This window comes from Ziziphus jujuba, chromosome 9 (genome assembly GCF_031755915.1).
Source record: "Ziziphus jujuba cultivar Dongzao chromosome 9, ASM3175591v1".
In the NCBI taxonomy this organism is placed as follows: Eukaryota; Viridiplantae; Streptophyta; class Magnoliopsida; order Rosales; family Rhamnaceae; genus Ziziphus; species Ziziphus jujuba.
Window position 1 is genome coordinate 24032676 of NC_083387.1, and position 144179 is coordinate 24176854.

Consider the following 144179-nt stretch of genomic DNA (forward strand, 5'->3'; position numbering starts at 1 on the left):
GCTACCACAAATCCAATATTTAATTATGGTATAATGTGTAATCACATTGTTTCCGATGACAGACTGGAGGCTATGATATTCCTCTTATTCTGTGATGGCTGCCCTTACTTATTGAACTAGCAGATGCACAACCCTTGTATATTTTGTTTTTCCTAGCTAATTTTATGTTGTAATAAAGCACAAAAATAGTGAAATAGGAAATTTTATTGTTATGGTTTTGCTTTGCTGGCTATCAGGTTAGTCTTCATTTATTGACTATGTTATCATGTATATATTCAGTAATGTTATGGTTTTGCTTTGCTGCCTATCAGGTTAGAAATTGATCAATAAAAAGCTCGTTTGAGTGCATTTTGCTCTGAAATATTGAAAATATGAATGTAGAATAGTTAGCAGCTAATTATGACCCCATAGGAGTTGAAAAAATATCCTTGCTGGCATATTCGAAATCTGTTGATGATGTTTACATTTTCCAAGTGTCCGAAAAATGCAAACCAAATGTTGGACAAGAGTTTGAATCGATAGATGAGGCACATGAGGTTTACATTAAGTATGCAAAAGAGGTTGGATTTAGTGTTCGTAGCAATTCTAGTAAGAGATGTAAAGATACAAATAAAGTTGTAAGGAAAGAATTTATGTGTTATAAGGAAGGAGTATCTTCGATAAAAGAAGGAGAGAAAAAAGGGTGTTGGGGGATGACAAGAGAAAATTGTAAAGCAAAACTTGCCTTTGTTAGGTCAAAATTGGGAAAATTTGTCATAAGTTTTTTTGTTGAAGAACATAGTCATCCATTATCAACCCCTTGAAGAGTGCATTTATTGAGGTCACATCGTAGTTTTTCTGAAGCCAAGAAATCATTAGCCTTGCAGTTTTCAGCAGTAACTGTGCCAACTCACCAACAAATAAGTATTTTTGAATTTGAAGCTGGAGGTATAGAGAATATTGGATGTATGAAGAAGGATATCTACAATCATAAAGCTAAGTTGCGCAATGAAATGAGAGGACAAAATGCAGAACTATTGAAGGAATACTTCCTAACTGAGCAAGAAAAAGATCCATCATTCATTTTTAAAATAGATGTATATGATGATTGTCAATTGAAGCGTTGTTTTTGGGCTGATTCGGTTTCTAGAAGAGCTTATGGATGTTTTGGTGATGTAATTATTTTTTATACAACTTACAAGACAAATCAGTATGGCATGATTTTCGACCCCTTGGTTGGGGTTAACAATCATGGTCAAATAGTGCTATTTGCTTGTGCATTTTTAAGTGATGAAAAAACAGATTCATTTATTTCGTTGTTTGAGGTATTAAAGAAGAGCATGTCTACTAATAACCCAAAGATGATTATCACCGATCAAGATCCTGCAATGACCAAGGCCATAGCTCATAGCTTACTAAATACATTTCATAGGTATTGTAGTTGCCACATACTTGAGAAGTCTTCTACAAATTTGAATGCAATTACTTACAGAGATTTTAATAAGGACTTCCGATAATGCATTTGGGAATCAGAATACCCCGTGGAGTTTGAAAAAAAATGGGCAACTATCATTAAGAAGGCGAGCTTATATGACAATGATTGGTTAAGGTCAATATTTGAAATGCATAACAGATGGGTGCCTGCATATGTTAATCATATATTCTCGGCCGGGATGTCAAGTAGCCAACGTGCAGAAAGCTCATATGCATTCTTCAAGAAATATGTTTCCAAGAAGAATTTATTGATGGGTTTCATACTTCGATTTAATAGGACACTTGCACATTAACATCACGAAGAGTTAGCTGCTGATCATATTGATATTAATGAGAAGTCTCTTTTAAAATTGCCATTGGAAATGGAAAAGCAAATGGCTAAGATTTACACACGCAAGATTTTTCTTAAGTTTCAAGATGAGTTGTGGCAAAGCTTAGTAACAATGCCACAACTTGTGCATGAAAATGATACACATAAAGTGTATATGGTCGAGAGCGGTCCTCATGAAAATGGTCATAGAGCTCGGGAAATTGCTTATGACAAAGGTTCGAACTATGCATCTTGCAGTTGTAAGAAGTTTGAGAGTCAAGGAATACCATGTAAGCATATTTTGGCATTTTTGCGACTCTTTGGTAATATTCCCTTGCCAAATAAGTATATAATGAGAAGGTGGACTAAAGTTGCAAAACCTCAAATGATATCCGATAAGCAAGGTGTAGAGATAAGTGGAAACGGTAGTTCAATGTTGATGTGGCAAGCTAAACTATTCCAGCTTGCTGCAGAAGTCATTGATAAAGCCAACAGATGAGGAGTCAAGTGCAATTGTGAGTGATAGTCTGAAAGGTTTGCTTGAGAAGCTTAACTCTGCAGGTGGCAGCAAGAAGAGTGGAGGGATGTCTGCAAAACATAGTAATGTTTGTGACACAAGTTTGAAAGATCCATCTCAAGTGAGGGCAAAGGGATGTGGACGAAGATTAAAAAGGGGGAAAGAGATAGCAATTAAAACCGCAAAGTATAGAGGTCGACGTTGCAATGGATATGAAAAAATTGGAGAATCACATGACAAAAGAAATTATCCAATCCTCAACAGTCAGTAAGAAATTTTTACATTTATTAGTTATTATTTTATGCAATTGAAATGATCATACCATATACAAACAAATATTAATTCTATATAGGCCCTCACAAATTGGGGATATTCCTCCACAAGCATCGGAGATTGAATCACAATGTGACAGTTTTTGCTTCAACAGGTATGAATGAAGTGTGTTGCTTTGTTTTGGCAGGTCCACATTCGAAATCAGGGGTAATCCTCATCTAATAATTTACTTCGTTATTCGCAGGTCAACCTTAGAAAACTAAGGGATGACCCCCGGGTGTGATCAACAATCATGCAACATCTTCATGGAAATATAACATCTCTTAGTGTTTGATTGTTGTTGTCCTGGATTTCTTTTTATTTATTTATTTATTTTTGATCATATGGCAATAACTATCAGCTTAGTTACTAAAAGAGAGTTGAGTTATAATAATAGACTCTTTAAATTTCCATGTAATGGAAACATGAGGTCTTGTTTGATTATTGGAATGAATGTATGCTAGTTTGCCTTTAGTGTTGTTGATTCTTGGAATGCATGTACGCTAGTTCGCTGTATATTTTACCAATGTAGTTTACTTCAGTTAGCACAACTAGTTAAGTAACATAAATGAGTTTTTTTTTTTTTTTAAATTTGATAACAAGCAACACATAATCATATTTTTGTGTTGCCTGTTAGCAAATAAATCTTTTTTTATTTTTATTTTCAATCAGTATGATTTTCTTTTAACATCAAATATCCAGCGAAAATATTTAAGCAACTTATTAACTGAACTTAATATTTTTAGAAAACCAAAAAAATAAAATAAAATAAAAGGGGAACAGGCGACGCATAATATGCTTGTGCATTGCCTGATACAAATAATGCAAAAAAAAAACAAAAAAAACAAAAACCAGCATAATTATGCAGCTTAAATATTTTAACTGGTTATTTGAAGTTGAAAGTAAAACAGATTGATTAATATTTTTAGAAAACCAAAAATAAAATGAAACAAAATAAAAGGGTAACAGGCGATGCACAATATGCTTGTGCGTCGCCTGATACAAATATTTTTGAAAAAAAAAAAAAAACAAAAACAAGCTCTGTGATGCTGCTTAAATATTTTCATTTGTTATTTAAAGTTTAAAGAAAATCATATTGATCCATATTTACAAAAAATAAAAAAATAAATTAATATGTTAAAAGGCGACGTAAAATGTGATTATGAGTCGCCTGATATCAATAATTTAGGGTGGGGGAAAAGAAAATCAGCTCAGTTATTTTTCTTAAATATTTTCACTGGTTATTTAAAGTTTAAAAAAAATCTGCTTGATTAATATTTTATGAAAAAAGAAAACAAATAAATAAATGGGGAACAGGCGATGCAAAATATGCATATGCGTCGCCAGATACAAATATTTTTGAAAAACAAAAACAAGCTCTGTGGTGCTGCTTAAATATTTTTATTTGTTATTTAAAGTTGAAAGAAAATTAGATTGATTAATATTTATAAAAAACCAAAAAAAAGAAAATTAATAAGTTAACAGGCAATGCAACAGTTGTTTATGTGTCGCCTGATATCAATAATATGGGGGGAAAAAAAGTCCAGCTCATTCATTTTTCTTAAATATTTTTATAGGGTATTTAAAGTTGAAAGAAAATTAGCTTGTTATTCTAAATTTATGTTGAATTACGTTCTTATATATTGTGTCCACTTGATATAGCCAAAATTACAATATATATATATATATATATATACATATCGTACAATACTTGCATAGAAAACAAAGTTTGAAATGTGGATACATATATCATACATGTTGCTTTCAGAATTTACCAACCTAACAAACACATATGGAGACCGACTACATCACTAGGTAAAATTTTTAAAGAAAATAGATAATAAAAGTACAAACACTATAACATTCTTAAAGTCATATTGGTCACTGATCTTAGTATTTCTCTGAATTGCTTCAAGAATATTATTCGATTTCTCCACTCGCAATGATAAACACCGAATTTCACCGATAAAAATATCTACTTTGTCAAGTTTGGCTTCCCCTTCTTTTGCCCAAATGAATTTACCACATTCTTTTTCCTGTGTCAAGTAAACATGTTCAACGTAAATAATTTTATAAGCAAAAACAATTGAAAACTCAATGCACTAACAATTATATACGACCTGTTCTCCATCTAAGCATTTTCAGAATTGACGATTTGGGTTTTTATATGTTCTTGATGTTTTTAAATGCATATATTGCCCACATGAGCACATCCAGATCAGTTGACCATCACTAGTACTTGTTGACATGTTTACACAACTGATCTCCAGCTAGACATCCAAACAAGATAAGGCAAGATTTAATAAGTTATAACAAGCCAAAAGACATATCTGAAAATAAAAATAAAACCACCAGCAACCTTTCTACACAATCAATGGAATTCAAAATGCTGTAGATTGATGTTAAAGGGCCAAAACTTTCAAACAAGTATATAATATATGATTACAATATATATCTAATATTAAAGGGCCAAACTTACAATATATATAAACATATATGATAAAAAAGAAGAGCATGATATAGACAGCAGAAAATATGATGACTAGAAATTAGATAATTGATAAATTTATGTGTTAGACATCATAATATTACCACTTATGATCCCTTGACTTACCGTCCAAATCCACCTAATCACATATCAACCACAAAACTAAACTAACTTTATATTTAACAACAAATAGTTCCATTTTCACAGAAATCAAGAAATGGTAATTTCACATTAACAGCTATGTCTCCATCTTCAACACCTTATTTCTTTCTTTCTTTCTTCTTCTTCTACATGTTATTTTCCTCCTCATGTAACCGTTGAAAAATCTTGTCTAATGTAAAGCATTTCAACAAAGTTCTGAGGCTGAATCACAGTCAATTTCCAGTCAAGAAAACGAGTTCAGCAATCAAGATCAGATCCTCCTTCAGAGAAAAGGTCAACAGTTTATTTTCTCATTCAATATTTCTGTCAAATTTTTTTACTCTAATCTTCGTATCCCTTGCATTAAGCCTAAGAAAAATTGCACTCTTACTACTTCTTAAACAAAGAGGGGAAAAAAGATAGGATTCTCTAGCAGATTAACCAGAACCATGTTAATTTGTAGAAGAATAATGTATTAAAAAAACCAGACCATCAACCGTTAATATCATAGAACTTAGTTAAATAATCTACAGCAAAATAGAACCCACATAGAAAGCAAAAGAAGACAGCATAAAGTTAAAAAGCCTACCAGTGAAAAGTTTCTATTTAATGGACCTAATTCAGGACATTACTTGCTATGTAAACCTTTTACAGGGCAAATGATGAAGATTATTCAAACACATTTGGTGAATATCGAAGATTATGTCATAGTCTTATGTTGTGCAGCATGCCAGCTTATATTTTTACTTGGAAACTCACAATTTAACTCCTAATGCAAACCATATCAACCAATATATTCCATAATTACCACAAAATCTCAAAATGTATGACTTTGATCAAACTTCAAAAAACTGACCAAATTTTGAAATGTACACTAACCAAAACAAAAAATTAAAAAATTGTAAAGAAATAATCCTCAAGAGTTGAGGAGTTTGAGAACTGATGTGCATCTGCTGTTTAAGCTTGTGCATAAAGGAAGTAAGAAATGATGTCGTTTTGGATATAATACATTTACATAGTTTTGAGAAGAAGAACGACAGCGTTTTGCATCTGGTTTAATGATTTAAATAGGACGGTGTCGTATTGGCGCAACGGTGATTTTATTTGGATAACAGAATCACGTGCAGGCCATGTGAATTAGTTATGGTGGTTATATGAAGGGCTAAGTATCATTGGTCCACGTCATTTGGATTGCCACATCAGCAACAGCAATACTGGATATATATAACGGTCTTCGTCTTCTTCATTCTTACTTCTGGTTTTACAGATTGCAGAGCTAAGGGTTGAGTTTGTTTTTTCAGTGATTGTGAGAGGAAGTTGAGTTCTTCGTGTTTTGTACAAACTCATCAAGATAATCTGTAGGTGTAAGAACAATTTCTTTGTGAAATTGGTTAAGAGAGATTGAGAGAGGGTGTATGTGGGCTTACGGGTTGGGTTGGGTGTTGTTCTGAGTGATTCACCATTAAAGAACCTGTTAAGCTCTTGTTTGTCTCATTTTATCAATAATAGCAGAAGCTCAGAACCTGAGCACGAGGACGTAGGCAATAGTTTTGGCCAAACCTCGTTAAACTGTGTGTGCATCTCATTGATTTTATTTCTTGTTCTTGCTGCTTTCCACAACAAGTGGTATTAGAGCAAGGTTAGGAAAGTTGGTGGAGATTCTTTATCAAGAACCAGGTAATTTCATATGATCAAGAATGGCATCAAAGATTGAGGTGGAGATCTTCAATGGCAAAGGGGACTTCCTGCTTTGGAGGAAGAAAATGAAGGTTGTTCTTGTCCAGATGAAAGTAGTAAAAGCCATAGATGGAACATTCTCTGCATATCTCTCAGAAGACAAGAAATTGGAGATGGATGAGATTACTCTAAGTACGATCATTCTTCACTTGTCAGATAATGTGCTGAGAAAGGTAGATGATGTAACCACCACTTCTGAAATGTGGCATAAACTAGAACAACTGTATCTGGTAAGGTCTTTACCTGATCGGATTCTTTTGCTTGAGCAGTTCTTTGGCTTTAAGATGGACACCAATAAAGATTTAGACTCTAATCTTGACATGTTTAATCGTTTAATACTTGATCTTGCAAATTGTAAAGTCACTTTTAGTGATGAACACAATGCTGTGATTTTGTTAAATTCTTTACCTGAGTCTTATAGAGAGGTCAAGAATGCCATAAAGTATGGCCGTGATTTCTTGTCCTTAGATATGGTGATAAGTTCTTTAAAATCTAGGGACATTGAAATGAAATTTGAGTCTAAGGGTGAAGGACTTAATGTTCGAGGAAGAAGTCAAACAAGGACTTTTGGTAATTCTGAGTTTAGAGCCAAGAGTATAGAACACTCCAGATCCAAGTCTAGAACTAGAGGTCGAAAATGTTATTACTGTAAGAGGGAAGGTCATATAATGAAATTTTGCTACAAGAAAAAGAGAGATGACAAAAGTAAGACTCAGGTGAGTAGTGATCTTGCTGCTGTCACCTCAAGTGAAGAGTCTGGTGAGGTTCTTGTGGCTGACACTGAACAAAATAAAACTGAATGGGTTCTAGACTCAGAATGTTCATTTCATATGAGTCCTATACTTGATATTTTTCAGTCTTATAAGGAATATGAAGGAGGACAAGTTCTCCTTGGTGATGATCATTCCTGTAAAGTTGTTGGTATAGGTAATGTTCAATTTAAACTAGATGATGGTTCTGTTAAGACTCTAAAACTCAGTTAGATATGTGCCTGGCTTAAGGAGAAATTTAATATCTCTTGTAATGCTTGATGAGGTTGGTTATACCACTAAAACTGAGAATGGAAAAATGAGGATTTCAAAAGGCTCTTTTGTTGCTTTTAAAGGCATTAAGAAAAATGGTTTGTATGTTTTGCTTGGTGAGGCTGTGTCTAATTCTTGCAATGCTTCAATTCATACTTCTGCAGATAAAACTCTGCTATGGCATAATAGATTAGGCCATATAAGTGAAAAAGGCATGTATTATCTGAATAAGCAACAAGTTTTTGGTAAGGATCAGATAAGCAAATTAGATTTTTGTGAAAATTGCATTTTAGGTAAGCAACATAGGCTCAGTTTTAATTTGAATTCAAATAGAGTTAAAGTTGTGCTTGATTATGTTCATGCTGATCTTTGGGGTCCTGCTAAAGTCTCCACTCAAAGTGGAAACAGATACTTTATGTCTATCATAGATGACCATTCTAGGAAAGTGTGGGTCATCTTATTGAAGTCCAAAGATAAGGCCTTCAATAAGTTTAAAGAGTGGAAACTACTTGTTGAAAAACAAGCAAATAGGACAGTAAAGGCTTTAAGAACAGATAATGGTCTTGAGTTCTGTAATAGGGAGTTTGATAATTTCTGTAAGACTCAAGGAATGGTGAGACACAGAACTGTCAAGCATACCCCTCAGCAAAATGGTGTTGCTGAGAGGATGAATAGGACCTTGCTTGATAAGGTAAGGTGTATGTTAGTGTCATCAGGCTTGCCAAAGTTGTTTTGGGATGAAGCAGTTATGACTGCTATGTATCTTGTTAATTTGTCACCATCCACTGCTCTAAATTTTGAAACACCTGAGTATGTCTGGTCTGGAAAATTGTCAAATTATGATAATTTGAGAGTGTTTGGATGTGCAGCATATGCACATCAGTCAGAAGGTAAGCTTGAACCTAGAGGCATCACATGTGTCTTTCTAGGATATCCTCAAGGTGTCAAAGGCTATAGGCTGTGGGTTAAAGATAGAAATGGTTTTAAAGTCATTGTTAGTAGAGATGTCATTTTCAATGAAAATATTATGCCTTGCAAGAATACTAACAGTGCAGGTACTGAAAGTGAACAACCACAACACATGTCAAGGCAAATGGACTTAGTGATGCCTGAGATTGATTTTCAAGACAATGGGGGAAGTGTACCAAAGGAATCATCATAAGAAGCTGAAGTCCATGGAACTCCTGAGCACTCAGAATCAAAATCAGATGAAGAAAGGCAAGGACAACAGCTTTCTTCACCTTCAAGAACTGTTGCATCACCAGGATACCTGTTGACTAGAAATAGAGCCAGAAGGAGGATTATTCCAAATAAGAGATACAGCTATGCAGATTTTATAGTATATGCTTTAGTTGGATTTCAAGAATTTTCTGATAATGAACCTCAGAATTATAAAGAAGCTATGAAGTCTTCAGAAGCAGCAAAATGGAAGCAAGCAATGGATGAGGAAATGCAGTCACTTCATGATAACCATACATGGGATCTGGTGTTGGCGCCTGCAAAACAAAGAGTTGTTGACTGTAAATGGATTTATAAAGTTAAGGAAGGGTTGACCAAGTCAGATCCAGTGAGATTCAAGGCAAGGTTGGTAGCAAAGGGGTTTACCCAGGTTGAAGGTGTGGATTATAATGAAATTTTCTCAACTGTAGTCAAATATACCACTATTCGAATCATTCTCTCTTTAGTTACACATTTTGATTGGGAACTAGAACAATTGGATGTAAAGACTGCTTTTCTTCATGGGGATTTAGAAGAAACTATTTACATGAAACAACCAGAGGGATATGAAGTGACTAGAAAGGGTGGAGAGTTAGTATGCATGCTAAAGAAGTCTCTCTATGGTCTAAAACAGTCACCAAGGCAGTGGTATAAAAGGTTTGATACCTTTGTGGTGAAGGCTGGTTTTATGAGGAGCAACTTTGATAGTTGTTTGTACTTCAAGGAGACAGCAAGCTCAAATGCTGTATTTCTGCTTTTGTATGTGGATGATATGTTGTTGTCAGGACCAAATGCAAAAGTAATTGATTCAGTGAAGAAGTTACTAAGTTCAGAGTTTGATATGAAGGAGCTTGGTCAGGCAAAAAGGATTTTGGGCATGACAATTGAGAGGGACAGAAGAAATAGAAAGATGAAACTTCATCAGACTTCATATGTTCAAAAGATACTGTCCAAGTTCAATATGAGTGAAGCTAAGCCTGTATCTGTGCCTCTAGGTGGTCATTACAAGTTGTCAATGGAACAGTGTCCTAGTAATGAACAAGAAAGAGAAGATATGATCACTGTACCATATTCAAGTGCAATAGGTTCAGTTATGTATCTTATGATCAGTACAAGGTCAGATTTGGCTTATGCAGTAAGTGTGCTCAGCAGGTTTATGTCAAATCCTGGAAGGAGTCATTGGGATGCAGTAAAGTGGCTCTTAAGGTATTTAAAACTCACTGCAAATGAAGGATTGGTGTTTAAAAGCAGCAAAGATGGAATAGAATTGGTTGGCTACACAGATGCAGATTATGCTGGAGATCGAGATAAGAGAAAGTCAATCTCAGCATATGCATTCACTGTTTGTGGGAATTGTGTAAGTTGGAAGTCACATTTACAAGCCATAGTAGCTTTGTCTACTACAGAAGCAGAATATATGACAATCACAGATGCTGCAAAGGAAGCAATATGGATTAAAGGTTTACTGTCAGAACTTAATATGTTGCACAAGGCTGTCATACTCTATTCAGATAGTCAAAGTGCAATACATCTTTCTAAGAATCCTGTATTTCATGAGAGATCAAAACATATTCAGATTAAATATCATTTCATACGGAATATGGTGGAAAGGAAGGAAGTCAAGTTAGAAAAGGTACCTACAGAACTTAATCCTATTGATATGGGTACTAAAGTTTTACCCCTGAGCAGGTTTAATTCATGTAAGACCTTGCTCAATATTGGGTTAGGCTAATGTTGATTTAAAGGAAGATTGCAAGGAGGGTTCACAGAGTTTCTGCTATAATTACACTCTTGAGGATTAGGTGGAGAAATGTAAAGAAATAATCCTCAAGAGTTTAGGAGTTCGAGAACTAATGTGCATCTGCTGTTTAAGCTTGTGCATAAAGGAAGTAAGAAACGATGTCGTTTTGGATATAATACATTTACATAGTTTTGAGAAGAAGAACGACAGCGTTTTGCATCTGGTTTAATGATTTAAATAGGACGGTGTCGTATTGGCGCAACGGTGATTTTATTTGGATAACAGAATCACGTGCAGGACATGTGAATTAGTTATGGTGGTTATATGAAGGGCTAAGTATCATTGGTCCACGTCATTTGGATTGCCACATCAGCAACAGCAATACTGGATATATATAATGGTCTTCGTCTTCTTCATTCTTACTTCTGGTTTTACAGATTGCAGAGCTAAGGGTTGAGTTTGTTTTTTCAGTGATTGTGAGAGGAAGTTGAGTTCTTCGTGTTTTGTACAAACTCATCAAGATAATCTGTAGGTGTAAGAACAATTTCTTTGTGAAATTGGTTAAGACAGATTGAGAGAGGATGTATGTGGGCTTACGGGTTGGGTTGGTGTTGTTCTGAGTGATTCACCATTAAAGAACCTGTTAAGCTCTTGTTTGTCTCATTTTATCAATAATAGCAGAAGCTCAGAACCTGAGCACGAGGATGTAGGCAATAGTTTTGGCCGAACCTCGTTAAACTGTGTGTGCATCTCATTGATTTTATTTCTTGTTCTTGCTGCTTTCCACAACAAAAATAAAATAAAATAAGAGTAGGCATGTACATAAAATTAAACAAAAATAACATACTACCCAAATTTGACTGGTGCAAGTGGAGGATTTGCGACAGAGGAGGAACCAGAGAGCTGGAAGGGGAGATCGGACGCAAAAGGGGAGATTTGGACAAAGTTTTTACACCTGAGTGATGGGTACAATCTCAGCCATCCATTTGATGAAACAAAATCCAACGGCTGTGAATTAGAGCATGTTTTTGGTATAATGAAGCTTCATTCATGTATAATTACTCATTTAAATTTTGTTTTTGTTTTATTATGAAAATAAAAATATAAATAATTAAAGAAGGAAATTAACCCAAAAAATATCAAATTACATATATGAATAACAAAATTCATCATAAATAATTTTTATTAAAATAAAAAGTATCTAATAAAATAAAAATGGCTCTCTGGGTATCCAAGTAATTGGTATGCATAGAAAAGTTTATTGTTTTAATAAACTGACATCAGCCTTACGCCCCATTGCTTAAGCCTCCGTTTGAATTGATTTTGAAACTTCCAAACTAATTATCAAAGAATTTAAAGCTACTTTTAGGTGTCGGATAAAATTTGAAATTTTTTATTTTACAAAAATTTATATTCTCTAACAATTGCTTTTGAGAAGCAACAAAATATAGCTTTTGAGATTCTGATTTTAGCTTCCATTAAAATATCAATTTTAACCTTTATTGAAAAGATAATATCATATTTGTTCTCGATCTATTGATATTTTATTGAACAAACTTATGATCAATATTTTTTTTTTTATATTTTTTTCCGTTTACTCTGTATATACAGAACAAATTTACTTTATTTTTTATTGTTATTATATATATATATATATATATTAATTACTTTTTTGGATCAAACACATTTGCTATAGCTGTGATAAAAAAAAAATTGTGTAAAATATATAGTAATATATGTTCGAATAATAAAAATACAATATTACAAGTAAATAGATGATAATAAATAATGTAGTTTTTGTTTTTCTTTTTTTAAATCATGTTGTTAAAACTCAGCAATATTTTTTTGATATATTCTAATTGTGTTTTTCTCCCCCAAAAAAAAAAAAAAAAAGAAAGGTTCTTTTAAGAAAATATTCTGCTTTTCTATTCCATTAAAAAAATGTCAATAATTAAGGAGTCTGATAATGTAAGAGATTTTATAAATCTAGGAGAGCAAAGTATAATTTATCCAAAAAAAAAAAAATAAAAAAAAAAATAGCAAAGTGTAAAACGTGTGGGACAGTCTGGGGAGGGGTGGTCAAAGTGTTACTAACTGATAATTTTCAATGTTTGGCTAACATTCAGAATTGATAACTGACATCCAATGGCATCATTTTTGAAGAGTTAAAAACAGTTTTTAAGATTAAAAAAAAAAAACTATTTTTAAAAACGTTAAAAGAGTTTTTAAACAAAATCAATAAAAAATAAAGAATGATTTTTTTAAAACGTACTTCCAAAAAAAAAAAAAAAAAGTAGAAGCTAAAATAAAACTTATACTAAATAAGACATTAGTATTACACAGGACATTTAAGAAATTGGGTGGACATTAAACGGTCAAACTCATTTTCAAAACTAAAAATCTACCCTGCTTTCAAAAGTTGTATTTCTTTCTCTCACAAATAAGTGGGATTCACATGGGATCCCTATGTATTGATCTTATCTCTTTATATGAGAAGGAGCAACTCTCAAGAGCACACTAAAAATTTGCACCTTCAAAGCTTTGTTCATGGAGCCTGTCAATTATTCCATATCCAAATTGGTGCTTTTTGCAGGCTATATAAGTGTAAAAAAAAATCCTTAGATCAAAAAAGCAAATCGTCAACGAAGTTCTATCTCATAAAAATATGTTATTAAAACCTTATTTAGTAACAAGTTTATTTTTTTGTTTTTGTTTTTGTTTTTTTTTTTTTCTAAATTATATGTAATTTACTTATTTTAATGATTTGTTAATATTAATTGATAACAGTTAGATATCTCTATTAACTATAAATGTAAAAAAGTAGTATAACTTAAAATTGTATTAATTTTTAATTTTCTTTTCCTTCTTTAATATTTATAATTAATTAATATAGCTAATAAACTCTAACTACCATCAACTAATATTAACAAACCACTAAAACTAAAGTAAGCAAATTACACAAAGTTTAAAAGAAAAAAACAAAAACTTGTTATCAAATGGTACGATTAGGGCAGTAACTACCTGGTTGAAAGTTAATGATCAATATGTATTAGCGTGCAGTCATATTCCTCATTTTGTCAAATTTTGAATATTAATTATCAATTACACCAAAATGAATGAAAATAATAATTCAGTGTGAAAGTTTGTAAAGTTTGAAATTGAAAGTGAAACAATAGTATAGTTTTCATAAATGTGGTGTGGTGCATATGCCAGTTATGCTTGACCCTGTAAAAACGTGTTACTCACACATGACACACTGTCAATTTAGCATCGACCAATCAACTAAAGCCTCTTCGAAACTGCAACAATTTTATTTTTTTTAAATGTAAAAAGAGTGGATTTAACACTCTCCAAATGATACAAAATCATTATATATGCATTCCTCGAAGTTCACCTGGTAAAAACGCGTTGAATGCTTTGGAATCACCGAGTTTAAGACCGGCCAAATGCAGCAAATTTCTTGAACATTCCTTAAAAGATAATCATTCTCTCCATAATCACTCCTAAGTATATATTTCTTAGAACCAGCTCTCTTTGCACAATTTGGCAGGAAGAAAAAAAAAAAAAAAAAAAAAAAAAAAAAAAAAACCATGAACTTGTCCCCAACTTCAGTCATACAAACTTCAAAACCATTTCTTCCTTATCATCCAAACTACAACAAAAACCATCAATCCAATAAAGTTTTCTCTTCGGTTTCATGCAAATCGGCAACAAAGCCGAGTTGTGGATACAACAACAAAACCAATTTCTACAAGATGCTTTGTTTGAGCACCGAAATGGCAAGCATGGATGAGATAAAGAAAGCATATAGAAGCATGGCTCTTCGGCATCATCCCGACGTTTGTCTTGATCCGTCCATGAAGGAAGAATCGACGAAGATGTTCGTGAAACTGATAGAGGCTTATCAGACACTATCAGATCCTGTGTTGAGAAAGGAATATGATTATGAGATGTTGCTTACAAGTGCTAATTCTGGAAGAACATTCAAAGTGGATTTGAATGACCAACTTGGAAGAAGAAGAAAATGGCAAGAACAGATTGTTGAATTGAAGAGAAGGTCCAATTCTCGCATGGCTCAAAGGGAAGGATCATGGGGTTGTAGAATGAGAGCCAAAAGTTAGTTCTGTGGAATAGGATATAACATCATATATATAGATGGTCTCTAGGATCCGTGTAAATTTTCCAACAATTCTTTATGTAGAATTTTGAGACCCTTTTATTTGTTCCATTAATTCATTGTTTACAGATAAAGACTTAATATTGTGCTAGTTCCTTATTTATATATTATTATTTTTCTAAGTTCTTTCTAATAAGAATATGAAGTTCGGTTTCCATTCCACTTGGTTCATCATCATCCCACAGCAAATTACAATTCAGTCTGATGGGTAAGCAGTTTTTCAGAGTTTAAATACATGGAATACAAGCAGTTGAAATAAATCCACACAATCATTTTAAGAAAAGGTAAACTAGTACCATTAGTAAAAAGGATATTCCAACTCTCTCAGAAAGTGTCACACAAAATGGATGTAACCTACTATAGTCGCGCAACATGATGAACAACTGGTGTAAGACCACACCAAAATGTTAATAACAGTAAAAATGACATATGTTCTCTCACATCATCATATCCTCCTTTGCCACTCAAAATGACAACAATTCCTTTCAGAACCAAGATGATGATGTTGCAATTACAAGGCCAATAAGTAAAGATCCGACTGAGATGGGCAGTGTGGATGAACCAGAGCTCCCTGGAGCAGGGGCCGGTGCTTGCTCACTGGCACCTGCACCCAGCTCAGGTGCGGCAGCAGTGGATGGACTGGCTTCGGATCCAGCGGGGGATTGAGCTGAAACAATCAAGAATAAAGAAGACAAGCATGTTATTATAGTTTGCACAGAAATTACTGAAAAAATCTTCCAATGAAAAGTGGCACAGCATCATCATCAGGCTCAAAAGACATGAAAGAATCATGTCATTGGAACATATGGAAAAAGCTAATCAATTTTCAAATCTCTTCACTTTTTCTCTACCAGAATATCACTACTTGCACAACTTTCATGATGCCATAATATGTCTACAAAATTGTACAAGAAAAGGGAAACATGGTTTCCAGTGCGCCACAGAGCTCAGCTCATGAGTTCATTTGTGGGTCCAAACTCAATCGCTAGGCAGTATTATTACCACACCTGGCGTGCATCCTAGTGGATTCCTTTTATGGGGTCATGGCCACACTTGACATATACAAATGATCTTGTCTGAGTGGCATCATTTTGTCAAACCCAGTAAACAGAATCAAGTTCCTTGTACCTAGCTCCAAATTTCTCTCTCTAAGAATATGATGCCTATGAGATATGACCCATGTGTAGACCACATAAATTTGAAGAGAAGAATTTAAAATGCCAAAAAGAATAATAGAAATACAAATGACATATGAGGATTTATACCTCCAGCAATATGGCCAATAGTTTAACTCAACATTTACGCCCCTCATGCAAACCTCATTAATTAACATGCTACATTTGAACCATAGGGCACCAAAACTTAAGTTACTAGGACAAGACTTTTATATACCATACAAAGAATTGTAGCTTTGTCTATACGACTCAATGGTTCGCACGAGTTTTAGCACTCTGCAATATAAAAAACATAGATTAGAGAAAAAAAAATTTACACCCACACCGTTAGAATTAGACACAAGACAGTCCTATATCTGAACTCATAAATTACGTATACTCTGTATATGACTTTTACTTGTAATAGTATGACTTATAGGTTGGCACAAGAGTATTATCGTTCATATAACAGGCATAAACTGACTGCTGACACACTAGAACATGCAATTTAGATTTATAAGGAGGAAATTTCAACTAGGCAAAATTAATAAGATAAACCCAAAACAATGATTAGGCTGGAATTCAACATAAACAAGCACAGCTAAGAATTATGGTCATGTAGCACCAATGCATCCGTAAATTCTTACAGTTTATTATTTAAAATAATAATAATTTTGAAATTGTCTTTTGAATATAATATTCCACAGGGCTTAGATAAACATTACTGAAAAAGAGACGTTGATATTAACGCCACGTATGACACCAAACCCAGAAAAGAAATGGCATAAACAAACATAGATAAGGCTTTTAATTCAATTGTATACACGATCCACATCAGAAGAATAATTATACTAATGTAATTTAGTCTAACGGTATTAAAAAAGAACAGGGAAATCACTTTAAGAAAACAGAATCAACTCAATCATATTATATATATGGTCTAAATGAAAGCACGATTGCACAAATATTAAAGTCAATGCAGTTCCAATAATGACCAAGAATAATTGAGTCTAATAGGATGAAATATGATCTGGAAAACCCCTCTTGGATTTGAGACATTCAACATCTAGGCCTTCTATTTATGCACATGGGTTGTACAAGCCATATTAATTAGTTTATAGGTAACAATTATTATATTATTAATTATTATCGATATATTAATAATTGTGGTTGTTGAAGTCCAAAAGTGATAAACCTACACTGATTCTAATTAACAAACAGATCGGACCAAAAACCGGAAGGGTAAAGCTCTAACAAAATCAGAGTACCACTAGATTCCACACAGTAATTAAAAGGGAAAATTATAAAGAAAAAAACAGAAAAAAGCCGTCAAAAAGGTAAATTTTCCAGAACATACCAGGAGCACCAGACGGAGAAGTAGAGTCCACCGCAAAACAACAAAACCCAACCAAAAAAAAAAAAAAAAATTAAAATTACATCAAAAACCCATTTCAAAATCCTTAAAACACCATCTTAATTTTCCAGGGAAAAAAGATGAAGACAAAGATGGGTTTATCTGGGTTTTTTAGCAAAAATAATGAGACTTACATTCACAGTTAGAACGGAAGGAGCAGAGACTTTGCAAGCAGCGGGAAGAGTGGAAGCCTTGGTGACATTCAAAACGACGCCGAATCAAATTAAGAAGATGCTCTCTATCCATTGAGATGCTCCCTATCCATGTGCCGCACATTTTATAATTTTAAATTCCTTGAAAACAATGCGTTATCCAGGTGTGGTACTCACAACTCACAAGAATAAGTATGTGGTCAGTTTCACTCTATACCTATTCATTTTATGTATCTTTCATGTCCTATTTTATTCTCTACCTACCTATAATTTGACATTTCATTGGATTATGTCATTTTTTTTTTTTTTGGTTTTATTTATAATTGAGTTGTGAAATTGATTTATTTGGTCTATCTGCATGATTATGATGTCCTTGTTTTAAAATTATGAGTTTAATATGTTGTAAAAAGATTCAGAGATCATTTCATGTTTGGAATGGAAGAATTCATAATTTTATATTTAACACATATATCTATCTATTGCTAAATAAATAAACATAAAACATAGATATATTGCATTTTTCATATATATATATATACAACATCTTCAACTGAGCTTTTAAGCTTTTAGTTTAAATCGTTAATTAAAGATCATAACCTCAACACCTACTACGTAAAGTACGATTCCCAATTTAAAATAAAAATATTGATCTCAGCATATTAAAGTTCTCTCTCTCTCTCTCTCTCTCTCTCTCTCTCTCTCTCTTTCTCTCTATATATATATATATATACGTATGTATTTGAAAGAGTCATGATCTAATGGCTAAACGTTTCTAGTTAATGGAAACGTGCTAATGTAAATACTAGAAAATGACTGCATGCTCTCTTTTTCTTTTTTTTTTATTATTATTATTTTTTTTTGGGGTAATAAAAATTGACTGCACGTTTAAAAACTAAAAACCAGGAAGATAAATATGGAAACCCTTAAATATTCCTATCATGTCAATACAGTTTCTATTATAAAGTCTGTGAATGTTAATGTCAATTATTAGATCTAAAATAACATATAAAAAGCTAATCCACTTTATATATAACTCTGGCCTCATACATATATATTATATTTTTGTCTATTCTGCTCTTTGTATTTAAAAATTGATAGATGACAACATGTACAAACACTAACATTGCAGCAGCAGTACTCCTTCTAATTAACAATACTCAAATTAATCAACACACAATCTTGGATATATTTTACGCGCATATGCTAAAAATTAAAATGTATAAAATTCATGCAGAATAATAATTGTAATTTTATCTGTCACCAGTTATATATTTATATAACCTATGTATATTAAACATATGTTGATATACATAATAAATTTATATTTTAACAATTTAAATTTTTTGAATCAATAATAATTTAATAATGTAAAACTTTCAATATATCCAATCAGATCCAATCATGTTGATAGTCCAATCGTTTAAGAAATCTTATTTAAATAATTTCAAATTTATAGGATATATTTTAATATATAGTTGACGATATTCTGTGGATTAATACATGTATTTATGCAAGATAAAAGGTGAGATTTTCAAGCACGAAATTAATATAAAGTTCAATTATATATCTTCTTCCGCTGAATTCAAATCTACCTTTACAGGTTAGTATATGAAATAAAAACACTACCAAGTACCCTTTTACTAATAATGGCAGAAAAGTTCATTTGGAGCAAATAACTTGAACCTTTTTTTTTTCTTTTTTCTTTTTTTTCTGTGTAACATATATAGGTATATCTTGGCAACAATCTTTGGAGGTGTGGCCAAAATGAGCAAATAACTTGAACCTTTTTTTAAAAATTTTTTCTTTTTTCTTTTTTCTTTTTTTTTTTTTTTTTTTTTTTTGTGTAACATATATAGGTATATCTTGGCAACAATCTTTGGAGGTGTGGCCAAAATGAGCAAACGTTTTTCTGGTGAATTAGGGATGAAGGAGACTGAAATAGCAAGCGGACCTCCTTCACATCGACATGCTAATAGGGTTGTGCCGAATATTGCTAAGTATAAGGTTGGAGTGCCTCCTAAACAAAGCCTTTTTGAAGAATTTAAAAGTACAGTGAAGGAAACATTTTTCCCAGATGAACCTTTACGTTCATTCAGAGACCAATCCAAATCGAGAAAGTTTGTTATGGGTTTGGAAGCTGTTTTTCCCATCCTTAGTTGGGGAAGGGACTACAATCTCACTAAATTCAAAGGTGACCTAATTGCTGGACTTACCATTGCTAGTCTTTGTATTCCTCAGGTAATTTATATAAAACTGCAGGCTCTAGTTAATTTCTATTGTATTATTTTGGTCGCTAAAATATAGTAATTTCTCGAAATTTGGCTTTTAATATTTTTATATTAACAGGATATTGGATATGCAAAGCTTGCTAGGTTGCCAGCTGAAAATGGATTGTGTAAGTATTTTCTCATTTCTTTTGAGTAGTCAAAGTCTTTTTTTGGTATTACTTAACGTTTCTTCTAGCTTAAAAGCAGAGTTTTAGAGCGCTTACACAGTTTTATGGAAGATCCAGAAAAAAAGGTGTATTATCCTGATGAAACATTTTTTAAAGAAGATAGAAGCTGTGAAAAAAGTATAAACAAAAAGTTATACAAATTGAAGCTTATAAGCCATCTTGCCTTTAATCCGAGATTGATCAAAGGCCTGTAATCCGAGATTAACTACTATGATTGAGCATGATAATAATATATATTCCAATCCACCAATTAAATTATATTAGTATTAACTCACAACTAATTGTTGGCCATACACAAATATTATATACAGATTCTAGCTTCGTTCCACCTCTTGTGTATGCATTCATGGGAAGTTCAAGAGATATTGCAATAGGACCCGTGGCTGTGGTGTCTCTCTTGCTCGGTGGTATGCTGGAGAATGAGATCGATCCTGAAAAAAATAAAACTGAATTTCTCGGCCTCGCTTTCACTGCTACATTTTTTGCCGGTGTCACGCAGATTGTACTTGGTTTTTTCAGGTATATTTATTTGTGTCCAAAGATTATCGGATATATATATATATATATATTACATAAGGAATTAATGAAACATGTTCTTCATGATCGTGCATAAATATAAATAATATATGTGAGTTTTAGATAACTATATATATAGGACATTAGCATTTATGGTTTGTGTGGGTGCAGACTGGGTTTCGTGATTGAGTTTCTATCTCATGCTGCCATTGTTGGATTCATGGGTGGAGCTGCAGTCACCATTGCTCTTCAACAGCTTAAAGGTTTGCTTGGCATTAAGGATTTCACCAAGAAGTCGGATATTGTTTCAGTTATGCGCTCAGTCTGGAGTTCCGTACACCACGGGGTATTATAACACTAAATCCTTTTTTATTATTTATTTATTATTATTATTTTTTATATATATTATCCATATATATGTACTACATCGTATACATACATGGCTGAGTCAGCGTGGGGGCATTACGCTGGTTTTTGGGACTTTTAATTATATATGATTACAAATTTTATTTCTTTAATAGATTTATATAATATTGCCCCTATTAATTTCTCAATCTGATATTAAAAAAAAAATTATAATATATAATGTGATTTACATCTGCAGGTATGGATAAAAAGATGAATAATTTAATATTTTATTGGATGATATAGTTTATAAAAAAAAAATTTAAGAAAAGAAAACAAATTAAATAATCTTTAAGTATACAATTTTTAATCTATTTACAAATTAGTTATACCTAACAGTTAACATAATTCTTTTTAATTCTTTTTATATGAATCATGAAGGGTTTAAATGTAATATTTAATAAAATTAGCAAGCAATGAGTAGCTGAAACCCATGAATTTAGGATGTTTTACAATTTTACTTACTTTACTAATTACTCATACAAATTATATATATATATATATATATATCTACACATATATACATATATATATATATATATATATATTTGCCCCCACTAATTGAAAATTCTGGCTCTGCCCCGCATGTATATAATTAATGTATGGTAAAATTACAATAAACTTCCGCTGAACCATGGTTACTTACTTGCGTAAAGAAAAGAAAAAAGCTTTAAACAAAAAAGTCATACGGTTGATCAGATACTATATAAGCTACTTCACATTATCCCACAGTTTCGTAGAGACATTATTTCGGTATAATATATGATTGATTTTATACATCTATAGTATAAAACTATCAGGCCAACTATAATGATATAGACTATATATATATATTTATATTTCTATATAGTTTTTTTTTTTTTTTTTTGGTTTACATATGTATATATATATATATATATATTTCTATATAGTTTTTGTTTTTTTTTTTTTTTTGGTCGTTAAGAACTAAATGATTTTTAATTCGTCGTACGTACCAATTCACTACTATTTTATTTGACATGGCGTGCAGTGGAACTGGCAGACGATACTCATTGGAATATCGTTCTTGTGCTTCATGTTGCTTGCTAAGTTCATAGTAAGAGTACTCCAATTCCAGATCTATTTAATTTACCAATCTTAAACGGATATTTTCAACTTTATTTTTAAATGATTTTTTTTTTTTATGTGATATGATTATTTAGGCCAAGAAAAACAAGAAATTATTTTGGGTTTCTGCCATTTCTCCTTTGATCTCCGTTGTTCTTTCCACCTTTTTTGTGTATGTAACACATGCAAACAAGCATGGTGTGGCAATTGTAAGTACCATATATATATATATATATATATATATTGCTTTATGATGATTATATATATTGTCACAAAGAGACAAAGTAAATTAACAAAACGGATGGAATTTCAACTTTTCAGGTGAATCATATTAACAAAGGTGTGAGTCCACCGTCCATTAATGAAATCTACTTCACCGGAGACTATCTAGCCAAAGGTTTTAGGATCGGAGTGGTGTGCGGCATGGTTGCGCTAACGGTGAGCAAGATTCCTACTTAATATATACCCAGCACAATAATAATAATAATAATAATGATGATGATGATGAGGAGGAAATTTAAGATCAGCAACATCACAACTACAACGGAATTAAAGTATATTAAATTTAATCTTGTTCCAACCCTAGGAAGCTATAGCGATTGGAAGAACTTTTGCTAGCATTAGGGACTATCGGCTGGATGGAAACAAAGAAATGGTGGCACTAGGAACCATGAACATTGTTGGCTCCATGACATCTTGTTATGTTGCTACAGGTATGAAAGGGAGAAACCCTATCTAATTAGCTCGAGTTATGATCTAGTCACACACCAAAGTTTCAATTATTTTTTGAAAAATTTGACTTTAAAAAAAAAAATTAGAATAAATTTAATACAGCTTTGAAATACTTATTTTCGTTTTTGAATTTTAAAAACTGCTTTTTATAATGTACGAACATGCTTAAACCAAATTTCAAATCCAATAAAAATATAATTTGTTCTCATAAAACTGTTATAAAAAAATAAAATTAAAAATTATTTCAAACATGATTTATATACTATATTTAATTAGTATACCATTATTATTATTATTATTTTTATATAACCATAAGCTATTAGAAAGAGAACAAATAATTCTTTTTTTATTTTTATACATTCATCTGATGAAGCTTTGCTTTCAATGTGCGCAGGCTCCTTCTCAAGGTCGGCAGTAAACTTCATGGCAGGCTGCCATACGGCGGTGTCGAACATCGTGATGTCTTGTGTGGTACTTTTGACATTGGAACTCATCACACCGCTGTTTAAGTACACCCCAAATGCCATTCTTGCTTCTATCATTATATGCGCTGTGATAGGCTTGATTGACATAGAAGCAGTGATTCTGATATGGAGGGTCGACAAGTCTGATTTCATTGCATGCATGGGAGCCTTCTTTGGTGTGGTTTTTATTTCAGTTGAGATCGGTCTATTAATTGCGGTACTACTATCTGTATATCATATTTAGACAGTGGTTAATTGGATTTCAATATATATATATTTATATATGTTGTTAATTAATGAATTTTTTTACTTAGATTTAATTATGAAATGCAGGTGGCTATATCCTTTGCCAAAATCCTCTTACAAGTAACGAGGCCACGAACCGCAGTTCTTGGGAAGCTTCCATGGACTAATGTTTATAGGAACATCCAGCAATATCCAGAAGCAACTAGGGTTCCTGGCATTTTAATTGTGAGAGTTGATTCTGCAATATACTTTTCAAACTCTAACTATATTAAGGAGAGGTACAATTGTCAACCTTATTTGGATTCATTTTTTTAAGTTGTTTTCAATAATTAATCTTGGAAAATGGGATTCGTATTTCTACCAAATAAAACAATAAACTTTACCACTTAGAGATTGTTTCTAAAAAGATAATTATCTTCTAAAATCATGAATTCTATTTGCTAATTGAGCAAATATATATATATATATATATATTCAGCTAGATTTTAATATATTATTAAACATAATTATGAGGAAATTACATCTTAGAATTTTAGAAGAATTCCTTTTTACAATATGAAAATTTATATTTTTGATGAATCCTACCGTGATGACTATATACTAATATATGTATATATGCTTTGCAGGATTTTAAGATGGCTTATCGATGAAGAAGAATTTAACAAGGAAAAAAATCAGCCTAAAATTCAGCATTTGATTGTTGAAATGTCACGTACGTAAGCAATATCATCGTCGCCCCCTTTTTTTTATTTTTTATTTTTATATATATATATATATAGGAAAGGTTTGACATTAAATATAATATATACTACAAGTATTGAGATCAGCTTGTGTATTTATTTGCGTGTCTTGATTTATTTTTCAAAATTAGCAGAGTTTAATATATTCTTATTTGCAGCCGTCACTGACATTGACACCAGTGGCATCCATGCCTTAGAAGAGTTATACAGGGCCCTAGAGAAGAAAGAAATTCAGGTACATAATATAAAATTAAACATGAATAAATATAATCTGGTATAAATCAATAAAATGTTATCACATTATTAATTTGTTTATTATTAAATAAAGTTCTATTATTATTCTTCTTATTTATTTATTTATTTTGAAAGTTCTATAGCAATGTTATTGTTGACACATATAACAATCACACTAATTAATTGTTACAAATTTGATATACCTACTTACAAGACATGCTATTTTTTACTTGAAACAGCTTATTTTAGCAAATCCAGGACCAGTTGTGATTGGGAAACTTCATGATTCAAAATTTGCAGATGTAATCGGGGAGGACAACATTTTTCCTTCGGTGGCTGATGCAGTTCAAGCACCTGACCCCAAAACTGAAGAACTTTGATGCCTATATTCATACATGTATGTGTATGTTATATAATATATATAGATTAATATAGTGAGAAATTTATAAAAAAAAATTGTGAAGTACAATATATATCATGCACCTCTAATGATTGTAGATTGTTATTTCTTACACCACATAAAAACTATATATATATATATATCTCTGTGTGTGTGTGTGTATTATGGGTATTGCTAGTTATTCTACTATATGAGACGTGGAAATGCTTGGATCTGAGCAGGAGATTCTGGAAAAAAAAATCTTTTGTGTTCCCAGTACAGTACAGTTGAAATGAGCTCGAGATTCTAAGATCTTTTTGCAGAAAGTGGGTGGAAATTGAAAATAAATATGAAAATAGTGGAATAGATAACGTTTATAAAAGTGTCCTTTTACAACCATATATTAATAGCATTTATTAAATAGAATTTTCGAGCTATTGTCAGTGAGTACTAAGTTATTTTCCCCAAAAAAAGAAAAAAAGAAAAAATAAGTACTGATTATAAGTATGTTGTACAGTACCATTCTGATGTTTCTTCAGGCACAAGCCCAAAAAAAAAAAATTCACTGCTTTACATACCCTTATTTACATAGGATGTAGATCCACATTTTATGTGAAGGAGGGTGTATATAGGATCCACATATGAGTAGGGATACAGAGAAGGGCTACAATCCGGACAGTTATGATGGATAAAAAAGGGACTAAAAATGTGTTTTTTTTCTTTTGGCCATTGGATTTCAATAAACGATTCAGATTAGAGATAAGATTCTCCCTTTCATTTCTTTCCTTTCCCACCCATCTTCCACCCCATTTGACAAAGTCATTTATCGCGTTCTCTTCTATTTTCGACAGCCATCCTGTTCGACACCCATATCCATCAGTCCCAGTCTATATATTTAATTGTTACCAAAAAAAAAAAAAAAAAAAAAGGAAAAAAAGAGAGACAGTGGAGAAGGTAGAGAGCACAGTGGGTGGCTCTGTCGAATGGGGGGTGGAAGATGGGTGGGAAATGAAGAAAATGAGAGGGAAATTAGTACATTTTTTTTTGTAGATAATATCTTGATGTGTCACTGCAATCATTGCCAAAATAGTGTTTGTTTTTCTTGGTAAGATAGGCATCGAGAGGTCCCTCTGACTGATATGGAGGAAAATGGTTTTGTAGGTAAAATAATAAACGGTGGCAATTTTGTAAATTAATGTCCAGAAAATGGATATTTTAAAATATGTCTACTCGTTTTACCACCGTATTGTATACCAATTTCCTTCTCATCCTTCAAAGTTGTGCTTCTATTGGATTTTGGAAATGGTCTCCTCCGGCAATGGTAGTAGCTAGGCTAGCTCGTGGGGCAACAACTGGGTCTGGGTGTGAAGGGTCTTTCTATATATATATATATATATATATATATATATAGATATATATATATATATTTTTTTTTTTTGTATTTTTTTGGGTATAATGAAGCTTCTTTCATGTATAAATTACTCATTTAAAATTATTTTTTTTTGTTTTATTATGAAAATAAAAATATGAATAATTAAAGAAGGAAATCAACTAACCCAAAAAACATCAAATTACATATAAGAATAACAAAATTCATCATAAATAATTTTTATTAAAATAAAAAGTATCTAATAAAATAAAAATGGGTATCTGGGTATACAAGTAATTGGTATGCATAGAAAAGTTTATTGTTTTAACAAACTGACATCAACCTTACGTCCCATTGCTTAAGCCTCCGTTTGAATTGATTTTGAAACTTCCAAACTAATTATCAAAGAATTTAAAGCGACTTTTAAGTGTCGGACAAAATTTGAAATTTTTTTATTTTACAAAAATTTATATTCTCTAACAATTGTTTTTGAAAAGCAACAAAATATAGCTTTTGAGATTCTGATTTTTAGCTTCCATTAAAATACCAATTTTAACCTTTATTAAAAAGATAATATCATATTTGTTCCAGATCTATTGATATTTTATTGAACAAACTTATGATCAATATTTTTTATTTTTTTATATTTTTTTCCATTTACTCTGTATATTATATATATATATATATATTAATTACTTTTTTGGATTAAACACATTTGCTATAGCTGTGATAAAAAAAAAATTGTGTAAAATATATAGTAATATATGTTCTAATAATAAAAATACAATATTACAAGTAAATAGATGATAATAAATAATGTAGTTTTTTTTTTTTTAAATCATGTTGTTAAAACTCAGCAATATTTTTTTGATATATTCTAATTGTGTATTTCTCTTCCCCCCCCAAAAAAAAAAAGAAAAAAAAAAGGTTCTTTTAAGAAAGTATTCTGCTTTTCTATTCCATTAAAAAAATGTCAATAATTAAGGAGTCTGATAATGTAAGAGATTTTATAAATCTAGGAGAGCAAAGTGTAATTTATCAAAAAAATAAATTTAAAAAAATAGCAAAGTGTAAAACGTGTGGGATAGTTTGGGGAGGGGTGGTCAAAGTGTTACTAACTGATAATTTTCAATGTTCAGCCAAACATTGAAAACAACATTCACAATTGATAACTGACATCCAAACAATTTGGCATAATTTTTGAAAAGTTAAAAACAGTTTTTAAGATTAAAAAAATTATTTTTAAAAATGCTAAAAGAGTTTTTAAACAAAATCAATAAAAAATAAAGAATGAATTTTTTAAAACGTACTTCTAAAAGAAAAAGTAGAAGCTAAAATAAAACTTATACTAAATAAGACATTAGTAATACACAGTACATTTAAGAAATTGGGTGGACATTGAACGGTCAAACTCATTTTCAAAACTAAAAATCTACCCTACTTTCAGAAATTGTATTTCTTTCTCTCACAAACAAGTGGGATTCACATGGAATGCCTATGCATTGATCTTATCTCTTTATAAGAGGAGGAGCAACTCTCAAGAGCACTAAAAATTTGCACCTTCAAAGCATTCTTCATGGAGCCTGTCAATTATTCCATGTCCAAATTGGTGCTTTTTGCAGGCTATACAAGTGTTAAAAAAGTCCTTAGATCAAAAAACACATCATCAACCAAGTTCAATCTCATAAAAACATATTATTAAAACCTTATTTAGTAATAAGTTTATTTTTTATTTTTCGTTGTTGTTTTTTTTTCTCTAAATTATATGTAATTTATTTATTTTAATGATTTGTTAATATTAATTGATAATAGCTAGATATCTCTATTAACTATAAATGTAAAGAGAAAAAAAAAATAGTATAACTTAAAATTGTGGTAATTTTTAATTTTCTTTTCCTTCTTTAATATTTATAATTAATTGATATAGCTAATAAACTCTAACTACCATCAATTAATATTAACAAACCACTAAAACTAAAGTAAGCAAATTACACAAAGTTTAAAAGAAAAAAACAAAAACTTGTTATCAAATGGAACGACTTAATTAAATAGGATTAGGGTAGTAACTACTTGGTTAAAAGTTAATGATCAATATGTATTAGCATGCAGTCATATTCTTTATTTTGTCAAATTTTGAATATTAATTATCAATTACACCAAAATGAATGAAAATAATAATTTAGTGTGAAAGTTTGTAAAGTTTGAAATTGAAAGTGAAACAATAGTATGGTTTTCATAAATGTGGTGTGGTGCATATGCCAGTTATGGTTAACCGTGTAAAAACGTGTTACCCACACATGACACACTGTCAATTTAGCATCGACCAGTCAACTAAAACCTCTTCAAAACTGCAACAATTTTTTTTTCTTTTTTTAAATGTAAAAAGAGTGGATTTAACAATCTCCAAATGATGCAAAATCATTATATATGCATTCCTCGAAGTTTGCCTGGTAAAAACGAGTTGAATGCTTTGGAATCACCGAGTTTAAGACCGGCCAAATGCAGCAAATTTCTTGACCATTCCTTAAAATATAATCATTTTCTCCATAATCACTCCTAATTATATATTTCTTAGAACCAGCTCTCTTTGCACAATTTGGCAGGGAGAAAAAAAAAATGAAAAAAAGAAAAAAAAAGAAAGGGAAAAAACCCTCATTCTCCTCAAAAACCATGAACTTGTCCCGAACTTCAGTCATACAAACTTCAAAACCATTTCTTCCTAATCATCCAAACTACAACAAAAACCATCAATCCAATAAAGTTTTCTTTTCTGTTTCATGCAAATCAGCAACAAAGCCGAGTTGTGGATACAACGACAAAACCAATTTCTACAAGATGCTTTGTTTGAGCACCGAAAAGGCAAGCATGGATGAGATAAAGAAAGCATATAGAAGCATGGCTCTTCGGCATCATCCCGACGTTTGTCTTGATCCGTCCATGAAGGAAGAATCGACGAAGATGTTTGTGAAACTGAACGAGGCTTATCAGACACTATCAGATCCTGTGTTGAGAAAGGAATATGATTATGAGATGTTGCTTAGAAGTGCTAGTTCTGGAAGAACATTCAAAGTGGATTTGAATGACCAACTTGGAAGAAGAAGAAAATGGCAAGAACAGATTGTTGAATTGAAGAAAAGGTCCAATTCACGCATGGCTCAAAAGGAAGGATCATGGGGTTGTAGAATGAGAGCCAAAAGTTAGTTTTGTGGAATAGGATGGACCCGCATATATAGAGATGGTCTCTAGGATCCGTGTAAATTTTTTAACAATTCTTTATATAGAATTTTGAGACCCTTTTATTTGTTCCACTAATTCATTGTTTAGAGATAAAAGACTTAATATTGTGCCAGTTCCTTGTTTATATATTATTATTTTATGAAGTTGGGTTTCCATTCCAGTTGGTTCATCATCATCCAACAGCAAATTACAATTCAGTCTGATGGGTAAGCAGTTTTTCAAGAGTTTTAATACATGGAATACAAGCAGTTGAAATAAATCCACACAATCATTTTAAGAAAAGGTAAACTAATACCATTAGAAAAAAGGATATTCCAACTCTCTCAGAAAGTGTCACACAAAATGGATGTAACCTACTATAGGCGCGCAACATGATGAACAACTAGTGTAAGACCACACCAAAATGTTAAATAACAGTATAAATGACATATGTTCTCTCACATCATCATATCCTCCTTTGCCTCTCAAAATGACAACAAATCCTTTCAGAACCAAGATGATGATGTTGCAATTACAAGGCCAATAAGTAAAGATCCGACTGAGATGGGCAATGTGGATGAACCAGAGCTCCCTGGAGCAGGGGCCGGTGCTTGCTCACTGGCACCTGCACCCAGCTCAGGTGCGGCAGCAGTGGATGGACTGGCTTCGGATCCAGCAGGAGATTGAGCTGAAACAAATCAAGAATAAAGAAGACAAGCATGTTAGTATAGTTTTGCACAGAAATTACTGAAAAAGTCTTCCAATGAAAAGTGGCACAGCATCATCATCAGGCTCAAAAGACATGAAAGAATCATGTCATTGGAACATATGGAAAAAGCTAATCAGTTTTCAAATCTCTTCACTTTTTCTCTACCAGAATGTCACTACTTGCACAACTTTCATGATGCCATAATATGTCTACAAAATTGTACAAGAAAAGGGAAAACATGGTTTCAAGTGCGCCACAGAGCTCAGCTCATGAGTTCATTTGTGGGTCCAAACGCAATCGCTAGGCAGTATTATCACCCCACCTGGCGTGCATCCTAGTGGATTCCTTTTATGGTGTCATGGCCACACTTGACATATACAAATGATCTTGTCTTGAGTGGCATCATTTTGTCAAACCCAGTAAACAGAATCAAGAAAGTTCCTTGTACCTAGCTCCCAATTTGTAACTCTCTAAGAATATGATGCCTATGAGATATGACCCATGGCTAGACCACATAAATTTGAAGAGAAGAATTTAAAATGCCAAAAAGAATAATAGAAATACAAACGACATATGAGGATTTACACCTCCAGCAGTATGGCCAATAGTTTAACTCAACTTTTACGCCCCTCAAGCAAACCTCATTAATTAACATACTACATTTGAACCATAGGGCACCAAAACTTAAAGTTACTAGGACAAGACTTTTATATATCATACAAAGAATTGTAGCTTTGTCTATAGCACTCTGAGATATAAAAAACATAGATTATAGAAAAAAGACTTACATCCATACCGATAGAACTAGACACATGACAGTCCTATATCTGAACTCATAAATTACATACACTCTGTATATGACTTTTCCTTATAAAAGTATGACTTATAGGTTGACACGAGTATTATTGTTCATACAACAGGCATAAACTGACTGCTGACACACTAGAACATGTAATTTAGATTTATAAACAGAAAATTTCAACTAGGCAAAAATTAATAAGATAAACCCAAAACAATGATTAGGCTGGAATTCAACATAAACAAGCACTGCTAAGAATTATGGTCATGTAGCACCAATGCATCCATAAATTCCACAGGGCTTAGATAGACATTAGTGAAAAAGAGACGATTTGATATTAACCCCACGTATGACACCAAACCCAGAAAGAAATGGCATAAACAAACATAGATAAGGCTTTTAATTCAATTATATACACGATCCACATCAGAAGAATAATTATACTAACACGATCCACATCAGAAGAATAATTATACTAATATAATTATATATATGGTCTAAATGAAAGCACAATTGCACAAATATTAAAGTCAATGCGGTTCCAATAATCACCAAGAATAATTGAGTCTAATAGGATGAAATATGATCCGGAAAAACCCTCTTGGATTTGAGACATTCGAAACATCTAGGCCTTCTAGTTGTGCACATGGGTTGTACAAGCCATATTAATTAGTTTATCGGTAACAATTATTATATTATTAATTATTATCGATATATTAATAATCGATATATTAATAATTGTGATTGTTGCAGTCCAAAAGTGATAACTTAAACCGACACTGATTCTAATTAACAAACAGATCGGACCAAAAACCGGAAGGGTAAAGGTCCAACAAAATCAGATACCACTACATTCCACACAGTAATTAAAAGGGAAAATTATAAAGAAAAAAACAGAAAAAAACCCGTTAAAAAGGTAAAATTTCCAGAACATACCAGGAGCACCAGAAGGAGAAGTAGAGTCCACTGCAAAACAACAAAAACCAACCAAAAAAATAAATAAATAAAATGAAAATTACATCATAAACCCATTTCACAATCCCTAAAACACCATCTTAATTTTCCAGGTGTAAAAAAAAAAAAAAAAAAAAAAAGATGGGTTTATCTGGGTTTTAAGCAAGCAAAAAGAATGAGACTCACATTCACAGTTAGAAACGGAAGGAGCAGAGACTTTGCAAGCAGCGGGAAGAGTGGAAGCCTTGGTGACATTCAAAACGACGCCGAGTTGAGCGCTGCTCTTGAAAGCCTCACAGAGACAAGCAGCGTCAGCTTTCAAGACGGTCTTGAGACCCGCACAGCAAGTCCCCTCCGGTTTCGTGACGGTGCTTCCGTTCGAAACGAACGACAAGCAGTCCGCCATGCTCAAGATCAAGCTGGAGCAGTCTACGGCCGGTGCCGGAGCGGATCCACACTCTGCATAATCAACGGCCGAGAATATTGCCACCACTGCACATAAAAGCAGAGAGAGCTTTGCTGCTGCTGCCACCATTTTCAAACACAGAGAGACAAAAAAGAGAGAGAGAGACAGAGAGAGAATCAAAAAAAAATTCAAAGAGAGAGAGAAGGAAAAAAGAGAAAATGGTTTTGAATGGAATGTAGAATGTGGGATTGGTTGGGTGGGCTTTATATACAAATGAGAAAGTAGTGGAAAAAAACTGTTTACACGGAAAATGGACAGAAACAGAAAACTGAAAATAGGGAAGGAGTAAAAAAGCATGGAAAAATACAAAATTTAAAAAAAATATATATATATATATATTATATAATTATTATTTTTATTTATTTAATTTTTTATTGGCTTGGGTTCCTTGAGGACTGTGTGGGTACCACAACTGCTATGTGTGTAATTGAGTCGGTGCAATGAAGGTGCGTATAATACACCTGTCATGCAGCCCGAGCCCCGTGTTGCATGCCCAGATTTGAAAATGACATTAAACATTCAAATTCGAAATAAATGCAAGTTCTTTTTTTTTTTTTTTTTGTGTGAAATAAATAAATGCAAGTTTTCTTTTTTTAAAAAAAAAAAAGAAAGAGAAAATGAAATAGAAAAAATAATTTATTTATTTTATATGGAGTGCATTAAAATAATAAGTGATAGTGAGGAGGATAATTCATCGTACAATGTGGATACCACTACTCTATTAGAGGCTGAAACAGGTATTTATTTTTTTGTTATTTTGGACCACCATGGATTTTTTTGGTTTGGATAGTGAGGATGTATGTATCAGAATCCTGACCAGAAAATCTCATCACGGGCTTTAAAGAATTTTTTATTTTTGGCATCCCTTTTTGCTATACCCTCTAGAACCACTATAATGGACTATTCCTTTTCCTTTTTTTTAATTTATTATTATTATTATTATTATTATTATTTTATTCATTTGTTTGTCATTTCATTTTCATGTGTTTTGGACCATATGCTAGAGCTAGGATGATTTTTCTTTTTGATTATTTTAAGATAGAGATAGGATGACTTCAGCATGAGGCTTCACACACCTAAAAATAAATGTTTGATTTTTAATGAAAGAAAGTTTAACCTAGTCAAATTGAAACTACTCCTCCTTCCTTGATTTGGGTGTAAAAAGTTTTTTTTTTTTTTTAGGTCATATGATTTATTTAAAATAATATTAAAACAATATTATTAACCAGATTTCGAAAAGCAATCATTTTCTACCAATATTATTGCATTCATATGCCATGAATTCATATTGTCTATATTCAAAATAGAACACTTGTTGCAATTTTTTTTTAAATTAAAAAAAGAAAAAAATTGTAATTAGTGTAGATTGGAGAAAGTTATGGAAGAAATATACACAAAATTAAAGTGATGTTGTGCCAGCTTGAAATTAAAAGATTTGGGTAGTGACATTTTTATTTTAAGATGGAAAAGAAGTGGAGGTGTTGACACCCTTTAAGAGCATGTCATGTATTCCAATGTAATGTTGACATTGCAAAGTGTGAAGATGTGGTAATCAGTCAAAGCCAATCATGAATTGAAGCACTGTTTGGATACAACTGCAAACGCATTCCCACTTTCAACCATTCGCATTCGGTGGCAGCCGAACTTTTGAGGATGATGTGTCCCCAAATGCACGCCGAAAAGCCAAATGTTTAGGGAATAATTGATTAATTTGTGTGTAAAACTTTCTTTTTTAATTTTATTTAATTTTTTATCATACAAAAATTTTTAGATTTGAATCTCCTTACATTAATATAAATAATTAAAAAACTTACAACACAAAAGAATTGTTTTTTTTTTTTATACTATTATGATTATATTTTTTATCATTTAAAATAATTTCTATTATTTTGATTTTTTAAATTTCAACATAAATATGAACATTTATTATTATTTTTTGGGAACAAATATGAACATTTATTAATTAAATCAATGTTTCCTTATTAATATCTTAATCTTTGGATTTGGCATCAGTGGGTCCTGTGATTTGAAAGTAGTACTTATATGCCCCAAAATGTCTGTTAACCGAGCATCATTGCTGTGCTTCTAAATATTATCGCCCATTGTTTTCCCATAAAATGGTACACTCACTATTGTGTTTGAATCTTTCACATCAACCCCTTGTACTAGTAGATCATGTAGCCTTTTTTCATTTTTTTTTTTAATTTCAAGGGTTCTTCTTAAAGCATAACATTGTCTAAATTTGTTAGGAGCTTACTTTCATACAATAAAATTAATGCAAATAAAACCTAACAAAGGAGATTACAGAAAAGTATCATTACATTTTGTTACCTTTTAATTTTAAGAATTCTTCAACTTTCAATTTGATGCAATGTAAGTCAATTTGATTTTAACTGAAAAGTGGACTAAGACATCCCAAATTAGAGGTTTTTTTTTTTAATATTAAATCAAGAAAACAAGCTTCATTATTGAATAACTTGAGAAATTACATCCTGAATAGAATGAGAAGCTAAGTAGGACTCTCCTCTATCTAAGTCTCATAAAACTCTTAGATTTACAGCATATTGAATTAATTTATGAGCAACCCTATTAGCTTCTCACATCCAAACAAACAAAACTATTATATAAGTGTAAAATTTTGAAACTAAAAGGTATTAGTTCATGAATTCTAATGCATTTTATATTTCGAGATTTGAAAATTTTCATTTTAATATATTTTATTCTAAAAGAAATTTACTTTAATACCCTATAAATGCAGGTAACATGAAACGGTCCTAAGAACCCAGGTAATCAAATCAAAATATCAAATTGAATTAAATTGCAACAAAACAAAAATTGAGGGCATTAAATGATGTGTTTTAAAAAAGACTAAAAATGCAAAATTCTAAATCTATAGACTAAAAAAGACTATAGGCATCTCAATGCAATTATTATATATATATATATATATATATATTTTTTTTTTGGCCAGCACTGGGAGTGGCACTGGGAGTTGGCATGATTCTATTGCTTAGAGAGCTAAGCTAGCGAGAAATTTAAAACAAAGGGGTCCCCCATTATGACTATGTGGTAGAGGCAAAGAGTTTGAAATTTTTTTTGTTTTCACATATGGTTCAAAAAGTAGAGGCCACAAGGTTCTGAAATGAACCAAGCCTTCCAAAATGATTATGGTAGCCCGCTAGCATATGCATATATCATGGGTTTTAAATGTTGAAGACATGGGTCTGTTCTTTCGGTTAGCTCCTTTTGCTTTTCTTTTCCAGGCATGGAGCATTGGGCGATAATTGGGATTGATTAAGCTCGTGAGAATCCCATATGTAATTTGTAGCCAGTGGACCCAAATTCATCATGGGCATCTTTGCCTTATATCATAATACGTACATATTTTATAATTTTGAGATATGATTTTTTTTTTTTTTTTTTTTTTTTTTGGGGGGGGCAACATTGAAGGTAGGGGATTGAAATCAAATTATCGTTTATTTTTATATAAGATATCCCACAAAGACATTTGGAGATAGAAATTTGAATTTAGATTTAATTAATGTTTAAAAAAAATAATAATTTTGTCATTAAAATGTTGCATTAAAATATTATGAGTTCTGTTTGAGATTATTTTAGAGATTTTAAAATTTAATTTGAAAAAATAATTTTTTTAAACGATCATTTAAATTGTCAAATAGTTTATAAATATCATTGATAATTGTTACCAGCCTTCCAATTAGAATTTCTTTAGCATTATTTTATCATTTAGCTAAAATATCAAATTCTCTATCTTGCTGGCATCTCTATTAATCCTCTTGTCCCAAATTCCATGTGAGATAGAATACCTACAACTCTCTCTCTCTCTCTCTCTTTCTCTCTCTCTAGATTCTATTTCCTCTTCATAGAAGCAATATTATGCAGCTGCTTATCTGTGTCTGATGCATGCCAGCACTAAGACAATGACACATGAGATGATGGAAAGCATGTTGAATAGAGGGACCCAACCCAATTTAAAAGGCAATAGCCTTTTTTGTTGAATTCTCTCAAAGAGCTACCATTATTGCTCATATCATGTCTAACGTCTTTGCTTTAATTGCTTTTGTGCTGCGCATTTGTGCCCACCCAAATCAAAGCTCAGATATGGAAATGAAAATTAATTATTTATAAAGTGGAATCTATAGGTAGGCTTTAGGTCGTTGATGTATGATTAATTGGATATTTTATAACGAGAATCTCATTGTTCATCGATCTTTGAGGGAATAGTTGCTTCCATACTTTTTGAGGTTTTATTTTGACACTATAAATCTGGTAGCAGACGTCAGATTCAGTCGATTTTGAGAATTTAGAAGGATTTATACATTTGATAGACAAACTGTTTGATTTCAGCTTTTATTTGTACTCGTTAATTGACAATATATATATATATATATATATATATATATATATTTTGGCTGGAAGTGACAATATTTTATGGGTTTGCATTGATTTCAACTTATATATTAAATTTATATTATATTTTTTGAATCATATAATGTTTGACATATCATTTATCATATCAACTAAGTAAAAACATATTGTCATATCAATGACGAGGGACGCGTTTTCATGTACTAGCATGTGCAAAAAGGCATGTGCACTAGAAAGGCTGAGTAATCATTCCGTAAGCTCGCTAACCAAGCAACTGAAGATTCTCAAAGCACAGGTGAAGATGATCTCTCTTAAGAGTGCTTGATTAGGTCAATGACAGAACAATTCAAATGAAAAATAAATAAATAAAAGGCAGCAAAACTAAGAGGCAGAAGGATTGCAGAAAATTGAAGATATAAAGCTTCTATGAATGAAGAATTATTGTGGGGGGTGAAGGGCATTAGTATTGGTTTCTCATCAGTTGTGTGAATCCAATCCAAATAGACTTGCAACTCTAAAGACTTTCACTTTCTGTTTTAGAATATCAGTTATAGTCTTAAAGTTGCGAATGATAGAGATTGATGTTAAACTCCAAGGATGTAAATGTAACAGCAGAGGAAGTGGGTTATGTTTTCGAAACTAGAAGGGATTCCAATTGAATTTAAATCAAACCTTGGAGGAGCAAAATGATATTAACTCTATTCAAAACCATCCTAGACAATCAAACGGCTTTATCAACATCAAATTCCATGCCACATTATCATACATGCATCAAATGCCAACAATTATCAACCTTCTAATAATGTTGCATACCTCTTTCTATTAGCCAAAACCAACAATAATGCACCGTCGAACATCCCATATGGCCGACGACAAACATGACTAATGGGCTACAACTGATGATGAACATGAGTGCCAAAACAGTATGCCATGCATCAGCCATGCCTCATTGTACATTTTAACTTCAATTAAAAATATACGCCCCAAATATATAGTTAATATTTCAATTTGAGTCAAATAAATGAGAGTATACTCACAGGCAAGCAAGTTGAACCACCGTGAAATATTTTATTTTAATTTATGCATTTTTTTATACATGTGGCAAATGTTCTAATGCATATATAAACTCAATAGATGATTGGTCGAATGACACCTAGACCTACATTTTAACTTGATGATTGGTTGCTAAAAGGATCCAGGTTCCAAATAAAATCCCCTTTACATGCAAGAGGGTGAGGGTGGTGTACATTACGAGAATCAAAGAGAAAGAGAGGTTTATTTAGGAAAAATACAGAACAGAGGATTTACATATTGCCCTCTCCAACCACACTAACATAAATTTTCATTTTTATTGCTTCTCATATTTACAAATTGAAATAAATGATACAAACAAGAGATACACAATACTTACTATAATTGGAAGCTCTATGTCTTTTGTACTAATGATACAATGACAGTAACATCATCAAGCTTGCCACCGGTGTACCTCACATATCCTGCTGCCTGTGCTGCATCCGCAAATGGACTCCTCATTGATGAGGATCGTCCCACTGCTTGTGCTCTATCAGCCAAGCACTCCGCTATGTCCTGCAAATAAAAATCCACAAACCAAAATAACAGACATCTTAAGCAAACCCAACAAGATTGTCACTATGCAAACAGCAATATATCTTTACCAACAAGCCTGGTTTCTTTCACTTTGAGCTAATTTAAAGACATAATTTGTTAAAGTTGTGCCCTCACTGGACAAACATAAACAAGGCTAGCAGCTTGAACTAACCTATGTGCTCCCAAAATTTGACACATCTAGTATAACCATTACAAGAATAACATTGGAACATTCAGGTACCACATGCTCTTTGGGTGGCTTCACAAACATATATATATATATATTTATCAATTTATCTTTTATTTTTATTTTACCTCTCTTAACAAGCTTTGGAAAAATAAATTATATAGAGATGACACAATTTACCTCAGGTTTCACATTGGATTCCAATGCCTTGGACACGATGGAAGTAATCTCTTGCTCATACAAATTGTCGAAAAGGCCATCAGTTGCTGTGATGATCACATCTCCCTCATCCAATTCAATTCTGTATACCTGAAACACATATTTTTCTTTTTAGCATAATCTCTATCAACAGTTGACCTCCTGCTTAATCCATGGACAAGATAAATGGCAAATTTAGAAAGAGTTGGTGAATAAAGTCATGCAGTGTTTCTTTCAATAACCTTTTAGGTAACAAGGACAAAGGTTACACTTCTAATGCACTTTACAAGACCAAATTTATCTTCAAGAATATTTGGCTGGATGTATAATTATTCTCATATAGCATACCTCTATGAGCTTGGATGGATCGTCGCCTCTTTTAATCTGAAATGGAAAACCGAATTCATGAAGCATTGGAGATGATCGCTGAATTACAGCACCATCTCTAATTATGATGAATCCTGAGTCGCCAATATTGGCCACATGAAGAGCCTGTAAATCCAAAATTTCATAGGTGACCCATAGCATGTAGAATAAAAGTTATACAGTGAGATTCTAAGCTTGAGACAAATGGTTTTAACAAAGTAAGACAAGAAAGCCAGAAAAAACCACAAGAAGAAGAGGGGGGGGGGGGGGGGGGGGGGGGGGTTTGGTTGGGAAAATAAGAGTAAATCTCTTTGCACCAAGTATCTATCTCCAAATGATTATATTCTACTATGTTCACAGCTTTTAAGCTCCCTAATTCTAAACCACATTGCCGCATGTCAAGAGGACCATACAGTTTTCCTAATTCATTATAAGGCATTAAATAGCTAGAAAGGTCCACGCATTGATCCCGCACTAAGAATAAGCAGTTAATACCTGACCATCAAAGTAAGCAATCAAGACAGTAGATGATCCGGGAGATTGTGCTTCCCTAGCACTTCTAATAAGAACTTCTTCTGGTTTGTCCATTTGAATGCCTTTGCAATCTGACAGAATCCTTTCGCAATTCTCCATGAGTTCCCGGGAATATAATCCAGCATTTATCCCTGAAAAGAAAACAGAAGTAGAAACTGAAAATTCACCCAGATTCTGCATAAACAGAGGAAAATATTAGTAGTTTGGCCTGTGTCCAGCTAGTAAAAAATAGGTTGAATAGTTGTAGAATTTAAGTAAAAATCTTTAGTTTAACCAAATAGGGGGAAAAAGAGACCATATAAAACAGAGGTGACAGGGATACTTGGGCTGCAGTTTGTTTTCCATGAAACTTTGGACTATGTACTTTATTGAACTAAGAGAAAAAGAGAAGACAGTCCTGTAGCTTTAAGAGATTTTGAATAGAATTGAAGAAAAAGAAAAAGAATCTTTAGACGTGTATTAGATCATTAAGAGTTAGCAGTACTGATAAGAGTACCTAAAGAGATGAATTGATTAATCCCATCGCACTCCAACATTTTCAGTAAACTCAACATAAAAAATTTGTTTTATGGCTATGCCATAACTTATGTAGTCCATTACACCTGAGTGAGATAAACGACTGTTAAGATTTTATGGTTCATAGACCATACCCAGGGAAAGATGAACATGATTTTGGAATATTACATAACAAGATAATATGCAGGAAATAGAAATTCATCCTCTTATTTGCAGTTGAATATGAGACAGGGGAAGAAAATAAGACATTATTTAATGCGAAATTGGAAATATTGAAAGAGTTACCTTCAAGTGACCAATGACCTACTCCATCAGCCACACCTAGCCAATTTTGGCAAGCAACAAAGTAAGCATTCTCCCCACCTGTCAATGCCTGGCAATTATTACTTTTTGAATTATTATTTTTACTAGTCAATTCAAGGAAAACATCAGACACATATGCAATTACACCACGTATGTTTGTTAGATGCATAGATTAAACCAAAACCAAATATTAAATTAAGTTTGTGTCTGCAACTGTTCCCATTAAAATTGAAAGAATTTCCACATGCAAAGTGAAAACATACTTACAAATCACACAGACAAGTCCATTTGTGAAATGTATGTTTACTTCGATATCAACAGTAATATCAAACGAAAATTTGACATTACATGTCAACTAGTGTGTATGCGTGTGCAGGGTTGATAAGCTGCACAATGTGGACAAGGGAGAACTATCTGAACCCACTAGTGCATTAGATATCAATGGCTGAATTTAAAGTCCAATAAATCTATTGCCAATGAATCTTCCACTAACGACAGTTTTCGGTGTAAAACCTTTCATTGAAATCATTTTTTTACCAGCAGATAAGGACAACTCTCCTTCCATCATGTTGAGCAATTCAACAGCCCTCAATTCATGTAAAGTAACACACAAAATATAAGGGTTTTCTCTTTTTGGATGAAATGTAAGGGAATTTCGGTAAGTGTATAAAAATATAGATAAGCGCAGAAAACTCATAAATTCTAGGCTTTATGTAAGTTTCCTATGTACAATACTTCTTTTATCTCTTTTCTCTTTCTTGTCTATCAGTATATGTTACACAATACATACATATGATTGGAGAGGTTTGTAATATATACCAAATCAACACATAATCAACACAACAAACACTTTAATACTGCTTACAAATAGAATAGTTCAATAGTGGGACAAAAAGCGGATTAGGACTCTTACACCATGTTAAATTGCCATCAATCTCACAAACTTAAGCAAACAGGAAGTCAGACTTAACTATACATATATATATATATATAAGGTCAATATAAGAAAAAGTTAACATTATAAAATTACCAAAATATAGAGACAAAGATTAAAATCAGGAAAATGCCTTTGAGGAATGTGGCAGCAAAGCAACACCAGAAGATAATACAAATCTTGCAGTTGAGGCTTCCACCCTGTATATGTAACAAACAAATGTGCAGGAATCTTTTCTTCAGTAATCATCTTTCTTACTTAAAACTGCACCCTTTCGTGACAAGGGTGACTACAGGGTACTTCCAGTGGAAATTAACAAAAACACAAAAAGAAATAAATCTATTATCTACTATTTACAATATTAGAATTGAAAATAAACTTCACATGAAGGATATGCTAAACGAAACCTGGCTAATCCAGGCAGAAAGGTGCTAATAAATTGCAAATACTGAGCATCTGGGAAATGTCAAGTGCATTGACAAAAGATTAAGAGGACCAGCGGACAACAAAACCATAATACAACAAAATAACAAGTAGCATTGTTGCCTACATAAATACGTAGGCTATAGGAACTGATAAGGATATATTTACTAGTTGCTCATGTATTAAGCATCTAAACAAACAGACCAGGATAAGACAAAGAGCAAAGCCACAGGCATAGTGTATTGACCTCTATCTGAAATTCCCAATTGGAATTAAATTATTAAAGCAACAAAGTTGCTCCACAAATTAAATGTAAGTAGGTGATGGAAGATCTAGTAGCATACCTACAAGCAGTACCTGCAATTGAATTGATTTCTACAACTTCAGGGATTGACAATCCTGCAACATCATTTTCATGTGCTTCACCCTCCACTAATTGTTCTTCACAAGTTGAGGCAGGGGCATTGTCACCTAACTACAGACAGAACAAAAAAAAGAAAAATATACATCTCAATATCTATGTTGATCAAACTTGGTGGTGAGTATAAGGTATAGGTACATATCTAGAGTTAAATTCTTTGAATTCTAAAATTTAGAATACAGGAGTCGACTTAAAAGGATACAAAATTTGGAGACGGATACGTGGATATATACAGAAGTTACAATTAATAATTTAATAGATTTTTTTTTTTTTTTTTTGGTTGAAGACTACTTTATTTGTTTTATTTTAATTCAGTTAGCATGCATGTAATCAAATAAGCATATCAAATAGAACAGCATATCCATTGAAAGCCCATAAAAAATGCTTCTAAGTACATTAAGTGGGATAATTTCAGCATTGATTTGGTAAGCATTTAGTCTTTTTAGGTTTTGAATTTTACTTCTCCAGCTCCTGGGACTGACATTTTGTTCCATTGACCGCCCATAGGAAAACACTATTACTTGTCATTTTCATCATTTTTCCAATATATGTGAACTCTATGAATGTAAACCTTTAATTTTAAAAATATAACCTTAAGTTTAAATGCATTTTGAAAGTGACCATCATCTTATGATACCCAAGCCATGACAGATGTTAATGAAAAATAAAAAATTGAATCAAGAGAATTGGTGTTGATGATTTTTAACATTATTGATTTTAGGATCATATGTTTCTTAGATATCGTTATTTTTAGTTGTAGGTAATGCGATGAGACATATGGATTATCATACTTCATATGAAACAAAACCAAACAGGCATAAACCTTATAATTTAGAATAAAAGCAAATAAGCACTGACCACCATTGATCTTTTAGTTTCCTCTTCGTCATCATATCCAGCCACTGTACTAGGAGTCATTTCCTCAACGTCCATCGATTGTGCCTCTGATGTTACCCAGACCATATTACTATTATCCCTGGCTTCAGTATTCTCACATTTCTCAATGGAATCAACTCTATCATCAGTGCCAATTGTAGTCAGACGAGCCTCTTCAATGTCAACATTTTCCTTGCTAATAGCTTGAGATGCATGACTATCCAATACTTCTACTCTGGCCTCACTTTTAGAAAATTGGTTTATAGTTTCATGCTCACAAATAACCACAGTATTCTCCTCAAAGTCGCTACCTATTTCCTCATTTAGAACATCATCACCCTGGAAACCAGTATTTGCATTTGTGTCTGTATCTTCATTGTTATTAACACCACGAACATCAGCATCATCAACAACAGCAGTATCTTCATCTTCATCTAAATCGAATTTGGATAAAGAATCGCTAATTTCCATTTCGGATTTGGAGAAAGATGAGTCACCAATTTCAATATCCGACACTTCAACAGCAGCCTGAGTTTCAGAAGTTGCCAACAGGGTCCTAGTTTCACTCTCATCAATGGTTGCAGGATTCTCCTCAAAGTCACCACCCATTTCCTCATTTAGAACACCCTCATTATCATCAGAACATGAGCTTGTGGTGTCCGTATCAGCTTCATCATCAACAACAGCCGAAGTTTCATCCACATTTGATGTTTTCATATCCAATGCGGTCACTTCAGTATTCTCACATTTCTCAATGGAATCAACTCTATCATCAGTGCCAACTGTAGTCAGATGGGCCTCTTCAATGTCAACATTTTCCTTGCTAATAGCTTGAGATGCATGACTATCCAATACTTCTACTCCGGCCTCACTTTTAGAAAATTGATTTATAGTTTCACGCTCACAAATAACCACAGGATTCTCCTCAAAGTCGCTACCTATTTCATCATTTAGAACATCATCAACCTGGAAACCAGTATTTGCACTTGTGTCTGTATCTTCATCGTTATCAACACCATGAACATCACCATCATCAACAACAGCAGTATCTTCATCTTCATCTAAATCGAATTTGGATAAACATGATTCACTAATTTGCATCTCGGATTTGGAGAAAGATGAGTCACCAATTTCAATATCCGATACTTCAACAGCAGCCTGAGTTTCAGAAGTTGCCAACTGGGTCATAGTTTCATTGTCACCAATGGTTGCAGGATTCTCCTCAAAGTCACCACCCATTTCCTCATTTAGAACACCCTCATTATCATCAGAACATGAGCTTGTGGTGTCCGTATCAGCTTCATCATCAACAACAGCCGAATCTTCATCCACATTTGATGTTTTCATATCCAATGCGGTCACTTCCAATAATGACTCACTTGATTCTGTTACAAGATTACCTGCAGAATTCACCTCACCATGATGACTTTCAAGAACCCTTCCGTCTTCTATATGTACTTGGTTTGAGGAGCTTCTCTGTCTTCCTACATGATGATATTTACCTTGTCCTAAAGTGTTATCAAGCTCTATCTTCTCCTTGAAATGAAGCTCATTTTGGTCATTCGGTGAATCTCCTGAAGCGGCACTCTCAGCTTCCTCATCATCAATCCCCGCAAGCGTGTTTTCATCGTCTTTATTTCCAAACCGGAACACAAAGCTGCCGTCCGAACACTCTTCAAAAAATCACCAAAAACCCAAATCCCAATAAGAACAAATTTATACAAAGTAAATTCTCTGTACTCTATTCTATCATCCAAGTTTCCAAATAAGAGTCTCAAATTCCACCAGCTATACATATTTCTCTAAAAAACCAAAAACACAAGCAGAAACGGAAAAAAAAAAAAAAAAAAAAAAAAAAAAACCAATAATAACAATGAAAAAGAACAAAACGCGAGAGACTTGGGACGTACCGATAGTGGAAAGGAGAACAACATCCGAGGAAGAAGAGCTCGAATTCGAGGCGCATTTGGAAACTATCTGAACCCCGGATGGGTTTCGTTTGGGTGGTCGAATTGGCGCAGAAACTCCAAGTTTTCGAGTACAGGAGCGGGTCTTGGTGTATTTGAGCAAAGGCTTTGCGAATGCAACGTGGGAGGGAACGAAAAGGTTGTTGAAGGAAGAGAAGGTGGAAGGCCGAGCTCTGAGAGGGTTTGAGGAGGAGCAGATCTCTCCCATTTCAACTTTATTTATTTCTGGATAATCGAACTCGCTGCAAATGGAAATTTGCAGAGCAATTCATTTCTTTTTCTTTTTCTTTTTTTTTGGGTGGGTTTCTGAGATGGAATTATGGCGGGAAGTGGAAGAGAAAGAAAAAGAAAAGAAAAAGGGACGGTTATCCGTTTCTGGAATCTTCAGAGTCGACCAGCTACTCCTGCCACTAAAATTCACTGTCCGACTCATCGCCTAATTCCGAGTCACAGACATGAAGATAAGGCTTTCGTTCCTCTCTGAACATGGACTATCTTTGGGCCTCCTATTTGTTACCACGCCTGGGCCTCTTCAGTATTTAGCGTGTATATATATATATATATATATATATATATCAGTGCCATGATCACCAAAATTTTTATCAAATAATGTGATGATATGTTATTAAGTTTATTTTCATCAGTTCAGATTACAGCTTTTTATCAGTGGCTAATATATTACCACATCAATTTGTTAAGTAAATATATATAAATTTTTAGGATAATACCAAAGATATTAATTTTTTTCACCAAATTTATTTATGAAAATTTTATGAGATAAGATTTATAATACAGTAACATTTTGGTAAATAAATTTTGTGAAAAAAAATTTTGTGCTTCCAGTATAATATTGCTTTTTGTAATATTCTGTTTTCATTTTTCATTTTCTTCCTATCTTCTAGCTTTTTTTTTGCCTTTTTTTCTAGTAGTTTTTTAATCTTCTGTTATCTTTTTATTATTATTGTTATCATGATCATCTTCCACTTTTTTTTTTTAAATAGTTTTTCCGTAACTTAAAGTTTCCGTTGTTTTTTTTTTTAAATTGTTTTTCTTAATTTTCAGTTTTTTAATTTATTTTCAGTTGTTTTTCTCTCTCTCTCTCTCTCTCTCTCTCTCTCTCTCTTTTTTTTTTTTATAATATTTGTCTTTCCCTCTCCATTGCATCAATTTTAAGTGTTTTTTCATATTTATTTATATATATTTTTTCATATATATAACGATTATGTGTAAAAAATTTTTAGATGTGTAGACTAAGTTATACAATTTTTTGGTAATTAATATTAATATTATAACAAGTTTATTATTAGGTAAGTTTTTATTTTAAATATCATTAGAAAAAAGAAGAAGAAATATCTAGTTTAAATCATTTTGTTTAATTCAAAAATCAAACAATATGATAAAATAAATTTAAACTATATTTCTTTATTAATTAATATGAAAAACTAGTTCAATCCTATTAGTAAGATTAATATATATATATATATATATATATTAAACACACTGCCTTATGGTCTAGATTATTAAATAAACCTCACTTGATGCTTAGCTATTGTTATTGTTCAAAGTATTCTGATTTTTTTTTTTTTTTTAACAATGTTTTATTAAGTGTATTTATTAAGGTTTATGATGGATGTTTGGGGTTCTTAGTTAGACTGCCATAGCTCATGTCCTTTTTCTTGGACATCATTTCAGATTAGAGAATAACACCTTATTTTAAAATTTATTCAACTAAAAAGAAAAAAATATTGATTACAACCATGTCATTGGATCCTTAAAAATGCTCAGGAACAACAAACTGGGAGAGGATCTAAATCTCCCATGTCCCTTGTGGTAGGAAATTCACCTACATCAACGCTGGTTAGATTGCAAACGAAATTTTATATACATATTATCCATTTCTTCTCTCAAATATCCATATTCAAATTTAAGATACATAAAAATCGATGTTTTATTTTCAGATTTAATTTGGAGAGACGTATATATTGGACTCAAAACAGAATTTAACAGCATTTTGACTAGGATATCAAGCACCAAAAAAGAAGAAAAAACCACCATGAGCAATTTTCAAGGCCCACTAAAACATCCAAAAATGATATTTTAATAATTTACAAGGACCATATTTGATATTTGCTTCAAACACAAGGAACGGGAGGCACAAAAACATCAAAGACTTTGATGTTGACTTGAAGTCTACGTGGGTTTCGATTTGGATTTAGGTCTAGTTCCCATTGGTCCGAAATCTATCCATCACATTTGCTCAGATTTCCTGTCCAGATTTTCATTATCCTACTTGGCTCCTCTCATGGCCTTTCTTTAGATTCTCATACCATATCTTAAAACCAAGCTTTTCCTTATACCATTAAAAAACAACTCATACGCTCTCTGTTTTTACTCCATAGTCGACCAAGCTCAAAGAAAAGCCACATAAAACAGAAAATGGCTGCAACTTCTGGGGCATTGCTAAATGGGTTAGGATCCTCATTCCTTGGAGGGAAGAGAACCCAGACCTTGTTATCTGCCGCCGTCTCAGCCAGATCCTCTGTAGCTTCTTCTTCGAAGAGGTTCTTCATCGTTGCTGCTGTGAAACCCAAGAAATCTTGGATCCCCGGCGTCAGAGGCGGTGGAAACTTGATCGACCCTGAATGGCTCGACGGCTCGTAAGTTTGCTTACTCTTGATTGCTTTCTTTTTTTTATTTTTTTTCTCTTTCTCTGTCAGACAATTTATCAGTCATCTTTGCTCCATTTTTCTTCTTTTGTTTCTGATTTTGGCGGCGATTTTCAGTCTTCCAGGTGATTACGGATTCGACCCGCTTGGATTAGGCAAAGACCCAGCATTCCTGAAGTGGTACAGAGAAGCAGAGCTCATCCATGGCCGATGGGCAATGGCGGCAGTGGTGGGTATCTTCGTCGGCCAAGCATGGAGCGGTGTCCCATGGTTCGAAGCCGGAGCCGATCCCAACGCCATTGCACCTTTCTCGTTCGGATCCTTGCTCGGAACCCAACTCATTCTCATGGGTTGGGTGGAGAGCAAGCGATGGGTGGATTTTTTCAACCCGGATTCACAGTCGGTGGAGTGGGCGACACCATGGTCGAGAACCGCTGAGAACTTCGCGAACGCTACCGGCGAGCAGGGTTATCCCGGCGGGAAGTTCTTCGATCCGTTGGGTTTTGCTGGGACCATCCAGAATGGTGTTTATGTGCCGGACGTTGAGAAGCTGGAGAGATTGAAATTGGCGGAGATTAAGCATGCTAGGATTGCCATGTTGGCCATGCTCATCTTCTACTTTGAAGCTGGTCAAGGGAAAACACCCCTTGGTGCTCTTGGGTTGTAAAATAAATATGATTTAATTGAACTTTTTAATGTAATGATGATGATGTAGATAATCAAAATTCAATTTTAGAGAGAGAGAGAGAGAGATTGAGGTAACTTCAAATGTTGACCATGATGCTGAATGATTTGGGGTTCCCCTATGTGATCTTCAAATTTTAATGTGTTTCTTTGGTGGTGAAAAATTTGCAAAATGAAGTGTGTGTGTGTGCGTGTGTGTACATAATTTCTTATACCGTCTTATGCCTATTTATCTCTTATACATGTTAATTAATTCGTAATTTTATTTATGATGAACATGATGGTTCATATTTACTAATTTAATAATAGGAAAAACAAGATATAGATTATGAAACTGTGCACCATATTTTTATTTTTTGATTACTCTTTTTTTTTTTTTTTTGGAGAAACATTATTTATATATTATATAATAACATAACATAGGAGAAGTTAATAAGCATGATAACAGTTTATTAAAAGCTATAACGGAGGAGAAAATTTTACATTACGGTTAAACAAGGTTCAATGAGTGGGATTTGTCGCTTGGCATACAGAGCAAACTATGTCATATCATATCATGTTGATATAATCACCAACGTACACAATTTTATAGTCAAATTAATCGAGACTTTTGCTAATAAAATATATTAAAATAATTAATTAGATATCAAATGTATACTTTTATGGTGACAAAATTATATTGTCTCTTATAATGCTTTCACGAGCAATGCCACTATGTATAGGTTTATATATAGTCATAGATTACAATAAAATCAAAATATAATAAAGATATGCCTAACAACCATTTACAAGTGATACACAAGTAATTATATTTCCTTTTTTAGAAAAAAAAATCCTTGCAATTTCGCATTAGCATAATATTAATTCCAATGAAAATCATCCTTCCAAAAACTATCAACAAAATTAATTAAATAACTGTTGCTAATTTGAGTAAATTATTGAGCATGATCGATCATACATATTTGTTGGTTTAGCTAGCAATATTTAATTTAAACAAAAGAACAAAATAAATCTTAAAAAAACGTCTTCCTCTTTCTTAACACTACCAAAAAAGCCTAAATATTTTAGGCAATTGGAATGGGAAGTCTTCCTACATAATTTTACCTATTTTTTAATTTTTTTTTTTTTTTATAAATTTTTTTACAACAAATCAACATTGAAACTAACTACTACTATACACGTATAGTACTTAGCCGTAAACATTATTCATTCTTCCTTATGCATATATATATGATCTTCATCTCCCTTAATTTTGTGTAGTTTGATCATCTGTTATGTTCCTGCTAATGTTGTTATGGTCGTCGTTGCTATGGATGTTGTTGTCGTTCTTGTTATTGTTATCGTCGTTAGTAGAGTCATTGTTGTCCTTTTTGGCATGGTGTTTATTATTGTCAGTTGGTGGTGTTGTTATAACAATGCTAATTGAATCAGGTTCATCTAAGTTCTCTGAGGGTGCAAGCTGATTTTTCTTCTTCATCTCTTTGCTTTTTCCCCATAGCACTAAATATAATCCAAGCACAATGAATCCTGCGGCTAGTATGCTGCAAAATTGAACAATTGATTAACGCCAGTATTAGGACAAAAATGCAAATTAAATAAAGTTTACTAATTAAAATGTGAGAGCTTTATGCGGCCGTTTTATTTCAAAACTACTTTATAGTCTTAAAGATTATTGATTTTCAATATTTTTCCATTCATTGAATAACTTTTTTTTCCCGTTAAATATGGGATTAACTGCATTTTATTACTTTCTAATTTTAAAATTTTACATTTTCAATCCTCAATGGATTTTAAAAATCACCATTTAGAGCCCTCAATTTTCGATTTTATGCAATTCAATCCATTTTGATTTTCAACTAATATGAAGACAAACACTCCATCAATTGACTGGCATTAAAATGCATATATCCTAGATTGGTTGTACTAGAGTACAAAAACTTTGAAATTTTGTATCACCCTGTTGATTAAATAAAAAAAAAAAAAAACTTGATTTATTATCAATTTTATAAAAATAACATATAAATAATTTGAGACATTAAATATTTATATTATATAAGGTAAAGTAATACCTTCCAAGATGTAGATTTTCATTCAACACCAAAGAGCTAGCAATAGCTACGAGCACCAGCAGGAGAGGGTTAAAAACAGACACGAACAGTGGTCCTCTCATGTGTACGCACCATGCCATGAGTGTCACCATTAAGCCAGAAGCCACAATCCCCTGTATTTTAAATTTTAAAAAATAATAATAATAAACTAAATTTGATATAAAATATTAAATAGACAATCCAGTGGTAAAATCTCTGTAATTACAATAATAATAATGTACCGAGTAGGCGACTGTGAGAAGCCTAATGTTCCAGCCGAGTCTCCACCCATTCCAATCCCTATCCATGGCTAGTGCGAAAACTGTAGCTTGAATTGCTCCCATTGATGACATCAAAGCTGTGCTTGAATAATAGTATGGATATATCTCAGTCACTTTGGCCTATTAAATTCCAAAAGAAAAAAAAAAAAAGTTAAAATATTTTAACCAAATCAAAACATCAAATTGTTATCATAAAAATTCCAATTATATACTACTTTAGAATAATATTGAAAAGAAAAAATAATTCACAATCATTATAATGTAGAAATGATTTTATTATAAGGGACCGATTTGTTATTATGCTATATATTTATATATATATATATATATATTTTTTTTTTTGTTCTTTTCTTTTCTTTTCTTTTCTATTCGTGTATAGAAAAAAAGAAAAAAAAGAAAAAAAAAAAAAGAAAAAAGAGAAAACAAACCTGAACGATGAGCCAGATAGCATAAGAAAAACAACTGCCAATGGCCATAAGGGCACCAATGATGCGATCAGCAGAGTGAGAATGGTTTGAAGCAGCAGAATTGTGGGAATTTGGATGCAAAAGGTTAACATGTGTGTTCCAAATGTTTATTTCCACACCTTTATATAAAGTCAACAGCATTGCTCCACCTATTCCCATTGATGACCCTATCACTTTCACCTTCCCTGACATTTTTCCCAAATTGGCCTTCTCCAATCTGTCAAAAATAAATATTAGTCACAATATTAGTGACAATTTCTCATATGTTGATGTAGACATAGTGCTCGAATAGGACCCACAAACCACCTCTAGCCCAACTATTTTCTGTTTATTATATATGGTGACATGGGGTAGCATATGCGAAACAAATCTATTTATTTATTTTTAATCAATATGGGTCTTTTTTTTTGGTTTGAATGCTGGTGTGGCACTATAATAATAGTTAATACAAAAAGAATGACATTGTATGATAACAAAAAGAATGCTGGTTTGAATGCTGGTGTGGCACTTTAATGCTGGTGTGGCACTATACTGATATATCAACTAAGAATGTCATTTTAATTAATAATTTAATCAATAATTTAATTGATTAAAAGGCAATCTCTATATCAGTTACCACTTCAGTTCAATAGTATTGTTACTAACGGGAACATGTTTTAATCACATATATATCCAAATTGTAGATAAATATATCAAACATAATTTTAATAAAGATTGACATATCATTAATATCGATAAATATATTGGTATTCAAAGTATTATGGAACGAATTTTTCAAAAACAAAAAAGTATTATTGAGAAACTATCTGTGTGATTGTAGTAATAAGAGGATTATTATGCATATATAGAACCTGAAGGAGACGGCCAATATAAACGTTATGGCAGGAACAAGGTTGCTCATGGCCGAAGCAAATGTTACAGATGTTAACGATAAGCTCTCCAAGTATAAATTTTGTGCCATTGATCCCCTGTATTTCCAAAATCGTCACATCAAATATATATTCAAAACAAAGACACCATGCATTCGTATATATGTTAGTCTATTTAATTCCCTACTATATGTTATAGACTTGTTATTTATATTACACCTCATTAGTTTAAAAATGAAAAGTTTCCTCCTATTATGACTTATGAGACAAACCAAGAGACATGAATCTAAATTTTAAATTTTCGTGGACACCACTTGCTTCCACTCCTTTGTACCAAGCAAAAATTATTATTAATTAAAATCTTTGACATATTTGAACTTTATTATTATTATAATATATTTATTTATTTTAGTTTCAATGGATTTATTTAAATATTAAAGACATGTATATCTTATTTAAGATAACCAATGATCTTAATAATAAAACGTTATTATGGTAGTGTTGGAGAGGTGGTTGAGAAAGATGAGGAAAAAAAAAGGAGGTTGAAAAAATTGAGCGTATTAAATGGTCAACATACAGAAGGTTGTGCACTTTTTTTTTTAAATTTTATTTTTATTTTTTAAGGTGAAGTTGTAGAGGGATAGTTAAGAGAAAAAGCTAGGAGTCACGTAAAAAGGTGCGGGTCTGCGGATTCATAGAGATTGCGTTTGACAGAGTACAGTTGTCTTTGGCTTTGCTTCCTTCCCAAGTAAATCAAATCTCCATGTCTTCTCTGTCTGTCAGTATTATTTCGTTCATTATAAAGATAAAGAAAGAGATAGTTTTCGATAACAACTATATATACAGAAACAGTTTGAACTCACTTCACCTATTTGAGAGAAAGAGAGAGAGAGAGAGAGGGCTGTAAGTGGTAGTGATTGTTGGCTTACCCAAATAATCCACATAGAAATGACTGAAACACTACCTTCCAACTCGGTTTTGGCCTCATCTTCCTGTAAAAAAAAAACAATAATTTAATTTCGCAATTGAATTAGTCTCTTTATTAATTATTAGTACATAGTAATTTAAAACATTGCAATTAAAGCATGATTTTATCTTTTTAAAAAAAATAAAAAAATTGGGAAACTTCCACTTTTTAGGCAATTCTTGAGAGAATTCCAGAAAGTGTACAATATATAATAATATTATATCAGAAGACAATACTAGTTATGGTGCTCTCATCAGAAAATCTAAGACCCAGAAAATGCCAAGAAACATTAAGAAAGTTCGTCAATTCGCAGTTAATAAAATAATAAAACAAAGACAACCCTTTTGAGTTTGATATATTAAAATTGAAAATAAAAATAATAATAATAATATCACACATGCTTATATAATAATTCCATAGGAATTAATTTACCTTTCAAGAAAAAGAGCAAGGGGAAGAATGAAAGCAGTTGCAAAAATGAAGCGATATGCAACAATGATCCTCAAACTCATACCGTCATTTGCTGCCAATTTGTAGAAGATATTGACTCCAGCGAATGCAATCTGAACTATTACCATAAAAATAGCTGGTTTTAGCCCATGCAATGCCTCTGCAATCTGCCCCTTAAAACCCATGAAACAATTGATTATCACTCACTCACTCACTCGCTCAATCACTACCACAGAGCGAGCGATTGACAGAAAATTATATGTGTGTTTGTTTGGCTGTCAAGAAAATTCCAAAATTTTTTCTTTCTTTCTTTCTTTTTCTGGGTGTACAACCTTTTTTTTTTTTTTTCCCCCTTAATTTGATGAGAAAGTTATAGAAGAAAGGTGGGGTTGGATGAGTATTTATTGGGATGGGATTCCGAAGAGTGGCTCATCGCTGATTCCCCACATCACCGTGCCACGCACGCATACAAATTCTATTTGGCTTCTGATGACACATCGCTACTCTACCGTTGCATGAATCCCAAAACTCTTTCCATTAATTCTTCAAAAAAAAAAAAAAAAAAAAAAAACTTTTCTTCCTTTTTTTTGCTGCTCGCACGTCATCACCTACGTGTTCATTCCTATTCTCATGATTTATTTTTACGGTAATGTTTGTTTAACTTTGTGCCATGTTCTTAAGAGATAAGATTATGCTAAACGGAAACATGACATGGGATTAATATATTATTAGATTAATTTTATAGCGAAGAGGATTAACTTAGTCAATAATTAAATAAAAATGATAAGTTTTATTAGCTAATAATGAATTGTTTATAAATGAATAAGAAAAAAAAAAAGTTAAAATATCATTTTTAGTAAAATACATATTTACTAATAGTTTAACCATAATAGATGCTAAAAGGAAATAAAATTAAAATTTGAGAGAGATTTTTTATTTTTATTTTTTTTCATTACAGTTATTTGAATCCGAACAGCAAGTATATGAAGGACTGTGAATATTATCATCAAGTATTTTTTAAAACAGAAATGCAATTTTGTACAAAAATAAGTAAAAACATTTGAATCCATATTTGTAACATGTAAGTCGCCATTTTTACCACAGTTTATATCCTTAATATGTCGTTGTTTATATATAATTCGTATTGTATTGTGTCAATTTTAATTTATCAAAACTGTATTTTCCTTTTTTGTTGTATTATAATTTGTATCGTATTTTGCCACCACAGGTGCAACCATTTCTTCTATATTCAAGAGTACATAATTCCTCCTTTATCGGTTTGTACGTACCTAATACATGCCCTCATCAGTATTTTGTTTTACATACTATGGTATATTATAAAGCTTATCATTCTTATTTCAAATTTTATTTTTATTAAAACATCCTGCGGGGATAATTTAGCGACTATCGCTGTTTGCTGGGGCAGTAATTTAAATTTCAATCCTTTCATTTTCAATATCTAAAAAATATATGTTTATTTTCGTCTTTTTTTTTTTTTTTTGCTTTTTTGGTTGATATTTTATTTTAACGATTTTATGGTGTGAAATTGCATTTCATGATCTTTTCCTAGGGTATAGTAAGATGAAGATAATGTAAAATGCAATTAGCGGCGAAAGTAAAAGTTATAGTTTAAGATGCATATTGAAAAAGTTTCGAAATATGGAACTACGTACAAACTGAAAAATACTACTTGATGTGCAAATTATTAATTTTTTGACCCTTTATTTTATCACTGTCCTTGGAAATTACACAGAATTTAATGAAGATAGTTATATATGAGTCTTTGTTTAATATATATATACATATATACCAATTGGAGGGATAGCAAAATGTCAATTAAAGTATGTCAAATATATGTACACACATATTTATCATGTCTGATATATATACACACACATTTATCATGTCCCATATATATACACGCACATTTATCATGTCCGATATACATACACACTCGTATATCATCATGTGCGACATATATACATTTATCATTCAAATACAATGATTTAGATGTCAATTTATAAAGAGAACTAAAATGGGAGGAAAAATATAGCTTAGAGTGCAATGTGAGAGTTTAGAAGTTGGAGTTCAAAATAACAATAATAAAAAAATGATAATTGTTTGATAAGTTGTGTAGAATGTAATTAGCCTTTATTAGTTTTTGAAAAATGAAGGTTTAGACTTTTCAAAAAAGTAGGGGCCGTAAGTAAATATTCAGCTACTGCTAGTGAATTTAAACCAAACAAAGAGTGCAATAATTTAAATTCTCTGCCATCAACTCATCGAGAATCTACCTTTGGTATCCCTTCCAAAAGCAAATGCAAATAACGCAGACATAAACACAACAAAGAACTCGGTCAAACTTTGCAATGATTTTTATTTTCTTTTCAGTTTGAAAATTTTTGAAAGTTGGCTTTATTCTTTGATGTAATCGAAATTGAATTGTTTAAACTTCGTTTTTCTTCCCTGATTTTAATAAAAAATTGAAAATAATAATAATAATATCCAACTAATCCATTTACAAGTGCTCAATTCTATTAATTGTCAAACAATGAAAAACAGAAATTCTCCTCCCAAGTTTGCCACCCACTCGTTGACTCCTCTTCTCCTCACAACTTTTCGCACACGCGCACATCCTTTTATTAGTATGTTGTTACTTTTACTTGTTTCTATCAACCTTAGAAAATCGATTATTGTTTTTATACTTATGAACATTTTGAAATTACTTTATTATAAAAATAATAATATTATATATGTTTATCAAATTTATTTGTGAAATGATATGAGATATAATAATAATAAAGAAAAACTTCAGTGGAGCATACTATTCAAGTGACGTGGTTAGCCGAAGGTTCAAACACTTGTCAAATGTTATTTTTTTGTCAAACACCTGTCAAATGTTTCCCTTTTCTAGCCACTCTTCCATGTCTTTATTAGCCCCGGCCATATAATAAACGCGAGGTTAGTTTTGTTATACCAAACTCTCTTCATCGTTTTCCATCTATTTTTGTTTTTGTTTTTTACTTTTTAATATACTTTGTCAAAAATGTTGTTCTATCTTAGCCAGATAAAACCTTTCATCTTCATTTATTGGATTTTTGTTCTTGTTTTTCTGTTTCTCTCTCTGTATATAACTACCAGTAAGTAAATCCACAAACTATTTTCTTTTATTCTTTAAAAGCATATGAACAGAGAACAAAATAAGTTCAACATCATAATAATAACAAGAATAATAATAATAAATGAGAACATAAAAATAGAGAACAAAGTGAAAGAACCTTGGTGTATCCTTTTGCATGATCTCGATTAGATTTTGGTCTTTTGGGTCGCAGAAATAAAAAAAAAAAAACAGATATAAAGGAGAACATTTGATCATATTAATTTGTGGATATATATATATATATATATGTATGTGTATAGGAGAGATTCTTGTTGGAGCTGAAGAGAAAGAAATCAAAAAAACAATGTAATTGTGGACACAGAAGGAAAACTGAGAGAAGATATGGTTAGTTTTTTAAACTTCGGACGGAGTAGAGAGAGAGAGAGAGGTAAAACGGAAGAAGAGGTAAACAGTGACAAGAGATGGAACTGTGAATAGTAAAAACAAGTAAATAGCGCATGTCACAAAATAAGTGAGTGGACCACGTCAGCTGTGCACCAGTCACGCCGAAGTTTTTCTCCAACCCACAACAAATATTCTATACATGCCATTTTGTAAATATTGCCGTATCTTTACTACTTCTCATTCAAGAAACTATACCTTTTAAATAACTCTTTTTTGTACCCTTTGCCAAGTTCTAATTAGAATAAACATAAAATAAAATAAAACCTCTAGCTAGTGTGGGGGTTTTACATTTTTTTACTTTCGGTCCTAAAATCCACCGCATTAAGCGTTCAATCTTCATTACAATGTAAATTAGTCAAAATTCACTTTTGAATAACCAAAAGGTAAAATAGTTGGTAGAAGAATGCTTCTGTTTTTTTTTTTTTTTAAAAAAAAAATGAATATTGAAGTGTACAATTTTGAAACCACAAGGTACTAAAATACATTTTATGCATACATTAGATATTCAATATAATAATCACTATCACATTATTAAAATAGATACAAATTCTTAATTGATTTATTCTCAATTTAACAAGATCCAGAATCATATTTTCATTTCATTTTTGTATTTTTAAAAAAATATTCTTAAATAAAATACCTTAAGTTTGTAATATTTAACATTGTACTATTTACTTATTTTTCGGAGCCTGTACAAATACCATGTCAAAAACTATCTTTATTTTCCTTAATTTTACTTCACTATTCCACTATTATTATTGATCAACACTATCCAATATAGAATTTTTAAGTGAAATTACATAATATATATTTATATTGTTGTAATCTATAAGGTCAGTCGGTAATATACATTTTTTTTGTTTCCCTTTTTATTAATAGAAACGTTGATTTTGGACGCAAGTATATTTGTTTTCTAACCATAAAATATAGATGAAAAAGCAGAACACATGCACAAGATGACAACATACAACAAATCTTGTAGCACAAAATTATAGATGACAATTGAAAACAAGGAAAACAAGCAAGAACTGCAAAGACTAATTTGCTTTGTGCTTCAATACAAAATTGGAAACACAAAGTTATATATCTTCAACGTTAAAGTACAAAAGTTTTTCAAGCTCTTGCATATTTATTCCCTTTGGGAGGTCTTCATTTTTTTTTTTTCCTTTTTCCATTCTTTTGTTTTATGCTACAACAGGTGCATTTTCAGGCTTCTTCTCTTCTGAGGTTTCTTTAACCTCAGTTTTTACTTCTTCGATTGTTGTTATCTCGGTCTCTTCCTTTGGTGTTGCCTCCTCTTCTGTCTTTGTTTCAGTTGGGACTTCCTTTACCTCTGTCTTTGGCTCTTCCTTTTCTTCTTTTGGAGCTAATGCAACTTCGGGTTGATCGGCTTTCTTTTCGGTTTCCTTCTTCTCTTCGTCCTGTTGTTAAGAGTACATAGAGCTCATGAGAGATAGTGAAGGAAGAGTAAAAATATTAACTTGTATATACATAACTCTAAGAATCTGTCAACATTTTCATTTAACCTAAAAAACAACGTATTCAAGATAATTATATGAAATATCAACTGATTAGTGTTTATTGTAAAATAAGCTTAATATGTGTTGTTGGCCTACTTCCTACTAATCGATTAGAGGTTTGAATTGTTGTTTGGGTTGTTAAGCTTGTGTAAGGTCCAATTTCTTTCCTTCTATTGATGGGCTTATATTGAAAAATAAATTGATATATACTATAAGGCCTACTTCCTACCACCTTGACATATATTTTTGGTTCTACTTTCTACTAACTATAGCATTTGACATAGCAATCAAATATATATATGTATATATATACAAAGTTGGTGATTCATTCTATTAGATCCTCTGTTACAAATATATGAGATCCACATGTGAAAGTGTTTTTTTGGCCAAAAAAATAAAATAAAATAAAGAGTAAATACAATGTTGGTGGAATAAATACGTCATACGCTTGAGAGAAATTATTCAGTAGATTCATCTTATTAGATCCTCTATACACATGTGGATCCTTGATGTATACCTTTGTGAGAAGGTATCCTGATGTGTACCTTTCACAGAAATTATTCATCTTGTACTAATGGCATTTAATATGAAAAAGAGGTGATAGAATTGTGTATAATATGCAAAAACTCAAGAATATATTGAGAACACATAAAATTTATACCTCATTGAGTAAAGCTCCAAGAGATTGTCTGTTGTTGTCATCATCTTCAACAGCCTTATTCTCATCATCAGCATCACTCTTCTTCTCTTCACTGCTTGTGGTTTCAATGGTTTTTTCTTCTTGTTGATCTACCTTAACCTCTTCATTGTTGCCCTTCAATGAACCTTCTTTTTGAGCCTCAGGTTCCGGGACATTGTCATCTTCCTTGGTTTTAGGTGCACTGCTACAATTACCCATAATAATGTTGGTTTATATTGTTATATTTCTCTCTCGAGAAAGGACCTCTTTCTCTCTTTTGTTCTTTCTCTCTCGGATCTAATGTCAGAGAGAAAGAAGGTTTTGAAGAAGACCTAAAAGAGAGAAAATGGAAGAATGAGTTGATGTGAGAAATCAATGGCACATTATGGGGGGTTTTATAGAGAGTAAGATTGTGAAAGGCATTTTTTGCCGCCAGACATTCTTTGTATGGTTCAGAAAATTTTGAGGAAAGAAGCGGTTGTTATCAATTTGAAAACATATTTAGCACTTAATATCATTTGAAGCTCAAAATATATATTTGCCAACTTGGTAATCGTTGGATGATTGTCAATCACAGAGTGTAATGTGTAAGTTATTTTATTTTCCTCAACAAAATAAGAACAAGATCCAAATGGAAAATGTCAATATAGGTTAACCAAAGTGTCCAATGTCAACATTTTTTTAATATATAATTTAGAATTAAATTGATTACTTTTAAGGAAATAACAATCCCAAATATAATCAAAATAATATATAAAATATATCTCAGTCAAAATCAAAATGTTTGCTACCACGGCAATAAATGCTCATTTCATTTGATTTCCAGTTGTATTCTTTTATTGTATTTATCTATACTTGGTGTACTAATCCCAAGTTTTCACTTTTATAGTTTAATTTATATCATATATTATTAATTTTTCTTTTCAAACCTATTTTTAGTTAAACTAAATATTTTTAAAGAACACTTTCCTTTACAAAATAACAATAGCAATAACAGTATATAAATAAATAAACAAGAGAATAACAAATAATGTAATATTTTACTTGCTTATTAATAGTTTATCTATCTTTTTTTTTTTTGGTCAAAAAAAATTTTCAATTTCTTTTAGTTAATGTTTTTGTAAATTATGAAAAAAATTTAATTATTACTTAGAAAAAATTTTAAGCAACAACATAAAATGTATGTGTATTACATTTTTGTCTTCAACCTATGCATAACATATACTGTATCTAAGAAAATTTAATTATTTTTTTAGATAAGAACAAATAGCTATTTTTTATTTATAAATTTAAGATATAATTCTGATGAATATAATATGGTAGTATTGCTATGGTATATGATATTTCATACTTTTCTATTTTTTTAATGATGATTGTCATAAATAATTTTAAAAAATGTAATTACTTGATATATTTGTTGTTGGTAATATTGTAACGAGAAACCAAAAAAAAAAAAAAAAAATTGTCATTATATTATATTATCTTATCGATCAGTTATTTTAGACTGTTAGATAGTTTTATTTTCATTTTCTGACTTGTTGTAATGTTCTTCTAAAAAAATAATAATAATTTCATATCTTTTTGTTTTTATTTTTATTTGTTTATTTTATGGAACATTTGTTCATCACATGTATTTGGTTTAAAAGAGAAAAAGGTGATTATACAGAAAATAAAAAGTGAGTGTTTAAAAATTTTAAAATAGAAATTCTGTTTAGCAGGGAAGAATAAATATGATAGAGAAAACATAATAATAATAATAATAATAATAATAATAATAATAATAATAATAATAAAGATAAAACAATTAATTTTACCATTTATCCTTAAGTAAGATTTAAAATATCCAATTTTTTTTTTAAATTTTTATTTTTTTTTAAATGGTCGAAATAAAATTTAGATTCTAAATGGAAAAGTATAGAATTTTCATAAAATCCATTGCAATTTTTGAAATTTGACGAAAATTTTCATGAAAAGTTTCGTCAAAATATCTACATTAAATCCTTTACAATTTGGTTAAAAAATGTATAATATCCATCAAAATTTTAAAAATTTTCATATAAATTTTTGAAACTTTCCAAAACTTCCATGTAAATTTTTTATAAAAAATTCAAAAATATTATTGACGTTTAATAAGGTATTTTACCAAATTAACTTTAATGATATTTTTTTAAAAAACTTTTTAATTGTTTTTTAAGTATTTAATGATATAAATAAAATGAAGTGAATTATATTCAATAACCTTATAAGTTTTATTCATTGAGAATATATATATATATATATATATGTATATAATTGCTATACATTTTGTATAAGATGGATTCATTCAAATCTCATAATTAAAAGTTAATAATTGATTATATAAGAATGAAAAATAATAACATAAAATAATAATATGGAAATATAATATTTTGTATAATTGATATTGATAGCATTTAAATCAATAACATTAAGCAAATAAAAATAAAAAGATGATAGAATATATTATACTAAACATCAAGAATAACTATATTTAATACAAGATTGTTATGGTTGACATATTAATAATTACATGAAAAATTATCAAAAAATATATATCTTTTAATAATTACTTTTCATTTACATATCAAAATAAGAACAAAAAATATACTATTAATTTTTAATTATTTAATAGTTTTATAAGTATTGAGATAATATTTATGAAATATAATGTAATTGTAATGATTATTTTATCTTAATTTATAAACAATTTATCAAATATATACTTTTTTGACATATTTTTATCAATAATACTTTATTTAAAATTATTACAGTTTATTATAAATTAAATTGATTAAACGAAATATAATATTTATTCAATATTTTTATAAATTTTATCGATATCTAATATTTTCCAATACTTTTATAAAAAAAATTTATATTTACATTGATACGAAAATTTTGTACTTTATCCTTAAGGATAAAACTGGAAATACAATGTAGGCAATAAAGCCCGTGGCAACAGCCTTTTAGTGAGTGGTTTAACGCCACCCTATCTTTTGATTTTGATTTTTTATTTTTTTTAGATATCTTTTGATGGTGTTTAGAATTAAATAATAAACTATGCTGTTATGCTCCTCAAACAAAATAGTTATGCATATAAAAAAGTTACCATATCATTTAATTATGATATTAACTCTAGTAGTTTTCATAAAAAAAAAATAATAATAATAATGACTCAATTGATAAGCCATATATATCTACACTTGATGGATCAACGAGATTTTAGATAGGGGTGAAAATAACATGCACCTAATTTTATAATTTTTTTCATATATTAATTATATAATATAAAAATAATAATATTAGAGTTATTAAAATTATGGTTAAATTTATTTATTAAATAATATGATAGATGATTTTGTAATATTTAATTAATTTATTTTTTTAGTTCATTTATCTATTTAAATGTTTACTTTCCTTTTGGTTATATACATATATCAATCAATAATATTTTAATATTTGTTATTTGATAAATATATTTGGTGAATATTTTGATACCTATAGCATTATTGTATAAAAAAATACACATAAAATATTTTACAACCAACTTTACTTTTAACTTGTTTATTATTTAATTCTAAACATTATCAAAAAATAATTATTATGGAAATATGTTATATATTATTTTATTTATTTTTAATTTTATATCATATATACGAAAATTAGTACTAATTAATGAGTAATGAATGAGATTGTTTTGAAAATAATATTGATTTTTCTTTAACAAAAGGAATAATTTCATTGAGAACGAAAATTACATCAGTTTGTAGAACATTTTTTAAGGTAACATAAAGATCACGAGGGGATTCACATCCCATCCTTGGTACAAAGACTTATTCTTGCCAGCTTTTGCTATCCACTAGCCTCCTGATAAATTAATATTAATTGTATGGCTAACCGTTAAATTTAACATGTTAATATGACATACTTTGGCTAACCCAATTAATTGAGATACTCCTTTTTTAATAAATGGAAAGCATCCTTATCCAACAAATAGAGACCCATTTTTAATTAATTAGTACTTAATTACCGATTATAACTAATATATATTTAGTCATTGATTGAACCATCATCTCAATTAGTACTTTTAACAGCCAAATAATGGACAAATTACACTTAAATTTCATTTATCAATGGTCACTCATCATGTCTAAAGTAACCTTTAAAAATGGTGACACTCCTTATTTATTTATTTTTTCCTTTTTTTTTTTCATTTATTAAAGGTAACCTCTTTTTTTAAGACAAAATTACATATCGTCTAACTTGGTAACAGTTAGGTAATTGTCAATAATATCACAAGCTGTAATCTGTAAGTAATTTTATTTTCGAACAATTTTTAATTAATTAGTATTTAAATTACAGATTATAATTAATATATATTTAGTTGGTGATTCAACCACCTCAATTAGTACTTTTGCCAGCCAACTAATTGACAAATTAAATTTAAATTTTGTCCATTAATAATCACAACAAAAATTACCTTTGACAAATGTATTGTCTTTTTAACTTTTATTAAAGTAACCCATCTTAAAAATCTAAAAACTTGAGAACGATTCAATAACGATCACCTTTTGCACTATGATGAATAATTTTAAAGAAACAAATGATTTTTAAAAGTTCAAATGCAGTCATAAATACCTTTTTTTTTTTGTTTTTTTTGGTAGGTAGATTCCTTTTTTTTTTTTTTTTTCTTTAGTTGGTAGATTTTTTTTTACTAAAAATAAAAAAAATAATGTAAAAAATTTATTACATTTTGGTATTCCTGAATTTTAAAATTTTACGATTTAGATCTTTAACTTTCAAGTTGCAATTTAAATCTCTAATTTATAATTAATTACAAATTAAATCATGTTTGACTTTTAAGTAACAAAATTTAATAATTATCTTATATATATAAATTATACGACTAATATTAAAATATACCAAATTCCAAATCAAAAACTACTAAATATAATTTTTAAATTACATTATTCTAAAATTAAAAGGAATTTAAATAATGAGGCAAAGTACACTTTAGTATCAGCAAAGTACATTTTAGTACTTTTTAAAATCATATATTTATATATATATATATATATATATATATTTATGGGCTCTACAATTTTTTTCCAACACTGGCTACTCCTTATTCTCAAATTGTTGTATTTTAGTCTAAATCTGTAAATTTTTGACAGGATTAATTAAAAATAGGTCACATTGGTAGCACATGATCCTGAATTGATTGTCTGAAATTATTATTCCTATTTTCTTGAATTAATTTTAGAGAAATTAATTAAACAAACCTATAATTCTAAATGCACTGTCTAACCCCAAATTCTCCTCCTTCATTATCTTGTTTTCCATGTTTTCTTTGTTAATCTTCATCTTGAGATGGAAACCATGGTGCAATTGCAATGTTTGCGATAGCTTCTTGATATTGAGCTGAGCTGGAGAGTTTGACAATCTTTGCAATAGGTATACACATTTTCATAAAAAAATCTCTGAGTGGGACTGTTGATGTTCATGTCCTGGGTGGCACCATTATTGCTAATCTGGAAAATGTCGAGCATATATTGAAGACTAGGTTCGATAATTATCCTTATGGAAAGCCATTTTCGGCTATTCTTGGGGATCAATGTTGACAACAATTACTGGCAATTGTAGGACAAAATGGCCAGCTACTTAGAGCACGAAAGTATCTTCATTCGGTTTTAAGCACTTGACATCATGTCCCCCGAGATCGAAATCCAGTTAATTTCATTGTTAACTTCAGTTGTTGGTAAAGAGAAAAAGATGTGCTAGATTTGCAAGAAGTGTTTCGAAGGTTCTTGTTCGACAACATCTACCAATTCTCTTTCAATTTAGATGCCAATTTTCCCAAGTTATCATTGCCAATCTCATATAAAAGGTTTGTGCGATGATTATTCCCATTTTTGGTTGCAGAAGAGAGAGAGTGAGTGAAAGCTGTGTCAACCATGTATGGAAAAGAAAAAAGTATGATATGGGAGAGAATGGCGTGTTATATATGTTAAAATACCACTTTTTCCAAAAGTTTAAGCTTATGGAATGTGGACTTTCATTTAATTTATATTTTTCTCTAATATTCCCACTCAAATGTAGACCCGCCCCTTTTGGACTTTTTTCTAGGTCCTTACATGTATTTTTTTAATTAATTTATTTTAGATGGAATTGTTGAGTTTTGAAATCAGGACCTCTTAGATCTCTGATACCATATTGAAATATACCATGATGAAAAACAAATAAAACAAACTTTATGCTTTATTGACAGAATGTATATTTTCTGCTACTACTAAGAACTACTATCATAGCATTGTTTTATATAGCATATTTTGAATATGTAGATATATGTTAGTTACAAAAGAAATGTGGATGACTGATGATCACAACAACATTTCAAAGCTATATCACCAGATTCAAAGTTAAAACACCAAATGATATTTATCCTGCATCATGTTTGATAATACACCAGATAATATTTATCCTGTGCCATGTTTGATAATTTAAAGATGCCTTTATCACTTTGAGTTGTTTTGACAAAAACGGACTCTTGCTGATCTTGATTGTATGATGACATGGCAACATGATGACATGACTTATCTGTATGATGACATGGCGTTGAGGCATGTACTGGTAGCTTTTCATCCCCCCTCAAATTGATCAGTGGAAGTTTGTGAACTCCCAGTTTGGCTTGAAAATGATCATATTGAAATCGGCAGAGAGGCTTTGTAAATAAATCTGCAACTTGACATGTAGTTGGTAGATACTGAGTGTTTATCTCACCAGAAGCAACTTTCTCCCGAATAAAATGATAATCTTACTGAATATGTTTAGTTCACTGATGAAAGACTGGATTAATGGTAATATGAAGAGTACTAATGTTGTCACAATACAGTTTAATTGGTTTGGCATATGAAATACCTGTCTCTTGCAGCAAATATGATATCCAGGTCAATTCAGCGGCAGTTGAAGCCATTGCTCTATATTCGGCTTCCGTGCTTGAACGCGCAACAGTTGACTGCTTCTTTGAGACCAAGAAACTAAATTTACTCCAAAATAAATGCAAAATCTAGTGGTACTGCGACGTGTGGAAGGACAGCCCGCTCAGTCAGCATCAGAGCATCTTGAAGTAAATATGAGCTTTGCCTTAAAAAAATGTAAACCATAATCCATTGTGCCATAAACATACCTTAAGATACATTTAACTGCTCTAAGATGCTGTTGTGTGGGACTTTGAAAATGCTGATAGACTTGATTCATAGCATATTGAATGTCTGACCTTGTAAACGTGAGATACTGAAGTGCTCCTACCAAACTTCTATATTCGGTAGCATTAACAAGAAGATGATCATGGGTATGGACAGCTTGTTTAATAGGGATCGGTGTTGCCATAAGTACAACATCTTACAAATTCGCTCATTAGAGAAGATCATGAGCATACTTTGTTTGAGATAAGAATAGACCATTATTAAAGGGTCGAACCTCAATTCCCAAAAAATAATGAAGAGAGCTGAGAGATCCTTGAGAGTAAAATCCTTGTTTAACCTGCTGACTGAAGTAGCTAATAGAGAAGGATTAGAGCTTGTCAAAGGAACATCATTAACATATATAAGGAGAAGAATGATGTCAGTACTATTTTTGAAAATAAACAAAGATGAATTAGCTCTACTACAGTTGAAACCCAATCGGATGAGACTTTGAAATAGTCTATCAAACCAAGCTCTAGGAGCTTGCTTTAGACCGTAAAGAGATTTCTTTAAGTGGCACACATAATCTGGATGTTCCTATTAACAAATCCTGGAGGTTGCTCCATGAAAACTTGTTCTTTAATATGTCCATTCAAGAAAGCCTTTTTTACATCAAGCTGTTTAATTTGCCAACTAGATGAAAGGCAATGGATACTACAGAGAAAGCAAAACCAATTTGAACCACAAAACCGAAAGAAGAAGAAGAAGATAAGGCAACCCAAATAACCACTTCCAAACCTTCCACCACTATTCCTCTTCTTACACCATACAAGTTGGGAAAGTATGATCTTTCTCATAGAATTGTTTTGGCACCGTTGAGTAGACAAAGATCATATGGCACTATTCCTCAGCCACACGCCACAATATTCTACTCATAGAAAGCAACCAAAGGGGGTCTTCTAATTGCTTAAGCAACTGTAGTTTCTGAAACTGCTCAAGGGTATAGAAATACGCCTGGTATATGGACAAAAGAGCATGTTGAAGCTTGGAAACCAATTGTGGAATTTGTTCATGACAAAAGGGGTGCCTTCTTCTATCAGATTTGGCATGTTAGAAGAGTCACAAATAGTAATGTTCAACCAAATGGCCAAGCTCCAATCTCTAGTATTGACATTCTGTTGGCCTCGCTAGTACGAGCTAATGGTTTTGATGTTGCACATTACACACTTCCAAGGAGGCTTAGAATATATGAAATTCATAGAATTGTCAATGATTTTAGAATGATGCAAGAAATGCAATGGAAGAAGGTTTTTATGGAGTAGAAATCCATGGTGCTCATGGCTACCTTATCGATCAATTTTTGAAAGACGAAACCAATGACAGAACATATCAATATGGTAGATCACTAGAGAATCGCTATCGGTTTGCCCTAGAAATGGTTGAAGCAATAGTTAATGAGATCGGGAAAAAGAGAGTTGGGACTACAATATCTCCATTTGCTCCTTATAAGCAATGTGGAGATTTTGATCCACAAGCACTAGGACTCTATTTGATTAAAGCCTTGAATAGATATGAGATTGCATATGTCCACATGGTTGAGCCAATAATGAATCAGGTTGGAGAAAGTCATAATAAATCCCCATATAGCCTTAAACCCATGAGAGAGGCTTTTAATGGCACCTTCATCGTGATCGGGGGTTATGACAGGGAGGATGGTATCAGAGTTAGAGATCCAAGAGGTCTTGCGTTCAAAACTCAACAACTCCACCCAAAGAATTAAGAACACATGTAAGGACCTAGAAAGAAGCCCAAAAGAGGTGAGCCTACATATGAGGGGGAGTGTTAAAGAAAAAAATAAATGAAATGAAAGTCCACCTTTTATTAGTTTAAGCCTTTGGGATCAATAATGTAGTTTCAAAAGTTGAACCAAGACTGACTATCCAATCTTACCATCAATGCTCTTGTTTAATGTCTTTAAAATTAAATTCTTCAAATTATCTGCTGTGGAGATCCTAATGCTTCCCTTATTTAGAAGTTTATGAATTCTACATCACATAATTGATCATGAACGTCCATTAAAAGAACTTCAAATGGAAACTAGCGGAAGGAGTGAAAGTAGCAGAATTTACAATCCAAATTATCAATTGTGGATTAACAATGATGGTACTACATGGTTGCTTGGAACAATGACAGTCGACATGCTCAGCTTCACTTTCGGCCTGGATACAGCATTCAATGTTTGGCACACCATTGAAGAACATTTGTTGCCAGCTACGAAAGAGAAGGGGATTTATTTGACTAATTGTCTCATGGGTCTGAAGAAAGGATCAGCACCCTTAGAGGGTATATTAAAACCTTCAATTTAATCTGTGATAATCTTTCTGCAATAGGAAAACCAATAAATTACTTGGATAAATGTTTTCATGTATCTAGAGGATTAAGCCATAAATATCAAGTTTTCAGGTTGATTATGTTGTCAAAACCTCCGTATCCAACATTTACACAATTTATTCTCTCTCTAAAAAGTCATGAATAGGTTCTAAACAATCTTTCAGAAGATAAATAGGATCTGATTCAAGAATATGCATTTAGTGGTCAAAGAGGTCGTGGAGCAGGAAAAGGACGTGGTAGCAGGTTCAATTCTCATGGACGTGGTTTTGGCCCTATAAGTCATTCTATGCAAAATCGTGGTGGTGCAAATTAGTCCATACATGGCCAAGGAAGCACCTTCTTACGTAACACAGCAACTACACCATCTCCAAATGTTCCTCAGAATCCAAAATTCTCTTAAAAAGAAGTGGTTGTATGTCAAATATGTGACATATTTTATCACATTACTCCTAATTGTTGGAACAGGTATGATCCAATTGATGAAGCTGTTAGAATCAATGAAGCTAATATAACCTATAAACATCAAGAAGAACTTGCATTTTTTTGCAGACTTTGGAGCTACATCCCACATGACTAATGATACAGGTACCTTATCAAATTCTACACCTTATAAAGGGTCAGACGTTATATATGTGGGTAATGGAAAAGCCTTGTCAATTTCCCATATTGGAAATGCTACAATTAAAACTGGACAGGAAAATATTTCTTTACAAAATGTTTTGGCTGTTCCAGAATTAACAAAGAATCATCTTTCAGTTAGCAAATCAACTGCTGATAATGCTTGTATTGTGGAATTTACCTCTTCTAGTTTTTTGATTAAGGATCTCAACAACAAGATAATAGCCAAGGTGGACTATATGTTCTGGATAATGATGGCTACAATTAGGCATTAGCTGCAATGAAGAATGGAGGTACTTCATCTTATCTATGGCATCAAAGATTGGGCCATCCAAATTCTCAGTTTTTTGCAGAGTCTAAATAAAAATAAAAGCATTTATGTTTCAAGTTGGATAAAAGCTCCCTCTGTGTGTGAGAGTTGTCAACTAGGGAAGCAATGTAAACTCCCTTTTGGAGGTTCTAATAATCTTTCTTCTGCTTCATTAAATAAAATACATTGCGATCTTTGGGGACCTGCTCCTATATCATCTAATCAAGATTTTCACTATTATGTTATTTTTATAGATGATTACAGTAGATTCACTTGGCTCTATCCATTGGAAAGGAAATCAGATTTTTATGATATTTTCCTAAAATTCCAGAACATGGTTGAAAATCAGTTTAATAAAAAAATCAAGATTTTTCAAAGTGATGGTGGTGGTGAATTTAAATCAAAGATTTCTATGTCTCATCTGGAACACTATGGCATTATTCATCAAATCTTTTGTCCAGGAACACCTCAACAGAATTGAGTTGCTGAAAGAAAGCATTGTCATCTTGTTGAAACTGGTTTGACTATAATGTTTCATGCAGAGATACCACAAAAACATTGGGTTGATGTTTTTTTAACTGCTATATATCTAATAAATAGATTACCCTCTTCATCTCTACAAACGACATCCCATATAAAAAATTATATGAAACAATGCCACATTATATGGATCTCAAAGTTTTAGGTTGCAGATGATATCAACAATTGGTTTCCGAGCTTCAACATGCTCTTTTGTCCATATACCAGGCGTATTTGGATACCCTTGAGCAGTTTCAGAAACTACAGTTGCTTCAGCAATTAGAATACCCCCTTTGATTGCTCTTTGTGAGTAGAATATTGCGGCATGTGGCTAAGGGATGGTGACATATTATCTTTTTCTAGTCAACGGTGCCAAAACAATTCTATCAGACACGTCATACTTTCCCAACTTGTATGGTGTAAGAAGAGGAATAGTGGTGGAAGGTTTGGAAGCGGCCATTTGGGTTGCCTTATCTTCTTTTTCTTCTTCTTCTTCTTTCGATTTTGTGGTTCAAATTGGTTTTGCTTTCCTCGTAGTATCCATTGCCCTTTCATCTGGTTGGAAAATTAAACAGCTTGATGTAAAAAATACTTTCTTGAATGGACATATGACAGAACAAGTTTTCATTGAGCAACCTCTAGGTTTTGTTGATAGCAAACATCCAGATTATGTGTGCCACTTAAAAAAATCTCTTTACGGTCTAAAGCAAGCTCTTAGAGCTTGGTTTGATAGACTATCTCAAAGTTTCATCTGATTAGATTTCAACTGTAGTAAGGCTGATTCATCCTTATTTATTTTCAAAAATAGTACTGACATCATTCTTCTCCTTATATATGTTGATGATATCCTTTTGACAGGTTGCTCTAATCCTTCTCTATACTTTAGTCAGCAGGTTAAACAAGGATTTTTCTCTCAAGGATCTTGGCTGTAACACCCTGTCCCAAAGTACAACGGAAGTTTTTCAACTTTGACCGAGGTTGACCGTTGATCGTTGACTTTGACCATTGACCGAAGAGGTCAAAAGTTGACTTTTGACTTGGATGAAATTCTAGGTTGACTGAGGTACCATTACGAAGTACACGTTGGCACGAGTTCGTAGACTAGTAGCACGTTGAAAACGGAGCTACGGTTTGAAAGTTATGAGCAAAACAAGATTGGGGTCCAAACTGTCCAAGGGTGCTGGAGTTGACTTTTTATTAATGCAAAGTTGAGCTTTGACTCATGCATGGTTGTGGAGTACTCGTCGATACGAGTTCATAGACTAGTGGCACGCTTCAATTGGATATCTGGTTAAAAAGTTATGGACCTGCAAAGTTTTAAAATATCATATTATTTTAATATTATTCTTAAACGTGTAACAATGTGCCACGTGTGACTTAATAAATGTGACCATGTGTCACCATGATGAGATGCCACATGTCAACCATGCTTAATACCATATTATTTTATTATTGTTATTTTATATAATAATATTATTTTTAATATTATTTAATTATTTTATTTTATTTTCTTTTTATTTCTTTTTCTTTATTTCCATTATAAAGTTGGATCCTTAAATTCTTGTATTTTATTCAAAATTTTATTGACTAATTGTTTTCCTTGAATTTTGAGGTATAAAAGATTGGGTTTTGCGAAAATATTTTAAAAGGAGAACCTTTCCAACGGAGTGAATGGTGAGGGTTTTGAGAGAAAATATTATTTCCAATTAATTATTAATTAATTATTTATTTATTCTTAATTAACCAAGTGTACTATAATTATCGTTGTTTTATAATTGTACAGTAGATAGGGTCACTCACTGAGATGATTAGCATCTCATATTTTTAAATTCAGTTCCTCTAGGTCCAGGTTGGGAGATGTTGATCGTCCGGGGCGAGCCCGATGTCTCAGTTCTTTGCTGAAAGTCCAAGAAGCATTTTCTTCCTTTTTCCTCTCTATCTTGTATTGTTTAATCTGACATTGTATTAATTTCACATTTATTTTTATAATGTTCTGTATACTGTATTGGACATTTAGTTGTTATTTATGCACTGATTCCCTGTTATTCTTTTGGAGTGCTGCAATTTGTGGAATTGTATTGTAGTAACGTGGGAGGAATAAGGAGATGTTTATACAAGTGTGTTTTCAGTGCAGGAAATTTTTGGTTAGTCCTACCCTTAGGGGAGGTGTTGCCGGATTTTTCCGTTGGAAGGTTCGGTGGTATTTCCCTGAGATCAGGGCTTGTTTAGGGTTCCGGGGAGAAATTTTGAACGGGTCCTGACATCGGCTCTCTTTATTATTTTTTGGGAATTGAGGTTTGGCTTGGCCCTTTAATGGTGGTCTATTCTTATTTCAAACAAAGAATGCTTATGATCTTCTCCAACAAGCGAATTTGTTAGGCGCTGCACCTATGGCAACACCAATCCCTGTTAAACAAGCTGTCCATACCCATGATCATCTTCTTGTTAATGCCATCAAATATAGAAGTTTGGTAAGATCACTTCAATATCTCATGTTTACAATGCCAGACATTGAGTATGCTGTGAATCAAGTCTGCCAGCATTTTCAAAGTCCCACACAGCAGCATCTTAGAGCCAGTTAAACGTATCCTAAGTTATGTTATGGCACAATGGATTATAGTTTACATTTTTTAAGGCAAAGCTCATATTCATTTCAAGGATGATTTGATGCTGACTGGGCGGGTTGTCCTTCCACACTTTGTAGTACCACTGGATTTTGCATTTATTTTGGTGCAAATTTAGTTTCTTGGTCCTCAAAGAAGCAGCCCACTGTTATCCTTAAAGCACGGAATGTCAGGACCCGTTTAAAATTCCTCACCGGAACCCTAGACAATCTCTGATCTCAGGGAAACTCTACCGGGTCCTCCAATGGAAAATCCGGCAGAACCTCGCCTAAGAATTGAACTTATCACAATTTTTCCTGCACTGAAAATACACTTCTATATACACCACCTTATTCCTCCCACATTACTACAATTTAAGTTCTACAACTGACAGCACTTCAATAACAAATTATACAAAAGGCATATAATGAAATTAATTTAGTAAATAACCAATTAAAATATACCATCACAGATTCTCGTCCGCCCACACCACCCACTTAGTGCTGCACATGTAACACCCCATCCCAAAGTACAACGGAAATTTTCCCACTTTGACAGAGGTTGACCGTTGACCAAGGGGTCAAATGTTGACTTTTTGACTCGGATGGAATTCTAGGTTGACTAAGGTACCGTTATGAAGTACACATTGGCACGAGTTCGTAGACTAGTAGCACGTTGAAAACGGAGCTACGGTTTGAAAGATATGACCAAAACAAGATTGGGGTCCAAACTGTCCAAGGGTACCGAAGTTGACTTTTTATTTATGGGGAAATGAGCTTTGACTCATACATGGTTGTAAAGTGCTCGTCGATACGAGTCCATAGACTAGCGGCACGTCCGATTTGGACATATGGTTTGAAAGTTATGGACCTGTAGAGTTTTTCAAATACTGTATTATTTTAATATTATTTTTTAAACGTGCAACAATGTACCATGTGTGACTTAATAAATGTGACCATGTGTCACCATGATGAGATGCCACATGTCAACCATACTTAATACCATATTATTTTATTATTGTTATTTTATATAATAATATTATTTAATTATTTTTATTTTATTTTCTCTTTTCTTTTTTGCCCTTTTCCCCACGTGGGAAAACACCAGCCCCCCCCCCCCCGAGCCTTCTTCTTTCTTCTTCTTCTTCCTCCTTCTTCTTCTTCCTCTTGGGCCGTCGCCGTTTCTTCGTTTCCGGCCACCGGACGGCCACACGCGCCGGCCACCGGTGAAGCCCAGTTCCCGGTGACCCCGACCTCCAAGTTTCCCGGCCAGACGCCGTCGGACGCGCCCAGATCGGGCCGATGAAGTCGGCGGCGGCGGGTTGAATTTTTCCGGCGATTCTCGCCGTTTCCGGCCAACCCAGCTCACCCTATACCTCTATCCCACCATTTTCGACCCCTCTGAGTCCATTTCCGGGATTAGATTGCCCAAAATCCCCACCGTTTGAGAGATCCGTCAAGTTTAAACTCGACCAAAGATTTCCGGCCAAATTCCGGCCACCGCCGGTTGAATTGAGGTCAATGGAGGTCGGTAATGTGATCCTCATCTTACAAGCTTTCCATAGACATATAATTTGTCAATTTTGGTTAACGTTTGTGTTTAACCCCCCGGGTACCGGGTACTATTTACTCGAATAAAATATTAATTTATTTGAGTTGTGTAATGTTGTTGTTCTAGGAGCACGGGTGAGTCGTGGAATTGATCCCATGGAGGATCTTGGATTAATTGCGTACTCCAGGTGAGTGACCTACCTTTAAAAATATTTTGGGATAATTAATTATATTTAATTGATGTTAAATTGATATCTGCAATTATGCTCATGTGGTGGAAATTTAATTATAATTGTGGAAAAATATTATTTTATAAGTACGTATATGTTTATTGGTGCTAAAAGGAATTTTGGGTTATTAAGAAATCTCCGATTTTTATTATTGTGATTTAATTGTATTTATTACACATGAGCAAAGTATTTTCATTAATTAATTGTATTTGGATTTTAATATTATTGTAGGGCATAATTAGTTTAATTGGTGGTTTAAATTTTATAATTATGCCCGTGGAATATTATTCGTTGGACTTTGTACTACTAGAAAAATTATTGGTATATTGTTATCGATGGTTTCGTACCGGAAATGTTAAAGGAAAATGTGGGATGGTGAATTTGAAAACTGGTATATTTCCCACGGTGATTTTTAAAAAATCGGTACGGTAATAAGAAATTTAATAATTATTTTAGACGCACTCATACAGTATTGGTGTTCTGGTTGTATATGTGGTTAGCGCGCAAGTTATTATGTCTCTCGTGAGTTGCCATTGGACCGAGAGCAGGCAAGTCTTATATATTGCGCATCAGCCGTCCCCCTCCGTGGCCGGGATGACGGTTTCAGCAGCGGTACTGTCGGGACGCCGAAGTACCGTATGCAAGTTTCTCTCTTTAATCTCCCCGCCAGTCGGTGCTCGGGACGCTGGGTATCGAAGGGCATCACTTATATATGGTGTGGTGCGTCAAGTATAAATTTTCGGATGGAAATTTCAAACCCCAAAGTGTTCAAAAATTATTTATTATATTTTATTACATTTTATTTATATTTGGGGTATTTATCTAGTGTTTACTAAATTAATTGATCTCTTGGTTTTCAGGAAATACGAACAGTCGGGTTTTGTGAAAATGTTTTAAAAGGGGAATATTTCCAACAGAGTGAATAGTGAGGGTTTTGAGAGAAAATATTACTTTCAAATGATTATTTATTTATTTATTTATTTAATTGTTTGGTATTAAGTAAGTAAATTCCTTTATTTGTTATATTATTAATATTAAAAGTGTTCAGTAGATAGGGTCACTCACTGAGATGATTAGCATCTCATATTTTTAAATTCCGTTCCCCTAGGTCCAGGTTGGAAGACGTTGATCGTCCGGGGTGAGCTCGACGTCTCAGTTCATTGCCGAAAGTCCAAAAAGCATTTCCTCCCTTTTTCCTCTCCATCTTATATTGCTTTTTTATCTGTCATTGTATTAATTCCACATTTAATTGTATAATGCTTTGTATACTGTCTTGGACAGTTATGTATTAATTATGCACTAATTTACTGTTATTCATTTGGAGTGCTGTAATTTGTGGAATCAAATTGTAGTATTGTGGGAGGAATAAGGAGATGAATATAGAAGTACGTTTTCAGTGCAGGAAATTTGTGGTAAGTCTAACCCTTAGAGGAGGTTCTGCCGGATTTTCCATTGGAGGGTCCGGTAGGATTTCCCTGGGATCAGGGCTTGTCTAAGGTTCCGGTGAGGAATTTTGGATGGGTCTTGACAGTTGGTATCAGAGCCAGTACCCAAATCGGTGTGCCAGCGATGACACTGGGCTCCAAGGGGGGAGGATTGTAACATCCCATATCGGTTGGAAAGGGGAACGAAGCATGCCTTATAAGGTGGTGTGGATACCTTTCCCTTGAGATGCGTTTTGTGGACCCACAGTGTAACAGGATTGCAGAGCAAAACCGTGCGAGCTGGGCCCAAAGCGGACAATATCTCATGCGGGTGGTCTGGGCTGTTATAGCACATGTCAATTACACTTCAATATCGTGTTAAAAATATGCCAATGCATAACATAGAAAGAAAGGTAAAACAGCATCACATTAACAACAAAATAAAAACAATAACAACGTTTTAATGATACTGGTATTAATGTAACTTGCCCGAGGGCTACCACATAACCACACCTGCCCAAGGGCTATCTCACCTACCCAAAGGCTACCACTTGTCCGAGAACTATTATACTTGTCCGATGGCTATCTTTCTTGCCCATAAGCTGTTATACTTATCCGAAGGTATCATATGGTAGTAATAATAATATAATAACATCGATTAAGAATGTTGGTAAGAAATTAAATCACAATTAGATAACATAACATAAATACATAAAAATCATATCTTAAAATCCATAGCATAAAATGAAATATGCAAGCTCGTAATGGAGATACGTACGATACCTTCTGACATACTACGTGATCCGTGACTCCAGCTGTCGCCGCACCTTGCTACCAATACAAACCAGGGTGGTTGCCTATATTGGCCATCCGATCCCCTAGACTCGTAGGCAACATGATTATGGGGCTAGCTCTACATGGACCATATTTGTTCGCCGCCTCCGTATGGTGCGGTATATACAGAATAATATCAAATAATATAACATACAAATATATGTACGAACACACACACACACACACACACACACACACACACACATATATATATATATACTTGATACACCATACTATATACCAGTGATGCCCTTCGATACCCAGTGTCCCGAGCACCGTCTGGCGGGAGGTTAAAGAGAGAAACTTGCATACGGTCGCTTCGGCTTCCCGACAGAGCCGTTGCTTAAACCGTCATCCTGGCCATGGAGGGGGGCAGTTTATGGCCAATATCAAACTTGCCTACCCTCGGTCCAATGACAACTCACGGGAGACATTACAACTTGGGCGCTTATCATAATCACATATACAGTACAGAACACCTGTATGTGTATGGGTGCATCTAAAATAAATAACCATATTTATTATTAAAATATAAATTTTTTCCAAAATTCACCGTGGGTATTATACCATTTTTTTTTTCAAATTCACCGTCTCACATTTTTCTTAAATAATACCAGCATAAATCCACCGATAATAACATACAAATAATTTTCTTCCCAAATCATAAAATCAATCAAATAATATTTCAAGGCATAATTATACAATTTGAAACCACCAAACTTAAACCAATATTTCCTTAAAATATTTAAAATCAAATCATGCCCAAAAATAATATTAAAACCACAGGAATTTCATATATAATTGAATTCCACAAATCCTCAATACCATAAAATAATTTCCACAATGCATAAATTTATATAAATGCATTTTTTATTAATCAAAATAAACTCACAAATAAATTCCACAATAAATCAATTAATATTAAAATCACAATAATAAAAATCAAGAATTCCTTAGTAAACCAAATTTCCATTTAGCATCAATAAACATAATAAAATTTAAATCATAATTTCATAAAATTAGTCTCTTCCACAATAATTCAATATAATCAATTCCGCAAACTTTCAAATTAATTCATACTAAATGTCAGTAGAACCACATACAATTCCACAAATAATTAAGCATACAAAGATACATTTTATTAGCTGTCATAACTTCGCAGTAACGTCCCAGTAAAGTTAACAATAATTTAACAGCAGTTTAAAATCTATAGCTTTCCAAACTTAAGAAAACATTAATTCAACCCATATTTATGTAATTCAACACAATTGGACATCATCAATATAAATAACAATTATTTAAACATCACACATACATTTTTCAGATTACTACATTAAAATAATATTATTTTATCCAAAAATGGCATCTTTCAAAATACTCAATCACAATTCACAAATAAGGTACCAAATCGAAGCTTATAACGAGGACATCAAGAATATACCTTCAATTTGCCCCACCGCCGTCGGAGATGGCCGAAATCTCATCGGGGAGTCACGGCCGGTTTTGACCTCCACAATATCCCACAAACGAGCGAGGTTTGAGCCAATTTGAGCTTGGAAACGAACTCAAGGGGTTTAAATTGGTGGGAATGGATCGGTTGCACGGTTGCTAGTCGCCGGAAAACCAGCCGACGGGGAGGAAGCCGACTGCCTGCGTTACGCACCGATCCTGGCCCGTTAGCCACTCCACCGGCCGGAGATTGAGTGGCTGAGGTCGTGCCGTCGTGGGTCGCCGGTCTGTCCAACGCGTGTGGCCTGCTGCCGTCGCACAGTGGTCAATCAGCTGGAGATGAGGGAGGAGGAAGGTGGACCCGTCAGGGGGAAAGGAAGAAGAAGGAGAAGAAGAAGAAGAAGAAAAGAAATTCACCGTGCGCCCCGCGCCCTCCCCCCCCCCCCCCCCCCCCCCCCCCCTTTTTCCCACGTGGGGAGAAGAAAAGAAAAAGAAAAAAAAGAAAAGAAAAGAAAATAATTAAATAATATTATTATATAAAATAACAATAATAAAATAATATGGTATTAAGCATGGTTGACATGTGGCATCTCATCATGGTGAAGTATGGTCACATTTATTAAGTCACACGTGGCACATTGTTACATGTTTAAAAATAATGTTAAAATAATACGGTATCTTAAAATTTTGCAGGTCTATAACTTTTCAACGGGATGTCCAAATCAGGCATGCCGCTAGTCTGTGGACTCGTATCGACGAGCACTTCACAATCATGTATGAGTCAAAGCTCATTTCCCCATAAATAAAAAGTTAACTCCGGCACCCTTGGACGGTTGGGACCCTAATCTTGTTTTGCTCATATCTTTCAAATCGTAGCTCCGTTTTCAACGTGCTACTAGTCTACGAACTCATGCCAACGTGTACTTCGTAACGGTACCTCAGTCAACCTAGAATTCCATCCGAGTCAAAAAGTCAACTTTTGACCCCTTGGTCAACGGTCAGCGGTCAACCTCGGTCAAAGTTGGAAAATTTCCGTTGTACTTTGGGACGGGGTGTTACACGGAAGCTAATATAGAGCAATGGCTTCAACTGCTGCTGAACTGACCTGGATATCATATTTGTTGCAAGAGATAGGTATTTCCTATGCCAAACCAATTAGACTGTATTGTGACAATATTAGTGCTCTTCATCTCACCATTAATCCAGTCTTTCATTACCGAACTAAACATATTCAGTTAGATTATCATTTTATTCGGGAGAAAGTTTCTTCTAGTGAGATAAACACTCAGTATCTACCAACTACATGTCAAGTTGCAGATTTATTTACAAAGCCTCTCAGTCGATTTCAATATGATTAGTTTCGAGCCAAATTGGGAGTTCACAAACTTCCATTCACTAGTTTGAGGGGGGATGAAAAGCTACCAGTACATGCCTCAACGCCATGTCATCATACAGCTATGCCATGTCATCATATAATCAAGATCAGCAAGAGTCCGTTTTTGTCAAAACAACTCAAAATGATAAACGACATCTTCAAATTATCAAACATGGTGCAGGATAAATATCATCTGGTGTATTATCAAACATGATGCAGGATAAATATCATCTGGTGGTGATATAGCTTTGAAATGTTGTTGTGGTCATCATTCATCCGCATTTCTTTTGTAACTAACATATATCTACATATTAAAAATATGCTATATAAAACAATGCTATGACAGTCGTTCTTAGTAGTACCAGAAAATAGACATTCTGTGCATATAGCATAAAGTTTGTTTTATTTGTTTTTTTATTAATATAATGTGAAAAAGCAATCATGTGGCATCAAATCATATGAAGGAATACCGAGCGGTACATTATTCCGAGAGTAGTAGAACTTTTTATGATTAATTAAGTTGATTCTTATTTTCTTCAAGGAGTCAATTTATGGAGCTAAGGTCTTTGAAAAGAGTACCAATATTGTACATTAAATTGTATTTGCCAAATAATCTGTTAGTGCATTAATGATTGACATAACATAACTAATAATGATAGAATTATCAATAATGTTACAGTTATTAAAATATTTATCAAGTAATGTAGTAAATAATATAATAATATTTAATTGTTTTATTTTTGTTATTCATTTATCTATTTAAAGGATTTACTTTTTTATATTTAAGTTATATGAATATATCAACAAATAATATATTAATACATATTATTTAATTAAATAATATTAATGAATATTTTGATATCTGTAATTTTGCTGTAAAACTATACCCTAATAATTCATGAAAAGTGAATTTAATAATACCACGCCACATCATTTGATGGCTTTAGCATTATTATTATTATTATTTTTATTATTACCGCAACTTTTAATTTAAGAGTCAGTTAATAACATATCTACGGCGGTATGACATGGAAATGACTTTGTGAGGATCTTACATGGTGAACTTTTATGGTATGGCTCCTATAATATGCCAAACTTACATCGTTCAATAATGACACATTTAAATATAGAAAAGCAGTATGACATGGAAATGACTTTGTGAGGATCTTACATGGTGAACTTTTATGGTATGGCTCCTATAATATGCCAAACTTACATCGTTCAATAATGACACATTTAAATATAGAAAATTTGTACTTTTTTTTTTCAAATAAAATCTAATAGGGAAAGATCAATTTATAAAGTTTGAATGTAACCAACCAGTAATTATTGTTAGCATATGTGAGCAGCTGATGAAAAGTTAAATACTATTTACCATATCAAAATCATATACTTATATATATATATATATATATACATAAATATATACATATAGCTTTGTTAAAAGGAACGCCTATCTATTCTTGATGATAGATTAAAATATATACTCTCTTATTGACAATTGACTGATGGTGCACTAATATTAATGCATTTTTTAACAAAATTACATACAAAGATATTTAGCGATTCTCCTGTTAGGTTGTTCAAATTATTGAAATTTAAAAATATATTGATTAATTAATTTGAGTCTATGTATAGTCAAATACAAAATGGCAAAATAAACTTTATGTGGAATTATATTTTTGATAAATGGACTAGAGTAAATCTTTAATGTATTTTCAAATTTAACTCTTGATGCAATCAAAGGCTAATTATATAAAAGGTGTTGATATATATGATCAATAGTTTAAGGTTTTGGGAATTTACATACTAACATTTTAGAATCATACAACAAAATTTGTAAGGCCTAATTAGCTAGAATATATGAATTTTCGCAACTCATGATCCATAACAAAATTTGATATATAGGATACATATATGCACATCTGCATGCCTATAGAGGCCTTTGACAAACTTCTCGACCGATCCGCTTGGGGATATTGCCATGTTTCGGATCCGAAAGCAGAGGACGAAGATTTGGATTATTGCGCTTTTTCTTATGAATATCCTTGTGTCCCGGGTATGAAATACTATGGCCGAGGACCCATGCGACTTGCATGGTAAACCATCTTTGCCTGCTGTATATATAAATTCCTTTCAAAATAATCTAATAAATACAATTTTTACTGGATATATACATCCCATCTACTGTAGTGAAATATGTTTTATAAGTATATATATATATATATAAAAGGTTTTTTTGTGATATGAATGTCTGTATTTTTTTAATCATGTAGACGTTTGCAAAAATTAAAATTTTTGAATAAATGGAAATAATAAAATAGTGCACTGCTAGTTTATCACTGCATTGCTAGTTTTTCTTTTTTTCCTTCAATTTTGCAAACAGAAATAACACATTCTAATCATGTAGAAAACTTAGGGTAGAGGCGAAAGGCCGTGCGAACAATTTACACGGACTAAATAAATAATAATAATATTATAAATATTAAAATATTTATCAAATTTATTTATTAAATTACATATGATAAGAAGTTATTGATTGTTAATTAAAAATATAAATTAAATAAAAAGCTAATTAAATATATAATATGAGTGAACTCTTAAATTAAAAAGGGAATTAAAAAACAACTTAATTAAGTATTATCACATCGTCTGTCATATTATTTAATCGATAAATTTAATAAATATTTTGATAAATCCTGTTTTATAATATAACTAATTTAGGAAGTCAATTGCAAAAAAAATTTTGAAGAAAAAACTAGATAAGTGTGGGACAAGTAAATCAATGGATAATTTTAGTCATCCTTTAAATAAAGATCCGAATACAAACCTTATGAATAAAAAAATTCCTAATGGGATTGAAAGTAACAATTACAGCTACAATAAGATTGATTATTTATTGGACATCAAGAGTTAAATTCGAAATTTCATATTGAATCAATTTTTTTACTTTAGGATAGCAATAAAAACTCGTAGTCCATATATTTTCATATTGAAAATTGAAATTTTAAAACTGACAACTACCAGTCTTTTCTAGGGGTACCAATTCATCTACGAATCCAAAAACGAGAAGCCCAAAGAATTTTTTTATTTTTATTTTTGGATAAAGAAAGCACAAAGTATTGATAATAGTGCAAGCCCATAAAATGAGAAACCAATCAAAATCATGGGCCCTATTTGCAAATGAGAGGGAACAACTTTAATAATTGTTCTGCAAAGTCCACTGCGAACTGATAGAAACTGAATTTCACAAGAAACAAAACAGAAATGACTCACAGAACCTACTGTAGATGGTTATCGAATAGAGGATGATGAAAAAATACCATTGACGTCAAAACACAACCAAGGTCCACGACAATTTTTTTTTTTTTTTTTTTTTGGGGCTGAAAGAGAGTTTAAGACGCGCACATTGTCACTAACTAATGACACTTTGATTGTTAATTAGTGAGTTTCCTTTTAAATTTTGTAATTTTTCAAACAGAATCTGATTAAAAAAAAGGATAGAATTTGTATATATATTACCTTATTTAAGTTCTACCTAAGTTATCTAAAAACATCTTTAATAATAAATATAAATTGTTTTTAATATAATATATAAATTGATATTATTTAAATTTAAATAATATAAATATATAGTCATTTTAAAAATTTTTCCCTTATGATAATATTTACAAAAATTATTTATGATTATTAATTAGTTATATATTTTATAAATATTTTTTTAAAAAAATTATTTTTTATGAAAAATTTTGAATTTAGAAATCTTTACAATGCCTAAATGTAGACCGTCATTTTGACAATGTTCAAACCACATCAAAGTTGACATTCATTATAAATATTACCTTTGGAAAGTAGCGTCTTTAAAACATTATTTATAGAAAAATGACTGATGAACAATCACATGTTAAATGATAATTTAAATGGTTATTATTAAAATATTCACTTTTAAAGTTTATTATAAAAAAAAATAATTAAATACTTTAATTAAAGTTTATTATATAAATTTGTGATTATTAATAATAATGATAAATAACAAAATTTATATTTATATTATTTATTTTAGCATATTTATTTTCACAATTTATATTCACATTAAAGATGCTTTGAGACTAATAGTTATTCCCATTGTGGTATATTTGGGTATGACCAAACACAAATGTGAAAGGAAGAAGGGTGGCTTCTTTCACGAAGTCACAGGTGATTGCTGATGCTGCTACAGGAAAATTATACTCCCAGCAATCAGCATATTGACCCGGGCTGACGATTCTGCTCTAACAGCAATCTAGCATCCATGGAGGTAGTCTTCTTTAACCATATAGTTTTATCCCTAATAAAATAATCCGTTAATTGAGCTGAAAGATATATGCTCCCTTAAGTAAGTTTATATGATTGAAAAAAAAAAAAAAGTAAGTTTATATGGATAATTTGCAAAAGAGAGAGCATCAAAACTTATCATCCACCTAGAAATTATTCGTACATGATGATGTGTGGGGTAATAGTATGGTACACACATCCATGTAGAGGCAGCCATATTAATTTCAAATACTTATGCGTCTTCATATTGTCCAGTTGAACAAAATAACATCATTAAACTAACGTCAAATTTTCCCATTCCTTAATTTTCTATTCACCGTATAATTGTCCCTTCATCAACGGTTCTTTCCAATTTTCTACATCCTATTTCTTCTTGATTATTTGAGAAAACTAATAAGTGATAAAGGAAAATTTCATTGTTCTTGTGAAGTCCTACATCGGTTGCAAAAAGGAATGAAGCATGCCATATAAGTGTGTGTGGACACCTTTCCCATATGACGCGTTTTGGCAAAACTTTGAGAGCTGAGTTGTAAGAGGATCCTTCAGGCTCAAAAAGGGACAATATCGGATGCGGGTGGTCTGGGCTGTTACAGTTGGTATCAGAGACAGTACCTGGATCGGTATGCCAGCGAGGATGCTAGATCCCAAGGGGGGATGTAACACCCCGTCCCGAATCGCACCGGAATCCGTGCACGTTGACCGAGGTTGACCGTTGACCGTTGACCGAAGGGGTCAAAAGTTGACTTTTGACTCGGTGGGAATTTCGAGTTGACCAGGGTACCGTGGCGAAGTGCACGATGCCACGAGTTCGTAGACTAGTAGCACGTCGAAAACGGAGCTACGGTTTGAAAGTTATGGGCAAAACAAGTTGAAGTGTAAACTGTCTAAAAGGTGCCGGGAGTTGACTTTTTCTTGTGATGTAATTGTGAGTTGACTCTTGTATGGTTGTAAAGTACTCGTCGATACGAGTTCATAGACTAGTGGCACGCTTAAAACGGACATCCGGTTAAAAAGTTATGGACGTTTGAAGTTTACCGGATACCGTATTATTTTAATGTTTTTGGGTCGTGAACAGTGAAATGCCACGTGTCAGCTTCTGAGTGGTCCACGTGGCATGAACAGTGTCATGCAGGGTTTTAATTTTGAAAAACTCTCGGGGAAGAGAGAGAAAGAGAGAGAAGAGAGAGAAAGAGAGAGAGGAGAGAGAAAGAGAGAGAGAGGACCCGCCGGCCGCCGGTCATTTTCACGTTTTTCCGGCCTAGTTACCGTACACGCGCCGGCCAGCCAGATTGCCCACCTCATTTACGGCAAAACCTCCAAATTTCACGGCGAACGGCCGCCGGACGCGCCCGGATCGGACGTCCGAAGTTTGGCGGCGATTTTTCCCCCTCCACCGCCGGCCACCGCGAATCGGCACTATTCCGGCCGATATACAGTACACGCGCCATACACCCAGCATCCTCTCCTCAAGTCCGGCCTACCCACCAAAAATCACGGCCATCGGACCACCGACGCGCCGGGATCGGAGCGTTTTCCGGCGAGGGGTCGAAAATCTTCAAACGGTGATTTCTCCGCCGTCCGACCTCCGTTTTGCTCACCGTCGGTCCCGTTGGATTGCTCTCCTCACGATCTACAAATCTGCAAAATTTCACAGCAAACGGCCACCGTCGGAAATTACTGTTCCGGCGACGGTTGCCGGTGACGTGGCGGCCCGCCGGAAATTACTGTTCCGGCGAGTACCCCGAAAATTCCGGCCAGCTCCAGTCCGCAGTGTTCGACCTCCTGAACCCAAATCCGACTTCCGTTTCCGCCAATTCGCGACGGTTTGGGAGAATTGCGGAGCCGAAACCCGAAAAGCTTCTCGACGAAATTCAAACCCCGTCGGGTACGATCATCGAAAATTAAGACCGGATCTGTGATTAGCATCACTCGAGCTTCGATTCGGTATATAACTCGTAAATTCTAGATATCGTTTGTGTTTTGACCCCCCCGGGTACCGGGTATTATTTACCCGAATAAAATATTAATTTATTTGACTGTCTGTGAATTTTGTTCTAGGAGCACCGGTGAGTCGTAGAATTGATCCCGTAGTGGATCATGGGTTAATTGCGTGCTCCAGGTGAGTGACCCACCTTCAAATTAATTTTGGGAAATTTAATTGATGAATATATTATGTGTGAATTAAATATTTGGAATTTAATTTCTATGTGCCAAATATTTATTGAAATTATTGTAGAATTATTTATGAATTTATTGGATTTAAGAAAAGGCGAATTCTACAATTTATGCCATGTGGAATTATTTTATGGTTTTGAGGATTTTGAAATTGGTGTGGTTTTAATGGTAAATTGGGCACGATTCGATTTTCAAATATTTCAAGGAAAATATTTGGTTATGTTGGTGATTTCAATTTTTATGAAATATGCCCATAAAATATTATGGGATTTGATTATGATATTTCGAGAAATTATTTATGCTTGGAAAAAATGTGGATATTTGAATTGATGGATTTGGGAGTTGGTGGATTTGAAAATCATGGGATTTATGGTATTAATTATAAGGAAGTTGTGGAGAATTTCCCGGTTCAAGCGGATGGATTATGCCCGCTATGCTTATGAAAAATGTGAAATTTGTTTTAAATTTATGGATTTTATGATTTTTAGATGCACCGTGCACGTACTGGTGTTCTGATTATGTGATATGGTATATGTGATATGGTTAGTGTGCACACGGTTGTGATTAGCGCGCAGGTGATGTGATTAGCGCGCAGGTGGGTGTGAGTAGCGCGCGGTTGATATTATGAGGGTGTCCTGTGGATGCCATCGGAGAGGGCGGCCACCCCCCTTTGGCCGGGACACCAGGTTAGCAGCGGCGCAGTGGGACGCCACGCGACCGTATGCCGGTTTCTCTCTATAACCTCCTGTCTGGCGGTACCTTGGGACGCTGGGTACTGTTGGCGCCACTGGTATATAGTGGGTGCATCAAATGATTTTCAGAACTGTGTTTTAAAAATAAAATGTTTGGAAACTGAATTGGAATTAAAAATATAATTGTTACCGCTTCTGGTATTTAATTGATGTCTTGGTTTTCGGGAAATATGAATAAAGGGTTTTGTGAAAATGTTTTAAAAGGGGAACCTTTCCAACCGAGAGAATTGTAAGGGTTTTGAGAGAAATTATTATTTCCAAATAATTATTATTTATATACCTATTACCGTGGTATGATAGTGTAGAGTAGTAGGGTCACTCACTGAGATGATTAGCATCTCACACTCTTAAATTCCGTTCCTCTAGGTACCAGGTTGTCGGTGTTCATTCGGAGCGGACTTGATCTTCATCGCTGTTTTACTTCGTGAAGTACCCTGTTCTTCTTTATTGCAGTTGTAATATTTCTTTCACTCTTGTTGTATTTATTTTGCACTGGATTACTGTATTTATTTTTTTTAAGTACTGCAATTTGTGGAACCAATTTGTAGTTTGTGGGAGGAATAAGGGGATATTTTTGAAGTGTGTTTTCAGTGCAGGTAAATTTGTGGTAAGTAAATCCCTTAGGGGAGGTGCTGCCGGATTTTCCGTTGGAAGGTTCGGTGGTATTTCCCTGGGATCAGGGCTGTCTAGGGTTCCGGAGGAGGAATTCTGGACGGGTCCTGACAGTTGGTATCAGAGCTAGCCCCATGATATTATACTGCACCATATGGAGGCGGCGAACCAATGTGGTCCATGTAGAGCTAGCCCCATGATCATGTTGCCTACGAGCCCGGGGAATTGGACGGCCAATATAGGCAACCACCCTGGTTTGTATTGGTAGCAGAGTGTCGGCGACAGTTGGAATCATGGATTACGTAACATGTAGAAGGTGTTGTACGTACCTCCATTACAAGCGTGCATATTTTATTTTATGCTATGGATTTTAAGATATGAATTTCAATGTGGAGTTTTAACAATTGCCTATGCAAGTTAGGTATATTTGAAAAATATATTTTATTATTTGTTTTATGTTATGGTTTTTCCAAAAGCGACTTAAGGGTAAGTATCGCCAATTAAGAATCCAAAGCAGGGTATCGTTGAGTTCAAAAAGGAGATCCTAAAGGAAGCACGTGATTCAATGTATGCGATACACCCCAAGGGTACCAAGACGTATGGAATGCTCACTGGATGACATGGTGGTTTGGCACGATAAAGGAAGTTGCAAGATCCGAATAAAGGTACTTAGGTCACCGACAAGTAAAGTAGGGAGATGTAAATATGGATTTCGTGCTTAAACTATCATTCACAAAGAGAAGGTACGACAGCGTTTAGAGAATCAAGCAAGCTCCGGATAGCGACTAAAGTTCTACTTGGTGGTTGATGAGGTTAATGAGATGAGGATGATTCCTTAGGCATGGTTGGATGTTTAAGCATGGTTATTTTTCATTCTAGAAGCTAAGATCTTGATATCTTATTTCCTTGGAGATTTAAGGTTCGTATTGATGGTGCTTCATCGATTCAAGGTGGTTGATATTGTTGGTGATAATTTACAATGATAAGGAGTATGATTTTTGGGACGGAGTTAGAATTTAAGGAGTGTGGAATACTTTATTGGGTTAAGGATCTAGTGATTTGTTCATAGTATTGGTGGTGATGCTAGAATTAAGATTTAAATTTCTTATTGCTTGAGGTGTGGATTCATGGAATTTATTTGAAATGGGGGAAACTTAGGGTTTTCAAGAATGATATTTGGATGTTGAGAATTTTATTCATGACCTTGATGAATTTAGTTAAAAGAAAGATTGATGTTTGTCGAGGTTAAGACTATTGGTTAATCAATGAGGAGCAAGGGTTTTATAATTGTAAGTACTAGGAGGGTAATCGAAGACAAGTGAATTAATCTCAACCTTAACTTGGTGATACCAGTATTTGAGGAAATTAGACTTAAGTTCTAATCTAACCTTTTAAAGTGCTGATCGAGTCACGAGAGTTGGTTGTTGGTTTAAGGATGCATGCTTTAGAAGCACCTTATGGTTAGCGTTCGACTATGACCAAGACTTGCAGATCGTGTTCTCGTGGACCAATTTGACTATCCTTAATTAGTGGGCATGAGAAGGAAAGTTGCACAAGAGGGAAGTTAAAGTCACTATTAGGCGAATGTAGTGGCAGATGCTTTGAGTAGGAAGGCTACTGGATCCCTTGCTCACATCCAAGTCATCCAATTACCTCTCATGGTGGAGTTGAAGAAGATGGGGGTGTTAATGCATATGCATCCTTCAGGAGTTCTTATGGCTAGCTTCCAGGTACGACCGGTGTTGGTGGATCGTATAGTAGAGACCCAAATGGAAGATCCTAAGTTGAGGACAATTAAGGGCAAGGTACAAGAAGGTCTTGATCCGGAATTTTCCATAAGGAGGGATGGAGCCCTCGTGTATAAAGGACGACTTTGCGTTCCGGATATCCCAGGACTCAAGCAGGAGATTTTGGAGGAGGCGCACAGCTCGATGTATGCGATGCATCCGGGAAGTACCAAGATGTACCGGACGCTTGTTAAGTATTATTGGTGGATTGGTATGAAGAGAGAAGTGGCAGACTTCGTATCAAAGTGTTTGATTTGTCAACAAGTGAAAGCAGAAAGACAGAAGCCTTCGGGACTACTCCAACCTTTACCGATTCCCGTGTGGAAGTGGGAAGAACTCAACATGGACTTCGTATTCAAGCTTCCTTCCACACCTAGAAGGTACGACGGCATTTGGGTAATCATTGATCGTCTCACCAAGTCGGCACACTTCCTACCGGTACGAGAACGTTTTTCACCCGAGAAGTTAGCCCAGTTGTTCGTGCAAGGCATACGTGGGATCAGTTCAAGATGGCCTTCTCTACTGAGTTTTGTCCTCCTACCTACCGTGAAGCAAGAAGGAGAGAGTTCGAGGAACTACGACAGGGGAACATGACGGTGACAGAGTATGAGAGGAGATTCCGAGAACTATCAGAATTCTACATGCACCTAATTCCCGACGATCACACGAAGAAGGTGAGGTTCATAGACGGATTGAAAGAGAGTATCGGCTACACCCTTTCTGGATCAGTACATCCCACCTATCAGTCCGCCAGGGATGCAGCGCTCGAGCTAGAGAGACAGGAGGAGATACACAGACCCTCGAGGCGCAGATCATTCGAAGGATCGTATAGCGGAGTACCTCGACAGGGGGCAGCTAAGAAGAGCCATAGCTCAGGCTCAGACAGTGATGGGTTAAGCCCACGAGGCAGATTCCAGAGGAGAGATAGTTATCGCATGCCCCAGCCAGCTCGCCATTCGATCAGTGTGGATACAAGCTCGTATCAGCAGTCACGCATTAGTTCTCCACGGATTTGTCCACTTTGTAGGGGGAATCATTCTGGGCAGTGTCAGATGGATGGTTTATGCTTTCGGTGTGGGCAGCCAGGTCACATAAGGAGGGATTGCCCTTATGGTAGCGGCAGTGTGCTAGAAGCAGGTCGACGGACACAGCATACGGGGATATTTCCAGGACAGAGTTTCCAGGGAAGTCAGCCAGTAGGAGTTTCTTCGGGATCAGTCCAGCCGTCTGCAGGATCGAGTCGAGGTAGAGGAAGGAGACCCCAGCAGACAAGTCAAGGCCGGGTGTTTGCTATGACGCAGCAGGGAGCCAGGACTACGCCCGACAATTTCACAGATCAAGTGATGGAAGCAGACCTGATCCTGTTGGATCTATCCGGACTTGGAGTAGTGTTGGGCATGGATTGGTTGGCAAGGAACTACTTAGTCGAGGAAGCGACATGGGAGCCCGAAGCGCAGGTGCGTGATCAGAACCCTTGTTTGTTCCAGTGACGTGCGGAAATTTCGAGGACGAAATTTTTGTAAGGGGGGAAGGCTGTAACACCCCGTCCCGAATCGCACCGGAATCCGTGCACGTTGACCCAGGTTGACCGTTGACCGTTGACCGAAGGGGTCAAAAGTTGACTTTTGACTCGGTGGGAATTTCGAGTTGACCAGGGTACCGTGGCGAAGTGCACGATGCCACGAGTTCGTAGACTAGTAGCACGTCGAAAACGGAGCTACGGTTTGAAAGTTATGGGCAAAACAAGTTGAAGTGTAAACTGTCTAAAAGGTGCCGGGAGTTGACTTTTTCTTGTGATGTAATTGTGAGTTGACTCTTGTATGGTTGTAAAGTACTCGTCGATACGAGTTCATAGACTAGTGGCACGCTTAAAACGGACATCCGGTTAAAAAGTTATGGACGTTTGAAGTTTACCGGATACCGTATTATTTTAATGTTTTTGGGTCGTGAACAGTGAAATGCCACGTGTCAGCTTCTGAGTGGTCCACGTGGCATGAACAGTGTCATGCAGGGTTTTAATTTTGAAAAACTCTCGGGGAAGAGAGAGAAAGAGAGAGAAGAGAGAGAAAGAGAGAGAGGAGAGAGAAAGAGAGAGAGAGGACCCGCCGGCCGCCGGTCATTTTCACGTTTTTCCGGCCTAGTTACCGTACACGCGCCGGCCAGCCAGATTGCCCACCTCATTTACGGCAAAACCTCCAAATTTCACGGCGAACGGCCGCCGGACGCGCCCGGATCGGACGTCCGAAGTTTGGCGGCGATTTTTCCCCCTCCACCGCCGGCCACCGCGAATCGGCACTATTCCGGCCGATATACAGTACACGCGCCATACACCCAGCATCCTCTCCTCAAGTCCGGCCTACCCACCAAAAATCACGGCCATCGGACCACCGACGCGCCGGGATCGGAGCGTTTTCCGGCGAGGGGTCGAAAATCTTCAAACGGTGATTTCTCCGCCGTCCGACCTCCGTTTTGCTCACCGTCGGTCCCGTTGGATTGCTCTCCTCACGATCTACAAATCTGCAAAATTTCACAGCAAACGGCCACCGTCGGAAATTACTGTTCCGGCGACGGTTGCCGGTGACGTGGCGGCCCGCCGGAAATTACTGTTCCGGCGAGTACCCCGAAAATTCCGGCCAGCTCCAGTCCGCAGTGTTCGACCTCCTGAACCCAAATCCGACTTCCGTTTCCGCCAATTCGCGACGGTTTGGGAGAATTGCGGAGCCGAAACCCGAAAAGCTTCTCGACGAAATTCAAACCCCGTCGGGTACGATCATCGAAAATTAAGACCGGATCTGTGATTAGCATCACTCGAGCTTCGATTCGGTATATAACTCGTAAATTCTAGATATCGTTTGTGTTTTGACCCCCCCGGGTACCGGGTATTATTTACCCGAATAAAATATTAATTTATTTGACTGTCTGTGAATTTTGTTCTAGGAGCACCGGTGAGTCGTAGAATTGATCCCGTAGTGGATCATGGGTTAATTGCGTGCTCCAGGTGAGTGACCCACCTTCAAATTAATTTTGGGAAATTTAATTGATGAATATATTATGTGTGAATTAAATATTTGGAATTTAATTTCTATGTGCCAAATATTTATTGAAATTATTGTAGAATTATTTATGAATTTATTGGATTTAAGAAAAGGCGAATTCTACAATTTATGCCATGTGGAATTATTTTATGGTTTTGAGGATTTTGAAATTGGTGTGGTTTTAATGGTAAATTGGGCACGATTCGATTTTCAAATATTTCAAGGAAAATATTTGGTTATGTTGGTGATTTCAATTTTTATGAAATATGCCCATAAAATATTATGGGATTTGATTATGATATTTCGAGAAATTATTTATGCTTGGAAAAAATGTGGATATTTGAATTGATGGATTTGGGAGTTGGTGGATTTGAAAATCATGGGATTTATGGTATTAATTATAAGGAAGTTGTGGAGAATTTCCCGGTTCAAGCGGATGGATTATGCCCGCTATGCTTATGAAAAATGTGAAATTTGTTTTAAATTTATGGATTTTATGATTTTTAGATGCACCGTGCACGTACTGGTGTTCTGATTATGTGATATGGTATATGTGATATGGTTAGTGTGCACACGGTTGTGATTAGCGCGCAGGTGATGTGATTAGCGCGCAGGTGGGTGTGAGTAGCGCGCGGTTGATATTATGAGGGTGTCCTGTGGATGCCATCGGAGAGGGCGGCCACCCCCCTTTGGCCGGGACACCAGGTTAGCAGCGGCGCAGTGGGACGCCACGCGACCGTATGCCGGTTTCTCTCTATAACCTCCTGTCTGGCGGTACCTTGGGACGCTGGGTACTGTTGGCGCCACTGGTATATAGTGGGTGCATCAAATGATTTTCAGAACTGTGTTTTAAAAATAAAATGTTTGGAAACTGAATTGGAATTAAAAATATAATTGTTACCGCTTCTGGTATTTAATTGATGTCTTGGTTTTCGGGAAATATGAATAAAGGGTTTTGTGAAAATGTTTTAAAAGGGGAACCTTTCCAACCGAGAGAATTGTAAGGGTTTTGAGAGAAATTATTATTTCCAAATAATTATTATTTATATACCTATTACCGTGGTATGATAGTGTAGAGTAGTAGGGTCACTCACTGAGATGATTAGCATCTCACACTCTTAAATTCCGTTCCTCTAGGTACCAGGTTGTCGGTGTTCATTCGGAGCGGACTTGATCTTCATCGCTGTTTTACTTCGTGAAGTACCCTGTTCTTCTTTATTGCAGTTGTAATATTTCTTTCACTCTTGTTGTATTTATTTTGCACTGGATTACTGTATTTATTTTTTTTAAGTACTGCAATTTGTGGAACCAATTTGTAGTTTGTGGGAGGAATAAGGGGATATTTTTGAAGTGTGTTTTCAGTGCAGGTAAATTTGTGGTAAGTAAATCCCTTAGGGGAGGTGCTGCCGGATTTTCCGTTGGAAGGTTCGGTGGTATTTCCCTGGGATCAGGGCTGTCTAGGGTTCCGGAGGAGGAATTCTGGACGGGTCCTGACAGTTGGTATCAGAGCTAGCCCCATGATATTATACTGCACCATATGGAGGCGGCGAACCAATGTGGTCCATGTAGAGCTAGCCCCATGATCATGTTGCCTACGAGCCCGGGGAATTGGACGGCCAATATAGGCAACCACCCTGGTTTGTATTGGTAGCAGAGTGTCGGCGACAGTTGGAATCATGGATTACGTAACATGTAGAAGGTGTTGTACGTACCTCCATTACAAGCGTGCATATTTTATTTTATGCTATGGATTTTAAGATATGAATTTCAATGTGGAGTTTTAACAATTGCCTATGCAAGTTAGGTATATTTGAAAAATATATTTTATTATTTGTTTTATGTTATGGTTTTTCCAAAAGCGACTTAAGGGTAAGTATCGCCAATTAAGAATCCAAAGCAGGGTATCGTTGAGTTCAAAAAGGAGATCCTAAAGGAAGCACGTGATTCAATGTATGCGATACACCCCAAGGGTACCAAGACGTATGGAATGCTCACTGGATGACATGGTGGTTTGGCACGATAAAGGAAGTTGCAAGATCCGAATAAAGGTACTTAGGTCACCGACAAGTAAAGTAGGGAGATGTAAATATGGATTTCGTGCTTAAACTATCATTCACAAAGAGAAGGTACGACAGCGTTTAGAGAATCAAGCAAGCTCCGGATAGCGACTAAAGTTCTACTTGGTGGTTGATGAGGTTAATGAGATGAGGATGATTCCTTAGGCATGGTTGGATGTTTAAGCATGGTTATTTTTCATTCTAGAAGCTAAGATCTTGATATCTTATTTCCTTGGAGATTTAAGGTTCGTATTGATGGTGCTTCATCGATTCAAGGTGGTTGATATTGTTGGTGATAATTTACAATGATAAGGAGTATGATTTTTGGGACGGAGTTAGAATTTAAGGAGTGTGGAATACTTTATTGGGTTAAGGATCTAGTGATTTGTTCATAGTATTGGTGGTGATGCTAGAATTAAGATTTAAATTTCTTATTGCTTGAGGTGTGGATTCATGGAATTTATTTGAAATGGGGGAAACTTAGGGTTTTCAAGAATGATATTTGGATGTTGAGAATTTTATTCATGACCTTGATGAATTTAGTTAAAAGAAAGATTGATGTTTGTCGAGGTTAAGACTATTGGTTAATCAATGAGGAGCAAGGGTTTTATAATTGTAAGTACTAGGAGGGTAATCGAAGACAAGTGAATTAATCTCAACCTTAACTTGGTGATACCAGTATTTGAGGAAATTAGACTTAAGTTCTAATCTAACCTTTTAAAGTGCTGATCGAGTCACGAGAGTTGGTTGTTGGTTTAAGGATGCATGCTTTAGAAGCACCTTATGGTTAGCGTTCGACTATGACCAAGACTTGCAGATCGTGTTCTCGTGGACCAATTTGACTATCCTTAATTAGTGGGCATGAGAAGGAAAGTTGCACAAGAGGGAAGTTAAAGTCACTATTAGGCGAATGTAGTGGCAGATGCTTTGAGTAGGAAGGCTACTGGATCCCTTGCTCACATCCAAGTCATCCAATTACCTCTCATGGTGGAGTTGAAGAAGATGGGGGTGTTAATGCATATGCATCCTTCAGGAGTTCTTATGGCTAGCTTCCAGGTACGACCGGTGTTGGTGGATCGTATAGTAGAGACCCAAATGGAAGATCCTAAGTTGAGGACAATTAAGGGCAAGGTACAAGAAGGTCTTGATCCGGAATTTTCCATAAGGAGGGATGGAGCCCTCGTGTATAAAGGACGACTTTGCGTTCCGGATATCCCAGGACTCAAGCAGGAGATTTTGGAGGAGGCGCACAGCTCGATGTATGCGATGCATCCGGGAAGTACCAAGATGTACCGGACGCTTGTTAAGTATTATTGGTGGATTGGTATGAAGAGAGAAGTGGCAGACTTCGTATCAAAGTGTTTGATTTGTCAACAAGTGAAAGCAGAAAGACAGAAGCCTTCGGGACTACTCCAACCTTTACCGATTCCCGTGTGGAAGTGGGAAGAACTCAACATGGACTTCGTATTCAAGCTTCCTTCCACACCTAGAAGGTACGACGGCATTTGGGTAATCATTGATCGTCTCACCAAGTCGGCACACTTCCTACCGGTACGAGAACGTTTTTCACCCGAGAAGTTAGCCCAGTTGTTCGTGCAAGGCATACGTGGGATCAGTTCAAGATGGCCTTCTCTACTGAGTTTTGTCCTCCTACCTACCGTGAAGCAAGAAGGAGAGAGTTCGAGGAACTACGACAGGGGAACATGACGGTGACAGAGTATGAGAGGAGATTCCGAGAACTATCAGAATTCTACATGCACCTAATTCCCGACGTTCACACGAAGAAGGTGAGGTTCATAGACGGATTGAAAGAGAGTATCGGCTACACCCTTTCTGGATCAGTACATCCCACCTATCAGTCCGCCAGGGATGCAGCGCTCGAGCTAGAGAGACAGGAGGAGATACACAGACCCTCGAGGCGCAGATCATTCGAAGGATCGTATAGCGGAGTACCTCGACAGGGGGCAGCTAAGAAGAGCCATAGCTCAGGCTCAGACAGTGATGGGTTAAGCCCACGAGGCAGATTCCAGAGGAGAGATAGTTATCGCATGCCCCAGCCAGCTCGCCATTCGATCAGTGTGGATACAAGCTCGTATCAGCAGTCACGCATTAGTTCTCCACGGATTTGTCCACTTTGTAGGGGGAATCATTCTGGGCAGTGTCAGATGGATGGTTTATGCTTTCGGTGTGGGCAGCCAGGTCACATAAGGAGGGATTGCCCTTATGGTAGCGGCAGTGTGCTAGAAGCAGGTCGACGGACACAGCATACGGGGATATTTCCAGGACAGAGTTTCCAGGGAAGTCAGCCAGTAGGAGTTTCTTCGGGATCAGTCCAGCCGTCTGCAGGATCGAGTCGAGGTAGAGGAAGGAGACCCCAGCAGACAAGTCAAGGCCGGGTGTTTGCTATGACGCAGCAGGGAGCCAGGACTACGCCCGACAATTTCACAGATCAAGTGATGGAAGCAGACCTGATCCTGTTGGATCTATCCGGACTTGGAGTAGTGTTGGGCATGGATTGGTTGGCAAGGAACTACTTAGTCGAGGAAGCGACATGGGAGCCCGAAGCGCAGGTGCGTGATCAGAACCCTTGTTTGTTCCAGTGACGTGCGGAAATTTCGAGGACGAAATTTTTGTAAGGGGGGAAGGCTGTAACACCCCGTCCCGAATCGCACCGGAATCCGTGCACGTTGACCCAGGTTGACCGTTGACCGTTGACCGAAGGGGTCAAAAGTTGACTTTTGACTCGGTGGGAATTTCGAGTTGACCAGGGTACCGTGGCGAAGTGCACGATGCCACGAGTTCGTAGACTAGTAGCACGTCGAAAACGGAGCTACGGTTTGAAAGTTATGGGCAAAACAAGTTGAAGTGTAAACTGTCTAAAAGGTGCCGGGAGTTGACTTTTTCTTGTGATGTAATTGTGAGTTGACTCTTGTATGGTTGTAAAGTACTCGTCGATACGAGTTCATAGACTAGTGGCACGCTTAAAACGGACATCCGGTTAAAAAGTTATGGACGTTTGAAGTTTACCGGATACCGTATTATTTTAATGTTTTTGGGTCGTGAACAGTGAAATGCCACGTGTCAGCTTCTGAGTGGTCCACGTGGCATGAACAGTGTCATGCAGGGTTTTAATTTTGAAAAACTCTCGGGGAAGAGAGAGAAAGAGAGAGAAGAGAGAGAAAGAGAGAGAGGAGAGAGAAAGAGAGAGAGAGGACCCGCCGGCCGCCGGTCATTTTCACGTTTTTCCGGCCTAGTTACCGTACACGTGCCGGCCAGCCAGATTGCCCACCTCATTTCCGGCAAAACCTCCAAATTTCACGGCGAACGGCCGCCGGACGCGCCCGGATCGGACGTCCGAAGTTTGGCGGCGATTTTTCCCCCTCCACCGCCGGCCACCGCGAATCGGCACTATTCCGGCCGATATACAGTACACGCGCCATACACCCAGCATCCTCTCCTCAAGTCCGGCCTACCCACCAAAAATCACGGCCATCGGACCACCGACGCGCCGGGATCGGAGCGTTTTCCGGCGAGGGGTCGAAAATCTTCAAACGGTGATTTCTCCGCCGTCCGACCTCCGTTTTGCTCACCGTCGGTCCCGTTGGATTGCTCTCCTCACGATCTACAAATCTGCAAAATTTCACAGCAAACGGCCACCGTCGGAAATTACTGTTCCGGCGACGGTTGCCGGTGACGTGGCGGCCCGCCGGAAATTACTGTTCCGGCGAGTACCCCGAAAATTCCGGCCAGCTCCAGTCCGCAGTGTTCGACCTCCTGAACCCAAATCCGACTTCCGTTTCCGCCAATTCGCGACGGTTTGGGAGAATTGCGGAGCCGAAACCCGAAAAGCTTCTCGACGAAATTCAAACCCCGTCGGGTACGATCATCGAAAATTAAGACCGGATCTGTGATTAGCATCACTCGAGCTTCGATTCGGTATATAACTCGTAAATTCTAGATATCGTTTGTGTTTTGACCCCCCCGGGTACCGGGTATTATTTACCCGAATAAAATATTAATTTATTTGACTGTCTGTGAATTTTGTTCTAGGAGCACCGGTGAGTCGTAGAATTGATCCCGTAGTGGATCATGGGTTAATTGCGTGCTCCAGGTGAGTGACCCACCTTCAAATTAATTTTGGGAAATTTAATTGATGAATATATTATGTGTGAATTAAATATTTGGAATTTAATTTCTATGTGCCAAATATTTATTGAAATTATTGTAGAATTATTTATGAATTTATTGGATTTAAGAAAAGGCGAATTCTACAATTTATGCCATGTGGAATTATTTTATGGTTTTGAGGATTTTGAAATTGGTGTGGTTTTAATGGTAAATTGGGCACGATTCGATTTTCAAATATTTCAAGGAAAATATTTGGTTATGTTGGTGATTTCAATTTTTATGAAATATGCCCATAAAATATTATGGGATTTGATTATGATATTTCGAGAAATTATTTATGCTTGGAAAAAATGTGGATATTTGAATTGATGGATTTGGGAGTTGGTGGATTTGAAAATCATGGGATTTATGGTATTAATTATAAGGAAGTTGTGGAGAATTTCCCGGTTCAAGCGGATGGATTATGCCCGCTATGCTTATGAAAAATGTGAAATTTGTTTTAAATTTATGGATTTTATGATTTTTAGATGCACCGTGCACGTACTGGTGTTCTGATTATGTGATATGGTATATGTGATATGGTTAGTGTGCACACGGTTGTGATTAGCGCGCAGGTGATGTGATTAGCGCGCAGGTGGGTGTGAGTAGCGCGCGGTTGATATTATGAGGGTGTCCTGTGGATGCCATCGGAGAGGGCGGCCACCCCCCTTTGGCCGGGACACCAGGTTAGCAGCGGCGCAGTGGGACGCCACGCGACCGTATGCCGGTTTCTCTCTATAACCTCCTGTCTGGCGGTACCTTGGGACGCTGGGTACTGTTGGCGCCACTGGTATATAGTGGGTGCATCAAATGATTTTCAGAACTGTGTTTTAAAAATAAAATGTTTGGAAACTGAATTGGAATTAAAAATATAATTGTTACCGCTTCTGGTATTTAATTGATGTCTTGGTTTTCGGGAAATATGAATAAAGGGTTTTGTGAAAATGTTTTAAAAGGGGAACCTTTCCAACCGAGAGAATTGTAAGGGTTTTGAGAGAAATTATTATTTCCAAATAATTATTATTTATATACCTATTACCGTGGTATGATAGTGTAGAGTAGTAGGGTCACTCACTGAGATGATTAGCATCTCACACTCTTAAATTCCGTTCCTCTAGGTACCAGGTTGTCGGTGTTCATTCGGAGCGGACTTGATCTTCATCGCTGTTTTACTTCGTGAAGTACCCTGTTCTTCTTTATTGCAGTTGTAATATTTCTTTCACTCTTGTTGTATTTATTTTGCACTGGATTACTGTATTTATTTTTTTTAAGTACTGCAATTTGTGGAACCAATTTGTAGTTTGTGGGAGGAATAAGGGGATATTTTTGAAGTGTGTTTTCAGTGCAGGTAAATTTGTGGTAAGTAAATCCCTTAGGGGAGGTGCTGCCGGATTTTCCGTTGGAAGGTTCGGTGGTATTTCCCTGGGATCAGGGCTGTCTAGGGTTCCGGAGGAGGAATTCTGGACGGGTCCTGACAGGGGAGGATTGTAAAGTCTTATATCGGTTGGAAAGGGGAACAAAACATGCCATATAAGTGGGTGTGGATGACAGGACCTGCCCCGGGAACCCTTCCAGGACCTCCCGGGTGATCCCGCCTAGTGAAGTCCCACTGGACAATCCCTAGAAAATATCCAATGGAACCTCACCCTAAAACGTAGATAATCAAACACCAACATTAGCATTAATACCTCAATATATATATATGTATACAAGTCCACAACTGGCCTACTGTACTACAGGCCATAACTACACACATGAGTACCATGGTCTCTACTGAGTCTCATATTTAAAATCAGAGCATTCTAAGAGTGTCAACAATGTCTATGAGCACAAATGAGTAATAAATATGTCCAGAAGATAACAATAGGTAAAGAGAGGATAAATACGGCTGCTGTAGTGGAAGGAAACAAGCGATAAGCTGTGCACAAGGTAGACTGCTACTAGCTGCCTGGGCCTAGGGAAACGAATTTAAAACAATAAAATGTGAGATAAAGAAATCTCAGTGAGTGACATAGTATAATAGAAAAATAATAATTTATTTCTAAAAAAAATCTTTCTCTCAAGACTTTTCGTTCCATTCGTTTGAAAAGTTCTCCGTTTAAAAATCATTTCACAAAACTCCAACTTGTATTCCAATTTACTATATCATAAAACCGATGCTCAAATATAAAATGAACGATCATTGTAATATTATAAAATGTCTCAAATCAAGATATAAATATTTGAGCATAAAATATAATAAATACAGTTCCACTAAATAAATATGAAAATGTAGAAATCACCACAATGTTTGTAAATCAACAATATGTTCAAACGTACACAATGTACCAAACGATGTACCAATCTGTAACCCGTGGGAGACACCCATCTCACGACCCTAAATATACGAAAGGTGTCGTAGAAATATCAATTAACCGTCGGGACATACCCAACCTCACGGTCCGTGGCAATAATAAACCGTTGGATGATACCAACCTCACGGCACCGTGGTAATAATAATAAACAGTTGGATAAATCCGACCTCACAGTCCGTGGTAATAATAGATAATCGTTGGATGAAACCAACCTCACGGCACCGTGGGAATAATGATAATAAACCGTCGGATAAAATCCGACCTCACAGTCCGTGGTAATAATAGATAACCGTTGGATGAAACCAACCTTACGGCACCGTGGTAAATCTAGCGCACTATAATATAAAACTAAACCAAACTCTGATACTATACGGTACATCAATTTAAAATAACCGATATAATATCTTACCATATCATAAATCATAATTTAATATTCACGCTCAACCGCTTGTCTAAATATTTCAAAAAAACTTCAAATCATGATTTCTTACTAAAATAAGAAAATACCACAGTGAAATATATTCACCATAAACCGATTTTAAGCATCTAAAAATTTATAAAATATTTGAACGTGCTTAAAATCATATAATTTTTAATATGCCTTCTCAAATCGATTAATTTCCAAAGTGATTTAAAACCTCAATTCAAATACTAAAATATTTAAATACCACAAGTTCATTCATGAACTCATTAGAATTGTCAAATGTTTAAAATATTGACAAAAGTCATATAAAATGATAACACATATATACAAAAGCAAATATTTATATATGTATAAAACAACATTTCAATCAAATGGTATATATGTAAAATATTTAAACCACATATATTTTATACTATATACCCAAAACATTTAAAAATGATATAACCACTCACAGTACTGTAGATGTTCACGCCTGCTCCTCTATAGGATCATCTCCAGGCTCAACTCGAGTGCCTGTAATATAATAAAATATTTCTCAGGCTCCAAACAACTAAAACAGAGACACTTGTATAATCCAAATGTCTCAAAATAATTTACAGTGCTACAAAATTGCATAAATTGGACACCGGATAGTCCAATTATACCGCGTGTCCTTAGGACCCGGTACCTCAAAATTGGGAATTTTCATCCGCAGCCTAATATTTCGAAATCGAACCACCTAATGGGTTTCACTAATTCAACTCCAATTTTAACTAATTTGATCAATTTTGTCCAAATACAGTCCCCAACTTATCCGAAAATTAACTAATTGATCCAAAAATGGAAAAATCATCAAACGACCTCCAAAATTCACAAACTTTATATTGACGGAAAGCCCAAGAGACACGGAACTCATCAGTATGCTCACCTTGGTCCAAAGTTTCCTTCAGTGGTTGGAAAACACTGTTGAAGCGTCGGCCGAACTTCCTGTTGTCGGATCTTTCAAAGGGTGAGGAATCTGGACAAAATAACCACTGAAATGAGCTCAGAGGGGTCAAAAATAGTGGAAAAGGTGTATGGGTTGGCCTGAAACGGCCAAAAAATGAGAAAATCCAGCGACCTACCTCGCCGGCCGCCGTGTACTTCGTGGGCCCGATCTGGGCGTGTCCGGCCACTTCTTGCCGTGAAATTTCACGGCTGAGCTCGCCTTCAAGTGAACTTTCTAGTTGGTTGGCACATGTAAGTGGTGGTTGGTCGGAAATGGGCAAAACAACGGTGACCCCGTTCGACGATAAACGGGTCTAAACGATCCAGTTCGGATCGACGGGTCTGAGGAGAGAATTTCTCGGGTTTTGGGGAAGAAATGGGTATTTTGGGCTTTGTTTCCTATTTGAAATGCTTACCTAGGGTTATATAAAGCCTTGGGTCACTAACAGATAAAAACTAGGGACTGGCTTGGACACTGATTTAAAACTTATGCTTAAAACTTCTCAGAACCATAACTTTTTATCCGTAACTCAGAATTTGGCATGCTGCCAGTCTATGAACTCGTATCGACGAGATCTACACCATGGTACCTCAGTCAAACCAAAAATATTGGCTATTGAAAAAGTCAACTTGAACCCATATATTGTTCACTTGGTCAAACTTGGTCAAACTTAGTCAATTTAGTTAAACTTGTTTAATCATGCATATTTTTGGTAGGGGTGTTACAGTGGATACCTTACGAGTATACATATGCATAAAAGCCAACATATGGATAAATAATAAGGTGACAACTAATAGAATTGAGTGGAGGAAAATATTGTTCCCTATTATATATATAAATATATACATATATATATATATATAGTTCGACTTTGATGAGGATATCCTTAACTTTTTAATTAGTTGAGGATAAGTGGACTTTGATTTTGTTGTATATGTTCTTGGTGGTCTAGCTAGATTCAGAATTTGAGCCCGTTTCTACAATTCTTGGAATCAAACCATAGCAATATACTATGGAAGAGGTACAGAATCATTATCTTCTATCTATGAATCAAAGTTGGATAACATTATAATTCCTCAATTACTTTTGACTTGCATAATACCTCCTCACATCTTTGTTTCCAGAAAATCTGTTAATATACCAATCCATCTCGATGAATTAACGTTCCACAACAACCATCACATTTAATACCTTGAGCTCATAATTATTATGGAATTAGTTAAGTCTGTAAGTGAATCCACTTTCTGTACCAAGTTCTAGCAAGCTGTCTAATTAATTTTCACACTGGAATAGTGTCCTCTAAATAAGTCACAATTGTACATGTATAGAATAATGGTGATTTCAATTTTTCTAATTAATGCTAATTAATTCATATGGCAAATATGAAAATGGAAGTCTGGTTTTGTTTCCTGATCAGTTTGAGATGTAATTGGTTCTTCATCCAATTCTTCATTTTCTGTAATCAGATAGACCAAATAAAGTTCAATACTTTGCATCAAAGATTAGGTCATGCTTATTTTCCTTTTTCTTTTTTCTGTAAAAACAAAAAGGTGCCAAAATTATGCAACCCGTTTTCAAATATCATTAAAGGGAGCCTACTATTTTGTATCTTGTGACGCACATAAATTTGGAAAACAGCACATGGAAACATTTCTCCTTATTATATCTATTCATTTTGTTGATGATTTCACATGATTTACTTGGATTTCCCCTTTGAAGAACAAATCATGAGCTTTTACCACATTTGTTATCTTTCATAATTGAATGGCATAGAGGAGTGCCGGCCAAAAGTTAAAAATGTTTACAAACAGATTAGGAAGTTGAATTTAGAACTTTTGTTCCTTTTTCCGAAACAATGCAGAATTATTGCAGAAAGAAAGCATAGATATATTGTTAAAGTTGGATTTAGTTTATTGGCTCAAGCGCATAATGGGAAGCTTTCATTTAAGCTGTTTTATTTTTTTTTTAATTTTTTTATTTTAATTAACAGACTTCAACAGCTGTTCTTGATTTCTAAATTCCATGTCACAAACTCTGCAATCAAGTTGCAGATTAATTATTCACCAGTGAAAGTACTTGGATGTGCATAATATCATAATTATCTCAGACCCTATCATACACACAAACTTCAATTTCATACATCTAAGTGTTTATCAGGCATATATTTTGGAGCATAAAGGATACAAAATGTTTGCATTCTTATGGTAGAATATGTATATATATATATATATATATAGGACGAGGTTATGGTGCAGACCAGCACCAAAACCGACGTTTAAAAAATATATATATATATCTGCTTTACTGTGCATATATAACAGCAAAACCGATATTTTTTTAAAAAAACATCAGCTTTGATGCTAGTCCGTATATGGACCGTCTGTACCGTAGCCTTACTTTAAATATATATGCTGATTTTAATGCAAAAAAAGTTTCTTTTTTGCTGCTAGTTTTCTTACAACAAACAAAGCTGACCCGTCACAAAGCTCACACTAACACTTTCTTTTCCAATATGACACTTCAAAGTTCAAATATCTCAACTAATGTTACTAATGTGACGTGATATGCGTATGTTGCTTCTTGCGGCATTACTATAGCTATTCAAATTAATATACATGTTCCTATCAAAAAAATAAATAAATGTACACGTATAATATACATTTGTTTGAAAGGTATATAAAGATAATTTTAAAAAGAAAGGTATATAAAGATAATATGAATAATTGACAAAATGGTACATAGCTACCTACTCAAGTGTTTTGTTGAATTATCACTTGCAATATTAATTAACATTCGAAAACTGCATAGAAAAACTTATTTTTTATATAGATTTTTAATTCTTTTATTTGAGTTTGGTATTTATTATTAAATTGCCCCTTTTTTGTTAGTTTTAAAAAGTTAAAAGGAGATAAAAGATGCAATTTATTAATTAGTATATCTGCTCTGTAGGGCCCAAGTGATACAAATAGCATGCTCATTCTATTAAAATAAATAAGTAAATGTAGGGGCAAAATAAGAAATCTGCCAAATTAAAGGCATATTGTTATTTATTATTAATGTAATTCTTTTTTGCGAATAACAACTAAAGCAGGGCAAAAAATATGATGTATTGAACTTACAATATCATAAATATTGAGGTGAAGAATATACTAATTAAATAAACTTTATTTAATAAATTTTGAATTGGATGAGGCATGGAAATATATAATCCTCCTTCCCCCAGTCTAATCTAATATATGTAAAAAGGAATTAAAAAAATAAAAAAGAGTTGACAAAAAAAGAACTATCACAAAGACAAATTCAACTAACAAATAACTCGAAAATCACTACTCTCTCAAAAATATATGAACAAATCAAACGAAAAATAGAAAAAAAAAATTATGAAGGCAAGGCCATTATTATTGAAGATAAGAGTAAGACAAGGCTATTATTAACCAACAAAGCATTTTCGTCCATTCGTACCAAACGACGGAAAAAAAATTATGACTTAAGAGGACAATTCCAATTAAATGTTGCACTCCTTTCAAAAAAAAAAAAACAAAAACATCTGACAGAGGTCCACTGATACAAAGAGCCTTATCTATTTCTAAAAAAAGAAAAAAAGAAAAAAAAAGAAAAAAAAAAAAAGAGCTCTTGTTTTAGCTTCTTTCACCGCGTTTTATATAATATTTTTAAAAATATTTCTCTTCATAATATATCTAATAGATTTTAATCGGGCAATACTAAATTTTTCAACACACATCAATCGAATAATATTAATATTATTTAGTGCATATTAACATAATAATATTAAATTGTTCAACTAACTATAACCAAACCTATTTTTTTTAATCAAAAATTGAATTTTTTATTTTAAAAAATTAACCTATTTAAACAAAGTATAATTTATTCATAAGTTCCATTAAAATGTTTTAAATATAATTATATTTGATGAAGAACATTTGATCAACAAAATGTTCAAACTTTAAAAATATTTATCAAAAAACTACAAAAAAAATAAAAAATAAAACTATAGTTAAAATAATTAAATAATTCATGTTTATAAATTGTATTATATATGAATGAATAAATTAAAGTTACATATTTTTGTTATAAAGGTGAAAATTTATTTATTAAAGGTAAAAAGTATGTTTACTTTTTGTTATCTAAACATAACAATATGATTTGGTTGATATGTATTAACAATTTAATATTATTTGATTAATGTGTATTAAGAAATTTAATATTGTTTAGCAAAAACCTGCAAAATATCAAATAAAAAAATGTTTTTGAGGAATTTTATATGAAATGCATTGGAAAAAGCAAAAATAATATGTAAAATGAATCACTCAAAAAAAAAAAAAAGCCTTTATAGATTTCCATATTTGGATTTTTAATCATTGACGGTATGTTTGGATAAAAGTAAAATTATTGAAAATCTAATTTTTTTAAAAAAGTGATAACTTTATTCTGTTTGGATATTTATTGTAAAATGGAAAAATATAGATCCAGAAAATTAGATTCCCACAAATATAAAAAAATATATGAAAAAGTTGTTCCCATATATATATAAGTGTCATTTTGAGAATCTCAAAAAAATTAATTCTAAATTTTTTTTAAAATACATATTTATTCTTAATTTATTATATAATCTTAAATTTAATTATTTATAAATCTCAACTTTTCTATTATTTACCAAACAAACCAAAAAAAAAACTAATTCTTAAAAAATTAAATTCTAAAATTTTTTTTTTTCAATTTTGATATTTTTTGAATGGACCTGAGAAGAATCCAATTAATGATGTGGTCCATTATTTTCTACACATATCTATTGATTTTTACACTTGAAAACGACTTTCAAATAATTTTTCAACAAATTATGACACCTGGCTACCTCCCACTTGCTGAAAATTTATGACATAGACGACAATTCCAATTAAATATTGCACCTAATAAATAAATCCACCATAAAGAGCCTTATATACTTCCCATAAAGGGAAATTGTCGATACCCAAAGGTGTGTAGTAGTTGGACTCTCTTTAAACTTTGACTTTTTCTATACTTGTGGCTACGTCCCAATTGATGAAAAATTATAACATAGACGACATTTCCAATTAGATATTGCACCTAATAAATAAATACACAATAAAGAGCCTTATATATTTCCCAAAAAAGAAAATTACAGACACCCAAAGGTGTGTAGTAGTTGGGCTCTCTTTAAACTTGGATTTTTTCCATTGTTTTCTACATAGAAAATATGAGAGATTGAATCCTATCATCCTAATACAAGACAACTAGGACTTCTCAAATCTCATCACATAGACAAAGATTTCTTCTGGTTTTCCTTGGTGTGTCGAGCATATTTAAATTGTTCTGCGTATTAACTTAAGGATTTCGGCCATAGAACATACCAAACATATCAGATCTGATACTAGCCGATTAATTGGACATATCTGACAAATCTAAACAAAAAAGAAAACAAAAAAATGATAGCGTGAAAAGATATATATTTTGAAGGTAAGGTAGAATCTTTTTATCTTTAAATATAGGTTATATCTTTTTTCGGAAAGTTTAATTATAAAAGTTATTGTTTAATTAGGTAATAATTCAAATTAAAATATATATATATATATATATATATATAAAATTCATGTGGAATGAATTAAACAACGTAACAAAAGTGGTCCATTTAGAGCCACCTATAAATTTACCACATTTATTTTACCCCCAAAAAAATAAAATAAATTTACCACATTTATAATTATAAAATTATAGATAAATATAGCTATAACTCTATCCAGATCATATAAATATCAATAATTTAATATCTATTAAAATTATAAAAATTAATATTTTTCTGAATAATAATTTGAATCTCCAACATTTAATATTAATATATATATATATATATATATATATATATATATATAAAGTTCGTGTGGTATGAATTAAACCACATAATGAAAGTGATCCATTTTGAGCCATATATAAATCTACCATATTCATAATTATACAATTATAGATATATATATATATATATATATATAGGAGGATATATCTATAACTCTATCCATATCATATAAATATCAATAATTTAATATCTATCAAAATTATAAAAATTATTAAATTTTCAAATAATAATTTGAATCTCCGACATTTAATATTAATATATATATATATATATATAGTTCATGTGGTATGAATTAAGCCATATAATGAAAATGGCATGTGCAAAGCTGTTTATAAACCTACCACATTCATAATTACAACATTATATAAATCTATATCTATAGCTCTATTTAAGTCATATATACAACGGTCATCTATTACACATCCAAGTAATAAATCCAGAAACATCAGCAGCAAGCAAACCATATCTATAGCTCTATTTAAGTCATATATACAACGGTCATCTATTACACATCCAAGTAATAAATCCAGAAACATCAGCAGCAAGCAAACCATGGCAACAATGCCGTTGTATTCTTCCATCCATGACTGGAAAAGCTATATATTCATGCGAACTCTACTTGTTTTGCTTCTCTTCGGATCAACTGCTTTATGTGGCTCAATCATAAAGACTTTGCCAGGCTTCCCTGGGATTCTACCTTTCAAACTTGAAACAGGGTGAGTGTATAATAGATTTTTTTTTTTTTTCTTTTCCTTCTTTTTTTGATATGTTGGAAATGTAGTCCACCTTATCTTATAGGTACAGTTTGTGGTTTTGTGTTTCAGATATATCAAGGTGGAGAGCTCTGAGTTCTTTTACTATTTTGTGGAATCACAAGGAAATCCATCCAGGGATCCTCTCATACTTCATCAATTGGGGGGGCCCGGCTGCTCGGGCTTAATTGGGTTTTTAAAGCAAATAGGTAGCTTCTCATCCATTCAATTTCTTGTTTTGGTAAATCCCATCCATTCAAATTCTATCTGCTCCAACGGATAAATTCTTAGAATGATTTGGTACATATTTTGTAAAAGTACAAGTAAGTAACCCTTTTATCACCCAAAAAAAAAAAAATAAAAAAAAAAAAGAGTAAAGTAACCCTATTTTTTTTAACGCCTTTAATAGTTTGTTTGTTTTTTTTTTTTTTTTTTTTCTTTTTTTACATCTAAACCTCCAACTATTCTTCTCTCTATAGATGGAATAAAACTAGATTAAATTTTTTTTTTCTTTTTCGTTTTTTATGCTATTACCTAGCAACCAAACAAAATCCAGTATTTGGAAGGAAGAACAAAAGTGAAAAATTCAAATAGATATTAACAAAGAAAAATCTGGAGGGACAGAGATAAATAAAATGCAAGAATAATTGAGATCCTCTAGAGGCTAATAATTCATTTGTTATATTGTCCATGATCTGAAACTAGATCTGCGTCAATTTTTTATACTTCCTATTTTGTTTCCAAGAGTAATCTTATTTATGTTACAATCTAGAAATTTTTCTGGCAATGGAAGAGGAATAAGGATGATTTTTGTTACGACAATCTTTCTTTTCTGGTAGACATGATGAAGGATTTTATGTAAGGAACAAAAAATAAAAACAAAAATAATTGAAGAGCGTTGAAACTCTGAGGGTTATTGGGATTTTCAAAATGATTTGTATTAGTGTGCATACATTATCTCATATCATTAAACAATGGTACCAAATCAATCTCCAACTTGTTACAGATTATGTACCTAAATATTTCTCTACTTATATATAATATATTTTATAATATATATATATATATATATATATAGACAGGTAGTCCATTTTTTAATGGAAGACGAACAAACTATTGGCACCAAGAGCTTGGTCAATTATATCTAATCATGAGATTGGACGGTCATAATTAGCTATCACCATCAAGTATTGTGCAACCTCGCCCACTGTAGATTTTTTGTGCTTTATATATATATATATATACACCTCCAATAATATTTGAAATCCCATATTGTTTACTAAATTTATTTATTATATAATGTAGAAGTTGTTATGATAATTTTTAATTAGTTTATTATATTGTATTTCACTTATTGATTTAAAATTTTATTTTTTTTATTTTTATTCAAAGAATATTTCATCCATATATATAATCACACTACGTTAGGTAAATATATTCATCAAACATATTTAATGAACGATTTAGTATTTCTAATCGCTAGTGTTTTGTTTAATGGGCTAATATTTCTTATGTTTATCTATAAGCTTGCAATATTAAAAAGCGGTAAGATACAAAAGGCAATATATATATATTTACAATTACTTTCTAAATGATTCTAACTTAAATCATTTGTATACTAGATAATATTATCCACTAGTGAAAGGGACATATTTTCTAAACATAACTATTTTCATATGTCATTTGTTAACATATTTTTTTTTTGTTTTTTCTTTTAAATTGTGTTTAATTTGTTTTCTTTTAACTGTTTGTTAATATTATTAGAATTTGTTAAATATATTAATTAACTACAATTATCAGAAAAAAATTTAAAATCAGTACAATTTGAAATTATATTTCATTTGATGTTTATGTTTTTTTTTTCAGATTTATAATTAATTGAGATGTTTAACTACCACAAATTTAACATTAATAAACCATAAAAGTAAACCAATTACACTTTATTTAGTAAAAAAATAAAAATAAAAATCAAATACCCTAACAAATGGCAGCTTAATTTTTTATCTGTTCTCTTGTCCATAAATATATATATTGCAACATTCTCTAGTCCATATTTAGATCTCGCATTGTTTTAAATTTTACGAAAATAAGAGCATATGTAAATTTTTTTAAATTTTGCATGCTAATAAGATTCCATAGTCATGGTTATGGAAAAAACCAATCATTAGTCTTTCTCGAAATCATGTACATTAATAATAGTGTTACAATTTCCTTCTTAAGGACCGTTGGTTTTCAATTTATCAACTTATGGAGCAACTTTACCGTCACTGCAACTGGCCCCATATTCTTGGACTGAGGTACCAAATTAATTTTATCGTACATCATTGCTTACCACAAATGTTTGATGACTAAAAGAAACAAATTTTGTGATTTATTTTATTTTATTTATTTATTGTTTTTTTTTTTTAGATATGAAAGCTCTTAGCCTTCTCCAATGGTACTACAAATACTAAAATGTGGGTTTACCTGCTAACTTGTTGTAATGTTATACATTTTATAGATTTCAAGTGTAATATTTATAGATGCACCTATTGGCACGGGTTTCTCCTACTCAAACAATCCAGAAGATCATTTTTTGTCATCAGATACAAATACAGCGTTGATGGTTAACAAGTTTATGAGAAAGGTTTGAGAAATCTAAAAGTTATTTATTTGTTTTCGTAGAACTATCTTCTGCATTATAATACACAATATACTAATAAACACGTTGTTTATGTGGGCAGCACTTTAATGATGAATCTAAGGTGGGAGATAGGAATTTTACATATAAATTTGTATATATATATATATATAAGATTTCGGTAGGTTAGAAATATAATTTCACAAAACTATTGTATAGTAAGTGATAAGGATTGTTACTTATCTAACTAAGTTTGGTTTTAGATCATTAATTGAATTGATATCCTGAATGCATATTATAATTTTCCATATAAATATATATATACATATATATACATATATATATATATATATATATATATAGGTAAAGAAAGCTAGGCTTACAAGATGTTGATCAATTTTAATATTCAATTTTCTATAATTGGCCTTTTGATAGAATTTAAAATTCAATTATTGACAAAATATAAGTTTAATTTTATAGTAAAATTCACAAAATAAATTCCACATGAATTCAAATGATGACAAATGATCTTTAAATTATAACTTTTAAAGGAATCCAAAAGATGAAAAAGAAAATTTTCATGACATTACCATATTCTAAACCTAATAGAAGTTTAGTTATATATATATATATATAATTAGCAAATTTACCTTATCCATAAAATTTTTGGATGCATATATATGTTTTGGTCTATAAGATGTTTATAGGAATAAACTGTCTCACAGTTTTAATTATAATGCAGTGGTTAGAAGATCACTCAGAATTCAAGGAGAATCCCTTTATCATTGGTGGTGACTCATATGGTGGACTATTAGCTCCAATTTATGTACAAGAAATTTTGGAGGGTAATACTCTACAATTTTATTTTATATATGAATCAAAGCAATATTTTAACAATATTACATCGATCCTGCTAAAAAAATATTTTAGATATAAAACAAGATATTTGAATTCCATCGTTAGTTTAATTCGAAGCAAAAAGTGAAAAACAAAAAACTATTGATGTGAACAATATTATAACAATAGAACTTGCTGCATATGTATAAACGTCATATTTGGTAAGATTAATTTTTTGTCCTTGGGATAGTTCGATTGATAATAACCACTGATAGTAACTTGTAATCTTCAGTTTAATTAAGCTTAGAACTAATACTGTCTCCAAATTTATCAAAATATATATACATATACGTGTTTATAGTATACATATGAGGTAAAAAACTTGTTTGGAAAAGCTTATTAACGTAAAGAGTTATTTGTGAAATGGTTTTTTCATTTTATCCTCCAAACTATAAATTTTTCTCACATTTGCCCATTAAACTTTTGTTTTTGCATCATTTGAGTCCAATTATGTAATTTGCTTCGATGAATACACAAAATATATACATAAATATGTAAATTGTTTGTACATAGATAAAATGTGCATGGTTAATTTTAACAAATTGATCCGATATATGCTTCACCTTTTGAGTTTCCGAAGCTTAGGCATTGACTCTTTACAGTCTTGCAGGTAATAAAATGGGACAAGAGCCTTTTATCAATTTGAAAGTAATAGTCTCAACTTTTTTAAGCTTCCCAAATTACTTATGCATCATAAATTTAGAATAATTATATGTAATACATATATATATATATATATATATATAATGGTCAAAACCATGAAATGTATGCAGGGATTTTATGTGGGATCCGGACATACGGATACAGACATTGAAAAAAATTCAATAATTCCTTACGTTTATCATATGGGACTTATATCAGATGATCTATACGAGGTAATTGAATTTCTTTGACTTAACAATTTAAAATGACTTTCCTTTATAAAAGTTTTTAAATCTGACTTTTGATGATTTAAAGTTTTCGATTTCAACCTTTTTGTAGTGAACTTCTTCCCACGGACAAACAATGATGTTGTTGTCACTCAATTGTTTGATGTGGCAAAAAATAATGTATTATTATTTTATTAGTTAAAAATTAATATACTATAAATATAGATAAATTATATATAAGTCAATAAAATAATGAAATTGTCAAAACCATTATTGATGGATAAAAGTAAATAGAAATACTATGGCTAATCATTGAAACAAATCCAATGTTGCAATCAAATGGAGTTAAGCCTTGATTTGGAATTCTTATAGATTATGAAAGAGTGAGCGAAAATCTTTTGAAATAACAATCAATCTTTTTTATTTTTTTTTTTGTCAACATGATAAATGTTTTTCAAACTATTACTTCAAAATTATTTAAAGTTACCAAATTAGAAATGAGTGTTTTTTAAATAACCTATATCACATACACAAGGACCGCAAAAAAAAACATGAATTATTATTTTTGTCTTATATAACAATATTAATAATATAATAGTAATAATATTATTAATATATTTTTATTTTTAATAATATAATTAATATAGTTAAAATTAATATATACATTTATTTTTTATTCTCACCTCAACTATATCAACCTAAAATAATATTATATATATATATATATATATTATTTGAAGCTTAAAAATAATATTTTATATATATTATTTGAAGCTTAAAAATAATTAATGATTCCTTCATATTTAGAAAATATGAAAATACGTACAATTTGTTTCAAATTAGACCCTCTTGTTTTTAATTTATTGCAATATAAATTTTTTATTTAAAAAAATTACATTTTAATAGCCTCAAACCATTAAGTGCCATTTGCTCAAAATCCAATTAGATTAAAATGCAAGAAATCAAAACTTGAAAGTCTAGACTGAACCTTTGAAATTTGACAACCGAAAGTGTAATTTTCCCAAGTTAAAGAATATTAAAATGCAATTAATTATTTAAAAATGTTTGTCAGTATAAATATTTATAACGGCTTATTTATGCTTTCTTTAAACAGCGAGCGAAAGAAAGTTGTGGTGGAAATTATGTACATGTCAATGCCACAAATACAAATTGTCTCAATGATATTGCTAAAATTGCCCAGGTACTAATTAATTTGATAGTTTAACACTTTGACTTTCCATTCTTGAGTTTCCATCCCCATTTGATTATTTCTTACAAATTCTACATTTGAAATTTTAGTGTACAAAACACATCAATAAATATCATATATTGAGAACCTACTGCGAAAAATATTTGGTCAAGTCAAAGAAAGATAATCAAATTCAAGCGCGAAGATCTACTAAAGAGATGAGTTTTTGCGATGAGGTATCTGTCTTGCTTGATTTCTTTTTCTTAATTTCTTTCTCACTGAACATATGTATGCACTTTTGATAGATGTAACTAGATTATATAATTTTTAATATATGGTTCCTTTGCAGAATATTCCGGCTATAGCCATTCAAAATTGGGCAAATAACAAGAGAGTTCAAGATGCACTTCAAGTTCGAAAGGTATACAAATCGAAATTAGGTCATATCTCTTTCCAATAATATTATACTAAAAAGTTATCAAACCGACCGATAAGAGATTTCAGTTTAATTTTACAAGATGGAATTAAAAGGGAGTGGTGTAAATATATTAAAAAAAAAAAAGAGAAAATGTTATGCTAAATGATTTTAAACTAAAAATCTAATTGTGTAATTGACATCTATTAGCATTTGTCACATTAATAGGTTCCGAATATAAAAAGTTACTATGTTCCCAATTGATATTCACTACAGGTCAAAATCCCTATATACATATGATGGAAATCACTAATGAGTAACGTATAATCCAACAATGAATTACAAAATTACATGTAGGTAGATGCTTGTCATAATTTGGATGACATCATCCCTTATTGCATTATAAGTATATTAGACAATTTCAAATAAGATGCACTATTTATTTGTTTAAGGTGAGGTTCAACCTTTATCGTTTTAAATTCTATAGATTAGCTCTCATCTTTTAAAAATTCAAAAGCTCTAATGAATGGACCTTAATTACATTAGAGCTTATTTGCAATTGATTGTTTACATATATCAACTAAGCTTACGTCAAGATATGTAAATTATCAATCTCTTTTAGAATGTTATGTAAATTAGTCTAGATGTGATGCAAGTGACAGATCTACCTTGATTAATTTACAACATATTGATGTGATCAAATTTATACATATAGAATAATTTTGATGTCCACAACTTAATTAAGTTGCAGACCAAGTGTCTTTAGCCATAAAAACAGCATTTTGCTTAACATGCAAGTTGATTACTTTTTTAATTCAATTTATTGCCTTGCTAATGGACATTTTAAGGAAGTTTGATCGCAATAGAAGTTTTTTTCACGCAGTTATCAAACATATCAATACTTAGCAATGATTTTCAACAAAAACAATTAAAAACAAATTTGTTTCTAATGTAATTATGCAGTTTTTTAGATATTAAATTAGCTTTAAATCCCAATCATTGCCTTAACGATTATTTCTAGGGCTAAAAATATACGGTCTTAGTAAGCCTTTTATTAGAATATTCCAATAGATTTTTTATCAGAATTTCATTTATCAGTCTTTAAATATTTTTTAAAACTGAAATTTTAAAGGTACATTTAAGATTAATATGAGTTCTGATAAGATTCATTTTTCTCTTATAAGGTTTTTAATATTTTACTAAACAGATATAAAATCTTAAAAATATATTTTCATCCATTGAAAATATTTAAAAACTGATAAGTAAGAGAATTGATAAAAAATCTATTAAAACGTCCTGATAAAAGATTAACTGTATATAATGTTTAGATAGTACAGATAAATAATATGTTACTTGATGCTTTTCTCAGACAATATATTGTGGTCTAGAAATCAAAATTGTTTAATACACACACACACATACATACATACATATGTATATATATATATATTTACTAATTTGTCATTCACCCTTTTTTATACTAATGGGCAGGGAACATTTAAAAAGTGGTATAGATGCAATTTTGAGGATGTAGGTGAAGGAACTTACACGAATAACGTTAAGAGTGCTGTTGGCTATCACAAGAATCTTACCAACTCAAGCATAGAAGTACTAGTTTACATGTAAGGCTAATATTATTGATTTTCAATTTTTATTTATTTATTATTTATTTTTTTTTGGCAACAACTTACATATAAATGAATAATATTATAATATATATCTATATATTTATATAAAAATAAATTAATGTTCCTCCAAAATTTAATTGTCTTCTAGTTTATAATAGATGATGTGAAGATACGGCAAATAATATAAAAAAAACAATTAATGAATTTAAAATTGAAAACATACCTGGGATATAAAAACCCTAAACAGTTGTCATATATTATCATGTTCTCATTATAATTATAATTTGAAAGATAGTTAAGATCAACTATGTCTACATTTTGAGCAGTGGTGACCATGAGGTCGATATTTCACATATATCAGCCGAACGATGGATAAAGTCCCTTAATCTGACGCTTCACAGTGATTGGCGACCATGGTACACTGCTGACCAAGTTGCAGGGTGGGTCTCTAATTTATATGTGTTTTATATTCAATAAATTATTGTAGATACTATGGTTAGTTGTGTCTAGTTTTTTTTTTTTTTTTTTTTTTCTTTTCCTCAACTAAATGGTGTGTAGTCTGCTTAATGATATTTAGAATTTGTTGAACATGTCAATTGACTATAAATGTAGAAAAAACAAAATATATGATCACAATTTTAAACTATGTTTTATTTGACGTTTATACTTTTTTTATAAATAAAATTAATAATTAACTGTGATGTCTAACTACCTTTAGTTAATAGTAACAAACAATTAAATAAGTAAACTATATACAGTTTAGTAGAAAACAACAAAATAAAAACCAAACCCGTTAACAACGGGCACCTAATTTATAATATGGTATTATATTTTTGGTTTGTATTTTGTTATGCTAATCTATGCCTAATTTATCAAATTTTTAGAGTCCAACTTAATGTAGCATTATTTTATCATTGAATTGCATTCCACCCCTCTAAGCAATTACATTTCATAGATTTCCAAATTTATAAAAAACAATTTTATTTTGTCATCTTAAAATTCATTTCTAACTAAAAATTTATATTATTTTTTACAGGTACACAATGACATATAAAAATTTTAACTATAGGTTAACTTATGCAACTGTGAAGGTAAGAAAGTCTCAAATTCATTTTTCAATCGTATACAATACAAACGTGAAACTCAATGTATTTGGTATTTGGTTTTTGTTTCTTTAATAGGGAGCTGGTCACTCTCCTACGGAATACAAAAGGAAAGAATGTTATGCTATGATTCAAAGGTGGATGAACAAATCTCCTCTGTAGAGAGTATGCCTTTAAAACTGCATATTATCATATGATGATTTAAATTAATTTCCAAATGGGCTTGATTTACTGCAACAATATAACTTGCCTCTACATTCAAGAACTAAGGTTGTTAGTCATTGAGCAATGTAAGACTCTACATTTATGGAATAAGGCTTTTGATTATTAGACTATCAAAATTTATGGTTCCATCAACTAATGGTGTATGAAAGATTAGAAGTTAAAAAACTCATATCTATGAGCGTTTTAAACTTCCAATTCTTGTAATACAATGTTGGATGAGCATTTTTTAATTGTTGGGGAATGATTTGTCAAAAACAATAATTCCATTGAACAGTCCTCTCTCTATTCTTGAAATTAACTAGTTTGCATGCTACCTGTATTCATTTTAATATATATGAGCAATGTGTTAATATTTTGTTCCTAGATAACTGTACTACATAATCATCTACTCAAGCCTCTGCAGTTACTCTGTTTTCTTACCCTGCTCCCGAATCTTCTTCCTCAGAAAACTAAAATGTATGGTACGGCAAAGCCCAAAAACCCAACACTAAATGCTCATAAATTAATATGGTCTACATCCTTTTGGATGTTTAAGAAATATGAAAACTAAGAAAAGTAAGATACTTTTTTCTCTAGAGAACGGAGATTGGCAACCCTTGAAATTGGTTTGGAATTAACATATGCATGTGAAAAACAAGTTCATCATTTAACAAACAACATCAATAGAAGTAAAAGACTGAATTATCTGCTGCAGAGGAGGGCAAAGGAGGTTCGTCTTCCAAGCTGCCTAAACTGTAGTTTGGAGGAGGCAAGGTTTTTGAGAAGATTAGGCAAATGTGCCTCAAATTTCAGAATGTGTAAGGCCTGTCTAATGGATAGTTTCAAACTATGGTCTGGGTGAGCACTCCAATGCCCAACATTCACATTTTGTGACTTAAGCTACTCAAGTATTTATACTTATTAATGTGTGTGTGTGTGTATATATATATATATATGAAATTTTTTTCTCGTACGAGAAATTCCCATATAGATTTTATCTGGAAAATCCTGAATTATATGAAATCAGGCGCCTTTTACAGGTAATCGGGGCATGATTATGTATAAAGCCAAAGTCTCCCAAGCAAAATTTGCCAACGACTTTCCAGATGAGAAAATAAATATGTGTATATATATATATATATATAGGGGTTGAACCAGGAAGTATAACTATCTATATTAATTTCTAGAGTGGCTGATTTATTGTAACGAACTAATTACCGACCTCTAACAAAAAAATTACCAGCCAAATTGCTGCTTTTAAGTATGTGAGCAACATAAGACTACATTTACATTTACATTTATGGACTTAAAGTTTTCGATAAATTATCAAATTTATGGTTCCATCAAGAGGTATGTTGTATAAAAGATAAAATACCAATAAGTTAAACTATCACCGTTTTAAACTTCCATTTCTCTTATACATTGTTAGATGAGCAAATTTTAACCCATAGGAATGATTTGTCAAAAACAATAATCCCATAGAACACTACTCTAATCTGGAATATTTACTAGCATTCTTTTGGATCCCAGATAACTGTGGTGCATAGTCAAATTTCCAGAATTATTTATATCTACATATACATATGTATATATATATATATATATATAAGCCCAAAAAATTCCAAATGCTGCAATTTCAACCAGTCATTGCAAACTGAAAAAAATTAAATTTCAAATAAAACAATATAAACAGAAACAAAATCGACTCAGAAAACAAAAACCACTATGGTGATCAAATAAGTGATTGTGAAAATTAGCACTTACTGATTTCAAACAACACTAAATCCATGACCAAAACGTGAAAGATTTTAGACTTTAAAGCAAACACGATAGAACCAGCATTCTAAGTGCCAAAACCAGTCAGCATTGCCAACGATAATTTGGTACCTAAGACCTAAAGAATAATAACTATACGAAACCTTTTGTTCGTACAACTCAAGCATCCAACATACATAATATCTTTTCCGTATAAATAAAACCAGAAGATTCAAACGTTTACAAACTTTGGCTCACATGTGGCACAACACAGGTGATGAGACTCTTTTTTAACCTCGCAAATATCTTCCGTACCAACCTTAGAAACATTTTCGGTGAACAATTGCTGGACCTGATTCATCGTACTCGCCCTTGGATATCCACATCTGCAAAATAAAATTAAAAAAGATCAGAAAATGAACGTACAGCATTATAAGTTGACTACCTTTATTCAAACAAACAGTAAACACGTTGGAATCTATAGATACAAACAGATATAGTCAATAAAATTCTACAGATAGAGAAGAGTTAACGAACATATATTTATCCATCTAAATATAAGAAAATAGATGAAAGTTACCTGTTGGAAAGTGCTGACCGATGCTGAAATTGATCCTCCAATCCAGACACTGTACTTTCTTTCGGGAGGAGCAACCACCTTGATCTTCACGCTGCTGGGAGCAATAGTAGTAATTTCCTTGCTTGTCCTATCAGCAATCCCTGGGAACATGGTTGAACCACCACTAAGCACAATGTTTCCTTACAGTTCCGTCCTGATATCAACATCACACTTCATAATGGAGTTGTAAGTATTTTCGCGGATTCCAGGAACTTCCATACCAATCAGAGATGGCTGGAAGAGTACTTCTGGGCAACGGAACCTCTCTGCTCCTATTGTAATCACCTGACCATCAGGCAATTCATAGCTTTTCTCAACATTAGAGCTGTTCTTTGCAGTCTCCAATTCTTGCTCATAATCAAGGGCAACATAAGCTAGTTTCTCTTTCACGTCACGAACAATTTCCCGTTCAGCAGTGGTGGTGAAAGAGTACCCTCTCTCAGTAAGGATTTTCATCAAAGCATCTGTTAGATCACGGCCAGCAAGGTCCAACAGAAGAATAGCATGGGGGAGCGAATAACCTTCATAAATCGGCACTGTATGGCTCACACCATCACCAGAATCCAAGACGATACCTATCCAATTGCAAAAATTCATGTGGATGAAAAATAAATCGTACAAATCAGTAAGTTATAAGTACAATATTGTATACATATCCTAATTTCTGTAAAACATGCTGAATGATAAAGTAACCAAAAAAGCACCCAATACAGCATAGGGTTCAAAAACTAATCAATTAGTCATATATATAGAATGTAACTTACAACATTCAGAACCACACAATATCTAAACCAATAACAACGAGTGCCTTCTTCTATTATACATGGCCCTCAACATTCCTCAGCTCCTAATTCTTTTTACTCAAGTCAGTTTTAGGTTTAGCTTCCAGCTCAGAAGCAATTACCAGGTTTATTTTAGAAGCAATTGACTCGAAAAAGAAAACAAAAAATCCCAATAGGCAACCACATGCACATGAAATAAGGCGGCCTATATCAAATTCGTCAAACTCAATGGTCATGATTTCGACATATTACAAGAACAGAGATTCGTTATTCATACAAACCTGTTGTACGTCCACTAGCATAAAGAGATAGAACGGCCTGGATAGCGACATAAAACCTGTTTAGTTATGTTTTTGTTTTCAATTTTCAAAATATTATTTTAAAAATAAAAATAAAAAATAAATTGTTTTTATTTATTTTTTGATAACAAGGATGTTTAGCTAGCTAGTGATGTTTGAAAACAGTTTTCAAAATTAAAAAATAGAAAACATCATTTTAATATTTTTTAAATTTTTTTTAATTTGTTTTCTACAACTGTTTTTTAAAACTGATAATCAAACAGGTAATTTTTTATTTTAGAAATAGTTTTCTATTTTATAGAATAGAAAACTGTTTTAAAATTTAATGGCCAAACAAACCCTTGGCACATTGAAGGTCTCAACCATGATTTGGGTCATCTTCTCCCTATTGGCCTTTGGGTTGAGTGATGCCTCAGTAAGAAGTACTGGGTGTTCTTCAAGGGCAACACGAAGCTCATTGTAGAAGGTATGATGCCAAATTTTCTCCACATCATCCCAGTTGCTAACAATACCGTGTTCTATTGGGTACTTCAACGTGAGGATACCTCTTTTAGACTGGGCTTCATCACCCACATAAGCATCCTTCTGACCCATCCCAACCATAACACCGGTATGAGGAGGTCTGCCAACAATACTGGGAAACACTGCCCTTGGGGCATCATTGCCAATAAATCCAGCCTGCAGATTTTAGGGGAAAATGAACAGAGCATCCATTCAGTTAAAAGAAGACATTTCAAATTCAGCTGCTAATATAACCAACTAAGAAAATCCACACCATGTGGATAAATTAAAACAACAAAATAAAATTACATAAAATAATAAAACATATTAGAACCTGTATATCTTGGTATTAATATGCTTTTTGTAAAATTGACTGAGACCTGTGTAATACTCTAGTATTCTTAAAATGTTTTTTATCCACCGGTACTGGAGTTTTGTAAAGAACATCTATTAGGATACAACGGTTACAAAGATTTTAGACACAGCATCTCCAAACAAAGATTTTAGACACAGCATCTCCAAAACTTTTCCATTGAACTTTTTGCATACTATTACTTTACCACGCTATTGCTGCTTTTCTTTTAGATTTTCACGTATTTCTCAAAAAAACCTTTTTCCTTATATTTTTTTGAAAAACTGAAAAAAACATTCAAAAGTATGTGTGAGCGTCAATCTCTCAAACACATAGTTGTATTTCCTCAAAACTCTAACCCCCATCTTCAAAATAATTATTTTACTTTATTTAAACAAAATTGATCAAAACCCTCATTTTTCCAAACAAACGGTAGGAAATAAAACAAAGCCCAAAGCCTTTAAGGCTCAATAAAGGAAAATCATTCACATTTTGTGTTGGCCAAAAACTATAACAATCATTGCCAATCTCATATAAAAAGGTTCGTGCAAGTGCAAGGATTACTCCCATTTTTGGTTGCAGAAGAGAGAGAGTGAAAGCTATGAGTCAACCACGTATGGGAAAGAAAAAGTCTGATATGGGAGAGAGTGGCGTGTTATATAATGTGAAAATGTAATCACGTGGCATCAAATCATATGAAGGAATGCCTAGCTGTACAGTACTCCGAGAGTACTAGAACTTTTTATGACTAATTAAGGTGACTCTTATTTTTTTAAAGGAGTCAATTTATGAGCTAAGGTTTTGGAAAAGAGTACCAAAATTGTACCTTAAATTTTGTTTGCCAACCAGTACATTAATGGTTGACAATAAGATAATTAATAATGCTAAAACTATCAATAATTATCAATTATGTTAGAATTATTAAAATATTTATCAAATAATATAATGAATGACATAGTAATATTTGATTGCTTTATTTTTGTTATTCATTTATCCATTGAAGAACTTTTTTTTTATATTTGAAATATATAAATAATATATAAATATGTTAACAAATAATATATCAATACATGTCATTTAATAAATAATATTGATAAATATTTTGGTACCTATAATATTATTGTAAAACTATACTCTACTAATCCATAAAAGATGAATATAAAAAATTCCACGCCACATCATTTGATGGCTTTATCATTATTATTATTTTTTTATTATTATTACAACAATTTTAATTTAAAATTCTGTTAATAACATATCTATGGGGTAGTGACATGGAAATGACTTGTGAGGATCTTACATGGTGAACTTTTTTGGTATGGCTCCTATAACATGCCAAACTTTCATCGTTCAAATAATGACACATCTAAATATATAACTTTTTTTAATTAAAATCTAATAAGGAAAGATCAATTTATAAAATTTGACTGCAACCAACCAGTAATTATTGTTAGTATATGTGAGCAACTGATGGTAAGTCAAATACTGCTTACCATATCAAAATTATATGTATATATACACACACACACACACACACACACACACACACACACACAAATATATACATATAGCTTTGCTAAAATGCATGCTGTCAGGACCCGTCCAAGATTCTTCATCGAAATCCTAGACAATCCCTGATTCCAGGGAAACACCACCGAACCTTCCAACGGAAAATCCGCCAGCATCTCCCCTAAGGGTAGAACTTACCACAAAATTCCCTTCACATAAAACACACTCCAATAAAGACCACCTTATTCCTCCCACCTTACTACAATTTATTTCCACAAATTTACAGCACTTCAAAATAATAACAGAGAATCAATATATGATTTAATAACTATGTGTCTAATCAGTATACAGAGCATTATACAAATGATTGTGAAATTAATACAATAACAGATGAAGCAATAAAAGATGGAGAGGAAAAAGGGAGAAAAAGCTTCTCTTGGACTTTCAGAAATGAACTGAGACGTCGAGTTCGCCCCCGGACAATCAACGTCGACTAACCTAGATCTAAGGGAACAGAATTTAAAAATATGAGATGCTAATCATCTCAGTGAGTAACCCAATCTATTATACAATAATAATATTAATAATAAAAGGGTAAATAACCTAGTTAATTGAATAATAAGAAATAAGTAAATAATTAATAGATAGTTAAAAATAATATTTTCCCTCAAAACCCTCACGATCCATTCAGTTGGAAAAGTTTCCTTTTTAAAACATTTTCGCAAAACCCAACATTTTATGCCCCAAAAATCAAGAAATAATTAGTCAAATAAATTTCGCAAAACCCAACATTTTATGCCCCAAAAATCAAGGAAAACAATTAGTCAATAGTTTTCTAATAAAATACGATAATTCAAGAATTTAAATTTATAATGAAATAAATTGAAATAAAAATAACTTATAACAATTACTAAATAATTAATCCATGTCATAATAATTAATACCGAAATATTAATAAAACTCACATTAAAACAATTCATGAAATAATTAAATAATTAAAATAAATCAATTTATTGAAGAATTAAGCAAAGAAAAAATTAAATCAAATTAAAACCTCCATTTGAAATAAATAACAAAAACAACATTAAATATATTCTTAATTTAAATACAATTTCAAAATATTTATTTTAAAATCTATGTTCGGAAAACCATTTGATGCACCCACTATATACCAGTGGCGCCAACGATACCCAGCGTCCCAAGGTACCGCCAAACAGGAGGTTAAAGAGAGAAACCGGCATACGGTCGCGTGGCGTCCCACCGCGCCGCTCCTAACAGGAGTCCCGGCCATAAAGGGGCGGCCTACCCTCATCCGATGGCAACCACAGGACAACCCCATAAATCACTTGCATGCTACTCACATCCACCTGCGCACTAATCATATCCATGTGGGTACTAATCACATTCATATATACAGAACATCAGTACGTATATGATGCATCTAAAAATCATAAAATTAATATATTTATTTTCAAATATCAAAATCTCATAAATACCACCAGATTTATTCCATCCAATTAAACCCGTAAATTTTCCACAATTCCTTTATAAATCATCGTCATAAATTCATCGCACAATTTTCATCAATTTCAAATCCATCAACTTTCAAATGCATCAATTTTCCAATCCACAATATTCAAATGCGTAAGCATAATTTTTAAAATAGTGTCCTTAAATCCTTAAAATTCAAGATAGGCATAATTTCATTAAAATCTCATAAAATTTCCAAAATTCATAAATCCATATAAATGCATTTTTATTGCTTGAAATAAACTCATAATAATTTCAACAATAAATTAATAATGTTAAAAATCATAATTTCTTTAAATATCAAATTTTCATAAAATGAATTTCCATAATTTATCAAAATCGAAATATGCTTCGGTGCACACACATATTGTAACAGCCCAGACCACCCGCATCAAGATATTGTCCGCTTTGGGCCCGGTCTGAACGGTTTTGCTCTTCCCAACCCCAGAACAACGGTCGGTCACAGGAAAAGGCCTCTTGAAGGAAAATGTATCCACACGCTTATAAGCCATGCTTCGTTCTCCTTTCCAACCGATGTGGGATGTTACACATATACACATTTCAAATTGTCCAAATGTTAGCATCAAAATTTAATTTGCAATTTATCACATAATTAATATAATATAAACATCCAAATATTAAAATATAATGAAATATAATTAATTTGACACCCGAAATTAATTTTTGAAGGTGGGTCACTCACCTCGAGCACACAATTAATCTAAGATCCTCCATGGGATCAATTCCACGACGCACACGTGCTCCTAGAATAACAATATTACACAACTCAAATAAATTAATATTTTATTCGGATAAATAATACCCGGTATTCGGGGGGTTTAACACAAACGTTAACCAAAATTTGGGAGTAATATACTGAAACAAAGCTTATGGAACGAGGATCGCATTACCGGCCTTCATTGACCCCAATTCCGCCAGTGGTGGTTGGAATTTGCCCGGGAAGTACAAGCCGAATTTCACCTCCTCATAACTCGCGAACCACTTCGAATTTAAACAACTGGAGACCATATTTGAACTCAGAGGACCCAAAATAGGGAGAAAGGGATGGAAGATCGGACTGGATTGGCCGGAAACGGCGAGACTTGCCGAAAAACTCAAACCCATCGCCACCAACTTCACCGGCCCAATCTGGGTGTGTCCGGCGGCGTTTGGCCGAGAAATTTGGAGGGTGGCATCGTCGGGGAATGGACTCCTTCCCTGGCTGGCCCGTGTGGCTGTCCGGTGGCCGGAATTTGAGAAACGACAAGAACCCGAGAAGAGGAAAAGGAAAGGAAAAGAAAGAAGAAGAAAGAAGAAGAAGAAGAAGAAGAAGAAGAAGAAGAAAGGCTCAGGGGGCTGGGTGTAACACCCTGTCCCAAATCGCACCGGAATCCGTACATGTTGACCGAGGTTGACCGTTGACCGTTGACCGAAGGGGGTCAAAAGTTGACTTTTTGACTCGGTGGGAATTTCGAGTTGACCAGGGTACCGTGGCGAAGTGCACGATGCCACGAGTTCGTAGACTGGTAGCATGTCGAAAACGGAGCTACGGTTTGAAAGTTATGGATGAAACAAGTTGCGGTCCAAACTGTCCAGGGGGTGCCGGAGTTGACTTTTTGTTTATGGGGAAATGAGCTTTGACTCATGCATGGTTATGAAGTACTCGTCGATACGAGTTCACAGACTAGCGGCACACTCAAAACGGACATCCGGTTAAAAAGTTATGGACGTTTGAAGTTTACCGGATACCGTATTATTTTAATGTTTTTGGGTCGGTGAACAGTGAAATGTCACGTGTCAGCTTCTGATTGGTCCACGTGGCATGAACAGTGTCACACAGGGGTTTTTATTTGTTAAAATTACCGGGGAAGAGAGAGAAAGAGAGAGAGGAGAGAGAAAGAGAGAGAGAGAGGACCCGCCGGCCACCGGAGTTTTCCACTGTTCCGGACGATCTACAGTGCATGCACCGGCCAGAAAGCTTGCCCTCCTCATTTCCGGCAAAACCTCCAAATTTCACGGCGAACGGCCGCTGGACGCGCCCGGATCGGACCTCCGAAGTTCGGCGGCGAGTTTTTCCCCTCCACCGCCGGCCACCGCAAATCGACCCATTGCCGGCCATTTTCCGGCCACACGCGCCAGCTAGCCTTCATCCTCTCCTCAAGTCCGGCCGACCCACCAAAAATCACGGCCATCGGACCACCGACGCGCCGGGATCGGAGCGTTTTCCGGCGAGGGGCCGGAAATCTTCAATTGGTGATTTCTCCGCCGTCCGACCTCCGTTTTGCTCACCGTCGGTCCCGTTGGGTTGCTCTCCTCAAGATCTACAAGTCTGTAAAATTTCACCACCAACGGCCACCGCACGCGCCGCCGCCGGCGACGGTTGCCGGTGACCGCGGCGGCTCGCCGGAAAGTACTGTTCCGGCGAGTACCCGAAATTCCGGCCAGCTCCGGTCAGCAGTGTTCGACCTCCTGAACCCGAATCCGGCTTCCGTTTCCGCCAATTCGTGAAGGTTTGGGAGAATTGCTGAGCCGAAACTCGAAAAGCTTTCCGGCGAGATTCCGACCCCGTCGGGTCCGATCACCGGAAAGTAAGACCGAATCCGTGATCCTCATCACGCGAGCTTCGATTCGGTATATAACTCGTAACCCTTTAGTTATCGCTTGGTGTTCGCTCCCCGGGTATCCATTTGGGAATTACCCGAATAAAATATTAATATTTTTGGTTTGTGCATTGTGGTTGTTTAGGTGCACGCGCGAGTAGTGGAGTTGATCCCGAGGAGGATCTTAGTTGATTTGCGCTCTCCAGGTGAGTGATCCACCTTCAAAAATTATTTTGGGCAATTAATTATATTTAATTGGTATTTAAATTGATATTTAAATTTATGCTCATGTGGTGTAGTTTATTGTGGTTTTATTGTGGTTTGATTAATTTATTATGCATGAGCAAGGTATATTTTGGTGGTATTGTACGTGGTTTTTAAAATTGATTTTCCGGGCATGATTGGGTTAAATATTTTACGAAAATATTGGTTTGAATTTTATGAATTATGCCCGCGGTATTTTTATGGTTGTATCTCGAGGAAGTTGTGATTTGTTGGTTATCAATGTTTCGTACCGGGTTATTGGATAAAATATGTGGGATGGTTTTTTGTGAAATTTTGGTATACTTCCCACGGTGGTTTTTGGAAAAACGGTACGGTTGGTTGTTTATGTTTATTTTTAGACACACTCATACAGTATTGGTGTTCTGGTGTATGGTGTATGGACACGTGGTTTAGCACGCGGTTATTATATGGTTTAGCGTGCGGTTTTTACTTCACCCGTGAGTTGCCATTGGACCGTGGGCAGGCAAGTTGTTATTGGCCACAGCTGCCCCCCTCCTTGGCCGGGTGATGGTTTTTAGCAGTCGGTACTGTCGGGACGCCGAAGTGACCACTGCAGGTTTCTCTCTTTAACCTCCCGCCAGTCGGTGCTCGGGACGCTGGGTATCGGAGGGCATCACCGGTATATGGTGTGGTGCGTCAGGTGTAATTGTCGGTGTAAATTGCAAATAATGGTTTTAAACCCCAAAGATGTTCAAAAATTATTTACTATAATTTATTATATTTTTATTATATATTTGGGGTATGTTTCTATTTATTTATTGTTTATCAAATGGTTTAATCCCTTGGTTTTTGGGAGGTATGAACATTGAGTTTTGCGAAAAGGTTTTAAAAAGGGAACATTTCAAACGGAGCGATTAGTGAGAGTTTTGAGGGAAATTATTATTTTCCAACAGTTATTATTATTTATTTATTAATTGTTGGTATTGTTCTATTCCTTAACTGCTATTACTATTATTTTTATTATCACAAAAGGTGTTCAGTAGTTCGGGTTACTCACGGAGATGATTAGCATCTCACACTCTTAAATTCCATTCCCTTAGGTGCAAGTGGTGGTAGACGTTCTCCGGAGCGAACCAAGTTTTCCGCTGCAGTTGTGTTTCGAGAAGTATCTTTGTACTCTTTCTTTTCAGTGTATTATTTCTTTTCAGCCTTGTTGTATTTCTGTTGTTTAGCACTTCTTAAAGCTCTGTATACTATTGGGATACTTCTGTTTTATTTATGCACTGGACTGTTGTTGCTTTGAGAAGTGCTGGAATTTGTGGAATCAGTTGAAGTTCGTGGGAGGAATAAGGGGATGTGTTTAGAAGTGTGTTTTCAATGCAGATAGTTTGTGGTAAGTAAATCCCTAAGGGGAGGCTCTGTCGGATTTTCCGTTGGAGGGTCCGGTAGGGTTTCCCTGGGATCAGGGCTGTCTAGGGTTCCGGGGAAGGAATTCTGGACGGGTCCTGACACTGGGGGTGTTTTTCCCACGTGGGGGAAGGAAAAAAAAGAAAAGAAAAGAAAAAGAAAAAGAAAGGAAAAGAAAATAAAATAAAAAAATAATTAAATAATATTAAAATAATATTATTGTATGGAATAATAATAAAATAATATGGTATTTAATCATGGTTGACATGTGGCATCTCACCATTGTGACACATGGCACCCTTTATTAAGTCACACGTGACACACTGTTCACATATTAAAAATAATATTAAAATAATACTGTATTTGAAAAACTCTATAGATCCATAACTTTCAAACCACATGTCCAAATTGGACGTACCACCAGTTTATGAACTCGTATCGACGAGTACTTCACAACCATACATGAGTCAAAACTCAACTTTACATAAACAAAAAGTCAACTCCAGCACTCCTTGGACAGTTTGGATCTCAACTTGTTTTGCTCATAACTTTCAAACCGTAGGTCCGTTTTTGACGTGCTACTAGTCTATGGACTCGTGAAAATATGTACTTTTTAACGGTATCCCGGTCAATATGAAATTCCATCAGGAGTAAAAAGTCAACATTTGACCCCTTCTCGGTCAACGACGGTCAAACCCAATCAACCTTGGTCAAATTTTAGAAATTTCCAGTGTACTTCGGGACGGGGTGTTACACATGCCCTATCTATTGTTGACAATAGATTAAAATATATAGCCTATTATTGACAATAGATTGATGGTGCACTAATATTAATGCATTTTTTAGCAAAACTATGTATAAAAATATTTAGCGACTCTTTTACTAGGATGGATCATCTTTATTAATTATCAAATTATTCAAATTATTGAGATTTAAAAATATATTGATTAATTAATTTGAGTCTATGTATAGTCAAATACTAAAATGGCAAAATAAAACTTTATATGGATTTTTTTGGACAAATGGATTAGAGTAAATCTTTAATGTATTTTCAACTTTCAACTCTTGATCCAATCAAAAGCTAATTTTGTAAAAGGTCTTGATCAGAAAAATTCTATATATGTATATATGTATATATGTGATCAATAGTTTAAGGTTTTGGGGATTTACGTACTAACATATTAGAATCATACAACAAAATTTGAAAGGCCTAATTAGCTAGAATATATGAATTTGCGCAGCTCATGATCCATTACAAAATTTGATAATATATAGGATACATATACGCACATCTGCATGTCTATAGAGGCCTTTGACAAATTTCTCGACCGATACACTTAGGGATATTGCCGTGTTTCGGATTCGTAAGCAGAGGATGAACATTTGGATTATTGCGCTTTTTCTTTTGAATATACATGGTAAGCCATCTTTCCCTGCTGTATGTATAAATTCATTTCAAAATAATCTAATAAATATAAATATTTTACCGGATATATACATCCCCATCTACTATGAGATATGTGTTATAACTATATATTTATATATATGTATATAGGATCTTTTTATAGTGTGGACGTCCACATCTTTTTATCATGTGAACATTTATAAAAAAGATAATTTTAGAATGACGGAAATAATAATACTAATAGTGCACTGCTAGTTTTCTTGGTTTTTTCTTTCAATTTTGCAAATGGAAATAATACAACTTAATCATGTAGACAGCGTAGGATAGAGGCTAAAGGCTAGTGCAATCAATTTACACGCATCAAATAAATAATAGTAGTATTCCAGGTGTCAAAATATTTACCAAATTTATTTATCAAGTTACATATGATAAGACATTATGACTGTTATATATTTATATAAGTTGATTGAACTCTTAAATTAAAAAGTGAATTAAAAAAAAAAGCTAATTAAATATATAACATGATTGAACTCTCAAATGAAAAAAATGAAAAAAATAAGCTAATTAAATATTGCCACAGCATCTGCTATATTATTTGATCAATAACTTTGATAAATATTTTGATAAATCTAGTACTATAATATAACAAGTTCGTCTAATTTAGGAAGTAAATTGTGAAACAAATTTTGAAAAAAGAACTAGACAAATATGGATTGAATAAATCAATGGATAATTTTAGTGGTCTTTGTAAATAAAGATTCGATTATAAATCATATGAATAAAAAAAAATTCCAATGGGATTGAGAATAACAATTACAGTTACATTAATGTGATTATTTAATAGACATCAAGATTTAAATTAGAAATTTCGTATAGAATCAATTTTTTTTTCTTTAGGATGGTAATAAGAACTGTGACTCCATATACTTTAATAATGAAAATTGAATTTTTGAGACTGACAATTATCATTCTTTTCTAAGTGCACCAATTCATCTACGAATCCCAAAACGAGAAGCCCAAGGAATTTTTCCTTTTTTGGAGAAAGAAAGCACAAAGTATTGATAATAGCGCCAGCCCATAAAATGAGAAACCAACCAAAATCATGGGCTATTAACATTCAAAAAAATAAAATAACGGGCCCCATTTGCAAATGAGATGGAACTACTGTAATAATTGTTCTTTAAAGTCCACTGCAAACTGATAGAAATTGAATTTCACAAGAAACAAAACAGAAACCTACTGTAGGTGGTTATCGAATAAAGAATAAAGAAAAAATAACATCGACTTCAAACACACCGAAGATCCATGACCAAAACATGAAAGATTTGGACTTACTCGCATATATACATATAATAAGAGATATTAAGACGCTCTTACGGTACTAACCAAGGACACTTTGATTGTTTAATTAGTAATAATCAGTTTCATTTTAAATTTTGTCAGTTTCAAATAGGATCTAATAAAAAAAATAGAATTTGTATCTATTTTATTTATTTGACTATTTAGGGAATTATCGAAGGATGTGGATCCTCCCTTTATTTAAATTCTACTTAAGTTATCTAAGAGCATTTTTACCGGTGAATATGATTGTTTTAATATGATATATAAATTGATATTATCTAAATTTAAATGGTATCAATATATATTCATTTTAAAATTCTTCTCCAATGATAACATTTATAAAAAAACTATTTATGACTATTAATTAATTATATATTTTATAAATATATTTTTTTTGAAAAATTAATTTTTATGAAAAATTTTGAATGTAGGAATCTTTATAATGCCTAAAAATAAATATTTACTGTGACAATGTTTAAGCCACATCAAAGTTGACATTCATTATAAATATTACCTTTGGAAAGTAAAGTCTCTAAAACACTATCTATAAAAAAATGCCCATTTGTCATTATTAATGAACAATCATCAGTTAGACTTATATATTAGATGATAACTTAAATCTATTAAAATATTCACTTTTAGGATCTTAATATAAAAAATAATATAATTAAATACTTTAATTAAATTTACCATATAAATTGACGATTATTACCAATGATGATAAATAGTCAGATTTATGTGTCTATTACTTATTTAGAATGTTTATTTTCACAATTTATATTCCCATTAAAGATGCTTTGAGACTAATAGCTATTTCCATTATGGTACATTTGTGCATGACCAAACACAAATGTGAAAGGAAGAAGGGCGACTTCTTTCACGAAGTCACCGAGTCACCGGTGATTGCTAACGTCGCGATAAGAATGTAACGAATCGGCACTTCATAACCAAATTCCTTAGCAAACGAATACACGGTATAATCCCAGTAATCAGCATATTGGCCCGGGCTAACGATTCTATCTAACAGCAATCTCGCATCCATGGAGGTAGTCTTCTTTAACCATATAGTTTTATCCCTAATAAAATAATCCGTTAATTGAGCCAAAATATATATGCTCCCCTAAGTAAGTTTATATGATTGGAAAAAAAAAAAAAAGAAGTAAGTTTACATGGATAATTGGCAAAAGAGAAAGCATCAAACCTTATCATCCACCGAGAAATTATTCGTACATGACCATGTGTGGGATACTAATATGGTACACACATCCATGTAGAGGTAACCATATTAATTTCAAATACATTCGCATCTTCATATTGTCCAATTGAACAAAATAACATCATTAGACTAACGTCAAATTTTCCCATTCATTAGGATATGTTTGATTTATGAAATAAACATAGGAATAGAATTCTTATTCCATAAATTTTTTTTTTCCTATGTTTGGTAAGTTTTTAAATTTGGCAATAGCTATTCCATAGGAACAGATATACCTCTATTTAAAAGAATAACAATTCCTTATTAAAACCTCAAAATTTCTATTTCTATGATTTAATTAGGATAAACTTTAAAATATCATTATGACATTTAAATTTAAATTGATTATCACATACTAAAAATATATAAATAAATATAAAATTTAATTTTTAACTAATTTTTACCAAATTTGAATTTTTGGGGAAAAAATATTTATAAAGCCTAAACCTTAATTTTAAGTCAATATTTTTACCGAACATATAAATAGAAATTATCAATCATTTTTTCATTTTCTATTCCTATAAATAACTATTCCTATTTTTAAAGGAATATGTATTCTGTATACCAAACATAGCCTTAATTTGCTATTCACTGTATAATTCTCCCTTCATCAACAGTTCTTTCCAACTTTCTACTTGCCATTTCCTCTTGATCATCCGAGAAAATTGATAAGCGATAAAAGGAAAATTTTGTTGTTCCATATTTAGAGTATATATGTGGATAAAAACCAACATATGGATAAATAATAATGTGACAACTAATAGAATTGAGTGAAGGAAAATATTGTTCCCTATTATACAGTCCGACTTTGACAAAGATATCTTTAATTTTTTAATTAGTTGAGGATAAGTGGATTTTGATTTCCTTGTATATGCTCTTGGCGGTCTAGCTAGATTCAGAATTCGAGCCTGTTTCTACAATTTTTGGAGTCAAACCAGAGCAATATATTATGGAATAGGTACAGAATCATTATCTCCTATAGTCTATGAATCAAAGCTAGATAAAATTATAATTCCTCAATTACCTTTGATTTGCATAATACCTCAGCGTATCTTTGTTTCTGGAAAATCTGATCTATACAATTCCATCTTGACGCATTAACATTCCACAACAACCGTCACATTTAATACCTTCAGTTCATAATTATTATGGAATTAGTTAAGTCTGTAAGTGAATCCACTTTCTGTACCAAGTTCTAGCAAGCTGTCTAATTAATGTTCACATTGGTATAGTGCCCTCTATATAAGTCAAAATTGTACATATATAGAATAATGGTGATTTCAATTTTTTCTAATTAATGCTAATTGATTCGGATGGAAAATATGAAAAATGGAAGTCTGGTTTTGTTTCCTGATCAGTTTTAGATGTAATTGGTTCTTCATCCAATTCTGCATTTTCTGTAATCAGATAGACCAAATAAAGTTTAATACTTTGCACCAAAGATTAGGTCATATTGATTTTTCTTTTTTTTTCTGTTGAAAAAAAAAAGGTGCCAAAATTATGCAACCAGTTTTTGAATATCAACAAAGGAAGCCTACTATTTTATTTCTTATGAAGCATGCAAACCTGGAAAACAACACATGAAAACATTTCCCCTTATTATATGCATTATTTTGTTGATGATTTCACATGATTTTTCCATTTGAAAGACAAATAATAAGCTTTTACCACATTTGTTATCTTTCATAATAGAATGGCATAGAGGAGTACGAAACTAAAATTTAAAATGTCTACAAATAGATTAGGGAGGTGAATTCAGAACCTTTGTTCCTTTTCCAAAACAACGCAAAATTATAGCAGAAAAGAAGCATAGGTATATTGTTGAAGCTGGATTCAGTTTATTGGCTCAAGCGGACATATAAGTCACTTAATTACACTACGCGAAACTCGCTGATTAGCGATGAAATTAAATGTGCAAAATGAAATAAACAAAGACACATTTTACCATGTCGCCTAATGTCCTATCACTAAAAAAATTATATCAACAACGACGTATAAATTAAAGTCGCCTAATGTGGACGAAAAGAGACGCCGTATAAAAACACATCGCTAATTGTTATCATTTTTAGCGACTTATTATACTTTGTCGCTTTTTTATGTAAACTATGAGTCGCTAATATGGAAGAAACAGCAACCTTATATTTATGAGTTGCTAATTGTTTGACTTTTTAGCAACTTATTATACTCCGTCACTATTTTACGTAAATTTATGTGTCGCTAAGTTGTAGAATTTTTAGCGACTTGTGTAGTTATACGTTGCCGTTTACTTAAAACTACATGTCACTAATTTCATATATGTTTAACCTTTAGTGACTTTTTTTTTTTGCATCGCTACATATTTAAATGAAGCATCACTAAAAACAGGCATGCAAGTCTAGAGCATCGCTAAAGGTCAAAAAGGGCGACCATGTTGTTATTATGCATCGCTAAAGGTCCAAGTTGTTATTATGCGTCGCTAAAGGTCGAAAATGGCAACAATGTTGTTATTATGCGTCATTAAATGTCTAGAATGGTGACCATGTTGTTATTATGCGTCGCTACAGATCCTTTTAGCGTCAATTCTGTTCTTATATGTTGCCGTTTCCTTTTTCTAATTTGCTTTTTGTAATTTTGTTACAATTTATTAAAAAATAATAAATACAAAAAAAATTAAAATTAGCTTCATTCAAAATAATTAGAATACAAAAATTGAAAGTAAACATTTGCATAACAAACTAATTATCAAATAAATTAAATAGTATCTCATGAAATATTTTTACAACTCCGTATACTCTTGTATATGCAAAAGCAAAAGCAATATTAACTAAATCTCCATGAATTGCATATTCATTGAGATGGAAGTTGCCATCCCCTTGTTGATGATATTACACACCCTCATACTGCTTATGAAAAAATTAATAAATTTATAAACACTTATGCAAAATAAATATATATTAAGTATGAAAAAGTAATAAATTAGTAGATGAAAATTTAAAGAATATTTCGTTGTTCTTATGAAAGCGAATAACAAAATTAATTAAATGGATAATAATAAATATCATAAATATTACTTAAAACATATAAATAAATCTACGCATCAATTCATTTAGAAGGTATATGTTATCCATATCCCCTCACAATCGTTACGAATATAGCCACTTTCACATTCATCCTCATTATCATTTTTATCAACACTTGGCAACTGTATGACAAATGGATTGTGAGCCATCATAGTATTGCCAAAAACATCTTTTTCAACCAATTCTTCTTCAACAAAAGTACGATATTGTGGTGGAGTTAAAACAACTGACCATCTCGAATCAAGTTGATCTTCAACATAAAATACTTGTTGAACCTGTGAAGCCATAACGAATGGGTCGGATTTATATCCAATTTTATTTAAGTTAACATATGTAAACTCCATCTCATCAACTTTCATACCGTTGCTGTCAACCCAATCACACTTGAACATAGGAACTCGGAACACGGTGTAACTGACATCCCAAATTTCTCTTATGATCCCGTAGTATGCCATCTCAGATAAAATTGGGTTATTATCCTTAACACTAGCAAAATGCTCACTTTTGGCAATTACTTTGACACCACTATATTCTGGGTGACCTGCTTATTATCCCTATCTAAAGTGTTGAATTAAACTCCTCTAATCTCATATCCTTCATGTTTCGCTACTATCCATTGTGAACCAAGGGCTATCCATCTTAATGTTTCAGAAACTGTATGATTTGGTTGACTTTGGTCCTATTCAATCTAGTCAATTGACAAAAATATGAAAAATATTTATTCACTAAAGCTAAAGCTAAAACAATGATACGATATTGAATATTTAACTTCTCCATACCTTGTCACATAACCAGTAAATAAATGTACGTTTGTGTTCATCTTGAAACCATTTTGGTTTTTTTCCTCCATTTTTTTTGCTTGACTTCAAGACTTCAAAATGAATACTAGAACAAAGAAAAGTTTTTGTAATTAATAAATATATTCAAAATATCAACTTATTTATGCATATTAATATATTCACAACATCAACTAATTTGTACATTAACATGTATATACGCACCTGACATAGGGTGCCACTTCTAGTACATTCGAAAGTATGCATCTATGGACTTGCTTCCAAAGTTGTTGATCAATTAATTGATTTTTTCGATCTTTAATGGGGGCACCAACATCATCTTCATCATTTAAGTTTTGATATCTATTAATGGGGTTTCCAACTGCCTCTAACCCTTTTTGAAATTCACTACAAAACTCAATCACTTCTTCACAAATATAACTCTCGGTAATACAACATTCTGGCCGATTTTTATTTCGAACATAACCTTTCAATATTTTCATATACCTCTCAAATGGGTACATCCATCTGAAATGTATTGGTCCACATAATCTAACCTCTCAAACCAAATGTATAGTGAGGTGAACCATTACATCAAAAAAAGATGGTGGAAAGAATTTCTCTAGAAGGCACAAAGTTGTAACAAGATTGTTTTGAATTTTGTCCAATTCAGCAACAATGATGGACTTCTTGCAAATTGCATTGAAAAAAAAAACAAAGTCTTGCAACTGCATGTCTCACATTTTTAGGAAGGATTGCAAGAATTGCAAGAGGCAAGAGTTGTTGCATCAATGTATGACAATCATGAGATTTCAATCCTACCAACTTTTAGTCCTCCATTGAAACAAGATTTCTAAAGTTTGAAGAATAACCATTTGGAACCCTTAAGTTCGCTAAACACTTACAAAACAATTTCTTCTCTTGCTTTGATAATGTATAGCAAGCTGCTGGCAGGAAAGTTCGATTTACTTGCTGTTTATGGGCTAAGTCTTTCCTCAAACCCATTTTTTGTAAATCTAATTGAGCATTAACTACATCCTTCGTCTTACCAGGAATATTGAGCAATGTACCATATATGCTCTCACAAATATTTTTCTCAATATGCATGACATCTAAATTATGTCACACATGGAGAAATAACCAATATTCCAATTCAAAAAAAATGGACTTCTTCTTCCAACATTCTTCAGCATCAACAGTCCTTTTCCTTTTGTTTGAGTTATCAAAACCTATTGCATTCAGCTTAGCTAAGATTTCTTCTCCAGTCAATGGTATTGGAGGCACTCCAAACTCTTGAAATCCAATAAAAGCCTTTTTTTCCCTTCTGTAGCAATGATTTGGAGGAAGAAATCTTCTATGCTTGGTAAATCTCATTTTTTCCCATGCTTTAACCTTCTAGCAAAGGTATTTTCACTGCAAATTGGACAAGCATAATATCCCTTCATTGCATGACCGGATAAATTGCCATAAGCTGAAAAATCGTTTACATTCCATAGCAACACTGCCTTCAAAGTGAATTTCTCTTGACGATAAGCATCGAAGACACTAACACCCTCATTCCACAACTTCTGCAGGTCTTCAACTAATGGCTCCACGTATACATCAATATGATTGCCAGGTTGTTTGGGTCCAGAAATGAGAAAACTCAACATCATAAATTTCTGCTTTATACACAACCAAGGAGGAAGATTATACACAACCGTCATCATAGGCCAACAACTATACCTACTACTCAACATACTATATGTATTAACTCTATCAGACGCGATCCCAAGTCTCAAATTCCTATCTTCTGATGCAAAGTTTGGCCATAAACGATCAACCAACTTCCAAGATGAAGAATCCGCAAGTGTTGCATTTCTCCTATCTTAACCTTTCTCCCATTGGCATGCCATGTCAAATTCTTAGCCGTTTCAACACTATGAAACACTCTTTCAAAATGCGAAATAATAGGAAAGTACCATAAAACTTTATTTGGAATATTGCTAACAACTCCATTCTTACCAATTTTCCATCTAGAAGATCCATATTTAGGACATTCATTAAGGTCCACTTATTCCTTCCTAAACAAAATACAAATTTTAGGACATGCATGAATCTTGGTGTACTCTATTCCCAAAGCACTCAAAGTTTTCTTAACATTGTACATGGATGTTGGCAACACATTGTCTATTGGCAACTTGTCAGATAACAATTGCAACAGTACATATCTTGCCTTTAAGTTATATAATTTAAGCAAGGCCAATAACTTGGTAAATTTGGTGCAACCTCGATATAAAGGTTTCTCTGCATCCTTCAATAACTTAGCAAATTCATTAGGATCATTATCAAAATGATCAAAGATAGCACGGGTCATTTCTAAGTTATTGAAAGCCACGTCTTCCTCACTACCACTATCATTTCCATTAAATTCTACATTAATATTATCAAAATGAGAAGATGGTCCAATACCGTCATTACATGACTCACCATGCCAAATCCATCTCCGATAATTGACATCAAACCCATTCCAAAATATATGACCTTTAATATCCCTAATAGAATGGATTTCCATATTCCCACATTTCATGCAAGGACATCGTATGGCATTACAATCATTGGCATTCTCCATGCTAAATTTCAAAAATTCCTTCACACCTTTAGCGAAATCATTTCATGTTCTATCTTTTGTTATCCACGATTTATCCATTTTCCTATCAATGTCAAGCAATATAACAAAAAAAATATCTACAAAAGCAAGATTATGAAAACCCAACCAAACCTAACCTGTGGGTGAAATGGAAAAAGAAAAAATAAAGAAAAACAACCCACCACATGCCACCGTTAACCACAAAGAAAAAAAACGAAACTCACCAAGGCGATGGAGACGAAGGAAGAAGAAACCCAGCTAACCACGAGGGCGAAACAGAGAACCCCAGCTTCCCAACAAAACGTAGGAAATTGAAAATTAAACTCGAAAGATCCAACTCTTCAATTCCCCGTATATTGCTTCCAACTCTAACATCTATTAGATAATGTACTTCATGTAGTTGTAGAAAAGAAAAGGGATTCAAAGGCGCACGTAAAAATTTTAAAAGGCACCAAAAATTTTCGGGTAATCGGCAACGCAATATACTCGTGCAGAGTCGCCTGTTAATTTATATTTTATATTTCGAATTATTTAAGTTTTAAAAGTACAGTTTATTTTCCGTTTAAATTTGCAAGTTTTTGTGTTGTTTGATAAAAATTATTGAACTGGAGACGCAAGTGAACCCAATCACGTCGCCTGTCAACATAATGGTTTTGTTTTCCCCTCTTAAATGATATTGTTTTTTAAGTACAGTTTGTTTTGTGTTTAAATCTGCAAGTAAATTAAATTTCATTTTTTTAAAAAAAATAATAAGAAGAACTAGCGATGTAGTTACTACAACATGCATTGCCGGTGCCCTTTCCAAAAGAAATATGGCGATGCAGTTCCTTCATACTGCATCGCCCGTTCATGTTCTGATTGTTTTCCTATTTAATTTCTGTTTTTTATTGTTCATCTATAAATATACCCATGTAGCAATCCAATGAACATATATTCCATTGATCTAAAAGTAGAAAATAGTTTTGTCTGTGCTCCTCACATAGAATTAGACCACACAACAAGGACTTATTGACCAATTCTACACATAAGTTTGATAAAAGGTTATATTTTCACTTCTTAGTGCTTCAATGATTAGTTTGTTTGCTTTTAAAAGTTGAAATCCTAATAATATTTTTATTTGTTTTTCATATTCACATTTTATTTTCTATTTAAACTTGCAATTCTTTATATTGTTTGATAAAAATTATGGAACGGGCAACGCACGTGAACAAAACTCACGTCGCCTGTTCACATAATGATTGTTTTTTTCCCCCTCTTTGATGATCTTTTTTGTCAAGTAGAGTTTGTTTGTGTTTAAATCTGCAAGTCACTTAAATTGCATTATTTTTTTAAAAAAATAACAAGAACTAGCAACGCAGCTACTACATTATGCGTCGCCGGATCCCTTTCGAAAATCAATATGGTGACCCAGTTCCTTCATACTGCGTTGCCAGTTCATTTTCTGATTTTTTTTTTCCTTCTTAGTTTCTGTTTTTCATTGTTCATCTAAAAATATAACCATGTAGCAATCCAATGAACATATATTCCATTGATCTAAAAGTAGAAAACAGTTTTGTCTATGCTCTTCACATAGAACTGTACCACACAACAAGGAGTTATTGACCAATTCTACACATAAGTTTGATAAAAGGCTGTATTTTCACTTGTTAGTGCTTCACTGATTAGTTTGTTTGCTTTTAAAAGTTTCAATCCTAACAAAATTTTTATTTGTTTTTCATATTCACATTTTACTTTCTGTTCAACCTTGCAAGTCTTATATAGGTTGATAAAAATTATTGAACCGGCGATGCAAGTGAACAAATATCATGTTGCTTGTTCGCATAATGGTTGTTTTTTTTCCCCTCTTTAATGATCTTGTTTTTCAAGTATAGTTAGTTTTGTGTTTAAATCTGCAAGTCACTTTAATTGCATTTTTTTTAAAAAAAAATAACAAGAACTAGCAACGCAGCTACTACATTATGCGTCGCCGGATCCCTTTCGAAAATCAATATGGTGACCCAGTTCCTTCATACTGCGTTGCCAGTTCATTTTCTGATTTTTTTTTTCCTTCTTAGTTTCTGTTTTTCATTGTTCATCTACAAATATACCCATGTAGCAATCCAATGAACATATATTCCATCGATCTAAAAGTAGAAAACAGTTTTGTCCGTACTCTTTACATAGATTGTTCCACACAACAAGGATTTATTGACCAATTCTACACATAAGTTTGATAAAAGGCTGTATTTTCACTTGTTAGTGCTTCAATGATTAGTTTGTTTGCTTTTAAAAGTTTCAATCCTAATAAAATTTTTATTTGTTTTTCATATTCACATTTTATTTTCTGTTTAAATTTGCAAGTCTTTATATAGTTTGATAAAAATTATTGAACTGGCAACGCAAATGAACAAATATCACGTTGCCGGTTCGCATAATGGCTGTTATTTCCCCCCTCTTTAATGATCTTGTTTTTCAAGTATTGTATATTTTGTATTTAAATCTGCAAGTCACTTTAATTGCATTTAAAAAAAAAAATTATAAGCACTAGCGACATAGTTACCACATTATGCGTCACTAGTTCCCTTTCCAAAAATCAATATGGCAATCCAGTTTCTTCATACTGCGTCGCCAATTCATGTTTTAGTTTTTTCTTCTTAATTTTTGTTTTTTATTGTTCATCTACAAATATACCTATGTAGCAATCCAATGAATATATATTCCATTGATCTAAATATGCAAAAGTCTATCGACCTAGATGACTTATGGATACAGGCACGTATGGGAAAGGATGGAAAATATGCAAATGAAGAAACTGAAAATATGGTGGAAAAAATTGTGAGTACACTTTTTTTATGATTATTTGTTGCATATATTATGATTTTGTTAAATCTTATATCGACCGAGACATTTAATCATTTCATAAATATATTGTAGAATGTCCTAAAGAACAAAGTAGCAGAAGAAGAAATTGACCATTCACCTCAGGTTGATATCCTCACACAAGTGTTGAGGAATGACGAATATGGAGGTAGGCTTGGGGGTCGAGACAAAGGATACACGATGGCAAACTTCTGCCATACCCCTAAGAAACGTCCACAGAAAAAGACTAAGGCCCCAGATAATGAAAAATATAAGAATATGGAAAAGCTGATTGTTGGTCTTAGGGCCATCCTCGAAACTAAAAGCAACAAAGAGAAAGTACACAATCTCCTATCGTCATGTGGTTTTTCCTTCCCGTCGCTTTCTGCTATATCCGATGATGCTGTTCCGGAGACACCATCTACAACTACAGTAGATCCTCCTCCCATGACATCTGCAGAGGTATTTTGACCAAAAAAAATAAAAATAAATCGTATTTTGCGCATTAATATGTATGTTATGCGGTTACATATATGTTTAAGTGAATGTCATGTTGTCCAAGTGGGTAGCTCCCATGGTTGAATACCCTATCTGTGTCCATGAGATCATGGGATTGAGTCTTTCGAGTAACGGAATATTGTCATGTGAATATATATTAATTTGTTTTCGAGTGACGGAATATTGTCATGTGAATATATATTAATTTGTTTTTAACTTTGTAGGGCGTAAAATGCAATCTTGCATAAGGCAATGTCGGCCATATTGTAGCACGTGGCACTTTGGTAACTTCTATGCCAACCGATATGTGCCATGGTACGAAGCTAGGTGCACAAAATTATAAGGTTACTGTCGATGAGGTGATTGATGCATTTTCACCTTTGCCTGTTTCGTCATTTGACCTTACATGTGTTGGTGATGCTAAAGGTGCCTTTGTTGCATGGTCGAGACATCTTGTTATTTTTCCATCTGATGAGGTATTGTTTAATTGTGCTATATAT

At 33.1% G+C, this 144179-nt stretch overlaps 10 protein-coding genes and 1 pseudogene across 14 annotated transcripts; 6 read left to right on the forward strand and 5 right to left on the reverse strand.

Moving 5' to 3' along the window:
* Window positions 1–1835: 1835 nt before the first annotated feature.
* LOC107427526 (protein FAR1-RELATED SEQUENCE 9-like) lies at window positions 1836–2571 on the forward strand. Its single transcript, XM_016037907.3, has 2 exons — window positions 1836–2128; window positions 2247–2571. Exons 1-2 carry the CDS (start codon window positions 1836–1838, stop codon window positions 2569–2571), a joined length of 618 nt encoding a protein of 205 aa, XP_015893393.3.
* Window positions 2572–14385: 11814 nt separating this feature from the next.
* Window positions 14386–15227, forward strand: LOC107427537 (chaperone protein dnaJ 20, chloroplastic). Its single transcript, XM_016037919.4, has one exon. It carries the CDS (start codon window positions 14550–14552, stop codon window positions 15078–15080), a length of 531 nt encoding a protein of 176 aa, XP_015893405.3. The 5' UTR covers window positions 14386–14549; the 3' UTR covers window positions 15081–15227.
* A 181-nt stretch (window positions 15228–15408) lies between these two features.
* Window positions 15409–32849, reverse strand: LOC107427646 (non-specific lipid transfer protein GPI-anchored 31). Of its 2 annotated transcripts, none has more exons than XM_060820477.1 (3): window positions 32347–32849; window positions 32143–32172; window positions 15409–15803 (listed from the first exon to the last, which is right to left on the reverse strand). In XM_060820477.1, exons 1-3 carry the CDS (start codon window positions 32693–32695, stop codon window positions 15622–15624), a joined length of 561 nt encoding a protein of 186 aa, XP_060676460.1. In that variant the 5' UTR covers window positions 32696–32849; the 3' UTR covers window positions 15409–15621. The 2 variants fall into 2 exon arrangements, with proteins under 2 accessions (XP_060676460.1, XP_048336799.1); XM_048480842.2 differs by lacking the exon at window positions 15409–15803 and adding an exon at window positions 29991–30386 and having other exon boundaries at window positions 32347–32817.
* LOC107427629 (sulfate transporter 1.2) lies at window positions 19718–25266 on the forward strand. The gene is made up of 13 exons (XM_016038015.3): window positions 19718–20094; window positions 20203–20251; window positions 20623–20830; window positions 20999–21173; window positions 22242–22307; window positions 22414–22527; window positions 22640–22756; window positions 22905–23031; window positions 23445–23731; window positions 23848–24038; window positions 24387–24472; window positions 24659–24735; window positions 24974–25266. The coding sequence occupies exons 1-13, from the start codon at window positions 19750–19752 to the stop codon at window positions 25112–25114; spliced, it is 1983 nt and encodes a 660-aa protein (XP_015893501.3). The 5' UTR covers window positions 19718–19749; the 3' UTR covers window positions 25115–25266.
* A 5414-nt stretch (window positions 32850–38263) lies between the features above and the next one.
* Window positions 38264–45875, reverse strand: LOC107427648 (probable protein phosphatase 2C BIPP2C1). 3 transcript variants are annotated; one of them, XM_016038032.4, is made up of 9 exons: window positions 45292–45872; window positions 43364–45054; window positions 42429–42559; window positions 41795–41861; window positions 40710–40797; window positions 39870–40039; window positions 39357–39500; window positions 38991–39119; window positions 38264–38602 (listed from the first exon to the last, which is right to left on the reverse strand). In XM_016038032.4, exons 1-9 carry the CDS (start codon window positions 45554–45556, stop codon window positions 38441–38443), a joined length of 2847 nt encoding a protein of 948 aa, XP_015893518.3. In that variant the 5' UTR covers window positions 45557–45872; the 3' UTR covers window positions 38264–38440. The 3 variants fall into 3 exon arrangements, with proteins under 3 accessions (XP_015893518.3, XP_015893519.3, XP_048336753.2); XM_016038033.4 differs by lacking the exon at window positions 41795–41861 and having other exon boundaries at window positions 40710–40787; window positions 42442–42559; window positions 45292–45873; XM_048480796.2 differs by lacking the exons at window positions 38264–38602; window positions 38991–39119; window positions 39357–39500 and adding an exon at window positions 40405–40510 and having other exon boundaries at window positions 39910–40039; window positions 45292–45875.
* Window positions 45876–47686: 1811 nt separating this feature from the next.
* Window positions 47687–48862, forward strand: LOC107427642 (chlorophyll a-b binding protein CP24 10A, chloroplastic). The gene is made up of 2 exons (XM_016038023.4): window positions 47687–48005; window positions 48132–48862. Exons 1-2 carry the CDS (start codon window positions 47785–47787, stop codon window positions 48679–48681), a joined length of 771 nt encoding a protein of 256 aa, XP_015893509.1. The 5' UTR covers window positions 47687–47784; the 3' UTR covers window positions 48682–48862.
* An 849-nt stretch (window positions 48863–49711) lies between these two features.
* On the reverse strand, window positions 49712–54166 carry LOC107427630 (WAT1-related protein At1g25270-like). Of its 2 annotated transcripts, none has more exons than XM_048481456.2 (7): window positions 53802–54166; window positions 53332–53394; window positions 52385–52501; window positions 51495–51750; window positions 51028–51186; window positions 50768–50919; window positions 49712–50239 (listed from the first exon to the last, which is right to left on the reverse strand). In XM_048481456.2, the coding sequence occupies exons 1-7, from the start codon at window positions 54002–54004 to the stop codon at window positions 49945–49947; spliced, it is 1245 nt and encodes a 414-aa protein (XP_048337413.2). In that variant the 5' UTR covers window positions 54005–54166; the 3' UTR covers window positions 49712–49944. The 2 variants fall into 2 exon arrangements, with proteins under 2 accessions (XP_048337413.2, XP_048337414.1); XM_048481457.2 differs by having other exon boundaries at window positions 53884–54022.
* A 4247-nt stretch (window positions 54167–58413) lies between these two features.
* Window positions 58414–59944, reverse strand: LOC107427644 (uncharacterized). Its single transcript, XM_016038026.4, has 2 exons — window positions 59566–59944; window positions 58414–58805 (listed from the first exon to the last, which is right to left on the reverse strand). Exons 1-2 carry the CDS (start codon window positions 59800–59802, stop codon window positions 58569–58571), a joined length of 474 nt encoding a protein of 157 aa, XP_015893512.1. The 5' UTR covers window positions 59803–59944; the 3' UTR covers window positions 58414–58568.
* Window positions 59945–66948: 7004 nt separating this feature from the next.
* LOC107427631 (putative 12-oxophytodienoate reductase 11) lies at window positions 66949–68565 on the forward strand (annotated as a pseudogene).
* Window positions 68566–108919: 40354 nt separating this feature from the next.
* On the forward strand, window positions 108920–118436 carry LOC107427643 (serine carboxypeptidase-like 13). The gene is made up of 14 exons (XM_016038025.4): window positions 108920–109338; window positions 109447–109583; window positions 111595–111671; window positions 111875–112000; window positions 112737–112839; window positions 113502–113539; window positions 113665–113766; window positions 114875–114961; window positions 115060–115185; window positions 115299–115370; window positions 116856–116986; window positions 117319–117432; window positions 118029–118083; window positions 118174–118436. Exons 1-14 carry the CDS (start codon window positions 108938–108940, stop codon window positions 118255–118257), a joined length of 1653 nt encoding a protein of 550 aa, XP_015893511.2. The 5' UTR covers window positions 108920–108937; the 3' UTR covers window positions 118258–118436.
* A 1669-nt stretch (window positions 118437–120105) lies between these two features.
* On the reverse strand, window positions 120106–122423 carry LOC125424222 (actin-7). Its single transcript, XM_060820129.1, is given in 4 exon segments — window positions 120106–120440; window positions 120635–121248; window positions 121737–121790; window positions 122093–122423. Coding segments are annotated over 4 exon segments (999 nt in total). The 5' UTR covers window positions 122358–122423; the 3' UTR covers window positions 120106–120374.
* Window positions 122424–144179: the final 21756 nt, after the last annotated feature.

Coding starts and splice junctions, on each gene's coding strand:
- LOC107427526 (XM_016037907.3), top strand. CDS start 1,836: ATGGAAAAGCAAATGGCTAAGATTTACACACGCAAGATTTTTCTTAAG. Junction 2,129..2,246: donor AATATTCCCTTGCCAAATAA/GTATATAATGAG, acceptor AAACTATTCCAG/CTTGCTGCAGAAGTCATTGA.
- LOC107427537 (XM_016037919.4), top strand. CDS start 14,550: ATGAACTTGTCCCCAACTTCAGTCATACAAACTTCAAAACCATTTCTT.
- LOC107427629 (XM_016038015.3), top strand. CDS start 19,750: ATGAGCAAACGTTTTTCTGGTGAATTAGGGATGAAGGAGACTGAAATA. Junction 21,174..22,241: donor GGAGTTCCGTACACCACGGG/GTATTATAACAC, acceptor CATGGCGTGCAG/TGGAACTGGCAGACGATACT. Junction 22,757..22,904: donor GCGGCATGGTTGCGCTAACG/GTGAGCAAGATT, acceptor TTCCAACCCTAG/GAAGCTATAGCGATTGGAAG.
- LOC107427646 (XM_060820477.1), bottom strand. CDS start 32,695: ATGGTGGCAGCAGCAGCAAAGCTCTCTCTGCTTTTATGTGCAGTGGTG. Junction 32,173..32,346: donor TTCCGTTTCTAACTGTGAAT/GTGAGTCTCATT, acceptor GTTGTTTTGCAG/TGGACTCTACTTCTCCTTCT. Junction 15,804..32,142: donor TTCTCCTTCTGGTGCTCCTG/GTATGTTCTGGA, acceptor TGATTGTTTCAG/CTCAATCCCCCGCTGGATCC.
- LOC107427648 (XM_016038032.4), bottom strand. CDS start 45,556: ATGGGAGAGATCTGCTCCTCCTCAAACCCTCTCAGAGCTCGGCCTTCC. Junction 40,798..41,794: donor TGCTGCCACATTCCTCAAAG/GCATTTTCCTGA, acceptor AATAATTGCCAG/GCATTGACAGGTGGGGAGAA. Junction 38,603..38,990: donor AATCCAATGTGAAACCTGAG/GTAAATTGTGTC, acceptor TTTTATTTGCAG/GACATAGCGGAGTGCTTGGC.
- LOC107427642 (XM_016038023.4), top strand. CDS start 47,785: ATGGCTGCAACTTCTGGGGCATTGCTAAATGGGTTAGGATCCTCATTC. Junction 48,006..48,131: donor CCTGAATGGCTCGACGGCTC/GTAAGTTTGCTT, acceptor GGCGATTTTCAG/TCTTCCAGGTGATTACGGAT.
- LOC107427630 (XM_048481456.2), bottom strand. CDS start 54,004: ATGGGTTTTAAGGGGCAGATTGCAGAGGCATTGCATGGGCTAAAACCA. Junction 52,502..53,331: donor TTTCTATGTGGATTATTTGG/GTAAGCCAACAA, acceptor TTGGAAATACAG/GGGATCAATGGCACAAAATT. Junction 51,751..52,384: donor ATATTGGCCGTCTCCTTCAG/GTTCTATATATG, acceptor TATTTTTGACAG/ATTGGAGAAGGCCAATTTGG.
- LOC107427644 (XM_016038026.4), bottom strand. CDS start 59,802: ATGGGTAATTGTAGCAGTGCACCTAAAACCAAGGAAGATGACAATGTC. Junction 58,806..59,565: donor TTGGAGCTTTACTCAATGAG/GTATAAATTTTA, acceptor TCTTAACAACAG/GACGAAGAGAAGAAGGAAAC.
- LOC107427643 (XM_016038025.4), top strand. CDS start 108,938: ATGTGCAAAGCTGTTTATAAACCTACCACATTCATAATTACAACATTA. Junction 109,339..109,446: donor CCTTTCAAACTTGAAACAGG/GTGAGTGTATAA, acceptor TTTGTGTTTCAG/ATATATCAAGGTGGAGAGCT. Junction 118,084..118,173: donor TAACTTATGCAACTGTGAAG/GTAAGAAAGTCT, acceptor TTTCTTTAATAG/GGAGCTGGTCACTCTCCTAC.